At 34.8% G+C, this 144179-nt stretch overlaps 1 protein-coding gene across 3 annotated transcripts; it reads right to left on the bottom strand.

The window, feature by feature from the left end:
• Window positions 1–28270: 28270 nt before the first annotated feature.
• Window positions 28271–129865, bottom strand: PCDH17 (protocadherin 17). 3 transcript variants are annotated; one of them, XM_036893717.2, is made up of 4 exons: window positions 126413–129865; window positions 97031–97089; window positions 96725–96897; window positions 28271–32953 (listed from the first exon to the last, which is right to left on the bottom strand). In XM_036893717.2, exons 1-4 carry the CDS (start codon window positions 128993–128995, stop codon window positions 32271–32273), a joined length of 3498 nt encoding a protein of 1165 aa, XP_036749612.2. In that variant the 5' UTR covers window positions 128996–129865; the 3' UTR covers window positions 28271–32270. The 3 variants fall into 3 exon arrangements, with proteins under 3 accessions (XP_036749612.2, XP_036749613.2, XP_057350399.1); XM_036893718.2 differs by having other exon boundaries at window positions 96725–96894; XM_057494416.1 differs by lacking the exon at window positions 28271–32953 and adding an exon at window positions 47520–47805.
• Window positions 129866–144179: the final 14314 nt, after the last annotated feature.

Here is a 144179-nt window from a genome sequence, read left to right as displayed (position 1 = left end):
GACTAAAATTTCCAAAGGACTTCTGAGAAATGATTAGCTTCTAATTACTGTGAAATCTCATGCCTGCATTTTTCCTGGCCCTTTATACCAGTTTATATTCCTTGACTTTTTTTTTAGATTCTGCATGTAAGTGAAATCATGTGGCATTTGGCTTTCTCAGTCTGACTTAGAGGGTATTATACTAAGAGTGCCTTCCTTCACTCTGATGCACTTCTGTGTCTATCTTCTCTACTTGCCTCTTCATTGCTATCCTGCCATACTCTTCCTTCTTTATTTGCAGGTGAGCACTGGTAAAAATGTGTACTTGACATTTTTACTCTGCCTTTTTTTTTTTCCCCAAACATGATCTTTTAGCCTCAGTTGGATTTTGTGGTAATTTTTACTAAGGTAATTCAACTGTTAGAATGTGCCGTCTGGGGGTTTATCTGTTTTTCTTTCAACACTTTAAACACTCTAGGTAGGCAATAGAATTACCTTACCATCTCACTAGTTTGAAACCTAGAAGAATTTTTAATCCGTAATGGTAAAATGTGGTAAAGAAATCAAAGTAACAGCCCAAATGAGTTCTAATATGCCGAAAAATATGATGTTCTTTGAGCCAATGCAGCTCGAGCAGACCATAATAACCTGTTGGGGTTAGAAAAGTTCATGCCAAAAACGGATGATTTCCCTGGAGCCGATCAAAATGATGGAAACACTGGTGCAAAATCACAGCTGAGCAGGTTTAGTCCTCTCTTCACTAGCTACAGATGGCGTGTAATTGAGGAATGCCCATTTGGTGAAATTTACCAGTTCCTCTAGAGATCACGCATATGGGTTTGCATTTAAAAAGCAATTGCACCACGAATAGCTTTTTAAACAACAGATGTAAGTATTGACAGTAAAAGGATGTCCAAAAAGCAAAGTATGTCCACATAAGAGAAAAGAGAGCTTATGTTATATTGTATAGCACTTGAAGTGGCCTTTTAACTTAAGAAAAAAAAGAGAAGAATTTTGAAATCAGTGCATATAATGTTTCCAACCCATGAATAAGATATGATATTCTGTCTTCACACTGTGTTACTTTCTGGTGTTTTACTCCTTTTTTACACCTATATATAACAACAACCTACTCTGAAATCCCCAAAGAATACAGAAGTACCCTAGGAGGAGTTTGAGATCTGTGAGTCAATCTCAGCAGTCCGCTTTTCACAGCACTGTTTTTATTGTTGTTTGCTGGTTTGTTTTTTACAGGAAGTTCATAATGAATCTGTGAAAGCCCCAGTGTCACTTAAAAACTGAATGCACGTGTGTAAGCATACAAAAAGGGGATATCCTTGTTTGCAGATGTGTGCACTAGTTAGTAAAGGATGTTGTAAGTTGTAAGGTTTCCGATTGCCTGTCCTTTATTGCTTCCTTTCAAGAAGGAAATTAATTGTGTGAAATTGCCTTGCTGGTAAAGTGATACCAGATTGCAATGGCAGCATTGACCTAATCTAGCAGTAAAACAGGCAATCACATCCTAAGGGAACACTCATAGAAATATTTGATTTCCGGAGTGTGTAGGACCAGTTTCCCTAGAGAAACACGCACATAATTTCTATTCTTGTATTCAAAGGTAGTTCTGTTGTGGATTCCTCCTGTATAGTGCAGCCTCTCTTTGTTTACATTAAAGGATAAGCCTTTGTACCTCACAGTACAATCCCATATGGAAGGAAGCTAAAATTAAAAGGTTAGGTTTGGACATCAGGCTTTTGACACTAATTGTTTCTTGATTGAATACAACACCATGTTACTTTTTTCCTCAATCTCTGATGCATTGAGGCACTGGAATACTAATAGCTAGGCAAATGATAACATTAATAGGAAAATTCCATTTTTCTGGCTGCTGATGGCTAGCATCAGGCGAAAAATTGTGGGAGATTGGGTTGGTTGGTTTGGAGGTGCAAAGACAGGCAATTGGTCCTATCCCAAGAAGCAAAGGAAATTGAAATCTCTTGTACAAAAGGATGAAGAGATTCAGATTAGTACTCAAATATTTATGACAGCACTAAATGGGTGTAGTGAGGATACAGAATATGGAATGCCTATAAAGTGCATATTAAAATAAGAGAACTGTTGTTATCATGCATCTTCTTCCATATTCAGCTTTATTTTTACATTAGATATTTACAAAGAAACTACAACATTGCTCAAACTGTATTAAATTTGCCTATTAAATTAATTCAAGTGTTTTCTTATTTCACAGAACAGACTATATTGGAGGGATAAATGCTTGTATATATTACATATATAACCATAAATGCAATTGATTATTGTATTCCCACATGGTGCTAACTGCTAATGTGCAGTTAGATAAAGAGCTCTGATTTTAGAAATTTACAATTTGAGAAAACAAAAACTAAATAAGACTTTCACTTTAGATGCAGAATTATCAATTGTTTTCATTACATATGGAATAATTTATATGTAATTTCCTGCATACAAGAATGTGCGTTAAAGCCAGTATTGAACAAAGACAACGTCTATAAAAATGAAGACAAACCGATAATTCTAGGCATGCAGAAAACTCTAAAGGTGAAACAGAAACTAACTGCATGAATAATTGGAGAGGACGGTGGCAGTGGGAGTAGCTATAATAGAGTTGTTCCATCGTGTGCTGTATGCTTCAGGGAAGGGGCTGGAATATTTGAAGATAGGATTTTTCCTGTACTTGTGATTACTCTGGGCTCTATCCATTGCTTATAGGCAAACTGTCAACACAGACCTCAAAGTGAATATATACATTTTTGGAATTTGAACTTCCAAAGTGGCACATCAAGTATAGATAAAGATTAGGAAATAGGCAGAATATTTGCTACCAATCCCCTTTTCTCTACTCACTCACTGTCCCCACCCCCACACACACACCTAAGAAACATAGGCCATTTGAAAATCATTTCAAATAGAGAATGAGAGGAGAAAGTTCAATAATGTAGGTTAGGTTCTGGGGAGCGTCCCTGAGGAAAGATCACATGTCTGCCCACCCATGGCGAAGGGGCAGTGCTGGCACCCGAGAGGAGAGCATAAAGGCAGGCAGCAGCAGCCCAAGCGGACTCTTCTCTGCTCCTTGAGGAGGAGCAGGGAGAAGCATCCTTTTCGACCTGACTGCGCCTTAACGAGCAAACTCTGTCCTGCCGGCTGAGATAAGGAAACCATGAGGTGTTTAGACATCTGTCCCTCAGATCATATAAATATCCCAGAACCTAAATGAATTCCTAGGGAGAAATTGGGGAGATGTGGAACTACCATTGATCCAACTTATCCTGAAACTGGAGAAATTCTCAAGCAATTGAATTTATCCTGAATTGGTGACATTAAGGTCTCCATTAGCAGATAAAATGGCTAGTTGTACAAATATACTTCCGTTAGAAAAAAATAAATGAAGTCAGATTTTTGCGCACCTAAGTGCATGAAGGGAGAATTTTTGCCCATCTAAGTGCAAGATTAGCAAAGACTGGAAAGGTCCCAAATGGCTTCCTGGAAATTCTGAGGATGGAAGAGGGGCAGAAAAAGGATGGCAGAGAGACTAATCATAATCACCATGAGGAAAAGGGCCCTGCCTTCTACTAAACACTGCAGTCAATAGTCAGTCTGACATATAATGGACAATAAAAATTGAATTATTGATTGATGCTACAATATGATTATTATAAATTCTCAGTAGAGTGGGATTTGCCCAGGACTTCTCAACATCTGCGCTGTTGACATTTTTGACCAGATAATTACTTGTGTGCAGTTCTGTGCACCATCTCTGGCCTCTACCCACTAGATGTAGGTAGCAACCCCTCTCCCTCAAGTCCTGACCATCCAAAATGATACGGCCAAATGTCCCTTAGGAGGGAAAATTGTTCTCCACTGAGAACTACTAGAGTGACCTGACTATTCTATGACAAGGAAATGAGGGAATGAGGTGTCCTACGTAGAATAACTGAATATATTTGCATAGATGCAGGTTTACATGTTTTATTTGACTGAGTCACTGCTTTGTTTCCTTAAAATGGCACCATTTATTGAGTTCATAGCCCTTCTGATCCTGATCATTGTATCCGTGCTTTATAGCAATTATTTAAGCTCTGAAATAGGTATTACTGTCTCTATTTTGTAGATGATGAATTGCCAAAAGTCACACAAATCTGTCTGACTCAAAAGCCATATTCAATATTAGACTATACCATTTCTCTATTATGCTATAAGCTTGTGGTATAGTAAGATTCTTAGATAATATATTCACACACACACATGTATGTATATATATGCATACCTGTAGAGAGATCAATGATTGATAGATGGATAGATACATAATACATATATAGTAAACATATTTGCTGCATGTCTTATGACAGAATACATTGATTACTTTGAAGATGAGATTATCTGGAGTGAGATGTGTATTTCAATTACTACCTGAACCATATTAATCTTGCTTTATTCAATTTGAGTACAGTGTTGACTAACACTTCAATTAGTTCCAGTTTGCTTGATTTCACACCCCATAAAAGTAAATGCTGGCTGTGTCTACCCAGGCAAACTGGAGATGAAGTGATTATTGCAAAATCATAAGTAGCAAGCACACATTCTTTTCTTTCTTATTTGTTTAATTTTTTTGATATCATTAATATACAATTACATGAGCAACATTGTGGTTACTAGATTCCCCCCATTATCAAGTCCACCCTACATACCCCATTACAGTCACTGTCCATTAGCGCAGTATGCTATAGAGTCACTGCTTGTCTTCTCTGTGCTATACTGCCTTCCCCTCAAGCACACATTCTTTTACTGAGGAAGGGAAGCCTGGTAATCCTGAAATATTCACAATGGCTCTTTCCATTCCAAACATAATATTACAAGACAGAAAAATGTTACCTCACCCTTAAGGAACCTTACATGTTATAACTACCTTAGCAAAAGAAAGGAGGATAAAATGAAGACTAATTCCAACCTACTTTACTTATAACTAATCTTAAAGTAGCACAATTCTGAATCTCCGTTTCAAATACAAAATGAAGAGATTGTGATAAATACGAGATTTTTAGAAGGCTCCCCTGAACTGTGTAATCATGTTTTACCGTAAGTGCAGCATTTAGCAAGAGGGCTGCTGCCTTCTCCAGTTACTTTAAAGATTGCCTGCAAGGTCCTCAGCCCTCCACAGTTAGACTGATGTAGTCTTTTGATGTGAAGTGATGCAGTACCTTCTTGTGTACACAGCGCAGTGGTCATTCTCATGAGAAAGTAACAAGCTGACGCTGGACATAGCCGCTCTCCAGCGGGAGTTCACAGGACTCAGTTACGCCTTCCTTGAGTGCCTTTGCTTCTCCAGCTTAGTTTCTATTCTCCAGTTTTGTCCTTTCAGGCAGGGAATCTGATTGGAATCTGTTCCAAACTCCAAAACCTGCCATCTTATTTATCACTTCTCCTTTTATTTGCTTGCTTATCTGAACTGGTATCATGAAGTTAATCTTATATTGTGTCCCCTTCCAAAGAAGTAATAATACATGTGGTTAAGAGTACAACCTCCTCTGTTTCACTGGGGGCATTTGAATGGCAATTTCATCCTTACCATTTGTATACCCCCAGGCAAGTAACGGAGGCTACGAACTTCAGTTTTACTTATTGATGCAATTATAGTAATAATAACACATAATTACATGGTACATTGTGAAGAATAAATAGCTGAAAAATGATAAAGCATTGCAACAGTGCCTGCTATATCAGAAGCCTTTACTTAGTATTTGCTATTTGTATTTTATCATCATGTCAGAGAAATAGAAATTCTAGGGCAGAGACACATAGAGAGCTAGAGGATTATGAGGATAAACATTTCATATTATAAAATTATTAGGCATTAAGCATATACATCACCATATATGTTCTTTCTAGTCCAACAAATATATGTGGGCAAAACCATTTTAGAAACTATAAATGCTAAGAAAGTTGATTCAAAAATACCAATCATTTTTAATAACATAGAAAGCATTAACAGTTTATATTCATTTTTCAATCACTACTTTAGTGGAATAAATATATCTCCATCATATTCTTCCAAATACCTTCAAAAGATTAATTTTTATTTTTTATTAGGTGTGATTGACATACGAAAATCTGTACATACTTATTGTATACAACTTGGTAAGTTTGGAGATAAATATGCACCCACAATCACCATACATCGCTACCATCTACACTTTAGACCTAACTGTCATCTCCAGAAGTTTCTTCCTGCTCCCTTAGGATGACGGCGGTCATGAGGAGGATAAGGGCACTCAATAAAGGATCTACAGCTTCTGTAGCCGCCACCCAGTGTACATGGTTTATGTCTCCTAATTGAGGACCAATATACTAATTTTTCTTTGAGAATGTCCTGGTTTAGTTGCAGACCTCTGGTTTCAATAGGCTCAGAGGAAGATCTATATGTTCTTAGAAGCTGCTTTCCTAACAACAGAAATAATAGCCAGCATATAAACTTTTACTGTGGGACAAACCCTTACACAATCAAAAGATTAATTTTTTTAGAGAAAGTGAATAATATAGTTATTTTGTTAAATAATAAACTTTTTTATTTACCAAGTTGTTTTCTTATTCAGCTCACTATTTATCTAAAATCCATTTCTGAAGCAGAAATTACAGCCCTTTTTTGTCTTTGTAAGAAAGTTCCCAAGGTTACTGGTTTCTATAAAGAGAAAGGTGAAAATTCTTTATTCACAAAATAAATACAAGAGGAGCTTTCATAGTGCATGGGACCGCGGGAACTAAGTGAGTAGCTCCAACGCAGGGCTTACTTATAGTATTTGACCACCCTTATTTCTCATCTTCAGCTTCTTACTATTTGCTCGTTTTCCTCCCATTTTGACTTAAAATTTCTTTGAAATAGAAAAAACCTCAAATAATAGTGTATTAAACCCCCACATTCCTAGACTCAGTGATTAATATTTTATATCATTTCCTTAATATCTCCCTATTATCTATCTCTTATCTATCATCTGACTCTTTTAAAAATAAATTGCAGACATCTTAACATTAAAATATACATCATCCAAAACATAATCATATTGCATTTGATTATTTTTGTATTCACATATTAATCAAGTATAAAAATCAAACGAATAATCATATTTGACCTGATTGTTTATAGTTCACGATGCGTGATCAAAACCGAAAGTTTCTGTGATGACTGGCCTTGTACTGTTCACCATGTAAGAACTTGTTCACCATGTAAGACCTTGTTCACCATGTAAGAACTTGTTTGTTACGCTTTAGAAGATTGGAGACTGTTGAGAAATAGGCTTGGGGTTGATTAATGATTGTGCATTGAGTCCCCTATACAGAATTTTATTGTTGTTAACAACCATCTGATCAATAAATATGAGAGATGTCCCCTCAAAAAAAAAAAAAGAATATATCACACATAATTCTGGGCTCTTTTTATTATCTCTATTAGAAGGCGCTGGACGCCAGGTTGCCTTACTATTAGTGACGTTACGTTTGATCACTCAGTCAAGGTTGTAACCACAAGATCTCTGAGAAGATTTCTTTCCCCTTTGCAAGTAGCAAGTAAACTATGGGATGACATTTCTCATTGTAGAGATAGCCTTTAATGATCCTTGCTTGAATAAATCATTTCATTGCCGATTATAAAGTCACTTTATCCAATTCTATCATTTTTTTCTTTACTTGTTGGTATTCTTCTGTAGATCAATGCTTCCCTGATGCTCTGGGAATTATCTGAAGTTACTCATCAATAAAAAAAAAAAAAGGTAAATGGTTTATTCTTTTAATGTAACCACTAATTTTCAAAGTTGGTGTAATAGTTACACTTCGAATGGTCACTATTTAGTCTTTTTCCTTTATTTCTTTACTTTTTTGATTATCACTATTGTCTGCTGGATTTTGTTTATTCAACATGTCACATTAATTACTATAAGCTGTTATTCTTCCATAAGATCAAACTGTCCTGAATTAGGCCCATAGGAGCCACACCAAATAGGTATACATGCTTTTCAACCTGATTTGTTTGGGGTTTAATTCAGACACTGTAGGCTGTTACAGTCTCATCTTTTATCTACCTTCCCCACGTGGCTAAATGGCCGCTCCTTCAAGAAGCACAAGACCCTGTAGCCGGAGTGGTGTACTGAAACCAAGGTCGAGGGTCCACAGATCTCAGTGTTCTTGGTGTCCCAGCGCTTCTGGACTCTTTCAATGAAAAATGTATTTTTTTTCCCTTATAATTTTGGACTTAAAGGCTTGGATGTGAATGCAATAAAATTACTGGTTTGAACTGAATTTAAATCTTAACTTCAGTAGAACTGGCATTCCTATGAAGGTGAATTGTCCCATCAAAGGACATCAGTATGTCTTCTTGCATTTGTTCAAGTCAACTTTTATATCTTTCACCAGTATCTCAAATTCTTCCTCCAAGAGTTTTCCCACATCCCATTAACTTTATTCCTAAGTATTTTATCCTTTTCCTTTTTGCTCCAAGTTCTCTCTTTATGTCCCCTAACTTGTATACACAAAAAATTGATTTTACTGTATTTATTTTATATTATACATACTATTTTACTGTGTTTAGTAATTTTGGTTCTGTTTTTGATGTTTTCTTTTTTCTTTTCCCCCATTAGCATCTCTGGATTGTTGTTATGCCTTCTGCAAACAAAAATAATTTCCCTTTCCCTTTTAATACTTCCATGTCTAAATGATTACATTTTCTAATTGCTTTTAATTATGCCTCCAATATGACTTTATATAAGAATATACATACAGTGATTCTGCTTTGTTCTTGACCTTGGTAGGAAAGCTTTTATGGTTCAAGATTTTATGATACAGTATTAAGAATTACCTGTCTGTCATACTACTGACATTTTAAAAATCAGGAATAAATACTAAATTTTGTTGAATATATTTTCAATGTCCAAGGAAATCATGTTTTTTTTCCTCCTATATATATTATTATAGAAAATTATATAGAAGAATCTCCTAATATGGAACCACCCGTGCATTCCTGGAATAAAAGCAACTTTAGCATGACATTATTTTCTATTGTACTGTTTTCAGGATTTTCTTTGGAATTCCTTTACATGGATATTTATGAGTAAGATTATCTATAACCCTTTGGAGAGCAACAAGTTTAGGTTTCAATTTACATTTGATATTTTCCCAATGTTTCAGAAAAGATTAAATAACATCGAGAAATCAGAAGTTTTGTACAATTCAAATAACAATGAGATGTTTGAAATGTTTGCACTATCAAAATCTGCAGCTTTTCTGGGGTGAGTGGGTAACATTTTGATAACATTCTTTACTTCTTTAAGGGAAACTGATTTGCTTAAACTGTCTCTACTGAACTAAATTTAATAATTCAATGTGGAATTCAAAAGTAGCAATGTTGGAAACTCTCACTTCTCACGACTCTTCTTATTTTCCCCAGAAAAAACAATCCAGTGCCACTGAAAACAGGGCATTGTAATGGGACAGTAGTGTTAGACAATAACAATAAAGCACAAACCTATCTTGTATGCCCTTATAAACTCTTTGGTTTTTTCTCTGAATGACATGAAGAGTTATTTGCAGATTATGATTTCAAAGGATCACTGCACAGTTGGGTTGAGAATAATCAAAGGGTCAAAGCTAGAAGCAAGAAGACACGTGAGGAGATTATAAAGTAACTTGGTTTAGAAACAGTGGTTATCTTGGACTGGGCTAGTTTAGCGGAAGCCACAGGAAGTGGAAGCTTTATTTATACATAATTCTAAAAGAACTGCCAACAGGTTGCATGACAGATTGAATGTGAGTTTGAAAGAAAAAAGAGAATTAAAGAAGACCTCTGCAGTTAAGGACTGAGCAACTGAAAGGATAAAGTTGCTGAGATGCAAGATGTTACAACTGAATCCTATTTTGTTCGTTTTGTTTCATTTTAATTGTGAAGATCCTAGCTCAATTTTCAAATGTATTGACTTAAGAGATCAGTTAGACACAGCAAGTGGAGATATCAAGGAAAGACTTAGATATATGAAATTGGAATTGAGAGAGAGAGGCTAGAGCTATAAATCTAGGAATCATTTGCACATTAATTAAAGTCATGAGGTCAGAAGAAACCACTAAAGGAATATATACAGGTAAAGAAGACAAGTGATCCAATGACTAAATTCTGGGGTACTGCAAAATTAGGAATTTATGGAAAAGGGGGAGTCAGCAAATGATACTGAAGACTCACATATATATGTTCAGTTAATATATGACAAAAGAAGCAAGAATATACAATGGGGAAAAGAGAGTCTCTTCAATAGATGGTGTTGAGAAAACTGGACAGCTACATACAAGAGAATGAAACTGAATTACTGTCTAACATCATACACAAAAGTCAACTCAAAACGGGTTAAAGACCTAAATATAAAACTTGAAACCATAAAACCCTTGCAAGAAAACATAGGCATGAACATAGCATGAGTAATTTTTTAACATAAGCATGAACAATTATTTTCTGAGTATGTCTCCCTGGGAAAGGGAAAGAAACCAAAAATGAACAAGTGGGACTACATTAAACTAAAAAGCTTCTGTACAGAAAAGGACACCATTAACAAAATGAAAAGGAAACCTACAGTATGGGAGAATATATTTGCAAATGATATATCCATTAAGGGGCTAACATCCAAAATATATAAAGAACTCATATGCCTCACCACCAAAAAAACAAAACACAGTTAAAAAATGGGCAGAGGACCTGAATAGACACTTTTCCAAAGAAGACATAGAGATGGTCAAAAAGCACATGGAAAGACGCTCAACATCACTAATCATCAGGGAAATGCAAATCAAAACCACAATGAGATATCACTTTACACCAGTCAGAATGGCCACTATCCAAAAGACAAGAAATAAGTGTTGGTGAGGATGTGGAGTGAAGGAAACCATCCTACACTGTTGTTAGAAATATCAATTGGTGCAGCCTCTGTGGAAAGCAGTATGGAGGTTACTCAAAAAACTTAAAATAGAAATACCACATGACCCACTTCTAAGAATTTACCCAAAGAAAACAGAATCTCTGATTCAAAAAACATATGCACCCCTGTGTTTATTGCTGCATTATTTACAACAGCCACAATTTGGAAGCAACCAAAGTGTCTATCGATAGATGAATGGCTGAAGAATAACTAGTATATATACACAATGGAACATTATTCAGCAACAAAAAAGAAAGAAATCCTGCCATTTGTGATGACATGGATGGACCTACAGGGTATTATGCTAATTGAAATAAGCCAGACAGAGAAAGACAAATATGACTTCACTTATAAATACAGCCTTAAAACAAAACACAACATAACAAAACAAACAAAATTGCAATAGACTCATAGACACTGAAAAGTGACTAGTGGTTGCCGGGGGGAAGGAGTTTGAGTGGGTGGGTGGGTGAAATAGGTAAAGGGTATAAAGAGGCACTATTTAAAAAAATGCAAAATAGAATTTATACAAAAGAGGGAGTCTTCAAATGATATTGAAGAATCCATCCATGTCAGAAAGAAACTAAGAGAGTCCTGGAATCCAAGTAAAGAATTTATCAATGAGCAAGGAGTGATCAACTCCGTGACCGATGCTCACACAATTATCCATTTGTATTCAGCAACCCAAAAGTCAGCCTTGGGTTTAGCAGCCTTGACAAGAGCATTGTCATGAGAATGAGAAAAGGGAGCACAGTCCTGACTGGCTTGGACTTCAGAAAAAATGTCACCCAAAGGTAACAGAAGCCTTCTTCCATTTGGAAGGTATTGCTTCACCTAAACTCCTTCTCATGTTGTAGTGGTTCCTTGGATGACTCCGGCTTGCTTTTTTTTCCAACTGAATTGTGGATAAAGGCATAAACTCTGCTTACATTTATGAAATCAAATAGGATTGCTAAAGCTGGCTAATTTACATGATTATGTTTTTATGGCACATTCTACTGAACCTTGCAATTTAATGCTCAGAGTCTGGAGAAAAATATTATGGACAACAGGATAAGTGAGAAGGCACATATTTCAAAACAGCCTTGGTTAGAATCCAACATGGATAAACATATGCAGGCTTCAGTTTTCTTATCCATTAAAAAAGAGATAATGATAATAATATATAACAGTATTTATTTTTTAAATTAAGTATGTGTCTCTTTTTACCTTCCTTTATTCTTCTATATTCACTTATTACATAAAGAGGTCCCTCTTATATTAGTCATTCTTTTGAAAACTTTATACAGTATTTACCATATTTCCTTAAAGTTCAATAAATGTTTTACATTGTGAAGTAAGTTGAATCATTAAATATTTCTTAGTAATCACCACTATCATGTAAAAGAAATTAATGAGCCAGGCACTGTTTTGTATGTACGTTATATCATAAACATTATCAGTTTTATCTTCACTATAACATAATCAAGTTGGCATAATCATACAAATGAGAAAGTGTAGCTCAGGTAATTTATAAATTTCCCAAGTTCACTTAGTGTTCAAGAGTTTGAAGTAGATTTGCACATATATACCTCTGATATCAAAGCCTGTGACCTTAATAAATGATTCCTAATTATGTCTATTATATTTGAAGTAGAGGAACTTTTCTATGAGTATAAAGGGAAAGAAGTGAGTATTTTAGGACTTACTACATAATGAATCTTGAATATATTCATTCTGTTTGTTTCCAGTGATGGGTCTGGGGAAATAAAAATGTATTGAGATATATTCACTTGTTCAATATACATGATACATACATTGTACAAATAATGCAAACACAATATTTTTAAAGTAATTCCATACAAGAGAAACAAAATGTAAAATGTGTAGGGCACAGAAAGAACAAGGCAACACATAAAATGCTTTATCACAAATGAGATCCTAGAGTACCAAGCCAATGATGTCAAAGGTTATCATTTTGATAGCATACAAATATTTGGTAGAAACCCTCACTCAGGGTAACACAATGTACTAGTTTGGTATAAATATTTTTTTTCTTGAAATGTTCCCTTAGGGACGACCAGATCTGTTGTTCAAACACTACCACCCACATCCATATGTATCATCTTCCCTGCCAATGTTTTTTAGTTAGTTTTTGCTTTGCTTTGTTGTTTTGCTTCTGGCCACCATGTAGACCCTAAACAGCCAGTGTACCCACACACACATATATATCATGAGATAAACGTGACACCTATGACGTGACTTCAGAAAAAGTACTTTCAATCAAGTGTATTGAATGAATACCTTCCCTGCTCAGGGCATTTGACTTCACTGCTAGTTACCAAGTTTCTTAGTGAGATGAAGTAAGACCTCCTAGAATCTAGATAATTAATACAAATAGCACATTAGGAAAATATACCAAAATACCACTTCCTTTTGAAGGAAATCACTTATTTCCTTGGAAAAATTTCTGTTTCCTTGTAATAACTCTTTCACTCTCATGTTAGCACATTGTTTTGGCAGTTTATTAAAACTTCAAGTGGGAGTCATACAGATGAGCCTACATGTCTTATTTTGCTTTAACACTCGATGTCTGTTAAAACAGAACAGATCATTCCATTCATTCATCATCATTTGACTGTGAAGCTGCTCTAAGTCAAAAATAGTCGACACTTACAGAATATATAGTGATGGAGAGCAACAGCCAATTGCATTTTAAGGGCTCATCAAGGTGAGAATGAAACACTTCAATGCCACTTCTTGATTCCTTGTTAAGAACTTAGCCAAAATGGAGAAATTTAAAGATTTGTTAAGCAGGGCCTTATCTCATTGACCTTTTTCCATTTGGAAGATTATTGCTTCACCTAAACTCCCTCTCATGTTGTAGCGGTTCCTTGGATGACTCTGGTTTGCTTTTTTTCCAACTGAATTGTGGATAAAGGCAAAAACTCTGTTTACATTTATGAAATCAAATAGAATTGCTAAAGCTGGATAATTTACTTCATTATGTTTTTATGGCACATTCTACTGTACCTCGCAATTTAATGCTTAGTGTCTGGAGAAAAAAATTATGGAGAACAGCATAAGGAAAACAGAAAGAATTTGGACTGAAGAAAAATCTCAGGATAATAAATTACCACAGTAAAAAATCCTTCTACAATATATTCTCTAAGTTGAGGCTGATATGTTCCCTGGGAGATGGAGATATATCCTTAAGGTTCAGCATGTTTTCTTCCAGAGCCCTCAAAGTGTAGGTTTTACTTATTGAAAATTTTACTTATTGAGACCTACATAACATTATATTAATTGCAGCAGGCTACAGAGAAAAAAATAGAGACAATTAATATATAAATAAAGCATTCATTAAAAAGGGTATGGGTGTTGCAATGTAATACTGTGTGTCAACTACCCTTCAATAAAAAATAATTATTAAAAAAAAAAAAAAAAAAAGGGTATGGGTACTAATGAATGTTTTATAATAAGTCAAAAAGAGATAAGTGCTAGGAGAAAGTACCTTATAAGTAGGAGAAACTTTCTTGAAGTTTTAAAAGGAAAAGAAATATTTCCTCTTCTGTTACATTGTCTCTTCTCTAATTGTTCTTACCCTCCCACTTTTTTAATTCTGAGTAAGTCTTTACAAGTTCTTTGCACATTCGCCTCCTCAATCACTTGTGATCCCCTTATAATTTCCAGGTGCTCAGTTTCATGGGTTGCATTTACTACAAAAAGTTGATGTCACATATAATCAGATGTTCAATGCAGTATTATAAGCACAGTAGTTGAGCAATGGCAAACATGAAACCACCCTCAGTCAGTCCCTAAACAGAACACTGTGCCATATTCATGTTCATGTTTCAAGTGGCAATTCAGTTTCAACAAAACACAATCAATCATCTTTAATTAATTCTGATTAATTTTAATTTCATTGGGTTTGTATTCTTGTTTGTATGTGATTTGTAAATGTCTTGGGTTTTTTTTTTTTTTTTAGTTAAGAACTATCAGTGTATGAAATTCTTATTTAATTTTGTATTTTTTCTCATAGAATATTAACTAATAAAATAATACAAATAATTTGTTAACAACTGAAGACTTATAGTACGTTTTTCTAAGCAGAGGTGGTCCAAGGAAATTTGAGAAGTCTTCCACTATACCATCCTTGCCAAGGAATCATTCAACGGACTGATACTTCTTGACAGCAATCAGTCATTCCAGTATTAAGTTTCCTATTAACGTAACTTTCTAAATAAGCCATAATCTTTCAAGCATCCAAGTTTTGTATGTGCTACTTCCATTTTCTAGAATGTCATTCTTCCTAGCAATTTCTCTATTCCTTCTGTAAACCATACAGACTTCTACTTACATTTTAAAACACTAACCAGTTACTTCATATGGCAACTATTGACAGAGATGTTTGGGAAAGTCAGCTACATGCCTTGGGCACAAAATTAATTTAGGTTGCATCTACCAATATGGGTCTGATTGTCCTAAATCAGAACTACCATTAAACAGATTGGCCCTAGGCAGTGATTTATCATGGCACACCGCTTGCATTAGTTAGAGTTCTCTGGAGAAAGAGAACCAGTAGGAAATAAATAGATGATAGATAGATAGATAGACAGAGAATAAATAGAGAGATGATTAATAGATATAGAGATAAATGGTAGATATCATATGGAATTGACACATAAAATTAAGCAGCACACTCCTTCATATATAATTCAAAATAAAATATGAAAACAACATATTCGTGAGGAGATACAATAATTATTTGATCCTCCCCATAGTCAATTTCATCCTTTAAAAAATATCAAATACTAAAATCACTTCAAAACCTTTTTTCTCTAGTTTTCTACCACTGTTTTATTGATATTCTTAACATGAGCATAGTCTACTTACTGGGAGATCCAGCATTGAATATAACATCTACATACACCCCCAATGTGGATTCATTAAGTACTCAACTTGTGAAGTACATGTCAAATTTAGCCATTATTTCTTGAGATCTTTGAAATGAAATAAAACAGTAATGAGAATTGAACAGGTATTGTTTCCTGAGAGAAGCCTAAATCAAGAAATTGAAATGGGTTGAAAAAAACAGCAAAAGAAGACTAGTGGTTACCAGGGTGGAGTGTTGGGGCAGGTGAGGCAGACGGTGAAGGGCATAAAAGGGCACAATAATTCATAATCACAATGTAAGTTGGTCACAGGGATGGTAGTACAGCATGGATAATATGGTCAGTGATTCTATAACATCTTTCTGTGTTGGTGGATAATAACCACGCTAGGGGGGTGAGGATTTAATAATATGGGCAACTGTTGAACCACTGTGTTGTACATTTGAAACAATATAAGATTGTATTTCAATGATACTTCAATAAAAACAAGAATCTAACATTTAATGAGAGAGAGTGTATGGGTTTTGTAGTGCATGACATGTTCTCAAAGCACTCGGTAGTGCCTATTGATGGCTATTTAAAAGTGCAATAACCCACAGGGTCTGTCTCTGTCAGGTAAGCTGTGGAGCTCTGATTTTACTTTGTGACACAGCCCTCTCCTTCCCTCCCCTCATGTTCAGTAAAATGCCTAAATGGTTTGGGATTGGCATTGATGACTGCATTGTAAGAATTAAAGAAATATTTGGGGGAATATTGGCTTTTCTCAGGTTTTTCCTTTTTTTAAAAAAATCTTAGGACTGGCTTCACAAGCACATATACATTGAGCCTTTTTTTTTTTCTTTTTAAGAACAATTTAAAAGACCACTTTTATTGAGTAGAAGTATTACTGAAAGTATGCATATCTCTTAAACCTGTATTATAGTTTACATTTTCAGAAGGTTAATTGTTATACTGATACACTTCTCTAAAATACTAGTAAAAGTCCCTGGTTATGTTACATTTTATACTTGGGTTAAAAAATCTTTCATTTCACTTTTCTTTTGAACTTGAAGTGAATCACATATAAATCACTCCAGTGTAGACTATTACCAAGATTTTTACTTGTGGAATCCTAAAAGTTCAGGTGTGTTAAAAATACAATGAATTTCTCACGGGAATTTTGTTTTTTCTGGATCAGATTATAAGAATATTTTACATTCCTTTGCAAACCAATAGGGCAGGTGTTAGATTTCAGGATTTGGAGGAACCCAGAAATTAAGTTGCTTTTTCCAGATTGGATACTAATTTTTAAAAAAATAATGCTGACTTTGTCTATGGAAATTTAACTTAATCATATGCATTCTTTTATGTAGTCACTTAAAGCTGTTGTAATGAGTTTTGAGAAAAAAGGAAACTAAACACTTGCAACTTTTTTCCCTTGAATTTTCCCTCCATTAGCATCTTTGCTAGTTATTTAAAAATAATTTTATTGACTCTCAAGAAAACATACTAAGCTTTTTCTTCGGAGCTATTTTCTTAAAGTTTCAAAAGGAAAAGAAATATTTCCTCTTCTGTTACATTGTCTCTTCTCTAATTGTTCTTACCCTCCTACCTTTTTAATTCTAAGTAAGTCTTTACAAGTTCTTCCGCACATTCGCCTCCTCAATCACTTGTGATCCCCTTATAATTTCCAGGTGCTCAGTTTCATGGGTTGCATTTGCTACAAAAAGTTGATGTCACATATAATCAGATATTCAATGCAGTACTTTCAGTGGAACTACAATTATAAATGATTTTAAACATAATCTGGGAAAAGGTCAATTCATTATTTTAAATCAGCAATAGCTGCAGTGGTATTTTTCTAAAATTCCAGTGAAACGATATTTTTTTCTGCCATTGATTTGACTTGGGAAAAAAGTCCATAGCTTTAACAACTATTTGAGTTACAATAACTAGTCATTTACCCTGGGTGGGGTTATTCACTGATGATGTATTTAATAATGTAATAAAGATGCCAACCTTGACAGAATTGGTGAGTTTGATATTAAGGCAAAATGCCTTATATTTCACAAAGTTGGCTGATAAAAAATGTTGCTCACAATGTGATGAGACCTGTCAAGTAAATTTACGGTATGTAAAGTTCATAAGCTCTTGAGTATTTCTTTGGAATTAGGCAGTATGGGCAGCCTATAGTGTAAGAAACAAACAGAATGGAGGGCGAGCTAGCTAGTAAGCCATCCACATTACAATTGATTAATTGGAAATATTTCATATTCTGTATCCATCTTTTATCTAGAATGTTCTTCTTCAGAGAGTTCTCATTTCACATTCAATTTTTATGTTCACTTGCAAGTTTCTCTGGTCCCACAATTCAAAGAGAGTCTATTGAAGGGGAAATTAGAGGCTGTGATTCAGAATTCAGTGAGTCTAGTCCCTGCAGAAACTTGGCAGAGGGTAGAGTCAGTTCTCGGGATGCCAAATTTAGTGGCCCTGGGCCAGATGCTAATTTTGAATGCATGGCACACATCACTTTGTGTCTCGATTAAGCCATGTCTGTGAATTCCATGCAACCCCAGCAACAGATTTTATGCAACACATGTATTTGTGTTCAGTACATCAGATTTAGTTCTGGCTTTAAACGTGTGACAAATTTCCCTTATATTATAAATTCCACCTCTTTGAAAAAAAAAAATAAGGAACATTAATTAATTTTTTTAAATCCATGATTTCTTATTTAAAGTTTAATGATTGTTTTGGTCATTTCTTATAAAGGCATATTCAAGAGGAACTAATCTTGCATAAATCTAAGAATATATGATAGGAATAGCATAGAATTGTATTCCCCCTCCACTTGCATTTTTTAGCATATATTATGTAGCAGTATATTCATGAATTTGAATTTGTTTATTGTTTATTCAGAAATCTTAGTAGACATAAAAATTATGGAACAAAGGAAACTAAATGTCAATGTATAAAACTGGATTAAAAATTTTCTTTGATTATTAATATTGTCACCTTAGTTGAAGCACCCCTGCTTCATCACTTGGGTCCCTTACTAGAATGTTTCCTTCCGTTTTCTACATCAGGCAGCTAAGCCTTTCAGTATGTGTGAGCCTGCAGAAAAACGACCGTTTCTACAGAAGGACTTTTGGCATCATTCAAAGTCATTTATAACTATATGTACATATGAGGTTTTGAAATGTAAAATAATAATTTAAGTTACTAAAGTAGATTTTTTAAAAAATGGGATTTGGAGCCACTGAGTGATAGAGTAGATGTGCTGTTTTAATGTACTGACCTTGAACCATGCCAGCTTGCTCTGTTTTTAGCCCAGATTAAAAGGGCCCGAATGATTCAGATACAGCTGGCTCTCTGAGTTAAATAAAACCTAAAATTCTTGTAAATCTATTGTGTGAGAGCTGCATATGAGTCTTCTACTACACTAATAATTAAAAAAAAAAAACCACCAATGTATGAAAAACCCTGACCTTTTGTTCAGAGAAAAAGTCCATTAGTTAAATGATTGATTTTGTGCTCAATTTTTTTTTCTCTCTACAGCATTTTATTTTGTTTCTCTGTTCCTTTCCAGTGTGTTTTATGCAACTCTGAGTATTTAGTCACTACTGGATACTTAAAAGGGAAAAGAAAGGAAAAGGCAAAGACTAAATTAGAAACTCTTTTTGAATTGTTGGCTCTTATTCTAGCCAATCTTCTGAGTCAGAAAAAAATGTTGCTTTTTGGGAATTAAGGGGGAAAAGATTTCAGTGTAAATTATATCGTTATTTTACAACATGCTTGCATCAGCCTAAGGGAAACCCAAATGAAACCTAAGAAACTTTGGAGTTTGAATGAAACACCCTTGCTTTCATCCAACACTGGTTTGACTTTGAGTGGATCTGGTCTAAACTGTGGGTACTGTGGTCATGTATAATGGAGATGAGATTGGGGAGGCCTGACATCTCTTAATTTATTTATTCTACCAGTGTAATGCTAGCCACCTCCTGTTTTTATTATACCAATTTAATGCCAGCCATTTCCTGTTTTCATTAAACTATTGTAATGCTAGCCTCCTACTGTTCTCATTAGTGCAGGACTGCGTAATGGCAGCCACCTCATGTTTTCATTATAAGAGAGCTGTATGGTGCCAGCTGCCACTTGTTTAACTTTACTGAGAAGCATTTGACCATGGACTACATACTCTATAAGCTAGTGGCCAATGAGGTAAAGGCATCAGAGCTTTAGTGAAATAGCAGTAAATGCTTAAGTGATTTATTACCTATTGATGTGCAAAGCTACAGTTGCTGGTAATGGCTGGGAAACTACAATAAACTGAACAAACCCTGAACTGTTTCATTATTATTGTGTTTGTATTTTGTTTTAGGATAATTTGTCTGACAAAGACCTTCAACCAGATTTTGAAATTATATATTGTGGTTATGTGTGGATTCCATTTGCAATAATGAATAGCATTCATTGTGAGTTTACCATGTATCCAGAATGCTTTTAAGCTTTTTACCTACATATGCTCTCATTTATTCCTCGTAATTACCTTAGGAGTCAGTTCCTCTTATTCACATTTTACAGATGGAGAAACTGAAGTATATAGTAGTTACATAATGCAGGAGCTAACAAATTTCTTCTGTAAAGGGCCAGATAGTAAATATTTTCCACTTTGCAGGCCATACAGTTTTGTTCTAACTACCCAAGTTTGCTATTATATTGGAAAACAGCTGTGCAGTATGTAAAAGAATGAGTGTGGCTGGTTTCCAGTAGTTCTTTAGTTACAAAAATAGGCTGGGGGTTGGATTTTGCTCAAAGGCAGTCCAAGGTTTGCCCATTGCTGATAAAAGGTCACACAGCTAGAGAGTGGTAGGCGAGAGTTATGGCTGTAACTGGGGGAATTCAGGGGCACAGCCTATGACTTTAACTACCATTCTCTACTTCCTCTCTGTGACTTTGTTACTGGAAATACTTCCAATTCCATTCGTTTGGGAACCTTAATTGTGTAATGATTAAAGTTTTCAAAACGAAATAAGACTTTGCTTAATTATGTACTTTTAAAACATTTTATGTTTTACTCTTTATAGTTTCATAGTGCTATCCCTAATGCTTTTATTCATGAAGCACCTAAGAATTATTTTGATATAAAAATGATATTATTAAAAATAAAGAGTCTTTTCCTATGGATAAAAAAAAACTTTTAAATATATTTTGACCTACACTCTCTTTTCTTCATATAAAACATTATAGAATAATTTTTAAAAATCCAGCACTTTATCACCCTCAAATTGCTGTATTATTAACATTACCAAATAGGGTAATTGACAGATGTGTTTAAGTTTGTTAAAATGATTAAAAGCTGTTGAGAATTGTAACCTGTCAGTGTTCCCTGGGAAACAAAGTCCTATCCATCTGTTAGGGGACTCTCTAAATGACTGTAATGAGTCCCCTTTAATATGGCAGCTGTCACCCCAGGATTTGAGCCTTGAAGCATGAAAAAAAAAAATATATATATATATATATGTAAATGATGCATGCACTTCAACAAAAAGGGGAAATATATTCCCAAATTTCATGCTCTTGATCACAGAATGAGGTCAGAAAGAAATGCTTTGTTATATTAGGCTGTGATCTACAGTTTGCACCCCCATCTGTCTGAGGCCCTTAAGTCAGGCAAGCAGGAATGATGTTTGAAGCTTGGTAAGACATTCTATGTCTGCATGTAACTTCTCACTTGTCTTTAACATTTCTCAAAATGAGTATACCCTCACAATGAACTTTGTATGGCTCAGCCTCACCTGTGGAAATTACCTTTATTGAACTGCAACGGTAAAGACATAGAAAGAGAGTAAAGATTGAAACAGAAAACCAGTACACTAGGCACAAGGGTAGAAAGCGCTGTGGTTTTCCTTGCCCTCTCCCAGCTCCTGGGTTCAGGGTTGCCCAGTGGGAATGGACTGGTGAGAAGTTTCTTATTTCTCATCTTTAACTGCTTCTATTTCCTCTCTTAGTTTTGGTGTTGTGTCTAAAATAGGGCAGGTGGAGTCCTAAGATTTGCTGTGAAATAAAATGCAAATTCCACTATGCAAATAGACCATTAGGAAGTAAATTAGCTTGAACAGTAGTGGTATTTCAACAATTATATTGTTTTTAATATAAAAAGATTCCAGCATAAATAAAACCCAGCAATTCTGTATATGAGCTGTGGAGGTGACTGAGTCTCGCCTGGGAGGAAAACCTCTGAGGCCAAGGCTGCAGTTTTCTCCTTTGCCTCTGGCTCTTTTCAGCATGTTCCTGGTCTGTTGGTAAGACCAGCATTCACTAGGGTATGATAGCTTTATTTTCAACACACTTGGTGCGTATTTAGCTGAATTATACCAAATAAAATCTCAAATGTGGATTGGCTATGGTAATTACTATTTATATTAATTAGTCTGTCAATGTGCAGACTTTCAACTTTGCCACTGGAGTTCCTGTCACCCTTTTAATACATTACCATTATTATTTTTAAACCAGAGTCATTTCAAGTTCAAATTCAAAAAATGTTCATTGGAACCTCCCACCCTGCATTACAGATGGGTAGAACAGAATATGTGTCAAGAGAAATAAAACTTTTAAGAAACCATTTGCACTCACCTTCCCCTCACCTCATTTAGAAAGTCAATCTGACATTTTTTGGCATTCCGCATATTACTTTGAAAGAATTAAAAATCAGTATTTATGTAGGAAGATGCCTCAGAGATCAATAGAGACATTCATTCTACATTATCCAGGCATATCTAATGGTCACCTAGCTTCTTCTTGAATGGTGTCATTCCGTGATCTGCCAACCTCCTCACCATCACCTTTCCTAGTGTCTGGCCCCACAAGCTCCCAGTGTTATGGCAGAGACAGATTTCACACACATGTCAAGGACAGGTGACTGGAGGTTGGGGGAATAATTTGAATGTGCCAGTTGACCTCGAAGACAACAGTAGCCTAGACCCCTCAGTTAGCCCCGGAGGTGGACCTTTTCTCTCCCTTTACAGCTGGGAATTTTGTTTTACCTGCCCTTCCTAGGGAATCAGCTTTAGAGCACTTAAGGAGGAATAAAGTAAACAGTCAGCCCAAGCAACACCTTTCTGTCTCCTTCCATGGAAATTCTTCCAATATATGTGTTACCGGTATGGACCAGTCTGAGATAACATTCTCAGCTGCCTACCAATCAGCAGAGCTCTCCCAGCTAGCGAACACTAGCCCTACCAATCTCCAGAACAGAATATGCCCACAAGAAGTTGGAACTAAGAGCTTATGTTAAATAAATAACTTACAAGAATTTCTAGGACTCTCCTCAAAATTATGGAGAAAACATGTCAATCCATTTAATATTCAGGGTCCCTTGTCCAAAGTCCAGTGTAGTTCACTCCTCTTTTCTTAACTATATCCTCTCTCTGTAAGGCAGAATTTCTAAACCTGGGCATTACTGGCATTTCTGACAGGATAAATCTTTGTCGTGGCTGGGGCTGTACTCTGTATGAAGTTTAGTAGCTTCTAGATGCCAGTTAGCAACTCAACTCCCCCACCTCTTGACAACCAAAATTGTCTCTAGACATTCTCAAATACTCTGGGGGACAAAACTGCTCCCAATTGGGAACTACTAATCTATGGTCTTTATTCCTAATTTCAGTGCCTAAACAGTAAGTATAAACTCCTCTACCAATATGCATAAAACATTATGAAGCACTAAGACTGAATGCATATATCCTGGGAGTTCCTGGGACAGTGGACACAGGAAAAAATTCTTAGGAATAAAATTATTCTGCCTAAAAAAAAAATCATACAGCAGATATTAGAAGATGCTTGAAAAATCTGGGGACATTAAAAAGCCACTTTTCCAGGGATGAAAGTCATCTATGCTGTTGATCTTTGCCTTTTTCTTCTCTCTCTTTGCCTCCCAAGGCAAACACGATTACAGATTTCAAAGGAAGAATTATTTCTGGGAAGCTGGAAACATACACATACTCTGCTGATGGCTTGAAGCTGAGAATTGCAAGATTCAGCAAAGTTGGCATTGCCTCTAGATAGTTGGACCTGAACCAAGAACAAGGTGCTATTAGGCAACATCTTATAAAGAATGGATCACCAGGCAGCAGCAAGCTGTCCTAGTGTTATTTTCCTGAATTCACAGTCAGCTTGGCAAGCCTTTCACTGAGCTCTCCCAGCTAGAGAACCTCAGTCAGGTGGCCTAGCATCTCTTCTTTGGAATAAGCATTCAGGTGACATCTCAGCTCAGCATTTGACCTATCCCACCTTTCCAACCCTTTCTAACTTGCCAATCAGAAACGTTTTTGCACAGACTGCCTCTCCTTCCAGAATGCATTTCCTGTACACCTCTGATGCCAATATCCTGTCCCACCTTAAATGCTCAGTTCAAATGCTGCCTTCTCCCAGAACCTGTTTCTGATTCCCTCCCTCACCTCTCATTTCCTCAGATGAAAACACTTGCTCTGGTTTTTTGTTTCTGGATTTTTTTGTTGTCCCCTGCAACGTACACTTCTGTCCGAGTACCAACTACAGACAGTATTTGTGTAAATATCTTCATATCCCAGTATAGTCTAAATTCTTTAGAGACAGAGACTGCATTTTTTTAATATCTGTATGCATCATTGTATTAAAAAACATGATCCATGCTCCATAGTTAGTGCTGAAGTGAATTGGGATGCCACGTTCTCAGGAAGGAAAAATCACCAGAGAAGCCACATTTGACCCATTCATTCATTCCCTTTCCTCTCTGGAATATGGACAGAGAGTAAATGTTAGAAGTTATCCAACATGAAACAAATAATGCCATATGTATAATAGTTGTATTCTAGGGGTGTCTGGGTAAGAAAATGCAGACTGAAAAATCATAAGCGCATAATCTAAGAGGCAAGGATCTTTTCTTCGATCAAAACCAAACATTTCACATGATGAGCTATTAAAATGAAAATCTCTTAACACGTAGGAATTAGCTATAATCATCAAAGTACGATGGTCCACTTTCTATCACTTTTTCAACCTTTCAATGAAATAGCCAGGCAGTCATGCATAATGCTTTAACTAAGACCCTGCATCCTAAACTATTCACCATTTTGTGTAACTCTGTTAAACTTTATTTTACATTTTGTCAATTTTAACACTCCATCGAGGTTCCATATAGAAAATATTGTTAGTTTTCCTATTGGATATGTATATTTACCTATGTATATCTCCTATGTATAAATAAAAGCAGTTTGGACATTTCTCACCTGATATAATTATTGAGTGAGACATCACTGCCTCCATAATTGATCCATAAACATGAATTCATATGGAAAAATATATATATATATACACACATAAATGAACATATTTCATAGGAATATATATGAAAAAGACTATATAATAGTTGATATTGAGAAAGTTATGAAATAGGACAGTTTGATGCAAGACAGTAGATAAACACAGAAAGTTTAATACTATAAACAGATATGGACAAAAATCTGATTTTGAAAGGGAAAGAGTTAAAGTTCAAAAATCTTATTGCAAAGCAAAATATTATGTTGAAGATTTATCTTTCAATAGCAATAGTAAGGGAGAATAATATCAAAATATGATGTGATGTGCTAAAGAGGTAGTCCTGATATATTCAGAAGATAAATAAAACAAATAATGGATATCACATCCCATTTATTTGAATTTAGACTTCCAAACATAAAATAATTAATTAGTGTTAAAGGGACATTAAAATTTATTTCTAGATCTCTTGAGAATAAGGTTGCTTTTCTGTAAATTGTAAAGAGAGATTTTAAATAATGTTCTAGTAAGTTAAATTCAGGCAGAATCAGAACTTTATTTTTGATTAATCAGTCTGAAAATTATTTTGATAGCATTTACTATCCCTCTTTTTCATCTGATCATTGAAGAAGCCAATGATATAATATTTTATCCAATGTGTATGAGGCAAATCATTAATTTAAAAAATGTGTTGTTCATCCCTTAGCCATATTGCTGGTGCTTAAATTCCTTCTTCTCCTTTGTCATACTGCTTCCTGAAATAATTTTACTTTCAAGTCTTTATATGTACATATCAATCTATATGCATGGATGTAATATTTTAAATGTCTCCTCAGTATCACTAGAGCTTATATAATTATTTCTAAGAAGCTAATTAGTAACCCTATTAGTTTAGTATATGCAAAACTTCATGATAAAAAGACATTGAATAAAGTCTATGGGATCACTTCCAGGTGAGAATGTATGAAATTCACAGAAAAACTAATGTTCCATAATATTCTTTTAGAATATTTTGGAGAACATAGCACCAATGTTGTGAAACATTTTATAGATGGCAATAAAAAATTGAGGGCAATTGTAGGAGAGGCACAATTCTTCTGATGTTTTCATTTTCTTGGAGACTACAATCAGTGTTCTCTGCTTTTCAAATTATTTAATACTGTTACAAACTATTAACATAGAGATTATCTGAACTATATGATATAACTGTTCATTAAAGGGGAAGGCATATTACTGTAATTTAATTTTTCAGATGATAAATTTAAGGTATTAGAGAGGCAAGATATTAAATAGGGCAAGATTATAGAGTTTACAAAAATCTGGAACAAACAGAACTGGGCTTCTAGTTTAAGTGTGACCTTAAGGCTTTCTAGCTAATTGCATGATACAGAATCTGTAAAAACTTACTGAAATCTTCCCTGCCTTAATCAATCCCTGAATGGAAGATACATAGTATCTATTTAAAGTTGCTTGAAAAAACTTATTTTTGAAAAAATTTCTTTTCTAATAATAGGTATAATAATAAAAGTTTTGAAAAAAACTTTTTTGATAACACTCTCAAATATTAAAAGGGGAGAACAGCAAAAGAAATTGTACCCTCTTTTAGGAATACTGAGAATTTAATCTCTAGTATACAGCAGGTTGTCCAGTATCATGAGCATCTAAAATGAACCGGAAATGATGTAGTTCCTTCGTGCACCTTGTGCAACCAGCTCCAGAAGCACGTCCTGAAGAGTTTGAAGATGGTCCATTAACTTGCCGACCTGTTTGTGTGTGCCATAGTGGTGCTGTAGTGACCTTTAAAAATTCATCCTCTTTATATCCTATGAAGAATTTACTATGGTCAAATAATTGTATCTTGTTGGTATATCTACTTAAAAAACATCATGTGAAGGGTCCTAACTGTTCATTGACATGTAGTGAACCTATAGAATGTGTTCCATTCATGACTTCCTCCTAATTGCAGCCTAGCCAGGTAGGTTCTTCTTCTGAATGACTCAGTGCTGCCTCAACTCTGGTCAGATAGCGGCTGCTGAGTTAACTGACAGCTTGCTGTACTCTTACACTTGAAAGCAGTGAATGGAATGGTAAACATGTTTTTTATTTTCTATTGCAAAAGTGAAATCATTTTCTTTATGAAAAGGTAATCGTGTCAAGGCAACATAAAGTCACTTCCTTTGTTAGTGTTTACTCAGGGCAAAATGTAATTGGCTTAGTTCTTTGTACGAGAGGGTCCTTGTATAGCACCTGACACCTAAGTGGTGTTTGATGAACAAGAAACAAGAGAAGTCAGCAAATAAATGAGGAAAACAATGCAAATCTACATCAGTTAGTCTATCCGAATAAGCCTAAACCATAAAGATCTTCTGAAATATGGAAAAGCAATGCACTCTTCTTGATATGTGCTATGCTGTCAGAAGAAAGTTAAAATAAAAGAAAAATCCAAATGGGCAGAATATAATGTTAGTGTGTAATTTAGGGGATGCCACTGGCTGGCAGTGAGTTAGCAGAAACATGGGGTATGTGCAGTAACTGAGGAAAAGTGCAAACAACCAAATTCAGTTGACAAAGAGGAAGGTGTGTTAACACTTACCTTTTTGTTTCTCCCGACAGACACAGACGTACTGAAGCCCCACTCAGTGTTTACTATCTCCTCCTGGGGGATGGCAGCCCAGGGCAATCCCACAGCAGGAATTAAGTAGGTATGTATTGAATGAGTAGAAAAAGAGGCCTATTATTTCAAGAAGCCAGGATAAAAATGTATTTACTTTAAAATGCCATTTGTAACTATGTGTTCTCATTAGTCACAGAAAATTATGAGAGGACTTATAAAGATGACTTTTCTGAAGCCCTTTAGGATCTTGTTACTGAATAATCTTCAAATCAATTGTAAATATTAAAAGCCACCATTATCCTTAGGCTATGACTCCGTGGTAATTATTTGACTAGCAAACTATCAAAGCTATCAGCAAGACTGTTAACCCCTGAGATCCGAATTGCAAGACTGTTAAATACTTGAAAAAAAATTATTTTACTAGCAAACAAATAACTAGCAAAAACAGATGTCATACTGCTCTCAAAAATGATCATGATCACGGTCCCTGTGGTATCTGCTCTATAACCCATCACTTCTGTTAATGAATTCAAGGGAAGGAAACATCACTATTAGTAATAGCTTTTTATTCGGAGTCCTCATGTTCCAGATAGGTCACATTAAACACAGCCATTAAACAATAGCATTGAGATAAATCCATACAATGTATGCTGCTTTTGTAGTTGTCCTTGTTCACCAATCACTTGGTGCAGCTAAGAACCTCGTGGAGTGATGGGGTTGATAAATGGGAATAGCCGACCTGCAAAACACTGGGACCAGGAAAGTCAGACTTTAATCAGGTGTCATTCAATTATGTTTGGAATCAACACATCTTGATAGCCAAAATTCTCATTTGAATTAATGCTGTGATAAATGCTGTCTGTTGTCAAAAGAATATAATTAGACAATAATGAGTGGGCATATATAATGCCAGACCTCAGTTTACTGGTTGACCTCAGCAACTTCTACTCCATTAGGCAACAAACAGCTTTTAACCTAATTCTAATAAAGCATACTGCTCTACATGACATACTACATGACTTTTTTTTTTAATGGTGTCATTTTTTTTTTAATTGAGTAGTGTCTAGAGTCTTTAAAGGGAAGTCATGTTTTACAGATCACAGCTAATTTATGAAAACATAACAAGTCAATTTCCCAACTAGGAATTCAATTAACTTATGGAGTAGTGAGCCAATCTTTGTGTACAGTAAGGATCTGTATATTTCAGGTTAACACATAAAATGAAAGCATTCTTTGAAATTGCATGATATGCTCTTTAATGTTTACTTTGGTGTAGGTACAACTAACACTGACTCTCACTACTTTTCACTTTGATGTAAAGACCTTTCAACATTAACATTTAATGAAGATTGCTTTGTAATGATATTTTTAGTTCACCATGAAACAATTTTTAGAACTTTGACTTTCTTACAAAAATTCCTATATAAATTCTTTTTCTGTGCTTGACTTCAGTTATTTAAGAACCTGAAAGACAATGTATTATCAAATTATTTGTTTTAAATGTGTGGGATTTTTTTTTGAGGGGTTAGCATTTGGAGGATGTGAATTAAGACAGAATTTTCACATTCTGAAGTATGCTGTAACCCCATGAAATATTTCTGTTTGATCATTAACTACCCCTTGAAGCAAATTGCTCCCCAAAGGGGTGATTTTGGCATTTCATGAACTTCCTTGGAAGCCAAGCACCAAAGTTCTGTGATAAAGGCAATGCCAGCCACATGAATAAAAGCTAGATTCCCTCAACTATAAAAACTTAGAGTCCTGACTGCTGAATTACAACCAACTTGTAAATAAATAATCACTACTAAATACAGATAATGTGTTAAACAGCTAACACCAGTAAATCACTGGTGACAGAGAGCCTAAAGGTAAATCCCTCACACATTGGCACACCAATTCTTAAAATCTTATAGTGTTTTAATGTCTTCAGACACATATAATAAATTGAACAACTGGTTACTCTGTGTTAAGAATGTTTTAAAAATAATCCTACTCTCTTTGTTGATTTCATTTACATACTGCCTTAGATTTTACTAGGTGGTGGCTATCTGTCTAGTAAGAGAGAGGCAACACTTGGTAAGACTAAATGGAAATCAGTTTTCCATCAAATTTCAGCTATCAAGCTAAATCAACCTGTAGTCTCCTGGCAAAAAATAACATCATATAATAGAGACAGCACATTTCAGGTACATAACTTGTCCAAAATATAGAGAGTCAATTCGGATTCACATGTACAAGATCCCCTCTTCTCTAATTTAAACATTTATGAATAGTAAAAACCAAGAGTAGAGCTTTGGAAAGGCTGTTACTAGGAACCACATACAGTTCTCAAGAGAATAAGGCTGATGGGAGTTGTCCACTCTTCCCTTTCAAAGCAGTTTTGCAAACGAGGTACAATCTAACATCCTGACGGCATTTGACAGAAATATTTTCAGCTGAATTTTTTGAGGTTTCAAATCATAAAACTTAATTCAGTTTCATGTTTGTTTTTGCTTTTGTTTTTGTTTTTGATACAAGGATTTGATGACATTTATGCTGTTTCTACACTGGCTTGGTGGCCAGAAAAGAAGGCACAGAATTCCCCACCAGTTTCCAAATAATGCATTTTTCTGCTCCAGTGCATAAACAGCCTTCATTTAACCCAGCGCCACATTTCCAAAGGTATGGGCTGGAAACTGTTTGTCATGGAGCTGTAAAATGCCAAAAAATAATTTTAAAGCTGAAGGAAAATGTCAATCAAGGCATTTTCCCATCTTCTGCTACTTCTTCAAGTGCTAATTTTATTTTCCCAATTCCTGAAATTTGAGGTTGCCTCACCTCATAAGGAAGTTTGAAACTTGCTAAATGTCACCAGAAAAGTTGCAAACAAATAAAGGAATAGAAGGTGTATTGTTCTCAAAGGACACCAACAGAAAGAGGCAGAAGAGCGCTGAGAAAGAGGAAAGACATTTTGTTAAAGACTCCTTGAAAAACACTACACAATGCAAGTAACCAATGACGGTATACACATGCATTAACGCATTTTTCATGGTTTTGAAATAGAATGGGAACACACACTTGGAACCACTTCAGATACTTTCTAGAACCAATCAACAGTATGGAGTCTACATAGGCAGAAGCTGTATGTTATGTTAAGACAGGAAGTTTCAGGTATTGGTACAAATGCAATTCTTGTGATTTAACGTGACTTGAATGAAAGCTTCTACAAGGACCTGCACATAACCATGATGGACCGATGTACTTCTCGACCTTCCAGTTAGCGCCATCAGCTCACTCAAACACATTTTGAACAGATTATGTACTGCAGTACTTGGTAGACTATACATTAAACGAGAGACTTTTGCTCTGAGGCACTGCTTCCCACGCTCCATGGGGAAAAGGAAGCAGGAAAAAACAAAACTCATAGAGTTCGACAGCTACTGAGGCAACACTTGCCATTTACAATATAAGCCCAAATATTTTTGCAACACAACTATATATTAATTTAATAAAATACACAATATAGCTCTTATACACTCAACAATTTGGCTCATATGCACTGAATCTGCAATAAATCAATAAAAATATGTCATTTGATGTAAACACATTGAATCTTCTTACACTTGCACATTTAAATGGTCATGTGATTTGTGTATGTCTAAGACATTTTCACTTTCCTGAGCTATTTTAGTGTCCACAAATGAATAGAACGTATTAATCATGTTAATTTTCTTTGAATATTATCACTCAGTGGTTACTATTTTTCAGAACTTTTCTAGGTCAAATTTAAAAACAGAGCCATCGTTGTTTATGTTTGTTGGACACTAAAATGCTAAAGAGGCATTTTAAATCTTTCAATTTTTTTCTCCTTTAATGAAGTGAATTAGTATGTGTGTGTATGTGTGTGCAGGACAAAATGGACTATATCTTTTTTACATTTAACTTTAATACGACATGAAGTGTCTTACAAATGACCAAGTTTTTTTTTTTTGTCGACTAATGATATGGAATGTTCTCGGTGTTTATATGTGTGGCAGGTAACTTTATACAGAAATGTTTACCACAAATATGTGTTAATGTTTGGTGTAGCTTGGACTACTGCAAGGTCTTGTCGGGACTTTAAGTGGAAGCCTGTGATGACAGCTAGAGAGATCCACCACAGATCACAAATTATGACCCTGCTTTGTCTGGGGTTTATAGGTAAACAGTTAAGTCAGCATAAATCACGGAGGACAGTCTTAGCGTGATCAGAAGTCCTCACACTGCATACCTTCCTAACAGATTGTCAAAAGGTAACTCGCCTCCTCATCTGTTTTTCTTCTCTCCTTTTTCTTCTCTTTGAGCATCATTAATTCTGTTCTGTGTAAGTTTGGTCAAAACAAAACCTTGTTATCTCTGAAAAAGAAACAGCAGTGAAAAGGACATACTTGTGGGCACTTCAGATGTTCACTAAAAGCCTTAAAGCAGCATTGGTCTTTCGTCATCCCTGGAAAAATGGGTTGTCACCAGGAGGGATCATTTTAAATCAACAGAAGAGACAAGAAAATGCCAATGCTTTTTTTTTTTTTTCTTTCACTTTCTCACAGCCACAGGGTCATTTCCCCGGCAGTCTTGCAAAAGCTTATCAATTTCTCGTACGACTTCCTCGGCATCCACCGACTCTCTGGCCAGATCCCTGGCAGGGTGGTCAAGCTGCTCGAGAACGGCGCCCATCTCACTGGAATCCCGGCTGGCTCTCGAATGCACGTCTGCGAAGACCCTTGCCATCTGCTCGGAAGCCGTGAACGGAGGGTCTCTGGGCTGCTTACTGGGTGACAGATACTGACTGTCAGTGGGCAAGTACTGGCTGCTTGCTTCGGCCAGGGCGCCTGGTTTTGCTTCACAACCATCCAGAGAGCCTTTTGTTGAGGTGCAAGGCTCGATGCATGCCTTGGTTGGGCTGCTTGATGCTGAGGGGACCTCTTGGAGGAGAGGGCTCAGGGCACGTTTGGCTTTTAAATAAGGTTTAACATTGGCTATGAGAATAGTGTGCTCTCGCTTGTCTTTCCCAAATGTACAAAAAGTCTTTTTCCCAGTGGGATTCACAGTTTCGTAAGTCTCAGTCTCAACATTAGCTTCAACTGTGGGTACAAAGAGATTTGTGCGGTAATCTGCATTTTCAGCCTGATTGGCTGCAGGGAACTGTGGCATCCAACACCTGTCAGAATGACCAAGCACTCGGCATTCATCTGTGCAATTAACGCACTCTTCTGGTTCTGCAATACAAGAGAAAACAGCAAGTCCAGTCATTAGGGTTGCCTTTACATTTCCACTGAGGCTGCGATCAGCTCTCAGTGGGCTTGCTTGACCTCTGGTCTCTTAATTAAAAAGGAAAAGAAAACAATAATTAAAACATTTCAGGACGGTTGCATAAACCTGCTGCTTGAGACAATGGTTTTTATTTAAGTCTATTCTCCAGATATTAACGAATTGCCATAGCCTGGGAAGAAGTAAAAGGTGGCCATTGGAGAATCGTTCTCAGTAGAATAGAACCTCACTGTAAACTAGTCGCCTGGGGATATCAGTTAGGCTTTGTGCTGTACAACCCGTCCTGACGACAGTGAACTTCAAAAGGATTACCAGGATTAATTCTTCAAATCAGGTAACAGGACAAAAACTGGATGGCAAAATTCCACAAGTCCTAAGATACCTTTTTTTTTTTACGTTTTATCCCTGTTTGCTTGTAATTGTTATTTTGGTGACAGTCATGAAATAAAAGATTTCCTCTAAAAGCCTACTTTTCCCTCCGAGAGTAGCAAATAGAATTTTCTATCACGATGAGTTATGAATAAGCTTGTCAAAAAGTGCACATTCTTATTTTATTAGGTATGGGTATGGATCATGTAATCAGTTTTCTTCACTTCAGCTTTTTGTTTTTGTTGTAAGTCGGTGAAAATGGATTTAGTCAACAGAGTTCAGAGTGAATGACAAGTCATGATTTCCTATTTTAAATGAAAATGCTTTCTGTGAGAATTTTCCTTCTCTTTTCTGCCAATAGGCATATAGAGAATCTAAATAAAGCATTTTTTAATGATCCCTATTTCCAAGATGCTGAACAAGAAAATAGGAAAGAAAATTCCTTCATTATGACAATAGCAGTATACATCCATGACCCCAATATTTTAAACTATTAATTTGAACTACATCTTCCCAGTTGTCCCTTTCATCCACAAATAGCTGTTTCCCTTTTGTTTAATAATCCTTTTAAAATCAGGGTCTCTTTTTTCAGGAGAGGGTATTTACAATTTACCTCTGCGCAATGGGAATAGAATTCCCTACACATTTTGGAGCCATTGGGACTGCCATTTAATTGATGTGAGAGGATCCCTACAATTTGCAGTATCCTGTGCAAGGAAATAGCCCACATGAAAAATACTTGAAAGCAGCAAATTCCATAGCATTGATGAATTTATAGTGACTTTTCAAAGCGATATGTAAAATGTGAGTTCATATTTAAAACACATAAATAATTCCTTATCCAAAAAGAAAAAAACCACAGGTTAATTGATCTCAAAAGGTGTCAGGGTAACATAATTTCTTATGAGAGTAAAACTTTTAGAAAGGAATCAAAATTGTATCTTGACAGAACAAAATACTGTGGTATTTTTATGGCATGTATCATTCACACTTGTGAAATGTTTAAGAAGTACTTAGGTAGCTGGTCTATATTTTAATTTTTTTCATGTTTTAAAAAATATATTTACCTATGAGTGAATTAAATATGTTAAACTTATTATGTAATATAGGCAAAAATGCTTAAATGTAGTTTCAAACGGAACCATCCACCCACAGATTCTATCTCTGACTTAAAAAGTTGCTGGACAGATGGACACAAACAGCAGCAGAGGAATCTGAGCATGTAAAATTTTCTAGGAAGCCTTCCTGTGTGGATTAAAGTAGAGCAGAAATTTAAAAACCAAAGACTATCAGAAATGTTTAATATCAGGTATCTGTTTAATTTGCCTATTCTTAACAGATATAATAAATATTGTAAATCATAAATATTCTGTATCTGTGTCAGTATTAGGAAAAAAGTGTCATTCCATTCAACCAATTTTATCCTTCAAAAATACAGTAGGAAACTTTGCTATCTATTTCACTTAGTACTTTTTTATCTTCTAGAGCTGCGATTAAAAAAAAATCATTTACCACCCATACACTGTCATTAAAACAATCTAAAATAGTTTTATATTCCAATATTGACTGGCCTTCAGTTTCAGCAATTTGGATAACGTAGCACTGAATCAATTCAATATGAATTTAAGAGACTGAAAGAGCCAGAATAATGCAGATGTATGAAAGTATAAATCGACCTTGAATCTAAAACCATCAACATAAGGTGATTGTTTGCATTTCACTGCTGAAAAGCTGCAGCTTTTTACTGGACTCCTTTATGTCACATCCTAGGGAGCATATTTTGAGTATTGATTGTGATACATTATAAGCTGTTCACCTTGCAGTTAGACTGTAATTTTGGTGGCAACAGTTCACAGTGAAGAAAATCGAATGGACGCTTTTGTACAAGCAACAGTAACTATGAAAATAAAGTGAACTGGCGCTGACAAGGGTCAAGTAAGAATTTACAAGAAAGTGGATTTTTTTCTGAAGTAATGTAAATAAATGGATGAATAGTAAGGTACATAAAAGAGACATAAATAGTATATAATGAATGATAAAAAAAATATTAGATAGAAATAAGCAAAATAGGAAAAAATGGAAGAAAAGAAAGAAAAGCTAAGTGAAGTGAGTGAGGGCAGGAGGGAAGCAAGGCGGGAGGGAGTGGGGGCTTAAGAGAAGGGGAGTGGGACCGAGAAGACTTCTGCCATGTGTACCTTCCTTACACATTTTTTAAATCCCCTCAATAAACTATGTGTGTATCATAAGGAATAATAGTGTGGAATAGTCTCTCAAGCCCTAGAGCCATAAAGGTAGACAAACTGCTTTCTGGTTCTTAAGATCCTAGAATAGATATGTTGAATTACCAACTACAGAAATGAAAAAGAAGAAAATTATAAAGATAGCCACTATTTGCACAGATTAATATTTGTATCAGAAAACAAATTCAGAGACTCTGGACAGAAGAAATCAAAGCAGAAATAATTGACCCAAGATTCATTTTTTTCTTCTGGACCAAATCTGGGATTACAAAGAAATTATTTACTTTCATTTTCATTTTTTTCTCAATATAACATAATTATCCTTTCACAGAATGCACCCTTTGCCAAGAAAGACCCTCTGCCAAATGGTATGCAGATAAGAAATTGAGAGATAAACTTGTTTATACTGCGAAGAGAAAACAATTCTGAAGTACAACAGCTGGAACTCTGGGCAGTTCTGCCTATGGGGAAAGTTTACGGTGTCTAATTTTTAAAATGTATGATTCCCTGAAGAATCATGTGACAAGCAGATAAATTTAAATACTTGTTTAGAATTAAGAATCATTTTCTATAATCCTATAGCCACATCTGACTATTACACAAGCTCTCAAAGGAAGAGATCTAAGCGCAGTCATCTTAATTAGTTCAATTTTACATCTTACTTTATATGATCTTTTTTGCAAAAGATAGTAAGTCACTCAAATGACTATAGTACTTGCATTTCAGCTGCACTATAAACCACACAGACACACACACACACACACACACACATAGATCTTTATTTGTACATGCATGTGTGATAAAATTCAGCTTTCTTCAGGATATAGTCCAAGCAAAATTTGAAAACTCAAATGCAGATCCAGTATGTTCCCGAAAACTGACTCAGTAATTGCCATAAGAGAAATACAGGTGAATCAGTGAAGTGCACAGGAAAGCTCTACATTCACAATTTAAGGGCTAACATAAGAATATATAAAATATTTATATAAATAAAACATTATATATAATGTATATATGTATAAATCTTTTTATTTAAAATCTTCAATAATATTTTAATCTCCAACATTCTAATCTTTCCCTTTGCCCTGCAACTGTGGATGTGAAATTTGTGATTGGATCAAAACTCGACTAGCTCTGATTTTAGAATTTCATGTAATTCAGATTCATTTAGTCATAAAAATGTATGAAATCTGCATATTCATATTGGCAAACGTCTGAAAGCACGCTCTCTTCTTTTTGTCTTACAGATATTGGGCAAGCAATTGTTTGTGCCAAAATATACCTCAAAGGAAATGACATTGCAGAAGTTATATCTATATAGGAAAATAATATTTAGGTAAACTATCAGATTATCTAATCTGAAATTATTGTATTTTAACAATCTTTAGCAACTTTAAATTAAACCATAGCATAATATTTACAACATGATTTTAATGTTGTAATATTACTATATCATTAGGAGTGCATAGCCATTTCAGTGATGGGTAAAAGGTGCCAACAATTACTACGCATAAAATTAAAATTTGAAACCAAAACAGTATTTGAATCAGCAAGGATTAAGAAAGATTGAGGGGGCCTCTGTTGAACATAGTTATTTTGGGAAAAATCAGGGAGGAATATCCTTGCATGTTTTGACTTGGTGGTGTTCACTGCAAAGGAAATATGTCAAAGAACCAGTCCGTGAAATTTCTTACTTCTGATTATATTTATCTCTTTATTCTAATCTGTCTCACCGTAAGGCAGGGGTTTATTATAAATTAAAAGTTGAATTTATTTTCCCTGTCTTGGAGGCACTCTACCACACAGCCCAAAGAGATACTTGGCAACTAATTTGTTACTACTTAGGGAAATGCAAACTAGAAAACACAACCTCCTCTTAGTTTCAAACTTGCCTGCTGCCTTGGGAGCCCACATACTTGTACATCCGAAAACATGAATATCCTTTCCAGCATAAGAGTTTCAGATATGTGTCTGATTTAATTTGTTCCCGTGGAGAAATTAATGTCTGTGTCTTAGAAATCTGAAAACCACAACCTGTAAGTCAGAGCATCAGTGAGGAGGTTCTCAAGTGCTGTGAGAGAAGGATATTTGAGAGAAAGATTCCTCTGCTTTTTGACTGTCAACAAAATAGTTTTATTTCTGCTTTGTAAAGAGCTTTAAATAGGAATAGTGTTCTTCTATTAGTGCGGTGGTTGCTACTGTTTCTAACAGCATCTTAAAATTAGAGCTGTTTCCAAGTAGACAACTCTATAAATGGAAGTCCATTTTTTATTTGTTCTCATTTTTCCTTTTTATTTCCAATTTACCTTCTTTCACCAACGTAAGTTTTCATAACACCTAATTAGCTGTCTGGAAAAGCAGAGAGCAGGCACCCATCTCTATTTATGGCTGGAACAAGTGTTCTGGAGGTTGACTCTACAGAATCTAAACTAGGCACCCAACACAGATTATCTACCAGCAGACAGTGAGAAGCCAAGACCTAGACTGGTAGTTCATGTGTACTAGTAGTTTTCAACTGAAAGGTTTTAATGGCTTAACAGCTGATTTTAATTTTCTTTTTTCCTTCAGCACACACAATTTCACACATGCACGCACACTGCTCTATGAGCACAACAGTTTACAATTTATACAAATATATTCTAATATATCAGAGAAAAATATCAATACTGAAATAGAAATCTCACCAGAATACAATCCAACAAACCTCTAACAAAGTTTTTCTTTCAGTAAGTTGACAAAATTTGCAAGATCCGGTGAACTGACACTTTTCTAACCTAAATAGTTCTTCTCTTTTTTTGGCAATATTGAGTATTATGCACTTAGTTCCTTTTACCATCCTATAAACTCCTTACACTTGTTTTGATGATAGGGTGAGTCATTCCACGTAAATGGCACCTTAACAATCTATATTCATTCAAATTACACCATTTATGATTTCTATGTCCCATTTACTAGCATAATAAACCTGATTTCACTCTGACTACCAGAAGGGTAAAAATTTCACTTTCAATATTATTTCTAAAGACAGTGTTGGAAAGTGGTCTCAAAACATTATACCCTGTGTCAGAATAAAAGAGAAAAGAATATTCTAATATCACAATTTTAGCACATGCTTTTTAGTTTTTCTGCTAGTGTTCACATGATTACCAGGCTTAATTTTGGCTCAATTTTTAATAAGCTTGGTGTCTCCCTGGTGCAGGGAAGAAAAGGAAAGGGGACGGAAAAAAGTGATATCAGAGAACTAGTCCCTTCATTTTAGCTAAGTGATCTTTCCTGTGTTGCATTGTGTTGCCCATGATTCTTACTCGTACAGGGGATCTGTGCTGTTTTACTAACCAAGTAGCTGTTGAGACAGGGAGGCAGCAGGCCATAACTCCTGCCCAGTTAGAGTACAGTGTGGACCCTGGAAAAGGACAAAGTCTTACAAAACAGGGTGCTTGAAATTGAAACAATGTAACAATTTATTATTACCCATCAGGACCCAGTGGTATACAACAGCTTATTGCACATAGTCGCGTGGGCCCTTTAGCTTACAATAGAGTGTCCGGGAAACCTTCACAGACATAGGTTAAAATATAACTAGCATTCTGGCAGAATGTGTAGAAAACCCCCACTGCAGCAAACATAAAACCCTAGACACGGAGACCCCAAGCACCAACTTGGCCCTCCCTGCCCCTGCGGGGAGTTCCATACTTTCTCTTATCCTGAATAAAGCTCTTTCTCTAACTGAATAAAACTCTCATAATCCTGCCATGTCTGTTCATGAAGTTCATTCTTCGACTCTGTGAACAAGAATGCTGGCATCACTGTTACACAAATACACAGATGCGGGCTGTATTTTTTTCTTTTATTTTTTTAATGTAACAGGGCTCTGCATCTGGCTACAATATCTCCCTTTGCCTGTTTCATGAGGATGACTGTTCATTGCTGGCACCGACATACTGATGAAACACTAGGTATAGGGCTCCAGGAAGTTAAACTATTTCCTAATCATTAGTCATAAGGAATCAAAATTTAGAAACAAAGTTGACATACTAAAAATGAGAGAAATGTGTGTATGGTTAGGTGGATGCACTGCCAATCTGGCTTTACTTTAGTTGTGAGATGCCATTCTAGCTGCTTTTCATAGGTGGAGAGCACATTTTGAAGAGGAAGTTATTATAATACTATCAAATAGTCAGACTGTGGCAGTTTTGAAGTGCCAACCCTCTAGGATGCACCTGCATGGCACAATGCTTCTGAATGTATTGGCACGGCTGCATGCAGACCCCAGAAATCCCTGGTCTATATCATATTCAACTGAATCCAATTGCAGCTGGGTCTCTGGAGTGCTGGGAGTGTTTGCACTTACCAGTCAGTGCACCTGCACACCTTCAGGGATCCTTTGAAGTGTTTGTGGCACTTTGGCCAAAATAACATGTCTACCAGAGTGAATTTTCCAGCATATATATTGACAAAACATAGATATGCTCTGAGATGAAGAAAACAAATTAAATGGATACCCGTTAAGGAATGAAAGAAAAATGCTGTAAGGAAACTTGACATGAAAGCACCAGGAATATAAAAAATAAAAATTTAAATCATGTTCTGGGATTCCGTGGCACAAATACAATTGTGTCCAATGCACAATGCTCTGAGAATAACATTCAAAATTTATCTGCCCTCCCTCCCCCAACCTCGAACTGGAGATGCAGCCATCACCTGGTGCAGCAGATGCTTGAAAGTGAAGGTACAGATAAATGGGACCGCCCCTTTCTTAACAAGCACCCTGAGGAGAACTGGTTCTGCAGCTCAAACCATACTAATTGAACAAATTTTATTTATTTATTTATTTGAGAAAAGGCCTCTGACAGACTTTTTCAAGGAAAAACAATACAACTCAATTGCCCCACCAGAAATAAAGACAGCTCAAATTCTGTGGGAGCATTAGATGTGTGTTGTTCTGCAGTTAATTTAAAAAAATTATACCCAGTCATTCAGAAGACAAGAATGAATTAAACACCAACTCTGTACCTAGGTATTAAAAGTTTTCATGCAAAGTCACCTTGAATAGAGTGCTGTAGAATAGGTGTTATGTCAAGTAAGGATTTCTGGTAACTGAACCTATGTCTATCCACCTCCAAAATTCTCCAGTCTGTAAGACAATATCTCTTCACCACAGAGTTCACACTTTAACTAGAAACTAGAAACTAGTTTTGAAACCAGCATAGGAGAAAGAATTCATGGTCAATTACATTTTGAACTATGTCATACAAATGTTGAGCAATAGGAATACAGGGAATAGTGTAGACTGTAATATTATGAAATGTGTTGCACCTCGTGTTGCAGCAAAGGTGCAATTCAAAGATGATCAGGGTTTCAGCAGATAGTGGAGAGCAAGTAGAGGGTAATCCAGGTGAAGGGATTAGGAAGTAAAACAATCACCACACAGATGTGTGAATTGTTTCACAGGGGAGTAAGAGACCAGCCTTATAGGTCAAAGGACATATGTTGCAATGTCAAAAAATAAAAAGTAATAACACTGGGAACACTGGCTAGGATTTCAAATAGAATGAAAAAGCTCTGAGAAGAGACCAACTTTAATATAGCAGGCAATGGAGCTCTACTGTGTATATCAGAAGATCTTTGAAATATTTAGTAGCTTGACTGGAAAGGTATTGGACAACATTTATGAACATATAAAGCTGTCATAGGCCATAGGGCAAGCAGTACTCTAATCAACATTATTTCTGGAAGCAGATATCTAAAGTTTTGGCCCTACCAGGTTATTTCTAACAGCACAATAGAGCCTGACATGATTCACTGGCATAGTCATTTCAAACTCAATGTGACCCCATTTTGCTTGCATCTCATCCCACTTCTCCTACTAAAGAAAGTCTTCATGTATGTTGATTCAACTGGTATTTTATATTAATAATATAATTCTGCATTAGGAAAATATTTCTTCATTTCTTCTAACATCTACTTTATCTCTGTCCATCTTTCTCTAATTTGTTGTTATTATTATTAGCCAACTGTAAGATTGCTTAAAGTCACATATCTGAAAGATTAAAGTATTCTTTTAGAAGGCCAGAAGAAGGAAGTCTGGAAACTTTCTAGGTACCTAAGAAAGAGGTAATAACTACTCCTCCAAGGAAAGAAGAATGGCCACAAATAAGGTAGATGCTGAATGCCAGAAACCTTTTAAAGTTGATTCTGGATGTCAAGAAGAATAAATAAAAGAAATTGCTGAAAATGCTTTCCAAAATAAGCATTCTATTTTGAATGAAGTTGGTGCCATCATTTTTCCATTGAATATATTTCCCATTGAATTACCTACTCTACCATTGCTCCTTATTATTTTTTAATTTGCTTTCCTCACTGAGATCCTTATACCCTTTAAAGATCACGACACTGACACTGCGGTATACTCTTTCATGTTCCATTGCTTAAGTACATAGAACACACTCAGTATTCATATGTGAATGCTACCATTGATCTAAAGGAAGATTAAATTAAGAAGGTGCCAAATACCATTGATAATCTATATAAGAAGTAACCACTCCTCAAAATTATTCATTTCAACACCGTTCATTGGCGACACTATGATGTCAGGTTTGGAATGAACCCAGAACCTAAATGAAGTTATGCACAATAACTCTTTTGCTGTGAGATATACAGTATTTAACATAACATCAGATCTGTCTGTTAAATACCATGTTTACATAAAAATACAAAGTTCTCTATTTATTATTGACAGAACCTTTTTAATTAAGAAAATAAATCCTGCCTAACATGTATCCATTGAAACATGGAAGTCAGAATATTTTCCTCTTAGGGAAATTTTTAAATCAGTGATGCTGTTAATGAAATTAAGGTCTGCATTTAAATAATCACCCCTTTATAATTTTAAATTATTGAAAACAGTAAGTATCCTGAAAACTCACACCTCAGCATCAATAGGTTTCTTTACTCTCTTGGTTCCTCTCTTTATGTCCTTTCTGATTTTACTGCATTTTTGTGTCCAATGTACCAGTTTTCATCTTTTAAGTTAGCTGCCTCTGTATCTTATATTTTATTTGACCACTAACATCAATATATAAATTAGTATGCCCTAGTAATTTTAGAGACTTTCAAGGGTTAATGCAGCTTCCAGAGGAACCTGATTTATATGCAGTGAGAAACCTATGCTCTGGCGTGCAAGAGTTAGTAAAAGCTGTTTGGTTTACAAGGACAAATTTAAAATGCTAGCAACTTAAATGATACCATGAATTTCAGATCCAAGACTATTTAAATATGCTACTATTCTTCATCTTTAGAGAGATGTTTTCCTTATGCTTTTATTGCCTGTTCAAGCAAGCTAACCCCATCTCTGACAATGACAACATTTTTGATGACATAGATGAATATATCTAAAATTCAAGTCATGCCCCTAGCAAAGTGGTAATCCGGTAAGGAAGGGCAATGGAAAGATGCCTATTAAAAGTCTGTAAGAAGCAAGCAACATAGTCTTATAGTGTTTTTCTCTCATGCCTGTTACCTGATTTCTTTTGGGATGTCTACCTAGTTTCAGTGTCTGATGCTGCTGTTCATCTTTTTTGCTAGCCCTTGTTCATTTTTAATTGCTAAAGAGAGTAAACAAAATTGGGTATCACTTTTAGCATTCTTAGAAAACAGAGGTAATTCAGATGCAACTAATCCTTTCATGCTTATTATTTAGTAATCAATACCTGTCAGTAGGACTTGGGAGTCTCAGAGGATGGTTTTTTAAAGAAAAATTAAAAATTTTTCTATGTTTAATGACATTATTCTCCCCAAAAGCTTTTCATTCAATTCATTATGTTCATAGAATTCTACTCTCAATAATCTACAGACGGAGCTAAAGTTTCAAATATGTTACCTTAAATTAGGTGGACATGGTTCCAAAAGAACAGATGGGTGCCTTGCTCAGATCAGTATTTAAATCATATAATTGTTTTTAAAGAAAGAAGAAACACAAAAGATGTTTTCTTCTAAGAGTTAAAGGAATAATGGGAAATATATATGAAACGATACTTTTCCATAAATAATTCCTACAAAAGTTATTTATATTGCAAGTAAAAAATAAGCTGGAACTGAATGTTCTCAATGTACCTGCACATACACACACACAAATGCTATGAAAATATGTATTTTCACTAAAACACCTCTGTGAATGCCTCTGAGAGAACCATTAAAATGGGTAGTATCCCAAAGATGACTTCAGAATCAACTACAGTTTGCACATAAACCGTTTGCCCGTGATCTTACTAAAACAGCTCCTGCCACTAAGCTGCTAGAACTACCGCTATTATTGCTACTATTATTGTGGACAGTTTAAAATCTATTTAGGCAGTAAGAAAGGAAAGATCATTGCCATTTGAAGTAAAGCTCGTTCTTGGAATTGCTTCTCTACAGCCATTCTGCTCAGGGTGCCTGCAGTGGGCTCTAAGTTTATTGTAAGCTGATGTTTTTCATTCTGTATGACTGGGTCATCCCAGGAATGAAAATTTAAGCAAAATCAATACACTCGATCCCATGTTTTAGAGTAAATATACAGAAATGTTTCTTGTAATGGATTTTACTGGCAATGACAAGTCATTTTTCTAGTAACAGCTTTAATAGTTTGTAGTCATTAGAACATACTGAAGGCATGAAGAAATTGGGGGAAATGGTCGGGAAACTCACATGTAGGAAGATAGGAGATGTGGCCCCCTGGACCACCCTGCTGTGTAATCAAACCAAGCATCAAAAGGTAGTGGAAAAGACTGTCCTTGAATCAGAGTAAAGATAAAAAATGTGTTTTTAAAAGATACATAAGTCATTTCATACATGATTGCAGTATAAACATCAAAAGGTGCCCGCAGTGATGTTTGAAACACTTTCTTCTCTTGGGGAGTCCTTTCTGTGGTTTAATTGATAATCAACCATACTTGGAGCAAAAAGAAGATGATAAAAATGAAGTGTATTCCCCACAATTAATAATAACAGGGAAAGAAGTATACACAAATGAGAACTTGTTTTACTTTCAGATTTATAATCTAAATCTAATCTAAAAGGAAATTCATGACATCACAGAGCAAATTCATTGAGGCAGTCTTTTTAAATTCATGCATGCGATATTTGAATTTTTCCTCTTAAAAATATGTAGACTCAATCTTAAAAAGAAATTATCCTTTTTTTACTGCCAAAGCTACTTTTGAGTAGCTGCTCAACAATTTCCGTGATCATCACTGAAAAGGTTATAAAAATTTGTACCACTCAGTTTGGTGTTCAAAGACCTCCACAATCTGGCCCAAATAAGTCATTTAGGCAATCCTATCATCAGAGAAAAAAATAAACTTAAATTCTAGCTGTAAGTTAAATTCTTACACTTTGTTTCAGAGCAAATGTCTCTGTAATCTTTAGGAAAATGGCAGCAGTATTCTAACTGGAAACTAAGAGCTCTTTAGAATGTTGTAATTACTTAAGTCAGTTGGAGAATTCCATTTACCCTTCTTACCCTTCTACTACTGGTACCTAGTTGGGATCACAAAGGAGAGAACAACTTGAATTTGAGAAAGTGTTGCTCTAAGCTTGAATTTTTGGGTGACTTATTTTTTAGTTTTTCAGATTCAAGAGAGTGTACTCCTTGATCTAAAAGTATCTACTATTAAAACCCAAGTTCCACCCATAAATGGAATTACATTTCTAATAAAATAATGAATGTTATTCTATAAATTTCTAAGAAAGTATTTATTTTAATGTTTATTCATTGAAACAATAAATATATATATAGTTAATGATTCTTGTAAATAAGGTCATTGTAATATTGCAAAATAGAAAAATAATTAAGAAGTATTTGGCAAACAGAAATTTATCTATTAGGCATTTTTATTATTAAAAACATATAGATCTGTATGTGATTTACATAAAATTACAAATATAATAGATACCTTATAAGATTAAGCATTTATTTTAAAATACACAGCTAATATATATAACTCATTGATCTTATTATCCATAAACATAAGGGTTGTATCTATACCATATATTTGGAGATAATAATGATTTAAAGCAAATGAGATATCTATTATAATTATTTTATAACATACACACAAAATGTTACATATAATAATTCTAGTATAATAAAATCAAAGAAATATATATATACAAAAATAGAAAAAGATTACATTCATTAAGCTCCAAAATTTAGTTCTAAATTGGAGTTTTATTGTAGCATATATGCTAATAGAAATAGTCACAAGCTTCACTTTCTTGATACTTTAAGAGAAGTTTTGAAATGGTAACTTCCAAAATGTCAGATAACTATCAACAAAGAAATACAACTAAAAAAAGTAAACATGAATATTTTTATATATGTACCCTTTGTATGCATTATAAAAAAAAACATATTCCTATACCAGATGGAAATGAATGGAAAGAGCCTTGCCTAATGGCAAAAATCTAGAACCATTTAGTGGATGTAAAAAACCAAAGGCTTAATCCACCATACAACAGTTTCTGGTTTTCCTGTTCAGTCATAGCTCCCAGATGGCTCTGTTTCAAGTTGGTAGACAGCCATAGAAAAGCACAGGTGTGTCCACATACATGCATATACATGCATCAGGAACAAAGGTCAGATCAAGAGAGAGATAATTTTTAAGAATACATAAAATAATGTACTGAAATTTACATTCCAAAAGTTTTATTACAAAATGCTTTATTGGTAAAAATGTTGTCCTTGAATTTTAATTGTTACAGAATTGAAAAATAAAACTCTTTTCCAACTGATTATAACTTAATGAATGTGAAGTCACATTTACTCAAGGGTAAGAAGAAAGATGTTATACAGATGTGTGAGTGTGTATGTAATATGTACATGCACTCATGTTGTGTGATTTCCTGCCTCATGGCCCCAAAATCAAGATGAAGTAAAACTTTCCGAACTATAATGTTACCTGTTTAAGGCCTTTGCCTATATTTTGTCTCCAATTTCCATTCATTTCCTTACATAATAAAATAGTGGAACCACTTCTCCTTTTCTGGTGTGAATAAATCAACACAAATAAATATAACAGTGATTGTTAGATTGTTATAACATACATGTATATTTTTCAAGCATAGCAACAACCTGATATAATAATTTTCTCCACTGGCTTCTTTCCCTTGTGTAGTGATTAAACTGCTCAGAAACAATCAAGTCTCTCAAAAGCATTCAAATGACTCAAAGCTTTGGACTACATGCAATCCCAACACAGAAAAACATAATGTGGTGAGCTAAAATTTCACCTTACATAGATTCTTTCCTGCTTTTCAGTTAGTCCATCCAGTTATTGCGAATTTCAGTATGCTTTCCCAGATTATCTGACACATCTAGAGCATACTTAGAAAGTAAAATACATTGGCAAAAATTATCTAGTTAAGGGATTTTAATATTGAGCTTCACTAGTTGTTGCAATTTATGTGAATTTGGTTCTGCCCTGCCTTTAGGAATCTATATTAGCGTGATGTGTAAAGATTTTCAAGGTAATGTGTAAAGAAGGCTTTAATATATTGCCACACAATAATATGCCACACTTATTTAATATGGAATGTAATTGCCTGTCTGAAAGGAAAGTAAAATTTGGGGGTACAATTTCTCGGGTAAAACAGTTCTTCTTCAGGCTATAACACTTATGTAGCTTGCTGTATACCCGTAACTAACATGCAATACAAATAATCAGTGTCCTATCCTAACCCAGCCCATTCTCCATTCCATCAGTTTCTTCCTGAGCATTTCCTGCACTGTCTCCAGAGTGAGGTTAAGGTTAACTGGTAGATCTTTTCATAACTGATAGAATTGGACCACTTAAGCTCACTTAAGAATACTAAGTATGAAAAACCCTAATAAAAATGAATGTTTAGATTCTTTTCTACCCTTAAGATTACACAGCTTTTTATGAAAAACTATCAGTATCAAGGCAGACATAATAGAATGAATTACTTATTTACTATGCTATTTCTCTTTAAAGAAATTAAGTCTACACGTTCTGCATAGCTATATGGGTGTATAGTTTATGAGTGCCATCATCTAGCAAGTAAAATTCAGATCACAGAGAAGAAAGCTAACAGATGGAGAAATTGCTCACCTGGAGGAAGCAGATCAACAGACTGAAGTCTACTTGTGATGGTGTGTAGGGTGAGGATAGCAAAGGAAAGCAAAGTCGGCAATGCTTGAAAAATAAAATATTTTTAGTTAACAAGTAGAAAAACCAAGTGGGAGAAAAGGGCCAACTGAATCATGAATTCTTCTCTATAGATTTCCAATTTATATTAAAATTATTTAGATTGATCAGTCTCTAAAAGATATGTCATTGGTATTTCCCTGCAAACACAAGAGTCTTATTGGAAGATAATTATATTTTTTGTAATAGTTTAGACAAGACAATGACCATATGAATAAATATGAATATATGAATAATATATATGAATAACCATATGAATGCCTAGGTCAGTGGCAAAAATACCCTCATGATGATGATAGATTCATTTATTCTAAATAAAGCAAAAACTGTTCTGCAATAGTGGGTAGAGGATGTAATCAAACGGGCCACTAAAATTAGAGTTGTAAAAAACTATTTTTTAATGTCCCTAGAGAGAAAGACTTTTATAAAAAATTTTACTACATCTTAATGTTAGTTACACAATGTATATTGTCTGGAACTTGAAACAAGAGACTATTTGTAATTCACTCTTAGTCACCTAGAAACCTTTAATTTTTAAAAGCATATTGACTTCAGTAATGAGAATTATATCTTTCTGTAACAACATCTACTCTTATTTTTATCCACATAAACATAAAACATTTATGTAATATGAAATTAAGGAAACGCTGCATTTTTTGTTTTTGTTTGGCTTTTTATGAACCTCTAACTTAGATATATTATGGATGTGTATAACCAATCAATTTCTTCGACTAAAAAAACATTTTGTTTGCATTAATGTTACTGAAATGTGCAGTGAATATATGAAATCAATTGCAGTCTAAAAGTCCTGCCAAAAAAAATGCCTGCCAGTGAGCAAAAGTAGCTTTGTTTTTTAAATAGTCTCATTTTCTTATTTTCAACCTTTATTCAACATCTGTTTGCCCCTCCCCTGGAATGTAATCATGCAGGATTCCAATGTAAAACAGGTTGCGTAGTTAATAACAGGCAGCTCGAACATTTTTTTCCACACTGTTGCCCTGCAGATGTTTCTTTCATTTTTTTTTTCTTTTCTCTCCTGGCTTCGTGTTTAATTTGTGTATGTTTCTCTTCTATTCTGTAAGTATATTCCCACAACAGATGGAAACACCTGAAAATAAGCCTGCCTCACGCACATGTTTAAATGATTTCTATTGTGATATTGAACGCAGTAAAGAGAATAGAGAATGTCTGTATAGGAAAAGGAAAATAATTAAACTGTACATCACCTTGTTACCATGTTCAATTTAAAATTCTGATGAGACAATTTAGTTCTTGCAAAGACATATAAGGAAAAATGTAGTCTATGACATTTATTTATTTTTATTTTGTTAATAGACTTTTTTGCATTTGATACATTCTCTTAAATTTTCAGTCCTACCAGAAAGTAGACATTTTCTATCCACTAATCATTTTATTATGTAAAGATAATTCACATTCATTTGCTTATAACCCAAATTCAGCAATCAATACCTAATATATTTTAGGTATTTTCAAAATACATCATACTTTAAAAAATAACGTAACCAGAGAACATAAGATAGAACTCCTTCATTCAGAAATACACCTCATCCAGATTGGAGAAAAACAGGTTTAGGCTAGGCACTGGGTTGGACAGTGTCTTTGCAGTATTCATGTCCACCCAGAACATCAGAATGTGACCTTATCTGAAACTAGGGTCCTTGAAGATGTAATTACTTGAGATGAGGTCATACTGGATTAGAGTGGGCCCTAATCCAAAGTCTGGTGTCCTTATAAGAAGAGAAAACTAAGACACAGAGAGAGTCCCGCAGGAAGAATGCCATGTGAAAATGGAAATAGAAGCCAGAGGGCTGTGCCTCGGATGCTAGGAACCAGCAGAGGATGGCTGGCAAGGAGGGATCCTCCCCTAGAGCCACCAGAGACATGGCCCTGCTGATACCTTGAATCTGGACTTCTGACATCCGTAACTGGGAGAGAATAAACCTCCGTTAATTCAAGACACCCATGATATGGTATTTCATGATGGCAGTCCTAAGAAACCAATCCTGATTTTGGTACGAGGAAGTAAGATGCTTTTGCAAAAAAGAAATCTAAAAATGTGGAAGTGACTCTAGAACTGGGTAATGGGAATAAGCAGAAAGAGTTTTGAGATGCATGATTCAAAAAGCCAAATTTGCCTTGAGAGGAGTATTGGAAGAAATGTAGATTTTGAAAGTGACTCTTCTGAGAACAGAATGGTGGTTGCCAACAGGGGCCCCAGGGGGAGAGATGGAGAAAATGGTGAAGGGAATGAGGAGGTACAAACTTCCAATTACAAAATATGTCACAGAGATGAAAAGTACAGCATAGAGAATATGGTCAATAATATTGTAAAAACTTTGGTGACAGATGGTAACTACAGTTGTCATGATGAGCATTTTGTAATGTATATAAACAGCAGATCACTGTGTTGTACACCTGAAACTACTATATTATGTCAACTATACATCAATAATAAATTTAAAAAATAAATAAATAATAGATCTAGGGTTGGGGGGAGGGGGGACAAATGACTCTATAATTGCTCAGAAAGAAGGGAGAAGAGCAGAAGAGAACGTTTCTATCATCTATGGCTATTTCATCAGGAACAGAATGTAGATAGAAATATGAGTGTTAAAAGTGTCTTTTGTGAGGTCTCAGATGGAAATGTTATTAGAAACTGGAAGGCAGTCACCATTATAAAGTGACAGAGAAGTTGTCCAAATTGTTGGGTGAAAAGTAGAACTTGTAAGCAATGAGCTTGGTTATTTAACTGAAGAGATTTCCAAGCCATGTGGTTGGTGTGGCCTCATTTCTCTTTGCTGGCAAGAGTAAAATGTGAGAGGAAAGAAATTAACTGAAAATGAAGGTTTAGCAAAAGGGAACCAGCACTGGATCTGGACAATTTTTCTGCCAGTCCAGATAACACACCCTGGAAGCAAGGACAGGGGTGTGGCTGGTAGTCACTACTGAGATTAGAGTGTGATTTATGGATACAAGCCACCATCTCAAGAGAAGTCAGGATTAGAGAAGAGGCTACTCAGGAAGGGTCTGTGGAGGACACTCGCGTCTGATGGTGTCGATCCCCTCAAAACCCACAAAAGAAAAATGAAGTTATTGAGAATCTTATACTAGCAGAAACACTACTAATGTGGGCTGAGAGAGACAGAGGTGGGAGGAGATGAAGCAAAAATGACCCCAAGGGCACAGCCACAGATACGGGGACCAGGAAAGGCGGGTTGGAAAGGGTCAAGAAGGCTTAAAGGAAAAGCATTGAGACACAGAGCATTATTCTCATGCCTTGAAACCAAATGCAATTTGCTCTGCTGGGTTGCAAACTTCCTTTAGACAAGTAATCCTTTTATTCCTTCCATTTCCTGCCTTTCAGAATGAGGATGTCTATCCTATGCCTGTTCCACCATGGTATTTTTTATTTCCAGTTTGATAGGTCGTGAAAGGAGAGCAATGTTGTCCCATGAGGCACCATACTCAGAGTTTCAACCACACCTGATTTAGATGCTAAGATTTGGGATTTTTTGAGTTGCTATGTAGATGAAATTTGGGACTTGGAATTCAGGCTGTACTGTGTTAAAAAATTTGGATGATGTTGGGGGTAGTGAGTGGATTTTGTAAATGTGACAGATGTGAGTCTGGGGGCCCAGCTGGTAGATCCTGTTGAATAATGTCCCCCAACACACAAATTTATGTTTGCCTAGAAAATCAGAGGATGATCTTATTTGGAAACAGGGTATTTGCAAAAATAATTACTTAAGATGAAGTCAGTTAATTATATTAGGGTGGGTTCTAATCTAATGACTGCTGTCCTTATAAGAAAAACAAGAGACACAGAGTCAATCATACAAGGAGAAAACATGTGATCCAGGAGAAGAAATGGAAGTGATGTATTTAAAATTGCTGGCAGACACCAGAAGGTAGGAAAAGGTTTGAGATCCTCTGCTGGAGCTGTGAAAGAGCATGGCTCAGAGGATACCTTCATTTTGGACTTCTAGTATTCAGAAATGTAAAAGAATAAATTTCTGTTGTTTTAAGTCACCCAGTTTGTAGTATTTTATTAAGCAACCCTAGGAAACTAATACAGACTGTCAAAAGAAGAAACTTCAAAATATGAAAAACCAAGGTAGTGAAAAATTATTGTGAGAATGACAATGGGGCAAATTAAAAGTGAATTCTAAGACAGTTCTCCAAAAAAGAAATACAGATGGCCAAGAGACACATGAAAAGATGCTCCACATCACTAATTATCAGGGAAATGCAAATTAAAACCACAATAAGGTATCACCTCACACCAGTAAGGATAGCTACCATCCAAAAGACAAACAACAACAAATGTTGGCGAGGTTGTGGAGAAAGGGGAACCCTCCTACACTGCTAGTGGGAATGTAAGTTAGTTCAACCATTGTGGAAAGCAGTATGGAGGTACATCAAAATGCTCAAAGTAGACTTACCATTTGACCCAGGAATTCCACTCCTAGGAATTTACCCTAAGAACACAGCACTCAAGTTTGAAAGACAGATGCAACCCTATGTTTATCCCAGCACTATTTACAATAGCCAAGAATTGGAAGCAACCTAAGTGTCCATCAGTAGATGAATGGATAAAGAAGATGTGGGACATATATACAATGGAATATTACTCAGCCATAAGAAGAAAACCAATCCTACCATTTGCAACAACATGGATGGAGCTAGAGAGTATTATGCTCAGTGAAATAAGCCAAGCGGAGAAAGAGAAATACCAAATGATTTCACTCATCTGTGGAGTTTAAGAACAAAGGAAAAACTGAAGGAACAAAACAGCAGCAGAATCACAGAACCCAAGAATGGACTAGCAGGTACCAAAGGGAAAGGGACTGGGGAGGATGTGTGGGTAGGGAGAGATAAGCGGGGGGAAGAAGAAAGGGGCTATTATGATTAGCATGCATAATGGGGGCGTGGGAGAAAGCAGAGGGCTGTACAACACAGAGAAGACAAGTAGTGATTCTACAACATTTTGCTATGCTGATGGACAGTAACTGTAAAGGGGTTTGTGGGGGGGGCCTGGTATAGGGGAGAGCCTAGTAAACATAATATTCTTCATGTAATTGTAGATTAATGATAACCAAAAAAAAAAAAAGAAAGAAAAGTGGGATTACTCCCTGATAGGATAAAACTAACTGTAAATCAACAATTAATGCATGATTTAAATATCCTTAATTTTGATCATTTAAAGGGTGTCAGATGATCAGCTATGGAAGTACTTTTCTCTGATAATATTCCTTTCTCTTAAAAAAAAAAAGCATTTCCTGTGTGGTGATCTCCAATAAGTTCTTCACAATGATATAAAGGGCATATCAAAGTGTGGGCATAGGGTTTGTTTGTGTTTGTACAGATGATCAAAGCTTAATTTGGCTACCCAGAAAACGAATTAAGATACGATATGAAGAAGAACTTCCAACATCAACATTCTCTGGAAGAGTCATTCCAGAAGATGATCATCAAAAACTTCAACAAAGATCCTGGCGCTGTTGCAGTTGTAGCTGCATTCATCCCACTGGTTCCTGGAATTGCCATTGGAATGAAGAAGAAGATATCTAAGCTGGCCTGTGCATACAGTAAAACAACAAATTTCACTGGATCTATACTGTCAGAACTCAACCAAGAATTAGGAGAAGTGCAAGTTGCAGTGCTCCAAAATCTTGTGACTACAGACTATCTACTGTTAAAAGAACATACGGGATGTGAACATTCCCAGGAATGTGTTGTTTTAATTTGTCTGATTTTTCTCAAACTATTCAAATTCAGTTAGACAATATCCATCATATCATTGATAAGTTTCCACAAATGCCTAGGGTGCCTAACTGGTTTTCTTGGTTTCACTGGAGATGGCTGGTAATTTTAGGTCTGCTTTGGTTATGTAGCTGTATTCCTATTATGTTAATGTGTGTGCACAATGTAATTAGTAGTTTAAAACCTATACATGCTTATGTTACTCTACAAGAGGTTATGTCAAAGAAATAATCAATCTTCCCATGTTTTCTTCCGTCTGCTACTTCTATAGCTTTTCTTCTTCCTTCCTAATTACAACCCTTAAGTAGAATTCGTGCCTCATAACGAAATTACCTAGTATCATAATTCTTGCAAGTGGTAAAGATACCTCAAGACAAATGCTGAGCATAGAAGCCCCAGGGCATAAATCTGCAATGAAGTAAAAAGCTAACCTTTTCAAAAAATATTGCTTCTCTCTCACTTACCAACTTTACATTTCCCTGTATGGCCCCGGAAGATGACTGGTTAGCCAGAGACGGGTAAGATTCCTCAAAGGAGGAACAACCTAAGACAGGCACAGTCACAGGGGGGCCATCAGGTGAGAAATTGGGGATCAACAGAGGTGTGGCTTAGAACCTCACCCCCCCTGTTTTGAGAGAAATCTTCTGCATCAGTGGATGTTTTATTGCCCTTGTCTAGCTTGGATTAATACTTAGCCTATAGGCACACACCTGATCATCTACATTTGCCCTCTTACAGCACTAAACTATGTTTTCTACCTTTACCTTGCATCTACCTACCACTTCAGCATTTTATTAAAATAATAATAATAATAATAATAATAAGGGAGAAATGTGGGATTCACATATAAATAAAGTATAAAAATCAAACGAATATTCATATTTGACCTGATTGTTTATAGTTCATAATGAGTGATCAAAACCGAAAGTTTCTGTGATGACTGCCCTTGCACTGTTCACCATGTAAGAACTTATTCACTATGTAAGAATTTGTTCACCATGTAAGAACTTGTTCGTTATGCTTCAGAAGATTGGAGACTGTTGAGAATTAGGCTTGGGGTTGATTAATGATTGTGCATTGAGTCCCCTATACAGAATTTGATTGTTGTTAACAACCATTTGATCAATAAATATGAGAGATGCCCTCTCAAAATAAATAAATAAATAAATAAATAAATAAATAAATAAATAATAAAAAGTAGATTCTAGAAAAGTAAAACAAGATTGACTAAATTAAAATGTTGTCTTCTATAAACTAAATTTGGCATAGGCAATAACTACATATGCCAGTAAAATTGATGCCATATAAAAATCAACTGAAATCACCCAGTAAAAATGTGTGTGTGTGTGTGTAAGACTTCCAAATCTTATCAAATATTTTGAAATAAAGTACTTTCTGAAAATGCCTGAAAATTTGTGCTTATTTTCTGAGATTGCTAAGATTTCTCTTTTCAGTTGGTATTACTTTTGATTTTTATGTATAGTAATAATATTTTCCGTATCATCTGCATGGCAACTTTGCTTAAAATTTCCATATATATGAGTGAACTATTAAAATTTGTGACTGTAGGTATGAGCACATGTATGAAAAGTATTTGGATTAAAAACAACAAAAAAGTCTCTCATAAGGACAAAACAAATTTCCATATCTATAAATATAGATCCAAATACATGCAAGTTTTTAGTAAAAAACTTAACTATTGATAGTATGGCTGGATGATTCAAATCCACAGGTACTCAGTAATATCTCACAGCAGATATTACTGCATTTTTCCACCTTTTTTGGGAAAATAAGCACACAAACATTAAAATAGACTATTTTTTTTTTCTATCTCAAGAATTTATTTATTTATTTATTTATTTTTTTGGGGGGAATTTTGCTTTTTACTTAACAGTGATCCATACTTAAAATGTTCTTTTTTTTTTTTTTAGATAATTATTTTTTATTGAAGGGTAGTTGACACACAGTATTACATTACATTAGTTTCAGGTGTACAACACAGTGATTCAACATTTATATACATGATAATTCTAGGTACCAGCTATCACCATACCAAGTTGTTACAATATTTTGACTATATTCCTTATGCTATACATTACATCCCGGTTACTTATTTATTTTACAATTGGAAGTGTGTACTTTTTTTTGGTTGTTGTTGTTAGGGCATCTCTCATATTTATTGATCAAATGGTTGTTAACAACAATAAAATTCTGTATAGGGGAGTCAATGCTCAATGCACAATCATTGATCCACCCCAAGCCTAATTTTCGTCAGTCTCTAATCTTCTGAAGTATAACGAACTAGTTCTTACATGGAGAACAAATTCTTACATAGTGAATAAGTTACATGGTGAACAGTACAAGGGCAGTCATCACAGAAACTTTCGGTTTTGCTCATGCATTATGAACTATAAACAGTCAGTTCAAATATGAATACACATTTGATTTTTATACTTGATTTATATGTGGATACCACATTTCTCTCTTCATTATTTTTAATAAAATGCTGAAGTGGTAGGTAGATACAACATAAAGGTAGAAAACATAGTTTAGTGTTGTAAGAGAGCAAATGTAGATGATCAGGTGTGTGCCTGTAGACTATGTGTTAATCCAAGCTAGACAAGGGCAATAAAACATCCACATATGCAGAAGATTTCTCTCAGAACAGCGGGGGTGAGGTTCTAAGCCTCACCTCTGTTGATCCCCAATTTCTCACCTGATGACCCCCCTGCGACTGTGCCTGTCTTAGGTTGTTCCTCCCTTGAGGAATCTTACCCGTCTCTGGCTAACCAGTCATCTTCCGGGGCCATACAGGGAAATGTAAAGTTGGTAAGTGAGAGAGAAGCCTTATTGTTTGAAATGGTTAGCTTTTTATTTCTTTGCATATTTATGCCCTGTGGCTTCTATGCCCAGCATTTGTCTTGAGGTATCTTTACCACTTGGAGGAGTTATGATACTCGGTAAATTTGATATGAGGCACGAATTCTATTTAAGAATTCGTTGTAATTAGGAAGGAAGAAGAAAAGCTATAGAAGTAGCAGGCGGGAGAAAACATGGGAAGATTGATTATTTCTTTGACATATCTTCTTGTAGAGTAACTTCAGCATGTATAGATTTTAAGCTACTACTTAAATTGCGCACACACATTAACATAATAGGAGTATAGTTACATAACCAAAGCATACCTGTAATTACCAGCCATCTCCAGTGAAACCAAGAAAACCAGTTAGGCACCCTAGGCATTTGTGAAAACTTATCAGTGATATGATGGTTATTATCTAACTGAATTTGAATAGTTTGAGAAAAATCAGACAAATTAAAACAACCCATTCCTGGGCACTGTTCACATCCCATATGTTCTTTTAACAGTAAATAGTCTGTAGTTGTAAGATTTTGGAGCGCTACAATTTGCACTTCTCCTAATTCTTGGTTGAGTTCCAACAGTATAGATCCAGTCAAATTTGTTGTTTTACTGTATGCACAGGCCAGCTTAGATATCTCCTTCATTCCCATGGCAAGTCCAGGAGCTGGTGGGATGAGTGCATCTACAGCTGTAGCAGTGCGTGGATCTTTGTTGGGGTTTTTTGATGATCATCTTCTGGCATGAGTCTTCCAGAGAGTGCTGATGTTGGAAGTTCTCTTTCATATCGTATCTTAGTTCATTTTCGGGGTAGCCAAATTAGGCTTTGATCCTCTGTATAAACACAAACAGACCCTTTGCCTACACTTTTATATGTCCTTTATATCATTGTGTAGAACTCATTAGAGGTCACCACATAGGAACTGCATTTTTTTTTTTAATCATTAATCTACACTTACATGACGAATACTTTGTTTACTAGGCTCTCCCCTATACCAGGTCCCCCCTATATACTCCTTTACAGTCACTGTCCATCAGCGTAGCAAAATGTTGTAGAATCACTACTTGTCTTCTCTGTGTTGCACAGCCCTCCCTGTGCCCCCCCAACACTATACATGCTAATCGTAATGCCCCCTTTCTTTTCTTCCCGCCCTTATCCCTCCCTTCCCACCCATCCTCCCCAGTCCCTTTCCCTTTGGTAACTGTTAGTCCATTCTTGAGTTCTGTGATTCTGCTGCTGTTTTGTTCCTTCAGTTTTTCCTTTGTTCTTATATTCCACAGATGAGTGAAATCATTTGGTATTTCTCTTTCTCTGCTTGGCTTGTTTCACTGAGCAAAATACCCTCCAGCTCCATCCATGTTGCTGCAAATGGTTGGATTTGCCCTTTTCTTATGGCTGAGTAGTATTCCATTGTGTATATGTACCACATCTTCTTTATCCATTCATCTATCGATGGACATTTAGGTTGCTTCCAATTCTTGGCTATTGTAAATAGTGCTGCGATAAACATAGGGGTGCACTGGTCTTTCTCATACTTGATTGCTGCATTCTTAGGGTAAATTCCTAGGAGTGCAATTCCTGGGTCAAATGGTAAGTCTGTTTTGAGCATTTTGATGTACCTCCATACTGCTTTCCACAATGGTTGAACAAGTTTACATTCCCACCAGCAGTGTAGGAGGGTTCCCCTTTCTCCACAGCCTCGCCAACATTTGTTGTTGTTTGTCTTTTGGATGGCAGCCATCCTTACTGGTGTGAGGTGATACCTCATTGTAGTTTTAATTTGCATTTCTCTGATAATTAGCGATGTGGAGCATCTTTTCATGTGTCTGTTGGCCATCTGTATTTCTTTTTTGGAGAACCGTCTGTTCAGTTCCTTTGCCCATTTTTTAATTGGGTTATTTGTTTTTTGTTTGTTGAGGCGTGTGAGCTCTTTATATATTCTGGACGTCAAGCCTTTATCGGATGTGTCATTTTCAAAGATATTCTCCCATACTGTAGGGATCCTTTTTGTTCTATTGATGGTGTCTTTTGCTGTACAGAAGCTTTTCAGCTTAATATAGTCCCACTTGTTCATTTTTGCTGTTGTTTTCCTTGCCCGGGGAGATATGTTCAAGAAGAGGTCACTCATGTTTATGTCTAAGAGGTTTTTGCCTATGTTTTCTTCCAAGAGTTTAATGGTTTCATGACTTACATTCAGGTCTTTGATCCATTTTGAGTTTACTTTTGTATATGGGGTTAGACGATGGTCCAGTTTCATTCTCCTACATGTAGCTGTCCAGTTTTGCCAGCACCATCTGTTGAAGAGACTGTCATTTCGCCATTGTATGTCCATGGCTCCTTTATCAAATATTAATTGACCATATATGTCTGAGTTAATGTCTGGATTGTCTAGTCTGTTCTATTGGTCTGTGGCTCTGTTCTTGTGCCAGTACCAAATTGTCTTGATTACTATGGCTTTATAATAGAGCTTGAAGTTGGGGAGTGAGATCCCCCCTACTTTATTCTTCTTTATCAGGATTGCTTTGGCTATTCGGGGTCTTTGGTGGTTCCATATGAATTTTTGAATCATTTGTTCCAGTTCATTGAAGAATGTTGCTGGTAGTTTCATAGGGATTGCATCAAATCTGTATATTGCTTTGGGCAGGATGGCCATTTTGACGATATTAATTCTTCCTAGCCATGAGCATGGGATGCGTTTCCATCTGTTAGTGTCCCCTTTAATTTCTTTTAAGAGTGACTTGTAGTTTTCAGGATATAAGTCTTTCACTTCTTTGGTTAGGTTTATTCCTAGGTATTTTATTTTTTTTGATGCAATTGTGAATGGAGTTGTTTTCCTGATTTCTCTTTCTGTTGGTTCATTGTTGGTATATAGGAAAGCCACAGATTTCTGTGTGTTGATTTTGTATCCTGCAACTTTGCTGTATTCCGATATCAGTTCTAGTAGTTCTGGGGTGGAGTCTTTAGGGTTTTTTATGTACAGTATCATGTCATCTGCAAATAGTGACAGTTTGACTTCTTCTTTGCCAATCTGGATTCCTTGTATTTTTTTGTTTTGTCTGATTGCCGTGGCTAGGACCTCCAGTACTATGTTAAATAACAGTGGGGAGAGTGGGCATCCCTGTCTAGTTCCCGATCTCAGCGGAAATGCTTTCAGCTTCTCGCTATTCAATATAATGTTGGCTGTGGGTTTTTCATAGATGGCCTTTATTATGTTGAGGTACTTGCCCTCTATTCCCATTTTGCTGAGAGTTTTTATCATGAATGGATGTTGAACTTTGTCAAATGCTTTTTCAGCATCTATGGAGATGATCATGTGGTTTTTGTCTTTCTTTTTCTTGATGTGGTGGATGATGTTGATGGACTTTCGAATGTTGTGCCATCCTTGCATCCCTGGGATGAATCCCACTTGGTCATGTTGTACGATGGTTTTGATGTATTTTTGAATTCGGTTTGCTAAAATTTTGTTGAGTATTTTTGCGTCTACGTTCATCAGGGATATTGGTCTGTAGTTTTCTTTTTTGGTGGTGTCTTTGCCTGGTTTTGGTATTAGGGTGATGTTAGCTTCATAGAATGAGATTGGGAGTATCCCCTCCTCTTCTATTTCTTGGAAAACTTTAAGGAGAATGGGTATTATGTCTTCCCTGTATGTCTGATAAAATTCCGAGGTAAATCCATCTGGCCCGGGGGTTTTGTTCTTTGGTAGTTTTTTGATTACCGCTTCAATTTCGTTGCTGGTAATTGGTCTGTTTAGATTTTCTGTTTCTTTTTGGGTCAGTCTTGGAAGGTTGTATTTTTCTAGGAAGTTGTCCATTTCTCCTAGGTTTCCCAGCTTGTTAGCATATAGGTTTTCATAGTAGTCTCTAATAATTCTTTGTATTTCTGCGGGGCCCATTGTGATTTTTCCTTTCTCATTTCTGATACTGTTGATTTGTGTTGACTCTCTTTTCCTCTTAATAAGTCTGGCTAGAGGCTTATCTATTTTGTTTATTTTCTCGAAGAACCAGCTCTTGGTTTCATTGATTTTTGCTATTGTTTTATTCTTCTCAATTTTATTTATTTCTTCTCTGATCTTTATTATGTCCCTCCCTCTGCTGACCTTAGGCCTCATTTGTTCTTCTTTTTCCAATTTTGATAGTTGTGACATTAGACCGTTCATTTGGGATTGCTCTTCCTTTTTTAAATATGCTTGGAGTGCTATATACTTTCCTCTTAAGACTGCTTTTGCTGTGTCCCACAGAAGTTGGGGCTTAGTGTTGTTGCTGTCATTTGTTTCCATATATTGCTGGATCTCCATTTTGATTTGGTCATTGATCCATTGATTATTTAGGAGCGTGTTGTTTAGCCTCCATGTGTTTGTGAGCCTTTTTGCTTTCTTTGAACAGTTTATTTCTAGTTTAATGCCTGTGTGGTCTGAAAAGTTGGTTGGTAGGATTTCAATCTTTTGGAATTTACTGAGGCTCTTTTTGTGTCCTAGTATGTGGTCTATTCTGGAGAATGTTCCATGTGCACTTGAGAAGAACGTGTATCCTGTTGCTTTTGGATGTAGAGTTCTGTGGATGTCTATTAGGTCCATCTGTTCTAGTGTGTTGTTCAGTGCCTCTGTGTCCTTACTTATTTTCTGTCTGGTGGATCTGTCCTTTGGAGTGAGTGGTGTGGTGAAGTCTCCTAGAATGAATGCATTGCATTCTATTTCCTCCTTTAGTTCTGTTAATATTTGTTTCAGGTATGTTGGTGCTCCTGTATTGGGTGCATATATATTTATAATGGTTATATCCTCTTGATGGACTGAGCCCTTTATCATTATGTAATGTCCTTCTTTGTCTTTTGTTACTTTCTTTATTTTGAAGTCTGTTTTGTCTGATACCAGAATTGCAACACCTGCTTTCTTCTCTCTGTTGTTTGCTTGAAATATCTTTTTCCATCCCTTGACTTTAAGTCTGTGCGCATCTTTGGGTTTGAGGTGAGTCTCTTGTAAGCAGCATATGGATGGATCTTGCTTTTTTATCCATTCTATTACTCTGTGTCTTTTGATTGGTGCATTCAGTCCATTTACATTTAGGGTGATTATTGAAAGGTATGAATTTATTGCCATTGCAGGCTTTAAGTTTGTGGTTACCAAAGGTTTAGGGTTAGCTTCTTTACTGTCTTACTGTCTAACTTAACTCGGTTGTTGAGCTATTATAAACACAATCTGATGATTCTTTATTTCTCTCCCTTCTTATTCCTCCTCCTCCCTTCTTCATATGTTGGGTGTTTTGTTGTGTGCTCTTTTTAGGAGTGCTCCCATCTAGAGCAGTCCCTGTAGGATGCCCTGTAGAGGTGGTTTGTGGGAGGCAAATTCCCTCAACTTTTGCTTGTCTGGGAATTGTTTAATCCCTCCTTCATATTTAAATGATATTCGTGCTGGATACAGTAGTCTTGGTTCGAGGCCCTTCTGTTTCATTGCATTAAGTATATCATGCCATTCTCTTCTGGCCTGTAGGGTTTCTGTTGAGAAGTCTGATGATAGCCTGATGGGTTTTCCTTTGTAGGTAACCTTTTTTTTCTCTCTGGCTGCTTGTAATACTTTGTCCTTGTCTTTGATCTTTGCCATTTTAATTATTATGTGTCTTGGTGTTGCCCTCCTTGGATCCCTTGTCATGGGAGTTCTGTGTACCTCTGTGGTCTGAGAGGCCATTTCTTCCCCTAGTTTGGGGAAATTTTCAGCAATTATTTCTTCAAAGACATTTTCTATCCCCTTTTCTCTCTCTACTTCTTCTGGAATGCCTATGATTCTTATATTATTCCTTTTAGATTGATCACTCAGCTCTCTTAAAATTCTTTCATTCCTGGAGATCCTTTTATCTCTCTCTGCATCAGCTTCTCTGCGTTCCTGTTCTCTGTTTTCTAGTCCATTAATGGTCTCTTACATCTCATCCATTCTGTTTTGAAGTCCTTCCAGAGCTTGTTTTATTTCTGAATTCTCCTTCCTTAGTTCTTGCATATTTCTCTGCAAGTCCATCAGCATGGTTATGACTTTTGTTTTGAATTCTTTTTCAGGTAGACTGGCTAAATCTATCTCCCCAGATTCCTTCTCAGGGGAAGATGTAGCAGATGCCGAAGCTGTCTGGGTTAGTCTTGTCTGCATCATATTTTTTTGCCTTTTCATGTTGACAGGTGCTAATGACTGTCAGCTGGGAGGGCCAAAATTTTCACTTACTACTGGCCTTTCTTTACTGGGGCAACTGCGACCCCTAGTGGCTTGTGTTGGGTAATTGCGTGTAGAGTGGGTCTTTGTGTCTTGTCTGTCCGGAAGGGAGGAATTTCCCTTTCTGTGGGCTGAGTTTGTCTCAGGCTGCTTCTCTGCTTTCGCAGAGCCCGGTGGGGTGATGGATGGGGGGGCTGCTTGACTGTTTGCCTCCGTGAGGGGTCTCAGAGCTGTTGCCCAGGGGGTTAGTGCACCCGGTTTTCCCTGTAATTTCCAGCTGCTGTACTGTGACCTGGGTTGTTTCCGTCAAGCTGTTAAGTCCCTGTCCCTTTAAGACTTTCAAAAAGCCTCCGCTTTTCTTTGTCACAGGGGCATCAGCTTCAGCACCCGCTCAGAGGTCTTACTCCCTGTTCCCCCAGTATCCAGGGCCCCCTGGGCATGTACTGTGTCTGTGCTCTGGCCCGGATGGCTGGGGCTGGGTGCTCGGCAGTCCTGGGCTCCGTCTCCCTCCCGCTCTGCCTATTGTTCTCCCGCCGGGAGCTGGGGGGAGGGGCGCTCGGGTCCCGCGGGGCCGGGGCTTGTATTTTACCCCTTTCACCAGGCGCTGGGTTCTCGCTGGTGTAGCTGCAGTCTGGCCACTGTCCTGCGTCTTCTGGTCTCTCTTTTAGGGCTAGTTGTGTTTGTTGTATTTTCAAAAGTATATATGTTTTTGGGAGGAGATTCCCACTGTCCTACTCACGCCGCCATGTTGGCTCCCTAAAATAGACTATTTTTGTACATTTTTAGGAGACATTTGACATTTTTTCATTTAAATGGAAAAAATAAGGCAGAAATATATTTTCCTTAAGAAGTATGATACTAAATTTCACCTAAATATACTATACATTAGCAATAATTTTCTTTTACCTTAGTATCCACATACACATACACACACATTGTGTTCTTTTGGGCTTCCTGTCACAATATACTAATATTAAATCATCTTTTTTATGTGAGACACTTGCCTTAGTCCATGTAAGCTGCTGTAACAAATTACCATAGGCTGGGAGCTTATAAGCAACAAAAATTTATATTTGCCAAGAATAGTGTGCAAGATCCAGGCACCTGCAGATTCAGTGCTCACAGAGAAGCTGCTTCCTAGCTCACGCAAGGCTGTTTTTACCATGTCCGCAAATGGTGGAAGGGGGCCTCATTTATAAAACACAATCCCATATATGAGGGCTCCACCCTCAAGACACAAGCACCTTCCAAAGGCCTCACCTCAAAATACCACCACATTGGGGGATTAGGCTTCAACATATGAATTTGAGAGGACACATTTGTCTATAGTAGCACTCTAAATCACAAAAGAAAATAAATGCTGTGAGAGAGGAGAAAGCTAAATGTCAAGTAATTCTAAGAAGATATTGAGTCAAATCTTAACAACTGGTCTGTTGTGGAACTACCTAAGAATGAAAGAAACTGTAGCATGATATATGAAAAAAAAAAAATATATATATATATATTACATATATATGATACACACACACACACACACACACACATATATATATATTAGTATAGGACATACATATCAGCATATGTTAGTTATCAAGTATTTATGTGCTCTTTGCAAGTGCAAAGCTGAAGAATTGATCCACCAACTTATATAATATCTTTCAAGGTGACTGAATCTAATGGTGTGTAAAACTGACATTAATATCTCACACACAAATGCAAGTAAGTATCTCATTGTTTTGCTATATGGTTCACAGTGGGATCTTCCTGCCATGCTATTTCAGTTTCTTTAAGTGAAAAATCAATGCATGCTTTATTGTAGCATAGCAAATTACCCCATCACTTTGTTTCAAATAATGTCTTTGAAGTACCATGCCTACATGTTAGATTTCAGTGGATTCTTGGTAGAGATCTGAGTCACTGAGCCAGGATTTACAATAGGGAAGAGCTATTAAATTAATTTTTTCCTGATTTTGACTCTCAATCATTATGCTGACCTGGAATAATAATGCAAAATTAGATTTCAAAAACGGATTTATAGTATCAGAATTATAATCAGAGGGAAAAAAATGTTTGATACACTCCAAGTTTTCTACTGAAACCTCAGCTGCCTATTAGACTGCTCTGGTGAGCAGATTTTGTAATCTGTAATGCTTACCAAAAAAGTCGTGAAGGCATAATAAGCCATGTAATCATCATTATCCTTGACGATGGCTACAGAGAAGAGGGAAATCATTTAATCCATATTACTCTGATGTCAAAACAAAATGGCATACTGACAGGTACAGGCTGGTTGTCATTAAATTTCAGAGATTACAAACGTATATAACTGCATTCTCATTCATTTTAGTCTTGAAATCAGAGGACAGGTATCTGAAAATATTGAAACATCTAAGTCAGAAAAAATCTTATCTGAAAATTTCTCTGGGAATTTCCTCTACAAAATAACAATGACAGTAAAAAGAAAAAGATAAGCTAACGTTCTGATTATGATGGAAAGCAAACTTCACTAGTGGACTACACAACCAAAACGCACTGAACTTATATACATCCCACAATTACAAATGAGTTATTTTCTAAAAGTTTATTCATTATTCTGACTTGAGGAAATCAAAATGCACTTTAAAAAGTCATAGCAAAATAGATTCTTACCCGCTAAACTTGTAGGGTGGCTGACAATGGTATTAAGAATAGTAACTCTGGCTGTACTCCGATCTCCTTAGCTCTCCCTTCCCTAATTCTCTCATTCTTCACTTTAGTAGATTTCCTTTATTCTTCCAGTTTGGAAATATCTCCCTGGCTTATTTATTCCCCCATAAATTTACTTTGCTCCCCAATTACCTAAAGACGTTCATTTCAAAAAAACTTTCTTTCATGCCAAGCTGTTCGTATCTGACGTTTGTTATGCATCCATGAATGAAAGCATGCTGATTAAATAATACCCAAAATCATATGACTTAACAAACTTATTAATTATTCCAAAGTTAGAGAAAAGTAAGGTACCTTTTACGAACTTTTTAATTAACTTTTTGGTCTAATTAACTTCTTGACTAAAGGGTCTATGTCTTTACAAAGACAGAAACATTTGCCAAATCAGTTAATGGCCTCATTTGTGAAATGTTAATAAAAGCAAATTGGTGGTGTAAAAACACAATCAAGGCAGAACACACAACTGCATGTGTGCTGCACAACCGCACACATACACACTTGCCGGGAGACAGAAAGGCCAGTGTCACACGGGCGCCTGCCAGCATCCCTAGCTGTCGGCTTCTAATAGCTGTTTCCTTTGCCCACTTCTTGAGGGCTCAGTATGCAGCAGGGGTTCAGAATGTGGCAAAAACAATGAGGAAGGGAGAGTGTTCTGTGTATGTGGGTCATTCATAAGCCAGCTCCTGCCTGTCTTGCTAGTGCAGCTGCGTATTCCACTGCTGAGCTTTTCAGTACTCGGGGAGCACAATGCAGGCAATGAGAGTGCCGCCGGACCGTCTTTGAGTCTAGCTATCTGTTCTGTTCGGGGAGCTATCTCATCTGTCTGGATTCTTACATATATGAATGATGTTTGGCAGAATATTGGGAAAGGGCAGAGATTGGATTTGGCAAGACCCACAGCCCAATCTGAAGTCTCATGCATGTGTTCTGTGTCAGATTGCTTAACCTCTATATTCTTTCACTTCCTCATCTGTAAAATGGGGGTATCCTCCTAGAGGTGTATGGGTATTAGACGAGCACATGCATGCAAAGCCCTTTTTGGAAAATGACTCAATGAATGTCACCATTAGGTTACAACTCTAGAGCAGGGTTGGCAAGTTATAGAAGAACATCACAATTTAGACACAAACTCAGTTTGAATGCAACTGAAAGCCATTTATTTTGGGAATTCTGCATTTTGGCATCACAGAGCAAAACAACAGTTTTTGTTGCTACTCTTATTTTTAATATACTCAATATAATACTTCTCACTCCAAATTGAAGCAGATTATGAATAATATGCCTAAGCTTTTGGGGTGGTATTAATTTGCAGTAGAGGTGAAAAGGTCATAAATATAGTATTCTAACCTTCTAGGGTATTTTTGTAATAAATGAATCAGAATTCTGGAATGATCTATCCCTATGCTTCTCTAATAAGTGTGTTCTTGCACACAAAGCCGAAAATAGATCAGACACATTTTCTTGAATAAAATTACCTAGTAGAAAATAATTTAAATCATTACTTCTCTGTTAAAACAACAAATATTATTATAAAACAGAAATTTACAGGTATTTCTAAATTAGAACATGAGAATCAAATACCTCTAGCAGTTGTTAGACACCTCATAAGTATGCATTTACTGTTCTCTGGCCTTAGGGATGATCCATTTGTGGAAAACTGGAAATACGCTAGAAAGGTAAAAATATTTGACCCAGGCCACACACAAACAAGCAGCAGATGGAAGGTTGGGTAGCATGTCCCTGTCTACCCTGCAGGTTCTTTTTCCACCCTCCACTTCTACAATATATGTAAAAACAATCAAGAAGTCAAAGACACAAAGTAACACTGTGACAAGGTAATTTGATAAACTAGGAAAAGGGTCGTTAGCTTTGGTCTTTGATTTTTTAAGTTTAAAACTAAGTTCCATTTTGTACAATTCTCTCTCATTAGATCTTAACACTGGAAGAGAATAATGAAGAAGGTTTATTTTTAGTTTGGCCATGCATTCATTATTTACACATGGTTTGCTGACATTCAAAGAACTGGTGACACAAAAAAGTACATCTTATTTAACTCTTAATTGAATATTGTGGAAAGAACTTTATTTTCAAGAATTGGTTGGCCTGAACATTTCCTGGAGTCTAGTTCAGGTTTTCATGTGTATGACCTACTGTTCATATAGAATGATGGTTACATTAATAAATCTATTTTAAATTTATATTTTCCAAAGGTATATGGACAATATCAACATTACTCCAAACAAAAGAAAACAAATAGTCACTCTCATAATAAGGTTCTCTTAAATCAAGCATATCCACCTAAGCTCTTTCTTTGTACCTATTGTTTATATTAGCATACAATCTTTGTATAGTGTGACTCTCAAAGGAGATACATTTTATGTGTGAGACTTTGTATTTTAGGGATGAGAGGAAGTTTAGAGATTATGTAATAAAATGTCTTTATTTTCTAGATGAAAAAATTGAGGTGCAGAATTGTGAGTGGTAAAGCAAAACTTAATCCTCTGATCCCAAAGTTCTTTCCTGACACTAGATGTATCTATATGTTTCCTTTTATGTTATTTTGTTTGTAGTCACCCATAACAGGATGACCACATAGCATATTTTTGAAACAAGGGTATTTTTGAAACAAAGAAGGGTATTTTTTTTAATGATAAGGTCCACTAATAATTATTAATCCTGCACAATAGGTATAGACAAAGATGTCTCTGAGTAAATAATGACAAATGATAATTTACCCTGGAAGTAAAGAAAGACCAAGTTTTAGCAACCTATGATTTGTTGTGGAAAGGTCATTTAAAAAATAAAACAAATAAAAATTTCACTTGGGATCAATAATCTTAACACTTTTTTCTAGAAAAAATATGAAATTCTGGAAAACAATTTCATATTTATAGACTGAATTAAAAGAAGACTATATACATAGAAAACTGCAGCAGAAAATCTTTACTGCTTTTGTGAGAAACAGAAGGCATCAAAAATAGGGGAGTGTTAGGGAAATCCATATGAAATATTAAGCTAATCAAAATCCTTTAAACCAAATTAAGAGTTATAAAAATGTTGCTCATGTAATTGTACATTAATGACACCAAAATTTTTAAAAAGTTATAAAAATTAGTGATAAAATATATCTTGTAAAAAATCTAATGGCTAAAACAGCTAGTAAAGAACAACATATAAAAATAAAAAGATAAAAAGGCATTAGATTGAGAATGAAAATGCAAGTATGCAAAGAGACTGGATGAATTAATCATACAAAACAGAAGGGAGAAATATAATGTGCAGATTTGATGCAGGGGTTCTGATGGTGCTCACTTGAGTAATCAAAGAATGACAGATCAATAATTAAAATTAGAAAGATAGCTGAGAGAATAAGTTTCTTAAAAATTCAGGAAATTAACAGAAAGGAAGCTTCACCTTTTTTCTTAATTTGGGGAAGAAATGAACCAGAGATATGAATTATTTCACACATCCCCACAAACTTTAAAAACACAAATCAATGAAACATGACTAAATGTAGAACCTTTTTTTCCGCAATATCAATGCTTAGAAGGGAAAGCCCACGTTAACCATAACACACATGCCCAAGCCGTTCAGATGTACCATGGTTATCTGGGACACGTACAGATCCTGGCAAAAGTTAATCTAATAAATCTGCCATTATCTTTAATACTTCAAATCTGTGCCTTGAGCTAAACAGTTGTCAAAATTTGGAGCTCTGTTTACACCGAACTGAATCACAGTGGGGGAATAGAGAAGTCAAGGCTTTTCTAATTACGTTTGATCCTTTCAGTTGTTGACGTGAAATGGTTAGCATTTTTATCCTGATTTTCCACAAGGTGCCAAAGATCACTTTTCTTTCCCTATAAATATATGCAACATATGCGAAAGTGACTGTTGATGAGTTTTTTAGCTCTGAAAGCCAGCTTTGGCAGCATCCAAGGCCATTTGACAACAACACCTCTGAGAATTATATCTCTATGACCTGAGTGAATCAGCTTCACAGTAAGAGACAATAAGATATGTTGCAATATTTTTCAGGGGGTTACACTATTCAACGATTTCTGTAAAATAGGTAAATTCATTTCACTAAATAGGGCTCAAAATTAGTAACAGCAATTGTGATAAACACAATACACTGCTCATCAGTGTTTTAGTAAAATGGGCAGGAATAATTGCCTGAACTCTATAATCAGCCTCTGTTTCTCAGGAAGATGAAGAGGAAGCACTATGATCTTTAGAAGCCCTGAAATATTTGAAGCCTAATTTGACTTCAAAACTGTGACTCTACGCATGTGTATGCTCTGTAGCCTCAGTTTCTCATCTGGTCAATAAGAAAAGTTTGTTCCCGTGGCTATCTCTCAGTAATGGTACTTAAAATAAGCATATCTTGTGTTAGTTAAAAAAGAATTAACAGAATAAAACAAATGAAAAAGCCCTCTTCTCTCTCTGTGTGTATCTCTTTTTATATTCTCTCCATATTTATATACAAGTGCAATCAACTCAAAACATTTTATATCTATGATGCTACAAAAATACATCAGGTCAAGGGAAACATCTACTGGTTGAAATCTCTGGGTACACTGTTACACCAAAGTAAACATTTCACTTTTTTATCAAGGTTATGGACATCACCATCATTGAATTCATAGCTCCACTGCTATGACTTGGCAATCCGTGATAGGAGCTGAAAAATATCTGGGATATTAAAGTATTTTAATGTATCTGAAAGAATGATGGACACCCAAGATAGAATTATGATCTATTTGATTTCATGTAATAAAGATAATTGAAATTCACTTAATATGAAATATGCCAGACTTGGAGTTTTGGTTCTGTTTTGTTTCTGACCACCTTTCCAACTTTCTTTGTAGCCTGAAAAAAAATCATTTATTTTGATCTACAGTGTAAAAATGCTAAGCATAGACTCTATTTGATTTCATTATTAATATTCTATGATCTTTTAAAAAATGCATTCTAAAATATTTGATTTTTTACTCTATATGCAGAGTATATAAAGACAGTCATTCTTATCCAAGCAGCATGACTTGGTAACATATGGTTCAGAGTCCACTTCTGGTAGAAATAAGTTATAATAAACTTAAGTAGCAGATAAGATGGTAACAGAGCTATTCCTACTGGTATGTGAAAGTGACTTCTTAACATCATTTCCCTATTTGGCTGATTTAGCAAGATCTTTGCATTCTTTCTATATGGGTTGTGCATGGTAGATATTAAGCATATTAACATACATCTAAAAGTATAGCTTTAAAAACTAATAGCTCTTCAGGAAAAAAGTCAGATTTCTAGCATTAAACACTCATGCAAAAATTTGGTAAATCACTATTCAGCAATATGGCTAATATGAACAAATATCATTTTATTTCATGAATAAATAGAAACTACTCTGTGTAGCCATGAAGGTCTAGAAAGAGTGAAAAGCCAGCCTGAACTCATGGAGTTTTCAACTCAGTGAAAATAAGTGCATGAAGCTCCATGGAGAGAGAGGCATCTGAAAACACAACCAAGTGCCTAAATGAAGAGACAAGTGTCTCCATAAAAGATGAATCTCCTACTGCAAAAAAAACAAAGCAAATAATTGGCCTAAAAAAGTGAAGTTTAATAAATAAATGATAAAAGATGAAAAAAAACCCCACATGAATGATTCCACTTGATGCAAGTATTTCCTAAGGATTTCTTCAAGTCTACTTAAAAATCATAAGAATATAAGAATTATTTAAAACAAATCAAGTGGGCAATTATCAGTTTGTTGACAGTGTCAATCACCTATGGATGTGGGAGGAATTTAAGCAGATGAAAGCACAGCCAACCTTCATATTTGACTCCTTTCTTCTAAAATTAGCATAGATTAAAATATATAAATTAGATTAAAATAGATGAAAATATAAGTTAGATAACTAACAGATTAAAAACTTCAGCAGTTTCTCTGAATTTAGAAGGAAAAATATTTTTGACTCATTGTGAATTTCATTTCATAATTCCTTTCTAATCTCTATTGTTAATACCCAAAATGTGTAAAATCTTATACCTTGCTTGAAAAAGAGAATTCCCAACTTCCTTAATCCAGTGTAAATGATAAAAATAAATTTAAACCTCACTATAATGCTTTGAAATGTGTGATATATTTTGTTGGGTATAGTTTAAGATAGCATACAAAGAATTAATTCTAAGGCATTTAAAAACAGTCCAATTATTTCACTCATTTTTTGGTTTTCAAAAATATATACATTTTTCTTTGGTAAAGTAATCTGTTTGAATTAACATCAACATATTCTACTGATACTCTATTTTAAAATGTTTCTCTATACAACTAATACAATTTTTTTCTTAAAATGTTAAGACGAAATGCAATTAGTTGATATGAAATTGTAAACCCACTCTTTTACTAGACAGGTGCTTTAACCAACTAAGCAACAGTGCCTTATGTAAATCCTCCCTTTTGAAAATTTATAAAATAGGAAGAATTTGGCTGTCGAAAACTGAGGATTTAAATACTTATATACCATCTGCAGTCCTCTTTTTGAATCAGAATCAAGATAATAATTTCATAAAATGTTGTCTGTTAGAAAGTAACTGGTTTGGAAAACCAAAGTAACAGTTGCAAAGACAATACTAAGATCAACCATTTATTGCTATTTCTTTTAAGAACAACTGTGATAATAACATCATGTATATATAGAGTTACAGAGTTTACATGCTGTGTTCATATCAGTACACCTGAACTTCATCTCTAAAGAAGATAGGACTGCTATTAGTTTTGGATATTAAAATGACTCTGGAATCCAGAGTTAAAGAGACAAGTGGCAAAAATAAGCCAGAATCCAGGTTTTCTGCTTCACTTTGTATTTCTACATGTAACAAGATAACTTGAGCAGACTTAAAGTATAAGAATAATTGCCAAGTCATAATCTCTTTTTTTAGTAACATGGCAATAACATCTAAATTAATAACTAAACATCTAAACAGCATCACCTGTGTGAACAGTTGTTACAATATCCATAGAGTTGCATACAAAGTAGAGGTGTGGTAAACAGCAGATAGGTATTCCACTGCGCTGGTCCGTGATTCTTAAGTTTGGGCTAATTCTCCTATCCAAAATTTACCTCAGAAAAGCTTACTTTTGGGTGGGGGAGAATGATAATCAGCAGACTATAAATTAAAAATGGGTTGATTCTTGTTGAAATAATTGCAGTAAATACAATTTCCCCTATAGACATAATTTTTTAAGAAAACCAATCTTCTCCCTTTCCTCTACCCCTCTCTTTCTCCCTTTTCCCTTCCTCTTTTACTCCCTCCTTCCTTTCCTTCCTTTCTTTCTCCCTAGTTTGTAATCTTTATTGTATCTTGTATTTTCTTATATGACAGAGTGTTTCTGGCAAAATCTCAAAACCAAGGAGTAAAGATGGATTTGTTAAATAAGAGGCAATCATTTACAAACTAAATGTGACCACGTCTCTCCTTTCTGAGAATTATTTAATTTTGTAAGATGTAAATTATCAACATACTTGGAACCATTGTTTTATATCAGAAACTCAACAATAGAGAAAAGGCAACTCAACTTTTCCTTCTCTATATGCTCGATTTTAATTTATTTGGAAAGGAAAAATATCATTGATTTCATTTCTTGCAGGCAGTGGGGAACTTTTTAAAAAATTATGTTCAATTGGGTAATTGAGACTTTCACTTATTTGAACAAAAGTGTGTCCTACTTAGCAGGTATGTTGAGCAGCAATCAAGTGGTTAATAAAATACAAAACATTGAAGTCTATATAGCACAAAGGGCCAATGTCTTTCTCCTTCTCAGGGAATTATAGAAACATCCTGACCCAGCTCTTTGTACACACAGGAGTTGCCATCCTGATTCAGATCCTTGATTAATATACTCTAGAATGATGCATCTCGCGATGGCCTACATAGGATTTCTCTGAGGACTGATGAAAAAATAGACTCTATTAAAGTAGAACAATTATACGACCATATACTGCAACTGTTTTTTGGTTTGCCACAAAATAAAACAGAAAAACAAAAAGGTTAAAGATTTTTAAATAATCAAATGCTGATCTCAGGAAAAGAGACTTCAGTTTAGGATAATGTTTTTTAAAAAAAGATAAAATGTGCCAAACATACAGTTTTAGAGACTGAAAGTAGGATTAAGTGTATTATTCAACAATAAATCCACTTACACAGATTTAATTTTCAAGGTTAAAATTTTGCTTCTGGCTTCTGGATTACCTAATGTTTCATAACTCTTTTCCTAATACTGGACATACAGTTTTCATGGGAAAATTCCTGCATGTAAGAGGAAGACTAATAGAAGGATAGTCCATTCTCACTGAAACCTTTTCATCTTCATTACCAATTGGATTCTAACAATTGCTCTCTATGGTAAGTATGCAAGGCATTGCTGACATAATTTTACAGATAAGGGAGCTACTATTAAGTAGCAATTACACTGTGCTCCAAAAACTACTGCAGAGATAACCCTTGTACATCAGGTGTTTCTATCAATAAGCACCTTTGGCTGAGAAAACAGCATAAGACTCATACACATGGACTGGTTTACTTGCTTCTAGCTTTCACATCTTAATCCCTCGGTCAAAATTCAATTTTTTTCTACATCAAGGTGGGACTGATTTCATTTTGCATTTAACTTTATCTGGGAAAAAAATATTGAAGTTGTCTATAAAATATCCAAGAAGAGTTGCCATCTACTATCTGTACATCCCTGATATGCCATTCTTTATGTAGATTAAAAAATACTGCATTGAATGCTGCAGTATGGTCTCTAAAATTTGTGTATGTACAGTTTATAAACTGGAAGTATCCTTACAAACAACTTGGACTTTAATTGGTCTCTGAAGACATGGCTTGACTTAAACTGTTATAAAATATTATAAGATATGAAACTGTAGAAACAATTTTTTAGATTTTCTTCTTAAATCAGGGACTTATAAAACAGTGTTAATTTTTTTCTGGCATTATATACATCCTGCAAAGACAGTAAGAGACCATAAAGTGTGAGAAAAGTAACCTAAAAAGCCTTATATAATTAAGAAAACTATTATCTGACTAAAGTGTACTGCCGTGTAGTAATTTAATCCTTCTTATAAAAGACATTTCTGTGTAGCTGAACTATAAAGTACAAAGCAGACATCAGTGTTGAATTATATTGTCCCCCCACCATAATATTTGAAATAATAGGATCCAAATGATTTTAAGTACTTTGATTTCATTTCCCATTGCCAAATTAGATATATTGGATTTACCTCCACTCTGATCTACTGGAAATTTCTCTAATAATATGCTGAAACTGTGAAAGAAAATATGGAAGAACAATCAAAATGTTTTAGTAGATTTAAAACTCAAAATGTGAGTTTTATTTGATAGAATATATATTGTGTTCCAACTCCTTGATATACCAATGAATGTAAGCTAGTATTTCAGGTCCCTTTTAAAAAATTTTTACTGCAAATACTATTTCAATTCACAGTGAGTTATTACACTGAAATTGAAAAAAATGTTAATATGCATTCATAAGTGTTCACCTTTACTTCTTCAAAAGCACTAGCTTCATTGGTATTTGAAAACTATAAATATCTTAAAGTAGAAGCACTGACAACAGGCACATCCCTTGAAAAGAGGAGTCAGGAACCATAACCTCCAGTCTGATCTGTGTCATGGATTGGCTATGAGAAAGCTGAGAAATTCCAGTGTCTCTATTCTTTTTACTGAAGAAATCCTTAAACCTCTTAAAAGTTTATTTATGAGAGAAATGGGCATAATATAATTTTATTATAAACAGTTACAAATAAATATGAAATCAAATATTGTATCATATAGATCATCTTACTGTCAAATATGTTTATATATTCTGTATGTTTGTTGCTTAATTGAAATGGTAATTTCGAAAATGAGATTTATTTTTTTATTGAGCTGGAAAAGTTAAGTAAACATTTTTTCTCTTCCTTTGAGAGGGATGGCGTGAAAGGGAGACTAAAAAAGAAGAGAGAAAAAAAGCAAAAATAACAATCGAGAACAAGTGCATGTTAACATACAAGTTAGTCTGCGGTTTTCCCTTCTGTTTTACATTACATTAGCTCGTGTGGTAATGCCACTTTTAGAGATGCATTCCAATAAACAGATGTGAAAACACACAGCATTTTAGAATTCCCAGATACAACTTTTTTATATTAAATAATATATTTAAATTACTGTAGAAGTAGCTGTACTAGTTTATGGCACGTTTTAACTCATTTTAGCAAAAGGCTTTGAAAGTCCTCTTTTAATGTAAAAAGACTGTCAATTGTCAGCCTAGTTAACTTCAAAACATATTACAATGTTAAAAAGGCGAAAAGTAAAACTAACCTAATATAGATATAATTAACTGTTGATAAACCAAGAGAGCAGCTAGTTAAAGTGACATTCAGCCGACGGGTGGGAATGGAAACTGCCAGTGTGCTGCCTGGGCATATGACTGAGCAATGGGGAATCACTCATTTATTTATCCATAAAATCACAGACAGTTTAGTAATAAGCATCGACGTGTTATTCAAAGCATGAAAGTGCTAAATATAAATGTCTGGATACCAGAAAATAGAGGATGAAAAGAAATGGTAAGGGAATAGTTTATCAGTCTACCACCATGAAACATTATCAAGTTGAAATTATCTTCCTGAATTTTATAAGCCTTTTAACTTCCTGTTCTCACTGGCATTTATTAAACCGTAAGTCACCTTAAATTGGTTTACTTGTATTAAAATTTAATAAGCTCTAGTATACATTCAAAATAGAAAGGCATAGACTTATATGCATTCAAATATAGGTTTCGCTTTAATTCAAAAATAAATTACCTTTATTAACTGGCATAATATTAATATGTTCATTGATTTATGCAAAGGTAGAATATGTAAGGATGATATCCTGTCACTTTGGTAACAACTAAAATTATTCTAGGTAGGCCATTTTGTCTATGAATGTAACTTTAAATAATTTTCTTTCTCATGGATTTTCTTTCAAACCACCCATTCCACTTCTAAATAGACAAGGGAAATGTATAAAGCTATTTGTAAAGCTATTAAACTTTTAATTGATGTGTACACACACTGCATCTATAAATAACAAAAATAGCTTGCATTCTTTTTAAAAATTAAAATGCAAATGTTAAAAGCTTTGACATTAAAAAATAATCACAGAGGAGCCAAATAGAAAAGTACTAATTTTTACTTCTCACTTTTTTCTCTCTATTGTACTGTATTTCAGTTTTCCTGCATAATTACTGTTAATCCCATTACTTTAAAAATCCCTATATATATTAGGCTGACCATAGGTTCAGATTAGCCCTGAAAAGTCTGTCTCAAGGGAAAGTATTAAAAGTATCACTTTTACCCTAAAAAATGAGCCACTTTGGATAACAAACTATTTGGTCATCTCTCACTAAGTGTTATTAAAATAATTATTAGTTATGGTTATGAGTTAATGAGTGAATGCAGTTCAGTTCAAATGAGCAAAAATATTTTTTTCATTTTCCTTTTTCTACACTAAAAATATAAATATATTTTTTATATTAATAGAATTTTAGCTGAAATAATTAAACATTTGTCTATAATTTCTTCACATTCACTCTTGGGAAACACTTTTGACTAATGAATAGGTAAATAGTCACCAAAGAATGATTCATTTATTATACTTCCAATGAGCAAAATCAGATGAAGAAAATAGTATGTTGCAGGCATTTTTCAGAAGACTTAATTTTTAACTCAAATGCATTTGACTTGAATGTCTGCAAAAATGTTGTTGCTGCATTTAAAAATCACAAGGATTGTCATTTTCAAAGATTATATAGTTACACTGTCCAATGAATGGCATACAACATAGCTAGCTTGAGTAATGCAGTTAGTGGGCATTCCACGGTTAATTTGAAAATTGTATCTGGCACAAGGTAAAGACCACACAATTTACACATCACACATCATCACACATAAATGACATGATAAAGTATTTGTATTATGGGCTTACACATTGTATCATTTTTTTTATACCCATGAGAGTTTTTTCAGTTTTATTCAAAAGTCATATTCTCTGATTGTATACCTACATACTAAATATTGTTTTTCACTGAAAAATGTATAATGTTGCTCATTTTTACCTTTTCCTTTCAGTTTCAGTTGCATAATTTGATAAAAGGTATTTTTCTAGGTTAATATTATGCAATAATTTTAGGTTTTTATATCTAAGCTGCTATATCTAAAAACTGAACTCTTTTACTTCATTCAATGATCTCTACATTCAAATTGGATAAAAAATCTTTGACCACAATCCCCCCCAAACTAATTTGTGAAAACATTTGTACCCAAATAATACCAGCAATATAATAAAAACCCAGCATGAATATGGTTAGGGCACTGGTCTAAAAATTAAAATAATTATTTTTTCATACATGATTTCTGAGACCTAATTACATACAAAATATGGCAAATGAATTATATTTCTTTCTTAAAAAATACTTCATTTATGGAAAAATATACTGGGCTGATATTGCATGTGAAAGTTTTGAGGAATCTGTACCTGCTGATTTTATTTTAAATTCCTGTGAGTTTTTAGTTTTTGTGAAGAACCTTAAAAAACACTCATATTCTTTGAATCATTACCTTTGATTCTAGAATCAATTCTTAAGGAAGTAATAAGAGATATTACTATAAATCCAACAGTACATTATCTGTAAGAGTAACTAAAATAGCCATTATTTGTAAAAGTGATTATAAAATGTGTGTAGATGTGTATGTATTATATGGAATTTTCCCCAAATAGTGGTATACTTCAATAAAGAATTGTTCAACCAGTTTTGAATACTGCCTTTAAATACTGAATTGAATAAGATTAATGCTTTTGGAGAAATTTAGGGATCAGAGATTTGCTCAAAATATAAAGCTAAATATTAAGGCAAATGCACAAATTATATATTTGGGATGAATGCAATTCTGAGATACATATACACATACACAAAGGCATTCAAAGGCACTTACTGAAGAAACATGCAAACATGTTTACAAATTTTATCTCTAGGCAAGTTTGATTATAATCCACAATTCTTGCAAAGGGTGGTGTTTTACTGTATGAGATCCCAATTTAGATGATTATTTCAATAAACAGATCACAAGCATCATCAGTAAGGTGATGAACCAGGTATTGTATTCTCTCCATGTTTTATGACTATGTGCCCTTATACTATCCATTTACTACTTTATCCATTCCCTAATGCCTTCTTCTAGCTCAAACTCACCTTCTCATTCTCAGCCAGGCTGGACTTTGTGCTTTTTATTCAATATGCCAGGCAAGGAGGGACTGCACTGGCCATTCTCTCTGCTTGGGACTCTTCCCCAAGAGCTGTCTGGCTGTACTTTCTCACTACATTTATGGCTCTCCTTCCTCATTATCATCGTATGTTGACTACAGTGCCATATTTTCCATGATGAATCCTGTCTAGCCTTTCAATAATGTATCTGGTTTATTGTAGGTAATCAGTAAAAAATGTTAACTGAATGAACCTTGTTGCTCAAGATATTTTTAGTTATTAATATCATTATCCTCATCATTAGCAAAAGCAGGATTGCTGAAAATAAAGTTTCAAGTCTTCTGTATATTTGATGATATATTAAAACAATTTATATAATATGTAGCACTTCTGCAAATATTCAGGCAACTGTAGTTGGTACTCAAATATCAGTAGGGATTTGTAGAAAAACAAAAAAAAACAGCCTCAGAGATAGTGGTCATTAACCTTGCTTTTTTCTGAGCAAAAAAAACTCCTAATGTATTAATATGTGTTGATTGGTATAAAATAGATTTTCATTATACTTGCTATGTACAAACACAACTTTTCTCAAAGAATTTTTAAATGCACTAACTACCTAACTATCCAAAGATAAAGCTCATGATCTTCAAAGAGAGCAAACGGGGTGGGAGATTATTGTATGAAGCATTTTCAGCAGAGGAAAAATTTCCAAAGATGTTTGTACCTTATGCAATATGAGTGATCAAAATGAACAGTCTCTTTTACATGACTTACCCTGATTAAATACTCTCACAGGATTCCAACCATCCTAAAAATATTTGCAACTGATGGAGGAAAATAAATTATCTGTGCTCTCCCGAGGGAGCTCCCTCTACAGCATTAGCCTTGGACATCACTGATAGCGGGCATGAGACAACAGTTCATCATAGAAGAGTTTGTGGTATCCAGCCTTCTGTGTGGACAAAATTCCATTATTCTTTGTAGGTATTCGTGGTCAAATTGGTGGTCAAATGTATATATTTTTATCCATTTTAATCATACAATTATAAGTTACACTTTATTGAAACCAGTGAAAAGCACTGTACAGATCAACAATGAATGTGAGTTCTCTCTCCCTGACCCAAAGAATTTACTTTGTAGCATTTTTTTTTGAGATGTGCTTTTAGAATGTTTTTAAATGAAGAGCTAGTTTCTTCTATAAGAATGACCCCAAAGAGCCAGTCAAGCCTATAAAATGCAAATTTTATTCAATTGCAATTGTGTTTATTCTAATAGTTATTTCTTATTTGAACACTTCAAATCACCTACAAAAACATCCTAGGAACCTCCACTAACATCAAGGGACCTATTCCACACAATGGGAATATGTTTCAGTTCTATCTCTCTCTCTCTCATTGTTGGTATTTTGTGGATCAAGTTTGATAATTCCAATCACTTACCCTTCTTTAAAATTTCAGAATTAACTTATTTTCCACTTGTGAAAAAAGGAACATAAAATTACTTTTAGTAATCAAAAGTAGAAATGTAAATGAGAATAAAAGTTAACTACCTAAAATTTCATTTTATCAAGTGAATTTTGAATTATAGCAATGTGCCATTTTTAGACTTCATTTATAATCATTAATTAATATTCTGAATACTATTAGAGATTACTGATTAAGTGATAGTCTGGCAGCTAGAAATTTTCCTGTTTTACTCCTAATTCTTAGTTTATCATTGAGGGTATAGCTCACTATGCGTTTATGAGAAAATACTAATATTTCAAATAAGAACACAAACATTATTACAAAAATACTGTGAAACAGACTACACTGACATTTTAGGGCCATAAATTCCAAATTGTTCTTGTTCACTGTTCAAGAGATTCCAAATTATTTAGCCATGGGACATTCCTGGAAGAAATGATTAAACTTTCATTTAGCCTTGGGAATTCAAATACATCTCCTTTTACCCTAATTTAATACTGTCAGCACCTGCAGTTTCTAAGTCTACAATTATATATTACTTTCCTGTTCTATAACCAGTTTAGTATGTTATAAATCTCCTATCTGAATCCTCAGACTGCTTCTCTGATAGAGTTTGTATGCAACAAATTGCTAAATGCTTTTAATTACTAATTTGTACTGTGTCGTATCTTTAACTTGCTATTCACACTGACTACCACAGGCACTCTGGTCTTCATTACTTTATAAGGAAGCCATTGAATCAGGTTGGTCTCCTGGATGCCCCATTTCCCCTCCTATAGTCTGTGCAGTCACAGAGTTTCCTTAAATGGTTACATTAATTATGTTATGCTCCAGCCCACATATTTTCAATGGCTTCCTACTGATTATTAAAAATGCTCAAATCCTTAGGTTAACATCTGAAGTTTTGCACTTTTGGGTGTCCTCAGTTTTGGAGGTCCAAAGTTAATAATTTTTAAATAAAATTTTAATTGTAGAATAGTTTTAGATTTACAGAAAAATGGAAAAGATACTACATGGTCCCATGGACCTTACAGCAAACTGGCCCTATTATTAGTGTCTTACACTCAGATACTACATTTGCAACAAAATTAATGAACCAATATTGATGCATTAATATTAACTGAAGTCCATACTTTGTTCAAATTTCCTTAGTTTTTACCTTATATCTTTTACCTGTTTAGGGAATTTATTGCAGGGTATCATTCCTTAATATTTTTATCTATGTGAAGGGGAAAAAAATTCTACCTTACAGCCTCCACAACTGCAGATTAGATTAATTTTTACTCCTCCCAGTTTTTAAAGTCAACTCTCATGTATTCATTGATTTTCACATGGTAGATCTAAGGTGTGTTTTTCAGACTGGTATGCTTCAATAACAAAAAGTCAAATCAAAGATGTTCCAAGAGCTTTGAATAGCACAAACATGTACCACAGAAAAACAGGACTTAGGTTTGTTTCGTGCATAATTTCATTCCTTAGTGCCTCATATAGTGTCTGGCACAAAGAAATGTTGAATCATCCCAGTGCAAACTACATTTGAGAAGATAGGAAAGAATGCATACCTCTTTGAAACTTCAGTAATGCTTCATACTTCAGTATAATTATTATTAGGTAGATTGTTTACCTTGTCCAATACTTTTTAATAGATACTGCATATTAAGAACATAAACATAATTATAAGGGGATACTTACAGTAGTAAGGGACAAACTATTTTTAGTTTACCTCAAATGAATTAGAAGGAAATTATAGATACATACTAATTACTACCTATCATATCTATTCATCTTGGAAGATTTAACAAGGATTTATATGGCAACATACTATTGACTCAATTAGAATTTCAGTAAGTCTTCGAATCAAGGCAAAATAGAAATCTGGCTTCATTTTAAAGAATTCATGATGCAGATAGGCTCCCCACAAAGAACTAATGACTGTGCTGTATTATTAAAATGAATTTGAGTGGTTTAACATTAATGAACTGATATCTGAGAATAAATTATTACATTCAAAGAAAATGATAGTATATCACTCAACTTTGATGGTATTAACAGTGTATCCAGAGTGTTCAAATGAATTGATGATATGTAAATAATAAATATATTGAAATGAATGTATATATTTATGTTCATAACACCATGGTTCCAAAAACTACTTAGGCAAAATATGTAACTGCCGTTCATAAAAGTATATTACTCATAACCTAAAACAAATAACTAGCCTATGGCTTTTAAAAAGCTATTTCTTTCACTCTTTTCATAACCTAAAACAAATAACTAGCCTATGGCTTTTAAAAAGCTATTTCTTTCACTCTTTTCAACATGCAAAAATGTTTAAATGATGGTTAATAAAATAGTAACATGTGAACACAGGAGTAATTAGGTTGTTAATGGATTTTGAATACTTGTGCTAATCTACCTATGTGATTACTATATATTGTTCATACATTTTAAAATTGCAAGGACAAGTTTCTAGTAACTTGTTATAATTTCCAGGCATAATTACAATACATATGAGAAGTTAATGATATTCTGGTGAATGTTGACTAAGTGTAATTTTTAAAAATTTAAAAAGCATTTGCCATTCAAAATTTGAAGATAAATTAGATAATACTTATCTAAATATGAAGATAAAATATTTTGAAGATAAACATTATAAATACATAAACTCATGTGTATTTTCATATATATGTGGGTATAAAACAGAAAATAAGTTTTGTAATCAAACAAATATAAAGTCACAGTTGTATATCATAAAACAGTATAGTAGGAGATGTATTTCCTACCCTTTGGAGTTTTATATACCTTAGTTTTTAAAAATCTCAACATTTTACACAAGTAAAGAAGGAGCAGAAATAATATTGGTATTCTCAGTAAAATGCAAGGAAGAAATCTTGAATACTCTGGCCTTTGAAGAGTTTTTTCTTTAATCTTAATTTTCAAAATAAGTATAAAGTATTTACTGAGATTAGAAAGTAACTTGCTGGGGAAGGCTTGGGAAAGTAGAGAAAAATACTGTCTAGGTTTGGATGGAGAAAAAAATGAGGTAAATGGAATTTATTCAAAAACTTTTGCTCCATTTTAATTGCACCAAAACTCTGATCAAATACCTGGAGAACTGTGAAACGTAAGAATACGTATCATAGGGACTACAGTGTTTTACAAATTGTACTTTGTAAAAGTACCTAAAGTGGAATTATATTTGTATCAATAAAGCTACATTACATTATCCCTAGTCTGTCATAGTTCTAGAAGTAACACTGATGCTAAAGCTTAATACATACAGCATTTAAAACACAAGATTTATTTATTCATTGCTCAAAAATATCAGAAATACAATTTTGTCAGTCTTAAGAGGCAATGAATGGGGAGAAAGAACACATAGCTAGAACAATCTTGTTATATCTTGTTTTCTTACCAGTGATTGCGTATTAATAAGGCAGCCCTTATATATGAAGGTGACTTTTAGAAATATACAGAAATTAAATTATTTTCTAAATGGTACCAACATATTAACATGGTACATTTTGTGCTTTCTGTCCATTTTTAGTCAGGTTGACCAGTACTCACTGCAGAAGCTGCAACAATTAAGTAAACCTTATTTTGCATAATAGCATCTAGTTAACTTAAGGTACCCCCAAAAATAGTCTCAGTACAATACACTGCTGCAGAGCAAGTCAAAATAATAATAATAATGGCAATCAATCAGATGACTCTAGGTGGTATTGAAGGGCCCTTCATAAATCTATATACTTAAACATAGAGCATCAGATTCACCTCTACTTTCAAAAGTAAGATATCCTATTTTTAACATAGCATTGCTGGGATAACTGCCTTGTGACCTTACCTTTGCACATTATTGAACACTGTAAATAAGCAAAAGGGACACTCTAATGGAAAGTACACAGACATGACATCAGACAGACAACTGCTACCCTGCTAAGGGCATCAATAGTGGGCAAATTGTTTCAGTTCTTTGATGTACAGGCTTTTCATCTGTTGAAGGAGATAACAGCCATCTCATCAGCTCACCATGAAGACAAATATCTTTAAGAGTGCTTGGTGCAGTGCTTGACACACAATAGATGTGCAATAATATTTTCCTTCTTTTTAATTCTGTATTACCACTAAAAAGCTGGTCTTCTGTTATCTGATTGAATAAGTTGATACAGTTGGTCAGATGTCTATAATTTTTAAGGGTTTCATTAGAATTTATATTTTAAGTAGGGCTGCTATCTAGCTCTGCTGTAAAATAAAGCTGTAAGGGGAAAATCAACTTTGATCATTATCAACAAATATAAACAGATGATACTTTAAATTGAGTAATCTTTCTTTTGAATTATGTTTATTCCTTAGAGTCACTTCAATAAAATCTCTTGGACAAAGCAATAAAATTGCAAGACATTATGATTTATAAAAATCAGAAAGTTATCAAACATGTCCCTGCCCTTTTGAAACTAGATGATTGATCAGTTTGGCCATTGGGCTCCTTTTATTTCCAACTCTACTCTGGTCTATTATTAATTGATCACTCTAAAATAAAAACGTGATCAGAACCCCAGTCGAAATAAAATTTTCAACTGCCTATAGACTCAGACTCCTTAATACGGCATTCAGGGTCTTTCATAATCTGACCCTAGCCCATTCATTTGGCCCAATTTCTCTCCATTATAACTCTCTACCCCACATTATATTAAAGGTATTTCCACTTATTTTCCACTCCTTGATTAATCTCTGATTTAACCACATCTCTAAGTCTTTGATCATGCTATTTTCTTAGCTTCAAACACTCAGTTCACCCTGTTTTTGTAGTCCTATTTCACTTTTAAGACCACATTAAAAGAACATCTAATATGTGAAGTTATTCACTATTCATTTCTCTAGTAGAATGAATTTTATTTATACATTTATCATTGTATTCAACTAATGGAATTATAGCTAGATGAATAGAGGACTGACATCCTCAGAGACTTAACAAACACCTTGAAGGCAGAGAGTCATATACATGAGTGTTAAAATAATATTTATTGAATTAATTTATTAATGTACTAATAAATGGCAATGAGATCTATTATTGAACAAGAGTCATAGTACAACTCCATTAGTATAAAAAATTTATCAGGTATATTTAGTTAAGATTCAATTTACTGTCTACTGTTTTCTGACAGTGTGGAGTAATGCTTGTGTACCTTACAAAGTCATTTACCATGTATTAAAATTTTTCAATAGTTTACTTGACATCCTTCTTTTAAATATTTTATTTAAATTTTAGTTTGGGTAAAAGGCCATATGTTTATATAAAGGATATTATATAATAAACACAGTAATTAAAAGTAGGAGGGATGTGACTAGGACAAAAATGAAACAATAAACAATTTCATCTCTCAATATGAATTTTCAAAACCTCAAAGAAGGTAAAATCCAGGGCAGACGAATCAATCTCTATGAAATATGTATTTTGTTTCAAAAATACACCCTATATCAGAGGTGGGAGTGCATTTGTAATAGGTCTGCAAATCCTAAAAGTACCTCAAAATGATCTTTTGAAGTGATTAAACATTTAAATGGTCCAAGGTTAGTTTTTAGCTTCTCAAAGTAAATATTTATCACATTAAAATTATTACAGGGATGGTAGACAACTTTTTTCTATATTTGGTCTGAAGCAAGACCCAAACTGCACATATCTATTACGATATAGTAGAAAACTGGATTAAATAATTTCTCTTGGTGGTAGATCAATTCTTTTTCATTATGTTGCGAGTTGACTCATCAGCATAATTGGTTGTCAAAATTTTAAGGAAGCAAAAACTGCAACATGAAAATGAAACACAAGTCGGCAATTCCTCGCCCATAATTTTGAAATCCAAAAAAATTTCAGATCTCGAAATTATTTTGTTACTCATTTGGTAGTAAAAACTGACTTGAACTGACACAAGCTATTTATAGTACCTGTTTAATCTACAGCGAATATTCAGACTTTTCACTACAAAATTGTTAATGTGCTTGATTGCCAGTCAATTCTCACAGATCCTAGTCAGGATGTTACAAAATATATGGTATAGGCATTGTATCACCTTTCTAAAATCTGAAAAATTCTTAATTCTGGAAAACATCTGGTTCTAAGAATTGTAGGCCTATACATCAAAATATCAGCTTCAAAAATTCATGCAAACCATGAAATTGAAAAATACAGAAGGAATGAATTTGAATATATTTGTTATATTATATATATATATAACTATATAATAACCACATAGATATATGACGGGTTTCTATTTCTTGTTTTTTAACAATTATAAGTATGAAGTAATGGCCATATATGTTTTTGACAAATGTGTACCTTGCAGTAAAATATCTTGGTAACTTCCTGAGCTTTGGCTTTTCACAAATCTGAGTGTCATTTATGTGATATATGTGCTTTTGTGAAATAATGAGTTTGATGAACTTCACCCTGCTCTATGTAAAGAAGATTGGAACCCTCTATTATGAGCTCCTATAATTATTTTCCCTTTTCCCTTTTCCTCCACATTGCTGTTTATCTTTTCAAATTTATCTCTCTTTTCTGTCTTTAACAGAAACAGTCTACTTTACTTTAAAGCTAGTATCTCCATTATGCTCTCATGAAAATCCTGTATCTAGTCCAATCGCTCAATATTTCCTAATTAGATTGTTTGCCTCAGTATATATGACACTCAGTTACCTTGAATAATTAAAGCATTTTCTATTGTACCATCTTCCTTTACTATTTTCCTTTTTTTTACCCTCTTTTTCCCATTATTTCAGACTCTTTTAGAAATAACAGTGTAATTGCTCTCTCCAATTCCTGAACATACTTCCATGGTATATCCTTTTGAAATCTCTTTTCTGTTTTCATTACTCCATCATAACTCCTCTCATGAAAATCAACAGTGACCTGTCAGCTGTCAGACTGCATAGTTGTTCCTTGAGTTTCATTTGCTTAGATTTTTCTAAAGAATCAGACTATTTCCTCATATGTCTTTGGTTACTAATGACACTACGGCTTCACACTTACTTCCTCCCTTATTAACCTCTTTCCTGTTTTCATAGGTGTCTCTTCTTCCTTCTCTCCATTTTTCTCTGAACAAATTAAGCTATTCATTATTCCCCAAATTTGTATATACTTTCTGTATATATTGTATACATGTAGTTATTTTGTTTCTTCTATCTCTCAAAGACCTTGCTCATTCCTAAGTCTTGGCTCAAATTTCATCTCTTGCATAGTCTTCATTAAATAATTATCAATATTCTATCCCTCAGATCCTTTTATTTACCTAATCAATAGTACAGTATCTTCTGTACTTTAGTATATTTTTGACATATATTTTATTTCCATCACTAGCCTGCAAGTTCTGTGAAAATGGGCTTCAGGAGTCTCATAGGGTTCGCTTGAGAATTTCATGCTTATTTGAATGTAAACTTCATGTGGGCAGGAATATTTGTTTTGCTTATTACTCAATCCTCAACTCTTGGAAAAGCACATACCAGGAACCTAATGAATATGTGTTAAATAAACACACAACATAACATATAAGATAGTGCTATATACATAATAGATAATATACAAAGAGTTCATGAGTTACATGGAGTTTACATTCAAATAAGCCTGAAATTCTCAAGTGAACCCTCTGAGACTCCTGAAAAATTTTTATAAAGAGAACCAGCTCAGTATCATTTTGTTTTTAACAAAATCTGCATTATGTACCTTTACTTAATATATTGATTCAATCTGCTTCTCAACTGTATTTGCTTGGAAATCAAATCTAAAATCTCTTTAAGGTTCAGTCAAATAACTCATCCACAGGGTCTCCAGGTTTTCCATTGTCACAGAACATACTGAAAATGTTTCTTGGCAGGTTGAATGATTATTTAACTCTTCCCCACCAACTTATAAATATCATCTTCTGCAGGATTCCGTCCTGGACCTGTTCTCCCAATAATCCTAGAATCCAATATCCTGGATTCTGTTCTAGTAATAACCTTCCTCATCAATTTACTTTGATTTAAGTATGATCCTATGTCAGTGGCTTCCAAATCTACACCTCCTGACCTCCCCTCTGATTGTCATGTTGTAATTTTCAGTTACTTCTTCTAATACTCATCTAAACTTTTTACTTTCCAAATTTCCCCAGTGTGACCTCACCCTGTCTTTACCGCTTCAGAAAAAGTGAATTCAGTCACCCAAGTCATGACCCTAAGTTCATTATCACATTAAGTTTTATATTACCTCACTGCTTTCTGAAAGTTCTCTCAACGATCTGGTTAACCGAAATGTTTTTTGTTGTCTTTTTTTTTTTCTCAGTATCTTTGAATTGTAAAGTTAGTAAGTCAATTCCAGTATTCCAGGATACAAATAGGCATTGGCTGTTTACAGAAAATGATGAAAGTTTCAAAAATTTATGTGTTAATTTAGTATATGCGGTACATATTAAATAAAAACCTACTTAAAGGCATTAAATAATTTAAATGATAGTCCATTATTTGGGTATCAAATGACTTTTTTCCTTCAGAAATCTTTATCCCAAAATCTATTTCAAATAAATGCTAAGCAATTCATTATAATCATAAAAGTAGTGGCATATACAAAAAGGAGTTTTCAATCTTTCACTTTGTTCCATTTCTGCTACATCTTAACTACTCCAGGCTTCATTTTGTTTTGCTTGGAATACTTCCCCAGATTGCTAACAGTATTTCTGTGTCTCCAGGCACTGCCATAAACCTCATCCTTTTAAAATGAAACTTTGAATTGTCACCTCCTGAACCTCCAAGGGCTTCCTTCCAGTCGTGCCATCACTGGGCTTCTCTCACACCCTCCCCAGTCTCGTCCACCATTCCTAGTCTCACACATCACTACTCACAAGCATCTAAACATAACGTGTCATACATTGCTCGGTTCAGCTGTGTTTCTGAGAGTGCCGTGTCATCTTCCTTCAGCTTCACTCTGCCAAGTGAGCTAAACATTTTCTGAAGGTTCAGCTCAAACATCTCCCTCTCTGGGAATTTTCTTTGATCCCCCAAATTTGGGCTGCGTTCCCATTATCCTGACTCCATTGACACTCAGGCTATATCTCTCACTGAACAACCCTCAAAGTTTATATGTCGGATTATCTGACTACAGTATGAGCTCCTCAAGGACCCAGTCTGTGCATTTGTTCATCTTTGTATCCTTGGCACAAATGTTTACTGAAAGAAAAAATAAGTGATTGAATATACACATGAATGAAAATCTTTACTGAACCACCATCCTTTAGAGCACTAGGAAAGTTTCAGGGACACATAGTTAGAAGTGTAGGTATTGTGCCCAGACTGAAGAAATACATACATTCCAGTGCTTGGTGACAACACAGGAGTGTCAATGTCTGCATCTGGAATGATACATTTTTTGACCTTTTATTCAATATATGTATATAAAATAATATATTAAATATCTATTCAATGTATATGAAAGAATCAAGAATCAAAGTCTCAAGCATAGCTGCTTACACTTCAGGATTAATACAGAAATGAAATGTGATGACAAATCTAAAGTACCTGCCTGGAAACATTAAGGTCTCCATCGTGTGTTACAGGTATGGATGGAAGGACAGAAAGAGCCCAAGACGAGAAGATTATAAATCTGGAGCTAGTACTGTTTCTGCCACTAACTTGAAGACTACAGAACTCACTTAATCTGTCTGTTTTCTTACATATAAAATAGGTATATTTCAAGGATTCTTCTTACCCTAATGTTTTGTCACATGTTTTATAAAAGGACAGAGAACCTGCAGTAGTAGAACATGCTACCAAAGTAGAATAGTGGAAAATTTCTGGGAAAAGTTAGACTCCACATCACTATTTTATTATAGTTTTTCATTTGCAGATGAGCTGATAATCACTCTAGATTTATTGTTTACAGGTATGCACCTAGTTTCATAAATATATATATATAATATTAGTATAGAATTTTATGTATAAAAATAAAAAAAACATATTGTCGTTATTAAAAAAATTACTACAGAGTAAAATACTCTGGTTGTGTGGGAGGATTTGAGGGATACAATAATTCTATGCTTGGGGAGGATACCCCTGTCTACAAGTATGAGGCAAAATGAGTTTTTAAAAGTTTGGGGAACACTGTCCCAACATTCTCTAATTGAAATATTTTAGCAAAAGTCATTGCTGTGCTTACTAAATGCAAGAGAATCTCAAAATCACATTGAGTCTATAGTAAATCATGCAACACTTGTTAGAGAAGCTTTACGATGAACAGCAAATGTGAGGGTGATAAAATCTCTATTTTCATGATACCAGCTGCTGGATTCTAGAAGCAGATGTTTGCACATGAGAAAAAGAGATGTCATTGAAACTTTTAAAGTTAGGTGAACTATGGGGCAGTTGCAAAGTTTGGTAATCAAAAATAAATGGAAGATAATCACAGTTTGGGGAATAATATCCAGTAAAATGTAAAGCCTGGTGAATTCTGAATGTTCTAAAAGACAGCAAAAGAAGATGGGAAAATTGATGCTAAGATGTTCTTAAAAAAATGCAGTCTAATAAAAACATATAGGGCTTGAAAGTAGTAAGAATTCTTGGCAAAAATACAATTTCATAAATGCCACATATATGAATCATAAAGCACTATGCCTTTAAAAATTTGTAAATGATTCTTCCTGGCATTAAATATTCAACAGTTATTTCCTACTGCCCCCCACTCTCCAGCCCCATATACAGCAATTTTTCATTTCCTTCCTAAGACAAACTTACTATTAATAAATTTATAGCAGCATTTCTTTTAAAACTTATTTTCAGAGATATCCAGATGGCTGCCGAGAAGATGGGTATAGCCATCACCTTCGTGTCCTTGCTTATGTAGAAGTGGATTTCCTGTTGTTGATATGGAAGGTCTGGGAAAAGATACTGCTTGATTGGGAGGATCAGAACTATAGGAACCATCATGCAGAAGAGAAAGCAGAATGGAAACCGTACAGTACTATAGAAAAGAGAACAGTACCATCCTAGCACTTTTCTACTCCAGGTGACTTCCAGTGGAAGTTACAATGTAGGTCAATTTTGAGTGCATCCTAATCTTCTGTCTCAAAAACTCCCCCAAAATCCTGAATGTGTGGCACCACCCTCACTCAGGTGGACAAGCGCTTCAACTTCTATTATCTCATTTCCCTATTACTGCTTTCTTAAATAACTCCTTTGTGGTAAAATATAGGTTACAGAAACCTTAAACTCTTTCCTTTCCAGACATAATTAGAAATATGTTGAAACTGAAGTCATTATGCAGTGAATCAGGAGAGGGATTTGAAGGAGAGGGCTCAGAAACTTGCCAAACTCTGAAATCATACAAAAAAACTACTGCAGTCGTTTAAACTAGCCTAATCCTGTTCTGAATGTGGGGTCCATAAGCAAAATTCAAGCCCTGACATAAAGAAAAAAGGAACCACAATAAATCCATTAGTTTTAGTTTTTGTAGTTTTCTAATGTTCTCTGGGAAGAGGGAAGGCAACCCTTAAGAATATGATTTAGTTTAAAAGTGAATTCACTGGGGCAAACCTGGCTTATTTGGTATTTCTATTATTCTCAACTTTCTATTGATTTTATTTTTATTAGATTTTAATCAGGGATTTCATTGTGAAATGTTTTGAACCCAGAATGCAATTTGAGAAGTCAGATTTTCTAGCTGTGGAGAGAGGACAGGGGAGGCACAGAATCGAATAGAAAAAAAAAAGAAATTATATGGCAATTAAATAGGATGAGAAATGAGAAAGAATTTGAATAGACAACTCCTAAGGATCAGGAAAGTCCTGGAATCTAGTCAGAGAGGAAGGGACCGAAAGCTGCCCACCTAATAGGGACACTGGATTCTGTGACAGTGATGTTTCCACTGAGATCTCTTGCATAGGTTGTCAACACATATGATGTACAATGAATGCTGTTCCACTACTTTAAGGCATCAGTGAAAGAACTTGGTTTCACTCAGTTACAAAATTGAGAACAGTCCCTGAGTTATCAATAAGGAACTCAGAGAAATCATCAGCCAGCATTTATAAAAACTGCACATTTATTATTTGAGAATCAGAAGAGACTACTGAATACTGGGGAAAGCTTATTAACTCCTTAAACAGAAGAACTAGCTGTTGCTAACAACTAAAATACCTTACAGGGCTTCTAGCAGATAGAAATGGAAAGGTATAATATAATACTACCTTTAAGAAGCCAATGTAGAAATAATATTCTGAAACATAAGAAGTTACCTTCAAAAACGTTTGAATTTTATTCTTTATAAAACTGTATGTGACTCTTTACAGAAATAACATTGTATGTATTCTTATTTGTTCTTGATATAAATCGATTTTTCTCATTCCAAAATATAAAATCAGCAAATAAGATAAAATGCATTTTGTCAATTTTCCATGATTTACTGACAACAGTAGCTTGTTAGGTAGAAATACATATATTGGCCTTTCTAAGTAATGTACTAGTATGGTACCATACAAATCCCAAAGCATTTGGATTGTTTTCTCTATCTATCTATCTATCTATCTATCTATCTATCTATCTATCTATCTATCTATCTATCCACCTATCTACCTATAATATTTGATGAAGGTATATGGAGAAAATCTAGCTGACAAATAGAAATCCAGGGCACAAAAGTGCAAATAGAAACTAAGTACATTCTTTGAGAATTTCTTCTAATCACTAAGAGAAGCTAAAATAACCTCTTTCTATTAGAGGGTTTATTAACATAAAATCTTTAAAGCTATCTTCAGCTGTAATGCAGTACATCACACTCTCAATTAACTACTGAACCCTTTCAAATATTTTTGCTAAAATAATGGGCAACACATACTGCTGCTGTATATTTGGGATGATTAAACTGATGGTAGCAAAAATACACAATCATCAAGAACAGAACAAATGGAAAAAATCTAACTGTGCAAGAGAAGAAAAAAAGTAACATTTGCACAAATAAGATAAAATCTCAAAAGACTTAAGTCATTTTCAAAGGACAAGAATTATTAGCATAGAAAATTCCACTGGAAATGTGAAGACCATTTTTGGAATTGATTTTAATTTCTAAATTAAAGAAATATTTCAATTTAGAAATAGAACATCTTTCTTGATGGAGGTAATTTAAATAGGGAAAGAAGCCAACTAAACTAATACAAAAAATGTAAAATATAATATGCTATGGATTTTTAATTGAAATATGTTAAGGCACTACTACAAATTTTTAGGAAGAGAAAAGACTGGTAAACAGGTTTCTTTTTGTCTAGTTTTTTGTTCTTTCTCCTAGGAGGGAATTTACTTTTCTTTTAAAATATATTAATTAAAAATTAGCATTTAATATTTGAAATCTAACAGATTAATTATTGGAATATGGCTGTCATCATCTTTCATCTGTAAAGAAAATTATTCTTTATAAGTGTGCATCAAATTAATTTGGTATTGCTTCTCATGATGCTTTTCAAATAGACTGAGTACACTGACCAAGACAATGCCTGATTGCTTCTTCAAACATTTTTAAATTTTTTCTGAAACCATTCATTATGTGAAGAGCATAAAGCACTGGTTAAGAGAGCAGGCTCTGAACACTTGTTATTTTACTTGTAATGCTGACTCTACTACTTGTAGCTAGAGAACATCTAGAAAGTTTCTTAATGTCAATTAAGTGTGGGAGTAACAGTACTTATCAATCTATAAATGCAATGAAAACTAAATAAGATATAAGTTTTAGGTACTGAATAATTCACCCAATGCCTATGAGCTATTTGGATTTTCTCCCCCAAGGTTCACATATGTGAATTCAGGATTTAACTTCCTCTTCAAGGTTTATTTGATATCCAGTAATAGCAATGAATTGGAATGTCTATTTTAGCAAATTCTCCCATTCAGAGACAAAGTTGTGTAGAAAAGACACAAGTCTGGATCATATCTAGACCTAGGATAAAATTCCAACCTGTTGTACAGGTTAATAAATTTCCTATAAGTTCATTTTCTTATATGTAAGGTAAAAATGATAACTATTTTAGAGTTTTCAGGTTAAATAAGCTAATATTGAAATGCAGCTAGCACAGTTTATAGTAAGCAGCAAGAACTCAATAAGTGCTAGTCTTCTCTGAATCTAAATAGGTAGGTAGATAGATATAAACATATACAGCAGAAAGAAGGAAGGAAGGAAGGGAGGGAAGGAGGAAGGAAGGAGGGAAAAGAGGAAGTAAAAGCAAGCAAGCTGTGAATGATGGAGCGAGAGAGACAGATGGGAGTTAGATAAATAAGCAGGTAGATGACAGATAGAGGTAAATGAGATAGATGAGGGAAGAGAGAAAGAAAGAGATCTCCCAGCTGTATGTGGTCACATACAGTTTCTTGAAGGTAGACTCAGCTCCAAGTTGAATTTATTTTTGATGTTCTTGAAGAATTTAGCTTTCTTTACATATTGAAAATATTTAATAGATATTTATAAAATAAATGAATTAATGAACCCAATCAATCAATGAAATTGTTAGCTCATCTTTAAAAATCACATTTTAAAGTAGACATCAGTCTTTCTCCTATACAATTCATAGATTACCTAAGTGTGACTTTCAGTTTCATAATAACTTTCCCATATCTATTAATAAGGATGTGTGACAACAACCTGCTATACAGGAGACATTTCTATTGGTGTTCTCACTTTTAGACTAGCAATCATTTTACGTGTAATGTTAACTGAAATATATGCCAATTATATGTTCTTTTAAGAACAATAGCCACCTTTATAAGATATTAGTTTTTGATATCAAAGTTGGAAAAAAAAACCTTTTTAGTATAAATTACATTTTCAAACATAAATGAAACCACTTCCTTTTTCTACAGGGGATTTTCTTCATTCCCATTAAATATATTGATTAGTTAGTGGATGAAAAGGAATTAAAGAGTTAATATGAACAGCATATTAATTGCCTTTGATTAACAAAGTTTCTCAAAGAGCTATGACAAGAAATCTTTTGTCTTTACTTACTCCATGCAGATTTACAAATAGCAACCAGTGAATCATCTATCAGTCACTCTATTACACACATAGATGAGTCTATGTTAGACTATGTATTCACACATCAAGTTCCAACAACCTATTATTTTAAAATGTGTCTCTAAGATTCATACAGTATTACATAGTCAAAACTAATCAAGACCATTTAAGTTACTTCAATGAAACATTCAAATTTGTAAGAACTGTGAATATTAATAAGTATTCAAATAGCTTTTGTTAAAAATAATTTAAAAAGCAACATTGCATTGTTACACAAAAAGTTGCTATGGTATATCTGGCACATAATACTGGAAGGCTTTTTGGGAGGCCAACCTTACATAAATCCAGCATAATTATATTCAGTGCAGAAATATTAATAGAGATAGTGTACTGAATATATGTACTTCTGTATGGAATATATGTATGTTTGTGTGTTCATATGTTTGTATAGAAATTTCAGTGTGATTAGTGAAATTCTCATATTAGAATTACATCTATTGATAGATATGTAATAGGACAGACTGCACTATAGGCAAAAATTTAATTTCTATGAATCACCAATCAGTAAATGACTTAGAAGAAAAAATAACTAGTTTAGTAGTAGTTTCTCATGGAAAATTGAAATAATATTAAAAATAGTTATATACTCTTTATATTTTAAATGTAGTTTCTTATGTAAAAATCGAATATTAAAAGTAGTTATTTACTGTTTATATTTTGAAAACTAATATTAACTAATACATTCATTTTAATTCTGAGATCAATTTATACAACTGCTTGTTTTTTATAATCAGACATAAAAAACGCATTCACAGTGTCTAAGTCTTATACAAGAGTAGCCCACATCTCCTTAGATGAATCATTACCAAATATTCCATTATGTCTGAAATAATAAAAACATCACAGCTAATAAAAAGGCATATCAAATAAATTTAAGATAGACTTTTAGAAAAGATACATTTATTTTATACGAAGCATTTCTTTTTTCTATCAGGGTGAACAAGTTCATGCTTACTTGAGATTCATGAAAACTTAAATGTAAACCAGAGGAAGGAGCCAAAACTCTGGCTTAGCTATTATTTGACTCTTGAAAAATTACTTGGAAGCTAAAATTCACACTAAATGTAAACCAGTATTGCTAAAAACTAATACAATTCCAACGAAATTTTCATTTAATGCAAAAATATTAAATTTACTAACATTAATACTGCAAATTAGGCTACTAAAATTAGCCTATCTATCAAATATGTGCCATATTTTCCTTGTTAATACAATGCAAAATAGAAAAGGTTGGGAAATGTCTATAAAGATAAGAACAGTCTAGTAACTTTGGTCAAGTTCTCAGTTTAAGAAGTTTACAAACTAATGACTATCCATGGCCTTCCTTTTTCTGTGGCTATCAAGATACTGAACAGTTGCTTTTTGTTGGGGACAACCTCAGGATTTGATGTTTCTTTTGATAAATTATCAATGGTCCATGCCAACTGTGATAAACTGCACCTCTAGTACTAATTAATAGGTTTGTAATGACCGCTGAAGCTTTACACTGTGTAAGCATTGGAAGGCTTCACTCACCTTGTTCCAGTGGTTGGCTTTTAGTTGAAGTCGTTTTCATCTTGAGTGCCTCCCTAACAGACATGTCACAGCAGGAGCCTTTGTTAGTGTCTTGGTCACTGTCAGCCTGATCACTGTCCCCGTGCCCACTGTCTCTCAGGCTGGCTCTTTCTGGGTCCTTAAACGTGGAGCTACTGAAATACATATAAAGAAAAAGAAGAGAAAGTGTTGTCTCTACAAGTTTGAATCTGAAGTGTAGTCTCTTGCAAAGCAATTTTGACACGAATGCAAATGGGGAAGCTAAGAAAGTTATTTAACAGGCCTTACCTTTGAACAAACTGCTGCCTGCTGCCCATGTAATTGGGCTCTGCGGGAAAATTGTCTGTCTGCGAAAGAGAAGGAAAAAAATACGTATAGTTGTACACTGGACAAATCTCCTGCAGAGCAACAAGATTTCCTAGTGGAAAAATGATTAATAATTCAAAAATTCCCTTAATCTTCAGATTTGTACATTTTAATTAAATTGGAAATTGCTGACATGTAATTATGTACTCAGAACAATTAAATGATTCCGGTCCACAAATTACCTGTTAAAGTAAACAATGAGCCTGTCATAACTGGCATTCTCAGTTAGTACCAGGATGGATGACACTGTGTTGTTTCATCACTTAGATATTAAGATTGAATATTCGTGGGAGGAGTGGAAAAATGACCTAATTTCTTCATATTAAAAGTGTGAATTATTTAATATTACTCATTTTTAAACATAATTACATAATCTGCTGGGATTCTATGCCCTCCTTGATGTAGTATCATTTAAAGTCATACACTCCTCAATTAAGAGACACAGGGCCTTTCCTTCAAGTTTTTCCAATAATAAATAAAAAGCTTGACACATACAATTCATTCCCATCTACATCCCTACAATGGAAATTGAACTCAAACAATGCAATGGAAAGGGGTGTTACTTCCTGGTTATTAAACACAAAGTAAAATAAAAATAAAAAATAAATGTTACTTAAGACATTGAGAGTAAAGACATTGAAAAACCAGGCTTTTTTTTGTGGTTGTTTTTACTGCTTCCAAACTGACGTGGAAGTCTGCCAAGAAGCACTGAATTCTCCTTGTATCATGGAACAGAGTCTTTTGGGAGAAAGAGACTAGATCTTTCATAGCTGTCCCTGTACTGTACATTCATACACGTTACTTCTGCTCGCAGCTGACTCAGCAACAAAGACACTCCTGTTTTCAGCATCACTTCATATCATACCATGTGCTCTGCACCAGCGATGGGCTCATACAAGACCATCCAGCATGCAAGTATCCGTGACACAGAAGCATGCAATTCATGAAGCAGAGGGCCCAAGGTAAGGCTTAATGTAGTGCAATATGTGCTTTCCTTATATATAAGGCTAATTTAAACTAACAGTACTCTTTTTTTCTTCCCATGTACTAATGTCAATTATTTGGCTATTTAAACTATTACTGGAAAAAGAAAGACACAGAATACTAAGAACTTAACGTACTATCCAAATTTCACTGTCCTGATGTAGAAGCTGGGGGAAAACCCCCACAAACTTCTTCATCTGTAATTGTTTTTTGGTGTTCAAATCAACTTCATCAAAATAAATGCAAAAACAAAGGAACACAAGGTAGATTCTTTTCTCTCTTCTAATCCACTTTAACAGCAGTTGGTATGAGGCATTTTTAATCAGCATGTTTTACTAGTTTCTAGGTTCTGTGAAGCTCCTTAGTTCTTGTTTCCATAATGACAAGCTATCAATGTTTAAGGATACTATGATCTTCCAGTAAAAATAATAATGTAAATCAACACCAAACGCAAAAATGTTTGCAAAGGAATTTTGCCAACTTTTAAATCTATTACTTAGAAACTCCACGTTTTAACTTAATAAGACCCAGTCCATCTTTTGAATTTGGACAAAACATGTATCCAAACCATTATTGCTGTCAGTTAAAAGCTAAGTATGAGTATCTTAGAACACTTCAAAAAAAACACAACTGAATCCTGGTATTCAAGGGAGAATAAAATGTAAAATGAAAGTGGAAACTCTTGTTAGAAAATACAAGTGCTATTATAAGTAATCTTGTGATTTGAATGGCTTTAATTAGCCAGAGCCTCACAGGATGTGATCCCTATTCAGTTAGACATGGGAGACAAATTGGGGAAATGTTTCTTCCTTTATTCTAATAGGGTCCGTACCTAAAAATGTTGCATGTATTAAAGTTCTAAGCACTCCTAATAAAGCAAGAGACTTACACTAGGAAATAAAATAGATTTTCCATTGAGTGAAGAAATGTTTTTGAATTATGTGTGTGTGTGTATCAGTGTTGATAAACACTGGGCAATGGTATTGCTACCAAAAACTGTTCTGATGAAAATAGGAAAACAAGTAGAAGTTAGAAAAGAAGGGATGTTGGGAAAGAAATAAAGAGAAAAATAAAAGCAGGGAGACAGGCAAGAGAAAAATAAAAATGTAAAAAAAGAAAAATGTTTATTATTGTAGAATTTCACAAAGTAACTTAGTAGCAGAGTATCAGAAGTTCACTAATGATGTCAGCATTCATCCATTAAAATTGGTAGGAATGTGAGAAATTCTGTGTGTGCATAATTACCATAACGAAATAGCCATTTGGCCTTTAACAAACATATAACTAATTCACTATAAAAACCACACTGGTTTTAATATAGAAAACAACATTTTCATTACTCAGGCTCCAAGGGTGTCTGAAAACTCATTTAAAATAATCTGAATATAAAATAACTGTATTTGCATAGAAAAATTAAAAATAGACCCCAAAAAATGCCATATTATTACAGTATCATTTAATTTAGAAGTAGAAGGTCTTTAGGATATTTTCCAACATTGTACTCTAAAAACTGAGTTCTACCTTGTACATTTGTACTTCTTAACTTTTAAGTCTAGGAAGAAAGTAACATTTGAGGTCAGACACTTGTAGTTTTTCAGGTCTCAGCAGAGTAATTAAATCTGAATATTTATAACTTTTGAAAACTTTATCCTCTCCCATACAAACCAATCACTAGAATATTTTGCCTTCAAGCACAACCCAAAAGCAGTGACTTTTAACTATTAGTTTTAAAATGTATAATTCACTATAAAAAAATATGTACCCAGAATTGGTGGGTAGTTAAAGAAAAGTTCTAAAGTAGACACTTTAAAAACTTTAGGACATAATGATCTTTATAATCTGTCTCTTTCAGAAGAAAAAGACAAAAGTTTTGGTGTTTTCTAAAGTGATTCTTTGCTTGTAACAAAATATATCTGAACTGACTTATAAAACTGAGTGTGCCCTAGTTTGATTGATTTCCTGTTACTTTGATGAAGATAAGAATCTATATATTCTTTACGTCCCTTTGTAGAGACAACACAAAATTAAACAAGTAATCAAGTGATCAAAGTCGATAAAGCCTGCATGCCTATAAATTGTTTCTCTGATTATCAGCCATTATGCATTTCTCTACTAGTGTTCAGAAAATTGTAGTAAATTTATAAATGATATTCAAAATCATAATTTTTATCAGTAATAGTTAATAATAAACTATTGCTATGATACCGTCTTCTACAACTTGCTCATCCTACTAGAACTCTGAAAAAACAAATCGTGATTTAAAAAACAAGTGTCTCTGAGAAAAAAGAAACTGAGACGTATATGCTGAAATTGAGAAATCTATTTGTGGAAACAGATTAATTTGATATTATCATTTACATGTACCTAAAGAAGTTGAATTCAAAATGGACAGTAAAATGAGTAAAAATATATATTTTTTTACTTTTAAAGTAGTAAAAATAGAAAATTTAAAAACAGCAAGCATTTGACAAAATTCAGCACTGATTAATCATAAAATTCTCAGCAAAATAGGAATAGAAGGAAATTTTCTCAACTGTGTAAAGAGCATCTACCAAAATAAAAAAAAGGTAACTAATGTCATACTTACTGGGAAAAGACTGAAAGCTTTCACCCTAGCTTTCACCACCTCTATTCTCCATTGAACTAAAAGTACTAATAAGTTCAATAAGTCAAGAAAAATATATAAAGGACATACAAATTGGAAAGGAAGGGAAAAATCTTTTACAATGCTATTGCATTCATAGATAATATTATTGTTTAGGCAGAAAAGAAGGAATCAAAACAAAAATAAAACTTCTTAGAACTAATAAATAAGTTAAACAAGCTTGCTACATTCAAGGTAATCATACAAAAATCAATCATATTTCTATATCCTAACAATGAACTATTAGAAAACAAAATTTCAAAAGCAATGTAACTGTAATAGTTCCCTACAGGTCAAGTACTTAGCAAATAACTTTTTAAACATTCAGTCTGTGTGCATAAACATTACAAAAACTAATGAAGTAAATTAAGATCTAAATAAACGGAGAGATACATTGTGCTTATGAACTGAAACACACAACATGGTAAAATGTCAATGCTTCTTAAATAATCTATACATGTAACATAATAACATTCATATTCACAGAATGATTTTCTGTAGATATAGACATGAGTACCCTAAAATTTGTAACAAAAGGCAAAGGAACTACAACGACCAAAATAATTTTGAAGAAAAATGAAGTTGAAAGAATCACACTACCTTATTTTTTAAGAGTTTTGAAGCTACACTATCAAGGCAGTGTAGTATTGTCGATGTAAAAGACACATAGATCAATGGGACAGAAGAAACTGTCCATAAGTAGCCTAGAGCAATAAAACCAACTGATTTTTAACAAAATTGAAAAATGCAATTCAACAGATAATTCAATAGAAATGAACCTGGACCTACACTTCACATATTATTAAAGAAAAAAATAAACAACACTCAAAGTGGATCACAGATCTAAATATGAATGTAAAACTAAAAAACTTTAGAAGAAAACCTAGCAGAAAACCTTTGTGACCTGGTATTAGGCAGAGTTCTTAGACATGATACCAAAAGTATGAACTGTAGAAAAAAGAGATGTAAATTGATCCAGTAATTTGGCATTTACCTTAAAGAAATGTAAACTACACTCACACAAAAACTTGTACATGACTGTTAGCTGGAGCTGTCTTTGACAAAATTGGAATCAGCTCAGGTATCTTGCAACAGGGGAAAAGATAAACAGATTGTAGTGAATACGTATAATGGAAAACTACTTAAAAAAGAAAAACAATTGACGCAACAACTTGGTTGAATCTCAAAAGCACTTTGCTGAGTGGAAGAAAAAATTGTACACACTATGACTCCATTTATAAAATTTCTCAAAAAACTAAAAATTGTTATGACAGAGAACACATCAGAGGATGCCAGGGGTTAAAAACTGACTATAGAGATATAGCGTGAGGATGTTTTTTAGGGTGATAGAACTGTGGGCATCCTGATTGTGGCAGTGGTTCCATGAAGCTAAACATGAATAAAAATATATATAACTTTACACTAAAAAATAAAAAAAGGTTCATTTTACTGTATGTTAATAAAAGATAATTCCAAAATTATATCTAAAATGATCATTTGCAATCTGCATCTCATATACACTAAGGATCCTTTTGTCTCATAGAAAATTATAAAACTAAGTGTTACTTTATTAAATATCCTTAATAAAGAGTATTTCTGAACTCTGTAATTTAAAATTATACAGCCAAGTTTCAAAACCTATGTAGAAATCCCATATTCATTTGGACAGACTACAAACGGATTCAGGATATACAGATCTATTTGGCTACACTAGCAAATCCAGCAACAGCTCTATAAGACAATCACCTTAAATATGAATTATTTAGCTCAATTTTCATTTTCTTCAAATATGTTTTACTTGTGTGCAGTTTACCCAGCCATAAAATAAATACTTTAAAGATTTCAGACTGCATTTATTAGAAAGGCTAGCTTTTCCTTTCAATGCAGGAAACAGCAATATCATGAAGAACTAGGATCTGGTGAGTTTTTAAATTTAGAAAACACCTCATAAAATTGATTTTATATTTGGAAGTAAATGCATAGAATCTTTGTAAAGACTCTAAACACATTTAATATGAAATTATTAGCATCTAAGATGTACCAAAGTGTATGAAAAATATTGTCAAAATGATATTACAACTTTGGTGGTAAAATTGGGATAATGCTATCTAGAATGGCAGGTTTTATATTTTATAAAAGATAATATATGAAAATTTCTTAGTTATATAGTACAATTCCTGCTATAACTTTAAATATTTTTAAATGCTACATGCAGCACTGTTATAATCATGAAATATTGATAACTAGATGAAAGTTTGGTAAATTTTAAAACAATCCTTGAGTTTCCAGAAAATGAGACCACTGTGGGATAAGAAAAATAAAGACCTCATCATTCTGAGTCTCAAATATCTAAAGAATTTATAAGGAAAAATACAGAGTACTATCTTCTAAATGTATCCCTGCAAAAGGAAGAGAGAAAAATAAGTTGAGCATGAGGAAACTGGATTCTGTAGTTTTCCCATCATAGATGTTATATAAGTAAATGCTAGAATTCAGTCTGCGACTAGTGCAATCTCTAGGTGATAAATACGTACACATTATCTTGGTGCTGATTTGCCAATATTATCTAGTATTTCCCCTTATAGAGGTCATGGCCAGTCAGGAAATTTCCTATGGTGAGAACATTTCGACAAACCAAACAGCTCTGGCATTTCCAGAATAGTTGCTGTGGAAACATGGGAGGCAGTGGTTTATAAAGTGCTGACATTCTTGATATCCTTTTTGCCCTTCTATGTTCATTTCTTTACCAAAGAGAAGACTTTTGACTCAGTAGATACAGTCATTCCACAATTAGCACAGACTATAGGCAGTATTAAAAAATCCAGCATTCAACAATGTAAAATTCACAACATCTGAGATCCAATCGAGAGTTACAAGGCATGCAACAAACCAGGAAAATAAAACCCATTCCTAGGGAAAAAAAATCAATCAATAAAAACACACTTAGGCATAAAAAAGATGAAGGAGTTAACCAATAAGGAAGGACCTTAAAAGTCTATTAGAATGTTTAAAAACATGTTCAGGGATTTAAAACATTACCCTGAGAGTGACTGCCTCCTTAAATTTTGAGCTCTAAGTACCTCTGTTTGAGTCGCCTTAATCTTGGGGTTGAGGAAGAGAAATAGGTGATTAGAAGAAGGCCCAAATGGAACTTCTAAAAATGAAAACTACAATATTTGTAATTACCAATACACTGAATAGGACTGATGGCAGATTAGACACTGAGGAAGAAAAGCTGTTCCATTTTGCACCAGGTTCTAGAGCATTTTTCCCCAGTATATCTATAAATGTGATATTATATATAAAAATATATAAATACTAAATTTGTTCTTTGTGTTTATCTGTGTAAGCTTTCCATATTTGTGTCAACATTGTCTTTATAAACTTGTAATATACTGAAGAGTAAAGAAGGTTATGTCAGATGCAAAAAGGATCTTCCAAAAGTTGCAATACAAATATGAAGAAAACTTTAATTCTAGAGGCATTGATCTAGAATAGTAATTATTGAAGAAAAATAAAAGTATGTCTTTGGCTCTTGAAGTTATTAACAAGAACTTAATTCTCACAGAATAATTTGGGGTTGGATGTGTAGTTATGCTGTTAAATCATATCATAGCTTCAGTTAGGTTTAGATAATCTGTGTTTTCCTGATCTAGGGGCACATGGGAGAGGAATTTTGAAAATTCCTTTGAATTTTAGACAAAAGGTTGATTGCATATACTGATGCCATTGGGTTGAAAACAAAACCAAACAAGTTGAATTTTCCCTTAATTCAAAGGCACTGCTTTTCACATTGACAACAAGCATTCTCTTTGCAGCAGACTGAACACAAGGGAGTGAGTGTTAAGAGGTGAATAATTCACTTTAAGCCTTTTCATACCGACATTGCTTCTGATAGCTTTGCCTTCTACAGAATATATGGTGTGGTTCTTTCTCCCTAGCGGAAGTAAGCAACACCGTTTTAAGCCACCACTTATAAAGTTACCTGACAGCACCTATGGCTTTGGAATTTTTAAAGTGCATGAGGAATGGCAATAACTGTATTTATCAGTGATTTTCAAAATAATACATTTTATACAAGTATAGTGTGGTAGACATTTGTGTTCTGTTACTAAAGGCATAATAAAAATATAAGAAATTCTTACCACACTTAGCAAAAAAAAAGCATTACTTTAAATTAAAAATGGGAGGACAAGAACAGCCACTCCCTGTAAACAAGAATTTTAAGTCTACTATTCAGTTACGATAACTTAGATGATTTTTTTGAGGTGAGACAGCAATACGTTAAAACCTCTTTGCAAATGTTAACTCTTTTATAAATGACACTGATACCATTAATAACTTGTGGGCCACAATTTAATTATGTAATTTATGAATATTAGAGAAAATCTTCTTTGACAAGAAGGAAAATTCAGGTAATGAAAAGACACAATGAATGCTATTTGTTATGTATAAAAGTACACAACATAGAGAATGCTGCACATTCTCTTTATGTATTTGCTAAAGCTGGAGGTCCATAGGCCACCGACATGCCACTGAATGCTGGCTGTGCTTTCTCTCTGGCAATAGCTTAGTGTTATGCTGTGAGTGATGTTTTAGGAAAAAAATCCAAACTTACTTCAGAGTTGTTAACTTCAACATCTCCAATTAATCCATTCTCTCAGTGTAGTCAGGCTCTCCAAACCTATTCCAATACCCAGTCTTCCCTTTTTCTTCTGTGGTGATAATAGTGGGGAAAGGTTGGAATTCTTTCCTTTCCCATTTTTCTATTACCTTTCAGCCAGGTATTTTATCTTAGGAGACTTCCCTGTGCTTTCCTCCTATCGTGCTCTTTTTCCATCTCTATTAAGACAACTGAAGGATTTTCCCATTGAAGGGAATATCTAAAATTGGATTCTTTGCAATTGGGCCTCCAAGACTAAGAACTCAAAGATATATGTAGCCAATGAGAGTTCATTACACATCTGAACTTCTAGAATTCTCAATATATGATGAGAAAGAGAGAAAAGGGAGGGAGGCATTGATGACACATTATTTACTTGCTGTCACAATGAATGCCAAGTCTTCTGTGAGATAGATTTTCTTAAAATCTTATTCTATTAATTTTAAAGGAACTTGCTACTTAGTAAAAGGAAACTTTTACAAACTGGATTATTTATATTCAAACCACTTTTTAGTCTAATTAACGTAGCTAATATGGGCATGTTTTAATACTGTACTACACTGAATCTGAAGGCATGTGTCATTATGTACATTCTGTACCAGAAAATTTGAAGTATTATTTTAGAGTCTACTAAACAGTAGTGTTGGTATTTATTGTTCATCCTTCTCAACTGCCCTAAGAGACACAGTAGTGTTACTGTTGACATTTCTTGAAAAATAGAAATTACAGCTACCCGATTTTCATAGAGCCCATCATATGCCCAGTTCATTGTATAACAGTTAACACCTGCCAGTGACTTTCAGGACCAGTCAGTTGCTGTTGCTGAAATGCTTTTAAAAGTTACTGTTACATATTTAGCAAAAATAGTACTACTATCACTCTTACTAACAAGACTCTTTGAAAGTGTCTGAATTTTTACCTTTCTATACTTTTGTGTTAAATTCTTTTAGGATGCTGAATGTTTTATATAACTCCAGTAACTAGATTTTTTCCTTTGGCCAAAAATATAAAATGGAAATAATGGTCACTTATTGCAAATATTCTAATGAATGCACTGGCTTAACTGTATGATTACTTACCATCATAATAGTCATTTAGATTGTCAAAATAGGCACTTCTAAGCACTTACCTTTTAAAGTGCGAAAGAAATTTTATATTTACATTTAGTTAATCATTACATAAATTCCCCAAAAACAAAGAACTAATTTAAAAGGTGAACCAAACTATATGTTTGTTATCCATTTTGTCAGTTTATTTTCTCACAGTACACTAAAATTAAAAACTTTATGAAAGCAATGACCTTGGTAAACACAATTCACCAGTTTTACTCCTCAAAATACTAAATTGTAATTATAAATCAGATAATACAGTCAATTATTATTTTGATAGTGGGTTACATTTTGCAAATGAAAGAAAAAATGATCAACAAGGTCAGTTTCCTGTCTGATTTTGCATCAGTCTTTCAAGTCGTCACCTCTATAGAGACATTCCAATGCCTAACAGGAGACAAAGACAGAAGGAATTCAACGTGGAATTGAATGATTCAACACCTTTCTAATTTTTCCTTCCTCCAACTCTTGATCATATAGAGAATCCTATAACTCCTTATAATTATAAGCAACAATTCAGCCAACCAGCTAAACAACCAGCTAAACAATTTTATATATTCTATAAAAAATTAGTAAATATTTTGGGGGGGATTTTGAAGTCCCCAACCTTCTGCATGGGTTTTAAAGATAATTTACTAGCCCTTATTTGAAAAAATTAAATAAAAATGTAAATTTCCAAAAAATTTACCTATTGGATCTGAAGTTCTGTTTTGAAAATGAAAGAATAATTTGAGAATACAATTACGGAAATTCAGGAGATAATATACAAGGAATTTGGAAGACCTGTCCTCAGAAATGACTATCACAAAGGAAAAGCTATTCCTAAATTAGAGGAAAAAATTAATTATTAATCAAATGTATGAGTATAAGATAACTAGGATATTTATCACTTTCCCTCTGAAATACAAGACTAAGTATTACATTTAAAATGTATGACTCAATGGAAATAGTCTATTTTAGGTTGGCATTCATACCTGAAATTAAAATTAAGCTAAGTGTCTTTACTAATGTTAACATATATTTAATTAAACATTAGCACAAAATGAAATATCTCTCCTCTTTATCAGACTGTCACTTAATACTTAATTCAAGTATCCCCAGCTCTTTCTTTGAAGACTTTAATTCTAAGAATTTTTGTCCTAAAAAACAATCTTACCTAGATAATCACTTTCATGAGACAATAGGCCGGCATTCTTCCATATTAAGTTTTGAAATAACAACCATTTTGATTTTATTTGAAACTGTTTGTAATCTACACGATGTGGGTTTTTTTACAAACATACAAATGGGAAAAAAATTAAGAGACATTGTTCACAGTAATGCCTTACGAAAGTAGATGGTGAACTCTGGCCCACGGCTCACCCTACTTTTGAAAATCAAATTTTACCGGAACTCAGCCATGCCCTTTAATTTATGTGTTGCCTACCACTGCTTTCATGCTTCAGTGGCAGAGTTGAACAGTTGTGACAGAGACCTTATGGCCCATAAACCCAAAAAAATTCCTGTTTTGCCCTTAATAGAAAAAGTTGCAGGCTCCTGGCTTAGAAAGAACAAGTCAAAGTTCTTAGCCATAAAATTAAAATTTCTACCCTATTTACTCCTGTAGATAAAATACTAATGAGGCATTTTCACATATACATTATGCTTAATTAGGTCACAGTTTAGGAAAAATCACAAGTAATTTTCATCCTTTGTGGGACACAGACTTCCTTCCCAGAGTATGCATTTGGAAAGCGTCTGACTGAAAAACTGTTCATATTCTTTAAGTGGATTTCAGTGTTAGGTGATTTGTAGCATGTTTATATTCAATTCCAAACTACTTAAAACTGTGGAAATAGTGCTATCATGGGAATACCTGAAAACAAAATGCACTTAGACAGATGAAGCTTCCTGAAGTGTATCACAAGTTCTCCAGTGTACTTAGAGTGGAAGGAAGGAACCTGTTCTTTCCCAGTGAAAAGAACTCTTCAGCTCCTGGTCCTTTTTCTCCTGGGTTTTCTTATATATTTTACATTTCATCACTGTTTTTCAACTGTTTCCTTTTAACCTCACCAGCTGGCACCACTATAATTATTTCTATTGTATAGATGAAGAAACTGAGGCCTGTGGAATTAATGAAAGGCTAGCTGGAGGTCACAATATAAGTAATATCAACAAACTTCTTTTGACTCAAAATTTTGCACTCTTTCAAATAAAAAAGCTTGCAAGTACCATACTGACACATCTTGCTTTGGTGTGTACTATGATTTGCTTTCTATTCTATTCTATTCTATTCTATTCTATTCTATTCTATTCTATTCTATTCTATTCTATTCTATTCTATTCTATTCTATTCTATTCCATTCTATTCTATTCTATTTACCATTGTCTGATGTTAGATTATTTTCATTCTAATAATGCTTGCTCATCAATGTTCTAATACCAGATCACACCACCTTGAATGGCTTTGTTCCTTTAACTGTTCAGCTCTGAATCAGATAAAACACAAATAAAAAGGAATGAGGTCTACAGGAATATTAGAATCAAAGATCAAAGTCAGTTCAATGATCAAATCTAAGAATCCCAGGCTACTTCTGAAATCTCCCAAATTTGGAATTATTTGTGCTACGTTAGAGCCAACCTACAGAAACTCTTGAAACTTCCACTAGTTTCCCATTTGAAAGACCCTGTAGCAATGAGTTGTACAGTAAGTTTTTGATGCTTACTGCATAGAGACCTTACAGAATTCCCTTCCAAACTGACCTGCAGTCTAGGCACTAAGTTGCAGTACTTCAGGGCAGCAATTATTCATGTTATAAGATACTCTCATACTACATCAATACCTCAACAGAATGCATATAAAACAGGATATCCCAAATGTTATAAGAGAAAAAAAAATCCCAAATGCTGAGTCAAATGGCATTCGTTCTCTATTCCTAGCTAGCTGTTTATACAGGGGTAACATTTCTGTGCTTCACTTTTCCCACATGAAAAGAAGTGTAAATGAAATCAGAAGCCATCATATGTCTCTAAGTTTCTAGTATTCATTGCCCTACAACCGTTCTTTTGTGGAAATGCCTCTTCAGTTTCCATCTGGTATGAGTTTTTCTCACTACAAGGTCTTCCTGCATAAAGAGTGTAGTTCCTAAGGAAGACTTACTAATATCTTTCTACTTCAGACTCTGATAGTTTAGGAAGTTCAAGATTATCTGGAAACCAACTTTTGCAAGATAAATCTATCAAAAATTGGGCACTTTAAAAAATATCCATTTAACATTAAAACAAAAGTGATCAATCCTGGTTTAGAGAGGTGAAAGTGGAAATTTGCAATAAAATTAATAAGCACTTCAGTAAAATTATTCTTTATAATCATAAGTACTGTGGAATAAAATTGTACTTTTGTACAATTGGTCAGATTTAGGTTAACTGAAATGTTGTTTTTATAAAGAATCTGTGCATATCAGTACCCCAACATTGGTTAACTGCTTAAGAATGTTTTATGTCATTTGCTGTTAACAACAATAATGATACGTGTTAATATTTATTCAGCATTTAGTACTGATCATATTCTTTATATGCATAATCATATTTCATCTTTAGTTCTTATGACAGCCCTGTGAGTAGCAAACACTATCACACCTGATAAGACAGAAAAAAAAAATTAAACAACTTTCTCGGGACTGAAAACCTAATTAAAAAAAAAAATCAAGGACCTTGAGAATAGAATCTAAGTATAAAGAATCTGTCAATAGGAGAGTAACTGATGAACAAATTACAATTTATCCATTAATGGGCCCAGAATCACACTCTTGTTAAGACAGTGTGAAACTACATCATTGACATGGAACAATGTCCATGATATATTCAATAATTAAGCAAAACTAGCTTAATTTTATGTTTAGCATTTACCACTTTATGTGAAAAATCTAGTGTGGTGTGCATGTATGCGTGTGCACATAGGAGGTGGGAAAACATTAGGGCTCACAATCCCTTATTCAAAACCCCAGACATGTTTGTAATCCCTAAATCTTTTATATTTCAGAATACTTTAGTGTATATGTCATATATTATCCATCCCAGCAGGGACTGGTACAAGATCTCAACATATTAATATTTCTTCAATAAAAAACGTTAACATTAACACTAAGTGAAACAAAGAAAATAAAAAGTAACCTTGAATCAGTTCAGGTCTGCGTCCTTTGGATTTTGTAGTCAGTGAAGGGATTGCGGCTAGGAACAACAAAAGGTTAGCAACAGCTATCTCTGAGTACTAAATTATTAGCAATTACAACTTTTTAAATGCAACTTTATTTTCAGTCCACAAGTATGCAATGTTACTGCACACCAGGAGCTGTTTTTTAGGTATTTTTTTAAGTCAAATTTTTGCAATAAGAATTCCTCTTAAAATGAGGGAAAAATATAGTTTTCTAGTTATGAAAAAATATGAAAAGGAAGGAGACTCAAAGAAATGTATACTGGAAAAAAACTTGAAATTATTTTAATGCAAACAGCTTAAAATTATTTTAATGAAATTATTTTTGTACATTACAGTTTTATAACAGTTGTTTTTCCTAAGAATAAAGTCTCTTGTTGTAGGGAAACTATTGACTTGCTAAAAATCAAACAGAAAAGCAATAGCTGGCCCTGGAGTCAAATGTAGCCAATTCTACAAATTCCCAGTTCAATGTTAAAAGCAGAAGAAATTCAAAAGGTACTAGATAATTGGTAAATGAAATTCAGCTGCAGAGGTCTAGAGGCATAGTCTTAGTGAAGTAGCTTCCTCTCTGATATATCTGTCATGGGACAAAATAAATTTAAAAAAAAAACCTAAAATCAAGGGTCCAAAACCTCATATATTTACATCTCAATTCTCCTGGAAGAACTCTTCTTTTATAAATTACCTAATTCTATGTTTTTCAAGACATATTATGGCTCCTTTTTATTGGTGCATTAGAAATACTTTTGAGTAAATATAAGAACCCAGTAGACAAATTTCCCCAAAAAGAAGTGAAACAGCAGAACAATTATTCTTTGTTGATACCCCACTTTCTCCTTCCTTCTTTTCCAAACAGGGAATCAAGTTGTCATGCAGAGTTTGAGAAACAGGTTTTTCCTCTTTCTGAAAGAGGGTGAGTTTACTTAAGCAGAGTTAGGTAGTTTATAAAAGCTACACACTTAATATTAAAAAGACAAAGTATAAAACTCTTCCCTTAGCCTAATTTGATTTAAGGATCCTGATACCCTCTTTCTAGAGAGGCAGCGCATCACAAATATGAAATGGTGCACAGAGCATAAATAGCTCAAGCTGAAAGCATAACAATAAATTCTATGTCTATTATTGCAGAATCAATAAATAAGCATAATGAAAACTATGACACATTATTACATTACTCTGTATTGCCTCTATTCATTAAAAAAATAGATGAGTGCATTTAAAATAATTTCACACGTCAAATGACAGTAAGTCTTGCAGTTGAGATGATGCTGCAAGAAATATTTGTAAAGGACAGATGCATGATCTTATATGGCATATGTTAAGATTATGACAGAAGTACAAGGAATCAGAAATAACTACTTCATACCAAAATAGTAGTAGCATTGTGTCCAACATATTTACATCATTCATCTGCGTCATGTGTTCTGAAGTTATGACATCAATTAAAAAAAAAAATCTTTAGAAGAAAATTCCCTGTCAATTGGCCCTTAAATGGATTCTACTTTTTCAGTTTTCCTATTGATTTAATATACTAGATTATATTAACAGCACTGGCTTGTAAATGAGGAAGATCTGATTTGTAATAATGGAGATATGCTGCCAAAATAATCAGCTTCATAGTTAACAAGTTTCCAAGTATTTGGAAAAGCTGTGAATGGGATTATAAGGTTAAGCTGTGTACATGTGGCTCATCACTGTATAAATATTCAGAAATTTGATCTCACATACTGAAGAAACACCTGTCTAATCATGACTCTTTCCCAAGTTACATGAACTTCAGAGAGCAGAGCAGTACACAACTGCTGACATGAAATCATGATCAATTCACATAATGTACTTCTTGTGGTAGGTATATAATTATATCATATATCACCCTTTCAAGTGAAGACATAAGAAATATTTTAGGAAGGTTCTGTGGTTTCATAGGGCTGCATATATGTTTGAATTTCAGGATAACCACCTGAAATACTAAATATCGCTTTTTTTCCTTTTGTCATAGTGTACAGTTTTAGTGTAACTGGATTCTGTAAGTATAAATGTAATGAGGACCCAGAGAATAACTAAGAGGTAGTAGTTCCTGCACAGAATAACAGTGAGAAGTTTAGTAGTCCCTCTAGTTAGTCGAAACCTTAATGAATTTGAACATTAGTTAAGTTACCTTTAACTAGATCCAGGATTAAATAACTACACTGAAACTTTGTCAAATAGACACCAGGTCATTAGCCTGATTTTATTTTTTCAAAATTTGTTCAAAAGGTAATTGGGTTAAAAATGTACTGAATATGGCTCCGATCACATTAATTTCAAATGTCCAACTCCAAAACATAGATTTTGAAAGTATGTTCTAAAATAGCAGCTGAAGGTCAATGTTTCAAATTTCTGATTATATTTCCTGGAAGCAGATGGATACAATGAAACCTAATGATTGAATTTTAAATGCTTTCATGCACCTTTTATCTGTTTCCCAACATGTTGATTCTACCTTAATGTTCTAACAAGATAATAGGTTTACTACAATTAACCAACTGAAATGATATCTCCATTTTCCAATTATTTATATCATATTACCTGGGGTTATTGAATCAGAGCTCCTTTCCATCTCCCACCCCTCCTGCCTTTCCATCACCATCCTACATATACACCAAACAACACCCCAACTACATTATTAAATAACAGATATGTCCTTGGAGATTTGATTTCTCTAGTTAAATGAAGAGTATTTAAAATAAAGCTCAAGTTCTCCAAGGCTCAATGGGAAGTTTTAAATGAAAATAATATTAAGGAATTTGTTGATGAAGTTTAACTGTAATTCCCTTTCTTTATGTTATGAACTGGTACATCATCTCTATCTCTGATCTGCGTAGGCACAAACATATAAAGAATGTTTATCAAGAGATAAAAAATTAAACATTCTATTTTCAGAAGTAGGAGATGGAAGATCTTATCTCTATTACATCTCAATAGAGCACACTCTTGCCTGAGGAACAAAAAGAGGGACTCATAAAGAAAGGTTTATTTTATTGATTTTATATAAAAGAAAATCAAATTTTCATCATCTAAAATATATACTCAAGTCTAGATTAAAGGAAACCCAAGAAACTTTCTTGCTAATAAACTAAAGATTTTCGTTTCTTAATGCATTTTAATAATGCTAAACATAATATTATTAAATCCAACTCATCTTTAAATATGACCCACCTCTATATAGCTCCACTTCACAAAATCAGCTATATAATTTTCAGTCCCAAATGTACATATAGTTAAACATTAATCTGGTGATAAATACCACCATGGTCTCATCTATTTATATTCGTGAATGAAGAAAAATTGGATTACATGTAAATACACATGTTCCTTAAGATATCCCTGTAAAAATATATTCTCTGAATGGATTATTCAGAGAAGAGACCAGATGGCAAGGATAAGAAGAAAAGAATTAGGACAGTCATAAATAATTGCCAAGACATAAATAATTACTTTCCTTTTGCTTCATTCAAATTGTGTGTTCTGATGATGTTTTTCAAATGTTTAAACAACTTTTTTAAGTATTTAGACAAATGACATGTGTTTTTAGGTTATATAGTTTTATGTTAAGACCAACATAAATTCATGCAAATTGGTACATTTGCAAAGCATTCACATATCTGCACATTGTAAGTCACATTTCTAGCAGATTTCTAAGCTGCATTTAGAAGGCACTATGTATGATAGTTCAAGAAAAAGCCTATTCAGAGAAATGAGTAAAATTTAGACAGATTACAGAGTATTACTAGTCCAGCTTCTGATACACTGAGGGAGGGAGTGTCTGCTCCCAGTACTCAGGCATCTTGCAGTGACGCACAGCTGAAGCCTAGCCTGGCAGCCAGTCTGCAAAGAGCAGCTCCAATTGCTTATGTGCCTTCTTCCCCAAATGCTAACTATTCCAGGGTGAATTTACAGATGGTCTTGAATTACAGTATTTAGATAATTTTGAATATAAATGCTCCCATTGACAAAGGTATTTGTGGGCTAATCTTATACAGAAGTTAAACACTAAATACTAGGTGAAACATTAAAATACTAGTTCAATCTTTCAGAGTCTTTCTCTTGTTTTTCAATGTCAATTAACAATGAATTCTAAACTTCTTAAATTTACATTTCTATCTCTTATTATTTTTTCCTTCATTTTATATCCTAGCTACTCAGGCAAGTGGGATTAATTAAATATTTAACACAGTTTGAAAGCACATTCGGCTTGAAGCCTTTACTCTATCAAAGCTCCTTATTCTTTGATATGGATTTTAAAATTAAGAGCTAAAATTCAGATAAATGGTAATTAAGTAGTAAATTATTTCAATTCAGAGATTTAAAATTATTTCATTATTAATTAATTAATTAATTATTATGGATTGAAGGAATCTGGCAGTTGTGAATGTATTTAAATACATTTTAGTTACTGAAATGGCCATCATACTGTTTATAGGAATGCTTAGCTTTTATTTCCTCAATCTGTCTGTGAAAGTCTTAATATCATCTACACAAGCCAGATTCTAAAATTTTGGGGAAAAAAATGTTTAAGTTGGGTTATATTATTATATACATTTAATAATTACCTTCTATGATTTTTTTTCCATTATCAAATGGCAAATGGTAACAAGGTGATTAAATCATAAAATTATACCTCAAGGAATATAAATAAATGTAATCTCAAGGAATATAAATAAATGTAATCTCAAAATTACCATTATAGTTTACCTATAATTGCATTAAGTCATATAGAAAATAAGTAAAACATTTTATGGAAAGTCTTCACAAATATAACTACCTTAAAATTAATTAAAATATAGAAAAAACTATTATAGTAATTTCTTATTAGCTTACCAGAGTTGTGAGATCCTTAGAGTCTTACAAATAGGCATAATATCTTAATTGCACAGTTTCAATACTTTCTAAACCATACCAAGGAATAGGACAAAAGATGAAAGACATGTTCATATCAACACTATTTTCTCTTGATATACTGTATATATATTTATGTGTTTATACACACACACACACACACATACACATAAACAATTCTGTGAAAACCTGATGTGCATAATGGTGAACTTTGATCATTTGGTTTCATTTCTGTGAACTTGCAACATATTAATAGAATTGTATAGAAATTTTCATTTTAGTTACTAAAAAGGAAGAAATTATAAATAAAAATTGTCAAAATAATCCACTCTCAAATAATTATTTACTAAAAGGTCATTATTTCAGCATGTTTTATAAATAATATCTTAGACTTTGGCCTTAGTGATGCCTAGATTTGGATCTAAGCTCCAGCTAATATCTGATCAGTAATCATAGGAAATTACAAAGAATTCATGTTTTTTTTAGGTGGCTACTATGTACTAGAAATCATGCTACGGTGTCTTAACTGCAGTGAAAAACAAGATGGATATTGTGTCTGTCCTCAAGTATTCTGCTACCTAAACTGCTTTGTGATAAATTAATTATACTAATAAAGGGTTACAACAATGATACATTGCTTTAAAACTGTTCAGACTTAATAACACTCCTTATTTTTGTTGTAGATCAATTTGATCTTTACCAAGAAGAGTTTACACCCACAGTGGAAACTGGTAGGGTGTTAAATCGCCTGTTAGTCATCCAGTCTCAATATCTTTATTATGGCTCTTTAAAATTCTGTGTACTAAGTAGCTTTAGGATCAAGCATAGAATAGAAATACTTCCACTAACTTCTGATGATTAGAATGCTTTTATAGTTCAAAACACTACACTTTTCTTTTCACCTGCCAGTCTAAGTCCTGCTTTTTCAACATTGCCAAATGGTCTTACTACAATTTGCTTCAAACTTAACCAGGCAACAGAGGAGCGTGATGGAAAATATTGTCTACTCCTTTGCTAAGACGGTACATGTCAACTTTTCACCTAAGGCGAAATTTAATGGCCAACATGTGGATCTTTATTTCTAGAGATTTACTATGGAAACACTGACATAACCTTTAACCAGAGCAAACAGAGCCACTCGAATAAGCGGATGACACCAAACCTAAAAATTCATGAGGAACAGAAAGAGCCTGGCAGGAATTAATCTACCATTTTCACACATCTGCCCAAGGGAGGTATTGTAATTGCAAAAATTTACTCTAAGACTGCTGAGACTCATAGTAATTATGTTTCTTTTTTTTTAATAGAAATAGCCACAGGTGGTAACAAATTGGGTTTTGAGATGGGGAACTGGGCATGCATTCTAACCCAAATTACTATGTAATTGTCTTGATTAAAAAAATTCGTGAAAAGTCTATTGCTCAAAATCAGAAAAAAACAAAAAAAGTTTCCTTAAATGTATTCCTTGTCTTTTAGTTTCTCTCCACTTTAGGCATATTGCTTCACTTGTTGCTATTGGCACATCTGAAATAAGGGCCACACTGTAGAATAGACTTTTCCCAATATCTTACACATTGCTGTGAGTGGAATTTGTTAATAAGATAATTCTCTTATTTCCTGACTTATTATCATCTAGGTACAAACAGTAGCTTTCCTAAGAGGTCAGAATTTAGAAATTTAGCTAATAATGACTACTATCTGTGTATATGCCAATACTAAAAGTGCAAGGTTACAGACATGTTTTTCAATCTATATGTTCTATTAAAATGTTTGCCATACACATACATATCTGCTGTCAATAATCCTCTATCTTACTCTACACTTAGGTGCATGTATTAGCACCAACATTATTTTCATTGTTTTTTTTAATAGCAAACATATTTTAGGCATACCATGCCATGTAAGAGTCAATGAGCATCTCCAAACCTTTTTTAATCAGGAAATTCTGATTTAATCAACCAAGATTAAAATAGGAGATTAGTCATTGGTTTAAAACAACAAAGGAAAAAAAACAATTCGTTAAGCTAACACAAAGTTACACAAAGCTTAAAATAAAAATAAAAATAAAGCAATCAAGTGTTTTGCTTTGAGACTATGTGAAGGCAAATTTGTATGAAATCTTTAATTCTATCTTTAATGATAATAAATGATTATCTTTTATTTTGCATGACTTACAGTTCTTCTTATAACATTCTTAATGCAATGAGTTGATTTGGGATAAGCTATTTTAATGAAAAACTGCAAAAACAAAATTGAAAGCAAGAATTTTGTGCCCCAAGAAGACACTGCAATAAAATCCACCAACATTTACAACAATATTCTGCTTTTTTCTGGCAGTACTATGGAAATGAAAGCAAATTACCTTTAAAGTTGCTCAGAAAGTTTCTATGACAAATATTTATATAAAGATACATCATTAAGCAATGATCAGGTTTGAGCTGAAAAAAATCCCCTTTTGAAATTTTTTTTTTCCGAGATACTACATAACATTTTTTCTTAGTAAATTTTGCTGAGATTTTACACATGGTGTGGGGGGAAATCATGGGGAAGACAGTGTAGCATAGAGAAGACAAATAGTGACTCTGTGGCACCTTACTACACTGATGGACAGTGACTGTAATGGGATATGGGGGGGACATGATAATATGGGTGAATGTAGTAACCACATTGTTTTTCATGTAAAACCTAAGTAAGAGTGTATATCAATAATACCTTAATAAAAAATTTTGCTGAGATTTTAAACATATTATTTCCCAAACATTCCATTTTCATACTGCCATCTCATCTACTGAAATGGGGACGTTGGTAAGAAGTGCATGTTAACCACTTTATACTGTGGTACAATAATCCTCATGGTGATCATAGGTGAACTGCTCTCATAAGTAACAGTTCTGCAAATGCAATTGCTCTGGTGAAAGAGCAAAAAATCTATTGATTATCAGTTCCAAAATAATCTCAGTATACTTTGATAAAATATGCTGCAAGAAAAAAAAGAAAAAACAACTTTAAGCAAAGGTATTTTTATGTTAGGGGTCTGTGAATTGAAAAGGAATATTATGCCTTAATGGTGTAAAATATTGTCTTAGATTTCAAAACTGATGCAAGCGTTTGTACTGCAAATAAATAAAAATTTAAAAATTTATCTAAGACATTAATGGTGTAAAATTGGGTTGTAAGAATAAGATACATGGGTGCCTGTGGCCATTTCTGCCTACAGTAAAATACCTGTTGCATTTCTGCTTTATAAAAGTAAGATACTGCAATTTAAGATACATGTGCATGTTGCAATTTGAGTTTTATTGAATTGAGGACACAAAAATTCTAGGTATAATTATAATCCCATCATTGCTTAGCAGTGATTATTAAGAATTCAGGTAGAAATGTTGTGAAGTATAGCAGTTAATGACCTGTTCTTAAATTACATTTTTAATATATTATCACCAAAAGAAGCTGAAGAAAATGTATCTAAAAGCATCAAAGCTGTTGAAAAGAAATTCTTAATTATATTTTAAGTTAAATCTGTTATTTAAAAATATATATGCTATCAAAACAGCATTAGAACCATTCTGACTATAAAGTCATTATCTACATTATGTATTGATATAACTTACAAATATGTACCCAATGTCACTTAAAAACAGTATATATGTATAAATACATATATATACATATACAGAACAATTATGAATGTATAACTTTGAAAACTTGAAATAGAGTTTTAATGCTCTTACTTTCAAATTTCACAAAGGCTGCTTTTAGCTGATAAAGAGAGTAAACAAGAAATTGTCCTTTAAATGGTCCCTTTAATGTCTTCCACTAATTAAAAATCAATAAAAAATATTGCAAGTTTAAAAAATAATAAATATTCAGACAGGGTGTATTCCAGAGCCAGTCAGAAGCTTAAAAGATTATTTTTTCCTTTACCTTGCCCATGTTTCATCCAACATAAATATGGTTCATGATTATATTACTGAATAGAAACATAAAAAAACAACAACACAGGTCTTTAAATATTTCAAAATGACTGAAATAAAATGCATTTCTAACACCATTAAATTATTTTTAATATATTCCTTTCCTTTATAATCAGACCAGTCTATTTATGTAGATTACTTACATCTAAAATCCCATTTATCCAACCTAAATTTATCCTTTGATCACAAAACTTGTTAACTTAAATGGTCTTTTATTGTTATGATTCATTTTCCCATAATTATGCTGTTAAGCTGCCTTATTTTTTGAATAAATATATACAAATGTGCCAATCATATTCAGCGTTGTTATGCTAGATGCTCAATGAACTGTAAAAACCATTTCACTACAATAAAACTGCCTGGAACAGATCCAGGGCAAGGCCTACAAACACCAGTGATCACAATGTCACTAGGACCAGAACAGACAGAAGTATGTCACGTGTATATCAATAGATTCTCGCAAACACTGTCTGAAACCAATTTTACACTCTTCCACTGGAAGAACTTAGTGCATACAAGTAAAGGATGCCACCCACACAGACACAAATTTTGCATCTGTATTTTGTTGTCTTTTTTTTTTTCTGCTTTACCTTAAAGATATTGAACTTACACTTCTGCAGTAACAAGGAAGCAGGAGCAAGCTTATGCTTAGTCACAGCAGGGAATGTTGATGTCATTTAGGACTTCTTTATTATAGATCATTTATTTCAGGAGGCCAAAGGATAGCAATATATCACTGTCAAGCTAGTGGTGACGGCTACGGCTAACTGTAAAATACTGTGTGCCATTGAAGGAAATTCTTGTCAACGTCTCCTTTACTAAGGTAAGTTGACAATAGATTAGTGTAGGTCGGATGAACTTTAAAAGTGTTTTGCAGGTGGGTGGCAGAAGTCACACTATCTTCAAATTGATAGGCAAAATGAACTTTATACCATTCTCTAGCAAATACATTGGTTGAAGGAATTCAATACAAAAGAAAAAATAGCTTCCTTAATGGCTTGACTAAAATATGATTTCAAGAGAATGCCCTCTGGGATTTATTAAACAGAAGAATCACTGCAGGGAATACTTTCTGCAGCAATGACTAATATCATAATTAGCAGGTGCATTTGTAAGAATTTACCCACTATTGAGTGTATTGCAAGACTTCTCAGCATAAGGGACCTAAGTTTTACTTCCTAACTGGCATGAACCCAGTTCTAGTGGCTTCATATTCCTCCTGATGTTTCATCATCAGCTCACAGTGCATATTCTCACGATGCCTCCAGCCATCCCACCAGCCTTTCATAGAATCAGAAACTTAAGAGGAGATTTTTTTTCTCTTAATCTACATAAACACCAACCTGTCCACTGTAGGCCAGTTGTTCCTTACCTTCTCTGCTCTAGAATGCCTGACTCTACTTTAAGGAACTTCAAAATGTTTGAGACTTTAAAACAGTAAAATCATCAAGTTTTAATATATTTTCAAAGAAAAATGAAGGTTTGAGTCATCTGTGTGAAGAAGAGAACTGCACTGGAACTAAATAAGTATAATAATGGGCTAATACTTGTGCTTGAATGTTTACACGCATTACATGGAAAATATAAAGACATTTATACATGTACACATGTTCTTTAATTTTGCCAAGAAGTTTTATTGTGCACATTTTCATAAGTATAGGCAGAGCCAAACTTCACTGAAATAAATGCACCTTTATTAATCTTAACATAAAATATTTTCTTATTTATACCTTTTATTTTATAGATGTGTTTTCTATTGCACTGTTTTACAAAAGCAGCACTAACAGTGAAGAATTTCAAAACTTGACAGTAACAGTGAAACATGATAAAATATAAATATTATATTTTTAAACAGTATTAAATACTTATGTGGAGATTTTTGAGACTTTCCTCTTTTGAAATATGTATATTTCTTAGTCCTTTCAAAAAGATAATATTTGGGATTATTTTAAGAATAATTAATTTATTTTAACATAGCTAAATCTGTATGAAAAACTGAATAATATGTATAACTTCCACTTTATAGAGAAAACTTTCTGGAAAATATGTTTGATTTTTTGAGGGGGTGGCTGGAACATAGTCACATTGAATAGATAATGTTTTAGAATATGGAAGGTTTTTTCTTGACTAAAAAATATGTCCAAGTACTTGTGATAGGAATTTTAGGGCATACTTTTCTATGGTCTGATGTTTTTCATGATCACCAACAGCCTTAAATAACATGAAGATGTCAAGGATAAAATTCCAAAATCCTGCTTGTAGATATATATGACAGTATTTATTTAAATTATAACTTTAACTCAGAGAACTCAAGTAAAATTATAGATCTTACCTCACAAACCCAAGGAAAATTTGAAATTATCTTAGTTCTACATTTTTCAAACAGTGATGAATTATCTCAGTGTAAGGATGATAAAGCATTTTACCTAACTGGCATTTTGGAAATTGTATTGAAAACAAAAAACTAAAAGAAGTTATTACCCTATGAGTAGTTACATAACACAGCAAAAATAAGATTTGAAGGCTTCTAGTGCATATAGTTTAAAAATTGTACTTCTTGTGTTTTCATTTATTCCAAACTAGAGAAATGCACACAGATTTATACTGGAGCTGAGATTTTCATGGGTGCACACAAAACTAAGAATAATTATAGTTTTCTTTACTATAAAGAAAAACAGTAGCAATATATTTAGAATGATGATAATTTCTTTTAAACTCTTCTCCAAAGACACTCAAAACACTTTAATAGCTGACTATCTTTTCAATTGTGGTTATTTGTACTACTTTTAATATGTGGTTAAACAGAAAAAAGTGTTTATGATTGTGTACTCGTTAGTTTAAAATATGATTTAATTTAATCCGTACATCTTTCAAAAATCTTTAAGAAACAGACAAGTGGACAAGACACTCCTGCAAGCAAGACAAGAAAGGGATATGCCTTTCCTACTCAGCTCACCATAACCACTATAAATAGAGATACATATAAAGTTTATGGAAATGAGTGCATGTAACATCAAAGTATGCCATTTTAGAATGACACTGAAGAAAAATGTCTTCACAATTATAAATGAAGAAATTGTTCACATGCTTTGTGTTTGTTACTGAAATCACTAACAGACAGGAATATAAGGCTTTGAAAATCACAATCTTGGGATCTCATCTGAGTCCCTGTAATACAGCATAGGGAATATTGTCAGTAATATTGCAGTATCTTTGTATGGTGACAGTTTGTAACTACACATATGGTGGGGAGCATTTCCTAATGTATGTAACTGTTGAACCACTATTTATATATCTGAAGCCAATATAATTTTGTGTACCAACTATACTTAAAAATTTTTTTAATAGAGAAGTGGCAATAAAGGCAGACTGTGGATAATGTTGCTAGTAAAGATACACTTGTTCATTCACATTTCATTATAAAATACTGAGTTTATTGTCTACACTATGAAACTTTAGTCCTCTATGCCTCAATCTCATTTTTATATATTTGGATTGACTGAAAGTATTTGCCATGTGTTTAATTTCCTTTTATTGAAAAGGCCATGCACACATATCAAGAGGATTTTCTCTTCCCAGCAGTCTAAAGTCAACCTTAATGTGAATCTTTTGAGATTGAACTATAAAATACTACATAAGAATGTGTTCCTTTTAAAAATTTATTTTAGTAGATCTTATTCTGCTGGCTCAATATATTTTCTTCTATGAAAGCATATTAAAATGACTTGTGGTACTGCTACAAAAAGTCTGAAAACACAGATGTTCAAACAAGACTGGAAATTCTCCCACCAGCAAGCAGTCCCCAGCCTCCTCCCTCTTCTCAGCCAGGCCTTTGTTGAAAACACCTGTTGAGAAGTTACTCTAAGACTGAACAAATAATTCTTGATAAGCATAAGTTAGAAGTCACGTGTGACAGTTAGTAGTGATCTCTATTTGATTTTAGGTTCTCATGTTAATATATGAAATAATCCACATGGAAATTGTTCCTTTGAAAAGTGCTTGTATAAATATGGACAACAAACTATTTGCCTTATCTACCACAAAATCTGTGCTCTTATTTTTAAAAATCAATGTTACAGCTTTAAAATGAATAAAATATTTTTTATAATAACACTGTATTATGATCCACACTATTGAGGATATTTTAATCACTAGTCTATTGTTTAAAAACTTCATAGACTGGCTTGACTTTAACTGAACAACTTGAAGCAAACCTGAAATAAAATCTCTTCTCACAAACCATTGTTTCTACACTGTTCCTACATGATTGCTCTGCATCCATATTCAATAAAAATACTCCTATGCCAAAGAACCTACAGATCTTAACCTTAAAATTTTAGTCCCTGTGCTCACACAAAATCTTTCAATATTTAAATCTTAATTTGAGCTATAACACGAGTCTTACAAATACTGAAGTTCCTAAATTTCCTATCACCAGTCTTTATCAGTGTAATCTCAAAACAACTGTAGAAGACTCTTTTCATTCCATCATGAGAAATACATTCCACCTTCTAAACAGAACACACACATACAAATGCTGGAAAATAAAAGATAAAGCAGACCTAGTAGCTGCTACTCCAAGTGTACTCTGTGGATTAAGACTCTACCTCCAGAAATACACGTGAGGTTAATAGTGTGTTTCCTCAGCAAGCTGTTAAATACACATACTAATAAACACACTTGATGGGATATTTCCATAGCAGGAGCAATATTAGAAATTGAGTCACTTTCAAAACAATTTCAAGAACTTAAAACTTTTCCTGGGTCTTTATAGCATAGATTTAGATTCCAGAAGAAATTCTAGAAGAAGGGTTTGGCAAGGAAGTTTGTCCTTTGTTCTCTGTTTAAATTCTCTCTCTCCTTGCATGTGTGTATGATTTGCTTTGGTGTAAGTTTTACTGCTAATGAGAGGAATCATCTTCATCATGACCACCATCATCACCCATCCCTGGAGCAATGAACAGCTTTGAGACAGCATGGTGCACAGTATAGGCACCCCTGTCCCTCAAACTCTTCAGGATGTTCGATTCAGTACTGTTCCTCACTAATCTGACCAAGGAATCAGGCTTGCTGAAAATTCTACTGCACCAAGTTCATTTTTACTGGAACCTAAATAAGAATCCAACTCATTGCATTTGAAGTGGAAGATTAAGCATTAACCCTCAGTGGTATCTTTGTAATTATCAATGGTAAAAATATAAGAAAGATACATAACATGTGTATTTATAAAATGACTGTAAAAGATCTGTAATTATATGTTTTCACATGCCTCCCTCTACAGAGATTATCATAAATATCAGTTTTACACAGTCACAGAAAGACTTTAATAGAAATCATAGTTTTTTTAAGGGAGGAATTTCGTATCCAGTTTTATAAAGATCTCAAAAAATCATGATTAGTACTATATAGTAAACACTGCAAAAGTGGGATTTAGTACTACATTTGATACCTTAGTGGCATCAAGTACAAGAATCTGTTTTACAAGGACATTATATTATTATAAGAAAATACGTTTTGCTCAGTTTTAGTATTTTTGCACTTATCATGTTAGAGAGGATAAGATTATTAAGTTTCCTATTGCATTTTAATAATAAAAACATTGCTGAGTCAAGTGTCATTAAATGTTATTTGCTTTTCAAAGCATAAAATTATGAACAAATTATTTTCATTTGCCCCAAACTAATCTTCCTCCCAAAGTGTCACTTTGAGTTAAACTCAGTTTTGGATTTCAAGTACTGTTCATCCAGAGTAATTTGTAGCAACAGCATTCATAATAAGGAAGAATTAAGTTTTTCTGTGACACAACTCAATAGTGGATAAAAGATACTAAGCAGTGACAAGACATATTAGTCACCTGCTGTTGTTAGAATCTATGTTCATGAAATCATTTAGGCTTTTCCCTCTTTTATCAGTAACTTTGGATTATACTGTCTCATATACCTTAAACATCACTTAGGTACACTGGAAAAACTCAGTATGCAAACTAAATGCATCCTGGAATTCTTTTTGGCACATTAAGTGTCTTTGGTGCAATTCAGCCTCCTGTTTTCAAAAGCACAAAATGAGTCTGTGACTCTGTTCCTTAATAACTCCAAAGGACATATCAGGAAAACCACAGGACAAAATAAATACAAGTTTTTCATAGATAGTTACTAGTCATTATCCAGAGCCTATGTTTATTCAAACATTTGTAAGAGCTTCAGATCATAGTTCACATTTTAAAAGTTTAAACTATGCTACTGCATAGGTTTATAGAGCAGCAGGTTCTGCTGGAGAATAAGTAAGATTCAAGTCCTTTAAAACAGTTTTTAAACAAAACAGTGACTTGGGGGGCAGGTGCATAAAACTTAGCTTAAATTAATTCAGGCTCTGGAATTCTGACTGGCTTGCCATTTTGCCCTGGAAGTGGTTAACTTCTTAATATTTGGGTACACATTTCTTTCATTTTTTGACATCAGATTTTTTAATATGGAATTAAACACCTTTAAAGTGAATTAACTAAAACAATTTTTTTTGTACTCTGAGAATCCTTTGTAATGGAAAGAAATGCAGACCAACAAATAAAAATAAAGTAAAATAAACTATGAATACTGAACTCTGCTAACATTTTTAAACCTGTAAAAATAAACTTTAAAATGCCACAAAAAGACATTTACATCTTGTAGATTTTAGGCTATTTACATGGAAGGGGTTATGTATAGAATATGTTGTACACATAGTGGCAAAAGTGTAAACCATTTTCACTTTAAAAATTTCCCCTCTCTCTGCTGCTGCCAGTGTGGCTTGTCCTTTTGCAAAGGTTTCAGGACAGCTCCAACACCAGCAATAAAGTCCCAGTTACGCTAAAAGTCTCCTACCTGAATTATGGACATCCGAGAGGCCGGGGTCTCGCTCGCATTAGTCCCTGGTCCGGTGAAGCTGGTGTGACAGCCCGCGTGCCCCTGGGGGACAGTCAGGTTGTTGGAGGCGGGTTTGAGGTACATCACCTCCGATCGCGGCGAGCTGAGGGGCAGGCGGGTCTGGTAGTCGAAGTACATGGGGGAGGTGGCGAGGGAGGGGCTGCTCACCACGTTCATGACGTTCATGGCGTTCCTCTCCTCCACCTCGCTCTGCACCAGCATGATATCATTTTTGTTGATCTTTTTCTTCTTGCCCTTGCCCCCGCCCAGCTGCGGGTGGCTGTACTCGGCGATGCGGCAGTTGTAAGTGCGGATCTCCTTGTTCTCACGCTTGCACTTGACGGCGATGGTGATCATGGCCGCTAGGAGAATGATGGAGATAGTGCTGAGAGTTACGATGAGCGGCAGCGACATGTCCCAGTGGTGCTGCTCGCCATTCACCCGGGGAACCCCCTCGGGCAAGGAGCCGCTCACCGAGCGGATGATGAGCTTGGCCACCGCGGACAGGGTGGGCTTGCCGTGGTCGGTCACCTTCACTACCAGCTCAACCACTGGCGTCACGTCCTCCCAGAAGGGGTGCAGCGTGCGGATCTCACCGCTGGACGGATCGATTTCAAACAGGTGGTCGTCGTTACCATCTACGATTTCGTAGGTGAGGCGGCCGCTCTCGCCGAAGTCGCTGTCCAGGGCGCGCACTGTGCTCACCAGGTAGCCCAGGCCGGCGTTCCGCGGCACCTGCAGCTCAGCCGTGTCGTTCTGCAGCGTGGGCAGCACGATCACCGGCGCGTTGTCATTCACGTCTAGCACTGTCACCCTCACAGTTGCGTTGCTCTCCAAGTGCGCGGGCGCCCCCGAGTCCTTAGCAAGCACCTTGAACTCAAACGCCTTGGTCTGCTCATAGTTAAAGGAGCGCAGTGCGTAGATGGCCCCGTTGGTGGGGTTCACGGATACGTAGGTGTAGATGGACACGTCGCCGATGTGAGAGGGCAGGATGGAGTAGGACACCGTGCCGTTTTGGCCCAGGTCGGGGTCCTGGGCAAGCACGGAGCCCAGGTACTCGCCTGGGATGTTGTTCTCGTGCACCTGCAGCACGTAGAGTCCCTTGGTGAAACGAGGAGGGTTGTCGTTCTCGTCCAGAATCTTGACAGCGAACGACTTGGTGGAGTTGAGTGGAGGCGATCCGCCGTCCCGCGCCACGATTGTCACGTTATATTCGTCCTGTGTTTCGCGGTCCAGCGGGCGGTCAGTCACCACCGTGTAGAAGTTGTCGTAGTTCTCCTCGAGTTTGAAGGGCACGGACCCTCCTGGGCCTCCCAGGCCGCCGCCGCCGCCCGGACCCCCTCCGCCCAGGACCCGGCACTGCAGCTGCCCGTTCTTGCCCGAGTCCCGGTCAGTGACCCGCACCAGGGCGATGACAGTGCCGGGCGGGGCGGCCTCGCTCAGCGCCCCCTGGCGCACGGAGACGAAACCGATGGACGGCGCGTTGTCGTTGCGGTCGATGAGCTTGACAGTGACCTTGCAGTGGGCCGGGATGGGGTTGGGCCCCAGGTCTCGGGCCTGCACGTCGATCTCCAACATCCCATTCTCTTCATAGTCCAGGTTGCCCTTGACACGGATCAGGCCGGTCTTGGGGTCGATGGAGAAGAGCTCCCGCACGCGGTCGGGCACATAGCTGCTGAAAGAGTAGAGCACTTCCCCGTTGGGACCCTCGTCGGCGTCGGTGGCGTTCAGATCAATGACCACGGTGCCCAGCGGGGCGTTCTCGGGCAGTTCCACCAGGTAGGAAGGCGCTTCGAAGACAGGGCTGTTGTCGTTCGAGTCGATCACCTTCACGTTAATCTGCACTGTGGCTGACCGCGGCGGCTCGCCGCCGTCCAGGGCGGTCAGCACGAGCGTGTGGTGGTTTTGCTGCTCGCGGTCTAGTGCCTTCTGAATAACCAGCTCTGGGAACTTGGTGCCGTCGCCGCGGGACTTGACGTCCAGCGCGAAAAGGCCGTGGTCGTCGCGCGTGAGCAGATAGGTGCGGAGCCCGTTCTCGCCGGCGTCCGGGTCGTGGGCGCTGGTGAGGGGGAATCGCGTGCCGGGGGCCGCATTCTCTGAAATGTCCATCTCGATCTGGTCCGAAGGGAAGGAGGGCGCATTGTCGTTGATGTCCTGGATCTCCACCTTGATCATGCAGATTTCCTTGTCGTTGGCGAACACTTCGAGGGACAGCTGGCACTTGGCGTTGTGGCGGCACAGGGACTCGCGGTCGATGCGCTGCTTGGTGTAGAGGAGACCGCTGTCGGCGTCCACGTCCAGCAGGTGCGGCGCGGAGTTCTCCAGCACCCGATAGCTACCCGACTTGCTGCGCCCGCCGCCGCCGCCGCCGCCGCCGCCGCCGCGCTCTGCGGGCGGGAGCCCAGGCTGCAGTCGAGCATCCTTGCCGATGTTACCGATCACCGTGCCGGCCCCTTGCTCCTCCGGCACCGAGTAGTTGAGGTTTTTGAGTGTCAGGGCAGGGGCCCACAGGAGGAAACAGCAACAGATGGAAAGGTACATCCCAGACCGGCGGGGTGGGGGCAGGAGCAGCGGGACTGGAGGGGCGAGGGAGTGGGTGCGCGCCAGCCTGGGGCTCGGATGCAGAGTGCGTGCGCGAAGCGAGCCACAAGTCTGTGGGTCCTTTTTTCCCTCCGCTCCCCGGCTGCGGCACCGGGCGGTTTCTCCTTATTCCGCTCAAGTTCCCCGAACCTGTTGATCTACAGCATCCGCACTGGGCGAGAAGCAGCGGCGCAGCGGAGCCGCAGGGGCACCGAACGAGGCGGAGGCGCCCTGCGGCTGGGGTAGAGCCGGGGGCTTTGTCTCTCCGGCCCGGACTTCGGGCGACTCAAACTTGAGGGGTGAGGCAGGCGATGAGAAGGAAATAGCGTCCAGGAGGGATGATGGGTGAGCTAAGGAATCCAGAATCCGTAGGTTTTCCTCGCTCGCGCTAGGGCGCTGCAAATCCACTCGCGGCGGTTGCCTCCGGAATACTCCTCACAGCGGGTGGGGGAGGGAGCGGGGAGGTGTGTCTCCAGGCAGATCGGAAAGTGAAATCCTTACTTGTTTTTCGCCTCCTGTGCTGAAATTGATGGGGATGAGAAGCAATGAAGAGGGAGTCAGATATATATATATATATATTGACTCCTCCGCGGAGTCCTGCGAAATGTCTGCTGGCTTCGCGGGCTGGTCTGTTTTCAGGCAGTCTTTTGCTGCATTTAGAGATCTAATCTTGCTCTGCTGGCTGAGGCAACGGCGGCGGCAGACTGCATCTCCCAGCCCAGCGTTATTTTTTTTTTCTCTCTCCTTTCCGAGCAGCAAAAGGGAGGGGAGGAAATGCAGCGCAAAGAACTAGTGTCCCGATTTGTAGTTTCCTCCCTCCACCAGGCTCCTCCCTTTCTTCCTCGGAAAAGGCTCTCCCTCGAAGTCAAGAGAGCCACACAGCCTGATCAGCGCTTGCGGTGTGAGTCTATTGGGAGGGGGAATAGAGAGCTATATCCCCGCCTCTGCTCGTAGACACACACTGATTTCTCTCGGCCAAGCCTGTCGCCGCCGCTACCATCCCATTCTCTCCCCGCGAGCAAGGACTTCTCTCGATGCAGTTTAATTCCAGTTTGCTCGTCTTCCCAGGCGAAAGGAAATCAACAGGCAACTCATGGTTGGATGTGCAGATTTGAAGGGGGAGGGGGAGGCGGAATAAAAAGGAAGGGGAGCCACCCTCCCAGGGCTCGCGCACACACTCTGCCTGTCTCTCGCTAGCAGGGAAACAGTCTCTGCATTCACAGGGCTGGGCTGTCAAGTGCCTCTCTTTTCTTTCTATTCAGTCTCTCCTTCCAGTGGCCCTGCCTCCCAGTCCTCTTCATCGAGAAAGGAAAACCTTGGCGAGGAATAAAAGTGGTGAATATTTGAAGCGAATAGAGTGCGGTTTTTTTTTTTTTCAAAAAAAAATTATAGTAGGAGTGGACTGGATGAAAGAAACACATCAAGGTTTGGCGTGATGCATTCTGCAGTCTCGCTCCCACACAGTCTCTCTGGGCGCCGGGAGGAGGCAGGGGGTGAGGAGCTGCGGCCGCGGCGGCCCGGCCAGGGGCGCCCGCCCCGGGGCGGGGAGGTCAGACCCAGGTCTGCCTGCACAGTATTTCAGGTTCTCGAGGCGCCTCGGGAATGACACATCCAGAAATGCAGGTGTTCCGATCTGCCCGATGAGTCAGAAGCAGTGGAACGAATCGTATTCACTCTCGCCTCACGGTCCTCCCTTCACAGACATGAGTTGCGGCTTCTTCCTAACGCTTTCTCTGACTCACTCTATAGAAAGAAATGCCAGATTCAGGTTTTGGAGAAAAGAAAAAAAAAGCGAGAGAAGGGAGGGAGGGAAAGAGGAAGGGAAGGCTGAATCCAGCAGCACTTTTACTCTACCTCTTTCTGCTGGAGTCCGAGGCTCCGGAAAACAAGGCGTCTGTTTTGCTAGGTATATTTATTTGTTTATTTATTTATTTAAAAAAATCTTTTCTTTTGGTTAGGCGTGAGGAAACCCCAAATCTTTCAGAGTCCTGTGGGAAAAGAAGGAAAAAAAAAACAACACAAGGATTCCAGTGACTGTGCCCGGCTTAGCCTCGCATCATAGTCACGATTTTCCTCTGTGTTCTCTATTCACAAAGTCCAGCACCGGTGTGCATAGTTAATTGTGCAGTCCGTTGTGGAGGGTTGTGCTTTTTTTTTTTTTTTCCTCCTTTCGTTCTCGGGTGGTTTCTTTTAATGGTGCCTGTCAGGATCAGCTCACAGCTTGCGGAAGACGTGCGGATTTCAAAGCAAATAAATCCATCTCCGCAAGCAAAGCATCGGAGGAAATGAAAGGTGAAAATTCAACAGTTGGAGTAGCGTCTCCCCAGCCTCCCTCCGCGCTGCCGCATCCGCAGGGCTCGCAGCCCCAGCTCTCTCCCAGCGCCTCTTGCTGACTGACTCTATTCACCTCACGCCGCCGCTTAAACATTGATACTGATTCCCTGCCAGCCAATCCGCTTGCTGAACAAGGCCATGCCTTCTCATTCTGCGCCCAATGGAAAGCGGAGAAGAGACTGGCGGGGGCGGGGCCAGGATCCCCAGCTCCTCAGAGTCATTGATTAGATCAGTTAGATAGCAGACCAGCCCGGCTAGCCCAGCCTGGCGCTCGGCTCTGGCGGCGGTGCCCAGGGCCTCGCCGCCAGGTCTTCTGAGTCTTAAACTACTGGGAGAAGCTCCTCCATCGTCTTCCTCTGGAAAAGAGAGAATTAAAAGAAAAAAAAAAGTTTGACAGCGATTTAAATTTTTTGTTGATATACACAGGAAACTGGAATCGCAGCGTGCTTGCAGAATAAGGTAGCTGCTGTCTTTCACTTGGGATTCTGTACACACACACACACACACACACACACACACACACACACACCGTACACACACTCACGCCAAGAGAAGTGCAGATTGTCTGGCTGCGCGTGGACGCATCTGAATGTGGTGCAGAAAAATGTGTGTGTGCGTGCCTGCTGTGTGTGTGTGTGTGTGTGTGTGTGAGCGTGTGTTCTAAGTGTGTGCGTCTGTGTTTCTGGGGGGTGTGATGAGTATTTCAGTGAGTGTGTGTGAATGCGAGAATGCGCTAGCGCGCCCACTTATGCCAGAGCTGGTGCAAACACACCGCGAGCAACAGCAATCAATATGTAACTTTCTTTATCCTCGGAGAAAAATCATCTGTCCCCAGGCACCCATGCAAGGAAAGTCACTTGATTATGAAAGAGTTTCAGAAGAAAAGCAGAAGCCCAGTGAAAGAGCAGTCGTGCCTCCCCAGAGGAAAAGCGCCTCTCCTTTAAGGAGAAAGGTTTCCTGTCAATTCAAGCTTTATAGCGTGTTAAAACTCGGTATCTGTTTAAATAATATTTAGGGCCCTTTTCAGTCACCCGCATCTCAGCCCAGATTCGAGGAAAGCAGTCACACATATACACATACTTGTACGATAGTTTAAGTGTTTTGCTCACCTCAATTTTGTTTTTAAAGTTCCATATGGCAATTTGAATTGAATTTCAGGACCAAATAGGTCTTGATAACCACATTTGCCAAAACTCCCATGCATAGAATGTAAAAGTGAGGGCAGATGAGTGGGAGATCTGCTAAGACTTTTTCTAATACAACACACACACACACACACACACACACACACACACACACACACACACACACACACACACACACAGAGGTTCCTGGTTCCTTTACTTCTCCCACTTCCTAATCTCAGAGATTCTTTCTTCCCAAACTATTATCACAAACATCTGCAAGCAAGGACTGGTTTGTTCGAGTGATCCAGCCATCCTGGGAAAGAGTTAAGAAGGAAAAAGAAAATTGAAATATTGAAATAGAAAAGGTGAGTGTTTTGATTGCTACAGTATTGATCACAATTCATAAATACTAAAGTTAAGTTGCCATTTATAAATTGTGAATGACCAGTACAAGTATGTAACATGAATCATGCAAAATTTCATGAAAATTAATTTTCAAGAAAATTAAATCTAGACCAATTACAAGAAAGTTCTGGTGATTGTTGTTTGAATAATTTTTTAAAGATTTGGATAAAGAAGCTATTTCCTGGAAGATTAAATGAGACAACCTATAGTCTGACTTTGCAGTCTCGTCTGGACCCAAAATTCGACACTCCCTTAAGATATCTTTAATGATTTAAAAAGTCAAAGAGAAACTCTTTATACACAGACCTTAATATCCTAAAATGTCTTGTAATTTTTTTCCTTTTATTCACTTTTTTTTTTTTATTTTAAAGATCCTGTTGGTTTTTATACCATAGTAGGCTATGGACATATGAGATCTAGGTGAGAAATCTAGAAGAATGTAGTGTTGTGCATAATAACTATCAATACTTACAATCTCATAATTCTTAAAAATATGAAAAAACGTCCTAAAGTCTTATATTTTCTAAATATGTAGTTTGTCATTTTTGCTAAACAGGTGAACTAGAGCTTTAGCAATCTGAGTTGTTTTGCTAAGGGCCTAACCATGCTGCCTAATGAAACTTCACCTTTTCATTGTTTTGGTTATAATCTCTGTCCCAACACAATTATCTTGGAAGCTGAAGTTTGAAACTTTAAAAGCATCAGCCAGCTTAAATAAAGGTAATGAGGTAGTGATTACACACTCATTTATTATCATTACTTTCTTAATACAACAAATTCATAGGGTTTTTTTTTTTGCATTACATGCTAATTCAAGGAAAGCCATAAAATATCCTTACTTGAGGTTTATGATTAGATAAAAACAAGAGAATTAAAGAATTTCAAGGAAAGGGTAATATGGTTTGTTGATTAACTTTAACTAGATGTGCTGTTATGCAAATGAGGGGAGAAATACAGTGTTTTCTAAGAAGAGTCCAGTGATAAATACACCCTCCACCCCTCCAGAGTAATTATGTCACACCACCCCCTAGTGTACAGATAGAGAACTACCAAGTTCATGTGAATACTGTTGTGGTAGTCGGCCAGAGGAAGCTAGAAGATCTTATCAGGTATCTTACCATACTTTAATTTATAGTGTTGAGTTCTCTTGGTAAAGACTGACAAGTACCCCCAAATAATTAACTTTAATCTTTATATTTCATCTCTATTTTATTGACAAAGGAAATGGACCAACTGACATTTCCAATTGTTTGGATTCCTTTTAACTTTTTAAACTACAATTGCTGCTAATATTTAACCATTTCATAAATCCTATCTTTTTCTCCAAATATTTTTTCTGTTTGTGATAAAATTATTAAGGAATCTGTTTTTGATTATGCTTAAAATATTGAGCTTATTTTTTAAAAGAGATGATATAAATATATATTAGTTTTTATACCATACTAGGCTGTGGACCTATGAGACCTAGCTGAGGAATCTATGAAGAATGTAGTGTTGTGCATAACTAAAAATACTTACAATCTCACATTCCTTAAGAGACTGGCTGATAATCATGAAATATAATTACCAATGATAGTTTCAACTTAAACTAATATTATACATGAACATCCAAAGATTTTTTTTGATTTAATAGAAAACATACGTGTATGTGCACTCATTGGGAAAAAGTTCTCAGAAAGACTTAAACATAACATTAATAAGATACTATGCTAGTCTTGGTGAGTTTTAAGATAAATTAATCATTATGTTAGAATAACTTCAGAGAAATATTCAGGTCTATTTTTACAAACTAAAAAAACTAATACTACTACATTAAATCAATAACTAAAGTAATATCATTGTTATTCTAAGAAATAATCTTAAAGGTGCTTTTTTATGAAATCTTGTTATTTAAATTTTAAATTTTGTTTCTGAGAGACTCTTTAAAATCCATATTTACAAGTTGCAGTTGTAGTTTTGAGAGTTTATGCATGGAGTCATTATGGCAGCACTTGGAACATTCTTCAAATACTTACACTGCTTGCTATATTATTGAAAACGTGCTGATGTTTTCAACACAGCTTCTGTATATATGAATTAAAAAGTCTCTTTCCACTATTTCCTTCTCCATTATTTTTACCCTTATTTGACTACCTAGTTTCATATATTTTTAATCATTGACAGAGGACTTTCAAAAATAAATTTAACAGTTAAACTGTTTAGATATAATAAATAGAAAAGGTTAATATAACTTGTATAAATCCCAAAATAAATTATAGTATTTCATCACAGCTAATTCTCCTAGTTCCCATCATCTTTTGGAGATAGTAGTGGCTCACCTCTATCACACCGCTATTTGGCATTTGCTGACTTTTAATCAAAGCTTTTTCTTTCAACAAATGACAAATTGACACCACGAATAGGAAAACCGCTACAACATACCTTTTCTTTTTATGATAAATATGAAGTACAGTAAGCAATGCAAATTAACTATAACTTTTAAGCTTCAGGGAAAATGTTTCATAATTCTTAAAGTTTAAGAACTAATTCTCTCCTACATAAGAACAAAAAAGTGTGAAATATCTCCAGAAATAAACAGTATTTTAAATTGAATGCTAATTTTTTTCTAAATGTTTTTTAAAATTATTTAATCTTGCTATTAGAAAAATTCCCATCAGGAAACAATTTAATATTTTTCTGTATTATATGTGTATGTTGTATTACAATACAATGACATACACACATAAATGTGTACTCGTCCCACACATAGAAAGTTCCCAATGAATAGCCAAAAGTAAAGTTATAGGATTAACTCAACTAAAATATACAGGTTGTATTAATTTGAAATTCCCACAATAAATTAAGTGAATTTCCAACTGGCGTCCATGTATTTTACATATATTTCTAAGTATGTAAATCAGAAGGAAATATTCATAAATTAGTTGCCAATTATCAACTTTAGAACAGTGACACATATTTCAGGATGTGTATTTTAAAGTATTGAAACTTAAATTTAAAAGTTAATTTAAGATTTTTATATTTAAGTTTATAATTGAAGGTTACTTGGAGTGGCTCAAATAAGCTGTGTGTGTGTGCTTGTGTTTAGAGTACTTGGACAAAGACCATTTAGAAACAGGAATATTCAGAGGAAAAATTTATACCTAATGTATTAGTTAACATGTATTTAAGAAGGGAAGTTGGATTACATAGTACAAGATATAATTCTGAGAAAATTATTTTGAACTGCATAAATTCGAAATGGCATATTTATAGCTTCTCCAGACTTAGCCCAAAATAAAAGGGTTCAATTAATTCTGAAACCTCAACTCTCCTGCCCCAGAAGAAGTTACATGCTAGCTCCCCCTTGTGGTTCCTTTGACAATAAAGAGAGACGTGCAGTCATTTCTTTTGGACATATCCTTCACACGAAGGTTAGATTTGTTCATTCTTTGTATAGTACTTTTTAAAACAAATAAAAAGTTTATGAATTAAATAGTTAATTTGTAGATGTGATTTCTGGATCATTAAAATAAGGTGCCTGAAGTGAGAAACATAGTATTTCATGCATGGCGCTGCAATACCATTATTTCTTATAGTAAAGTATATTAGGACAATTCTAAAGCTGCAAGACCAGCCCTTGGAGGGAACCCAGGAAATTTGATTCAGTAGGTGGCACTCTTTCCTCAGAGTCAGTTTTGTTATGTTGACCTGAAATATTTAAAAAGCTAAGTCACAGGAAGTCCTGCCTTTCAGGTGAGGCAAAACTTAAAAGCTTGTAAGCACTTTGGGTTATGTAAAAGGTCGCACCTTTATTTCCATTATTCTGAGATACTTAGATGTCCTTTTATCTGGCTATCATACAGACATCAAGGAGAAGAATGTACAGGAGGAACATACACTGACCTCTTCAGAAAGCAAATAAGTACTCTACAAATTCTGTGCATTTCAATTATCAGCAGCACCATTAACCCTCCCAAGTCTCAGCTACAAGGTCTTACTTGGATAATTATGTTCCACTTACATAAATTCCTCTTTTCAGTGAGCTAGGCATATTATTTCCTCTTATCTTTTAAAAATTTGGAGCAGTTCAAAAAAACCAAGCACTGTTACAGCTATTGTCTGTCACCCTGGAAATAGCACACATTTGTTTTAGGTAAAGAACTTCCACCCAAACATTTGGAAGTAAGTACACATCCAATAAAATGATTTCTGTCTTATTCAAGTGATGTTTCCAAAAATCACATTAAATGTTAAATAAAAGAATCACTAGCATGAATTTTCTTTAAAATTACCATGACTGGATTGATCTGTGGAGCTACTGAAGCCTGATTTCTAAGCTAGGATTCTTAGTGTCCACAGGTTTCTGAGTCAGTGTCACCGGTTTCTGGAGAAGATAAGAACAGAATATGCAGAAAAAAAAGCCATGGTCATTTACAAACTGCCAATAGTAAAATAGAGATAAAGTGATTTGTAATATTTTAATCATATATTGAAGAACTTAAGTCCAACTTAGGTAGTAAATAGTAAGATATCTTTATTCTCACCAAAAGTGGTTATTATAATATACATTTCATATGTGACAATCATAAATATAGTATTAAGCCAAAAGAATTTAGGTGCTTGAGTACTTACTTAAATATTGGCCAACTCAGAAAAACACAGATTAAAATCTGAAACATATTAGCTACAATAATTACATAAATTGGGATGTTCTCTTTTCCCCATCTAAATGATTTGATTTAGGCATCAGAGAAAAGCATAATAAAGGAAGAATTTAAAGTTAACAGTATAGCCATTTAAATGGTATAGCCATATAAATAGCTCAGCCATTTATAAAAATATAAATTAGCAGTATTGTGAAGGTATATCAATAAGGAACAGAGATAATCAAACTCTTTTGTGACAAGGCTTTTTTTAAGAATCTACTGAATGCTACAGGACCCCTTTTCAATAAATTTGACAGGTGATCTATAAATTAAGGTTGTATATATATTTTCATGAATACTTACAGGCATTGTATATACCTGATTAGCATATTCATTGTGTACAAACATTGAAGTAGTGTTGTTCTGGAAAATAACCAAAAAGCAGCTTTACTCTGCTAATATTAAATTTTTAAGAGAGGGTGAGATGATTTTGTGAGATGCACTGCATCATATGAGATACATTTTAATAATTGATAAATCCATTTTTTTAAAAGAAAAAACTTCCTGTATTTTGACCAGCAGCTTCATTTGCAGTGGGAAGCTTAATTGATTACAACTGTTATAATACAATTGAATCTCACAACCAGCAGGGAAGTAAAAGATCGCCCAAGGAGCAGCCTTTTCACTTAATTATTCAGGTTTAGCAGCAATAAGTACGTTGCAATACAGGAATCTTTCTCGATGTTATCGGTAAAAGATGGACACCTAATTCTATCTAGTTAAAAGTAAAAGGCACCGCTGATGTGAATAGGCATGAGCAATCAGAGAAGGGCATAAAGATGGTGAAAATTTTGAAGTTTATTTTATAGCTCAGCCATTTCAACAAGTATAAATTAACAATATTCTAAAACTGGTAACTAGACTCTTGAGTCAAGGACACTTCCAAGAATCTGCTAAATACTTTAGAACTTGTTTTTAATACACTTGAATATAAAACATACACTTAAAATATTACATAGTTTTTAAGGGCCCATTTATGAAGAAACAACCCTTGGAATTCCTTGGTCTCCATGGACTCCCGATTAGGAGAATCTTGAGGACTTTGGGTAGCAGAGTGTTTCAGTCCAAGAAGTTTAGGTTCAGAATGTAAGTACTGCAGAAGGAAACTGAAATATTTGGTTTTAAATACATGCACACATTAAAAGAAAGGAATATTTATGATAAATCAAAGTCTGAAATCTTGTCCTAGTTTCAAAATGAATTGATGATCTGTGTAGATGTCACTTAGTCGTCCCTTGCTTCAAACCTTGCTAAATTGTCATTGACAATATCATGAACATAAAGGAAAATTTTTTAAAAATTGTGCGTCATTGTGAAAAGGGCAAGAATGACATATTTGAGTAACTAAAAGACTTGATTGAAGGAAACATCTCAAGTTTAAACTCCCCAGACTCCCTTCCCTGGGAATAAGAGGAAGAGACCTGAAAAAATGTATGTATCATGTACCCTAGAGAGAAGAAACTAAGAGTTGGGTGTGGGGAGAGGGTGGTTGTATGTTTTATTTTATCAGTGGTCCTGGGAAGTGCACCAAATGACTAAGCCTTTACTTTTGTCTGGATCTGACCAAAATCTCCACAGTCTTGTAAGAAAACTATCTTCACCTTCAATAATCTCCTTCTATGAAGATGAATAGGGTAAATGCCTCATTCCTTCTGAAAAATAGGTACTACAGACAAAACTGTCAGGACTGCACTGAGGAATCAAAGCATATATTCTCTTGTGAAGTGGAATCAATGCCAAAACAGAAGAATTTTTCCAAAATTCTAGTTAATGTTCTCAAAAATATTGTTGGATATAATGAATCCAAGAAATTTGAAGAGGTGGCCATGAAAGAGAAATAACATAAAATTTTAAAAGTCATGACTGAAATGCAAAACCACAGTAGGTATAGTAAGTAGCAAATAGAATATTACAGAAAACATAGAGAAACACATGAAAAAGTTCAGCTATTTTCCTATAACACAGAAGAAATAATCCAATGAAGAAATAAACAAAATCAGAGGAAAATAAACAGAATGACAAGTGTAGGATATCTAATAACAACAGAGGAATAAAAACGAGATATTATAAAAAGAGAGAACAAAATAGAATGGGGGAAATGAGGAATCTGTAGCCACAAAAATATAAGGAAAAAAAGGTTTTCTGTGTGAAAAAAGGCCAAGGTTTGCTAATTAAAATTGCTCATTGACTACTAAGCAAAATGTAAAAACCAACACAGAAGCAGCCCCTTGATTTTTGAATTTTAACTGCAATAAAAAAAAATTAAGTGTTTACTTTAGGTTGCTATGCTCCCCACTGCTGGTTTGGGTGGGCTCCCCCGACCCTAGAGACAGCAGGGTGAGCAGCAGCCTGCTACATTTGTTCGAGCCCAAACCCACTAGCCAATGTAAGAATGGGTGTCTCCCATTTCCAGGACATGTGATCTTTTCAGAGAGCAATCTGATGGGAAGAAGAGCACAGCAGTGTAAGCTAAACTGCTTGATTTGTAGGCAAACAATTGTACCTAAAGAGTGGAAGAAACCACAGTTCTTCAGTACCCCAGAAGCTCTTTAGCATTTGGACTCAATTTAAGTTTTTCATAAATAATGTACATCTCTCCCCTTGTGACTTCATTTATTACACAAACTCATTCTACACTCCTCTCTGGAACCAGGAGCGATGCTTCAATCTGTAATAAAACTTTAACTCCAAATAATCAGAGTCCTTCTACATTCTTGGTTTTTTCCAATCCTGCATCAGAGTAGATGGGCAATTTTTTTTTCACACTTCTTCATGTTTCTTCTCTTTATTTTGTTTCTCTTTCTGTAAGTTCAGCTGAACAATACAGTGTTTTGCTTATTTTACTGAATTAATTCTTTTTATTTCTAATAACCCACTTTGGTGCATTTCTTTCTTAATATAAAATAAATTTCTCTTCTAAATTTCTCATCCTACCAATACTACAAATTTAATACAGAACTTCCAGCTCCTACAAATCAAGAAAAATGGAATCATCTCATAAGAGAAAAAAAAAAACAAACTCCTAAAACCCCTGTACATGTGATATTAAAAAGCAATTTACAAAAGCAGAAATATAATGCATTCATTTATTGATTTAACAAATGAGATGTGAAGTTGAGAGGTTCTGGGAATGAGAGGTTCTGGAATTATAATAGTGAACAAGACAGACAAAGGAAGGCCTTTGTCCACAATCCACGATTGTTGACCAAATTCAGTTCTGGTGATTGTAAGAACCACCAGTTTACTTGCTGGTTGTCAGCCAGATTTTCTCAGCTTCTTTAGGTTGTCTGCATTCCTTGTCATGTTGCCATCTCCATCTTCAAACTAGCAAAGCAGTCTTCTCAAAATTTGAACCTCTGACTTTCCTTTCTGTGGCATCTGTTTTGCTTCCGGATGGAATAAGTTCTCTGCTTTGAAGGGCTAATGTTATTAGATTAGGTCCACTCAGTTAACTCAGACAATCTCTCTAAATTAAAGTTTGTAACCTTATTTACATCTTCAAAGATCCTTTTTCTATGTACTATAACATATGTGCAGATCCCAGGGATTAGGATGTGTACATCTTTGGGTAGAAAATTCAGCCTACCAGAGAGGGATTGGATAAAAAAGTTATAGAACAGCTATTTGTTAGAATTTTATTAAATGTTAATGTAAGAAAAATTAGCAAAATGGAACAACACAAAAATTTATATTAATCAACATTTATAAAAGCAGAATATACACTCAACATTAGAACTTCCTTTAAACTTATGTGTATACATTTATATGTAAAAAATAAGTAGGTAGATAAGCATCAGGCATTTATAAGGATATGCCATAAGTATTGTTGTGTGAGTGATAGGGTTGTGGGTGACTTCTTAGTATCTTCAATTTTATAATTTTCTCATAAGAACACAATTTATATTAAAGAAAATATGTAAATAACTTAATAGTATGTTTCTGCTCACCAGTACATTAATTTCAATCACTTCACTACCTCTCATATAAGCAATATTTTCTACATTTGCTTTTGTTCTTCTTCCCATCAGGCAAGTCTTTTTTACATAGATGTCACTCAGTTTTCTAAAACACTAGAGGTCCATATTATTCAGCCATAAGAAGAAAACAAATCTTACCATTTGCAACAACATGGATGGAGCTAGAGGGTATTATGCTTAGTGAAATAAGCCAGGCAGAGAAAGACAAGTACCAAATGATTTCACTCAACTGTGGAGTGTAAGAACAAAGGAAAAACTGAAGGAACAAAACAGCAGCAGTCTCACAGAACCTAACAATGGACTAACAGTTACCAAAGGGAAAGGGACTGGAGAGGGTGGGTTGGAAGGGAGGGAGAAGGGGAATAAGGGACATTACGATTAGCACACATAATGTAGGGGGTGGCCACTGGGAAGGCAGTAGAGCACAGAGAAGACAAGTAGTGATTCAATAGCATCTTACTATGTTGATGGACAGTGACTGTAATGGGGTATGTGGTGGGGACTTGATAATGGGGGCAATCTAGTAACTACAATGTTGCCCATGTGATTTTATAATAATGATACCAAAAAGAAAAAAAACCCACTAGAGGTCCACCAGACACGATTGTTTATAACTGCTTTCTCTAGTTTTCCACTGTTACATCTATCATAAATAATAATATCCCTTAATAGAACAGTAACATCCTTGGGGTAGGTCCATGACTAGCATTCTTTTTTATTTTAGTGGCATTGCTGGGAAACCAGTCAATGCTGAAGACTGAAGAGAGGAATTAATTACAGGTAAATTAAATAAGAACCCACTGATTTGGTATACAGTAATGTAACATTTCAAAGGGAAAATAGTATCCCTTATTACTTGTATTTATGTGACTTAACTCTTTAGATAAGGCATAAGTGATACTTCAGTATTATTATACATGTGAAGTCCATATCTGATAAGATTCTTTAGTGAATCAGTTAGATAAAATACTATTTTTCTTATAGAAGTGTACTATAAGAAACTCATAGTTGTCTCCATTTCTGTCCAGTTGAATATATTTATCATTCATCCTGATGGGTTTAAGGTATCTATGACACAAGAGCTAAGGAAAACTATTTGGTTTATGTGGACTTAGTGAGCATTTTTAACAAAAGAATTAATGAATAAATTTATTCAACAAATCATTCATAAATATAATCAGAGTACATAATAGAGTACATAGAATCATTGGCCATCTTAACTCTGCCTAAAAATGTCTCACAGTCGTAGTGTGGGGCAGGAGTGGGGCAGTTCTGGATAGGATGTGTCATTAATGATGTTGAAAATTGTTATTGGAAGACTTTGGTTTCATGTGGTCCAGAAGGTAAATCAGTTAATTTCCCAGAGACTGAAATTTATCATCTCAAAAATACTAATAAAATAGTAGATGTTCCTCCCTCCACAAATTTGTGGGGACCAGATGATAGTTGGGAAGCATTTTGCTAACTCTAAAAAATAGTTGTCACTATTATTATAGTATTAGTCCACTTTGTAGCTAAATTATAACAAAAATGAGTACAGTAGACATTAAAGAATTATACATTTATTTTTTAAAATACAGAATTCTATTTATAATTGCTAATATCTTGATTGTCCTGCATGACATTTGTTCTCAAACTTCCAAAATGTTTGAAAATGTACATTCCAGGTTGATGTTTGATTAATCTATTAAATACCTTATATATTTCAAGTTAACTTGCTTTTGACTTATATGTTTATCTGTAAATAGCTAACTGGGTCATATTTTTACTTTTGTTTACTTTTTCATTTGTTTGCTCCTGAATGTGTGGCAACATAAACATACTGTAAAGAGCACAGATAAGCTCTCAAAATGTTGCAAGGCATTTTACCCAAACATCTGTCAAAGTAAAAGGTTAGAATTTTCACTTGTAGAAGAAAAACATATACCAATTAGCAGCAATATTCTGTTGCCTTTTGCATGATTTGGGGAGTGGGAGGAATTGACATGATTGATTGATTATACAGAGGATATTTCTACATGGGGTTTTCTCCTCTGAATGTCTACAAATTATTCAAAAGGTAACTTCTACACATTATTTAGATAGCTATTTGATGCATATACATTTAGCTTCAGCATTGGCTTTATACTAGGCATGTTACTAAAAATTATCAGTTAAATGAATTAATAACAATCATATTTTCCAGAACACTAGTGGCTACTGTTTTTCTGAATTTGTAAATAAAATCTGCTATTGGAAGTCCTATACTGAATAAAATACTTAAGGTTGGAATAATATGTTTAGATGTCATTAATATTCTTATAGATAACTAATGTCAGAAAACTGCTGAATAGTAATTTATAAATATATATATATATATTTTTTTAGATAATTATTTTTTATTGAAGGGTAGTTGATGCACAGTATTACATTACATTAGTTTCAAGTGTACAATACAGTGATAAAACATTTATATACATAATTCTAGGTTCCAGCTATCACCCTACCAAGCTGTTACAATATCTTGACTATATTCCTTATGCTATACATTACATCCCGGTTACTTATTTATTTTACCATTGGAAGTCTGTCCTTTTTTTTTTTTTTTTGTGAGGGCATCTCTCATATTTATTGATCA

Source organism: Manis pentadactyla, chromosome 17 (assembly GCF_030020395.1).
Source record: "Manis pentadactyla isolate mManPen7 chromosome 17, mManPen7.hap1, whole genome shotgun sequence".
Lineage (NCBI taxonomy): Eukaryota > Metazoa > Chordata > Mammalia > Pholidota > Manidae > Manis > Manis pentadactyla.
Note: the sequence above shows the minus strand (reverse complement) of the source record. Positions and strands in the feature narration are given on the sequence as shown.

Excerpts from the sequence above, each read along its gene's own strand:
- PCDH17 (XM_036893717.2), bottom strand. The coding sequence starts at position 128,995 with ATGTACCTTTCCATCTGTTGCTGTTTCCTCCTGTGGGCCCCTGCCCTG. Across the intron at positions 97,090-126,412 it reads CTCGGATGTCCATAATTCAG|ACAGACAATTTTCCCGCAGA; the intron begins GTAGGAGACTTT and ends TCTCTTTCGCAG. Across the intron at positions 96,898-97,030 it reads AGGCAGCAGTTTGTTCAAAG|TAGCTCCACGTTTAAGGACC; the intron begins GTAAGGCCTGTT and ends TATGTATTTCAG.